The sequence below is a fragment of the Delphinapterus leucas genome, chromosome 1, assembly GCF_059928025.1.
Source record: "Delphinapterus leucas isolate spDelLeu-1000000601 "Yukka" chromosome 1, BTC_Dleu_Yukka2, whole genome shotgun sequence".
In the NCBI taxonomy this organism is placed as follows: Eukaryota; Metazoa; Chordata; class Mammalia; order Artiodactyla; family Monodontidae; genus Delphinapterus; species Delphinapterus leucas.
Window position 1 is genome coordinate 164,609,799 of NC_143129.1, and position 102,659 is coordinate 164,712,457.

Below are 102,659 nucleotides of genomic sequence, written 5' to 3' on the forward strand. Positions count from 1 at the left end.
TCTTCACCCTCTTTAAACCTATTTGACAGATTTTGGATTTTGCTTTTAAAAAGTAGCGACCAAGAAAAAAATGCTTTTGTAAATGGGACACCCCACCCCCCAAGCTCCATCGGTACAATACTCCCAAACCCTCAAATGTTATTTGAAGCCGAATTGAAGGAGATCTTTGTATACAAATAATTCCTTAGTGATACAGCATTTCAGAACTAGATGGCTTTAAAGGTTGTCCAAAAGATTACATTCCACCGCTTCCCAGTGGGTGCTGGGAGGGTCAGATTTTTCTGTCTGTGGCATGTTCCAGTTGTCATAGGGGGAAGACAGGTGGGGAGGAGTGACAGGGCGGGAGCTTTTAATTAAGGAATTCCACCGTTGGCCAGTTGATACTTCCTGTGACAAGTGGACATTTTTTTCCTGACAGGTGCTCTGGCCTACAAAACAAGCATACCCTAGAATCAGCTTAGGAATAATTGTTTTCTCTTAGAAAAGCAGGAAACTCTGCTTTCTAGTTTTAGGTGGTTGGGACTTTTTCTTCCCGTAAAAGTTCACAACAGGCTGTTTAGAGAATGAGCTTTTAGAGAAGGTCCATTTCTCCTCCTCCTCACTTCTCCACAACATAAAACGAACTGAGGGTAAAGGACGCCACCAGCACAGAGAATCCAGCCTAGTCTCTGAAACCTTTGAGGCCTACAATAACACATTGCTAAAAAGGAAATAAGCAATTACTGGACAAAGGAACACCTACACCTGAGAGGACAAAATGGATATGTGTATGTATAGGTCAAGGGACCCTCGGATTCAGACAAGAATATTAAACAGCTGAGTATTTAGAAAATTTATATTGAGGCTTTCACCTGGACTGAAGGCTACATGTTAAAAACTTACAGGACAGGGCTTCCCTGGTGGCGCACTGGTTGAGAGTCTGCCTGCCGATGCAGGGGACAGGGGTTCGTGCCCCGGTCTGGGAGGGTCCCACATGCCGCGGAGCGGCTGGGCCCGTGAGCCATGGCCGCTGAGCCTGCGCGTCCGGAGCCTGTGCCCCGCAAAGGGAGAGGCCACAACAGTGAGAGGCCCGCGTACCGCAAAAAACAAACAAACAAAACTTACAGGACAGTAGGACAGAGAAGCCTATCCAAATATGTTGCTACTTAATGTCTCAGCACAAGCTGAGACTGTAAAGCATTGGCTAATACAGGTGACAAGCTCTTACTGCCTTCCTTTTCATCTTTGCTCCTGGGGTGAGTCTAAGAAGCTTAGGTTCACAAAAGTGATCTAACGCTGTCTCCCACATCTACCCACACTTATCCAACCTTCACCCCAGGTTCTAGGAACAATTTCTGGAGAAGTTGGGTTAAGAACAACTATCAATTCTGGTTTCTCACATCCCTTTCAAAGGGAGAATGCCCCAGGTAGCTCAGCTTCTTCCTTATCAGTGCTGGCTCTGGAGAGGCAGAGAGACACAGGGGTCAGCCATCAGCCACAGGAAGGAATGCGAGGCAATGCCTGTGTGACGGGGCTGAACATTTTCCCCCTCTGCAAAAACAGCAGCACAGTGATATTTAAGGCTCTCCCTATGTCACGCTCCTGATGTGCACTATATGTAGCTGCAAATCCCAATCAATTTCAACATTTCTTAACTGCTGGAACGCCTTTCTTAACACTGTAATTTACCCTCAAAAGAACAGGGAGCACACACCCTCGCCTCCCCGGTACCACATTCTACTAACTGCCGCCCCTCCCACACCCCACTAACCCACCTGCACAAAGAAGGAAGGAGCCCTCCTTCAGAGCCCGCAATAGACGGCCACGGTACATAAGCCACCGACAAGAACTTTTATTTCTTCGTAATGACATTAAACACAACTGCTACAAGGGGAAATACATGATAAAGAGGAGGCACAAAACTTCACTTTCATAATTGATCCTGACAACAACCAAAGTAAATTGGGGCCTGCATTAGATGCAAAACTAAGGTTATTTCAGGCTCTTTATATACAAGTAAACTATGTAAACAGCACATTCCTACTCTGCATTGTCAAGACCCCCGTGGCGAGAATGTCATCACAGATAAAGAAAGCTAGGTAGGCAGTTAAATGCACACAACGCTTATGTAAATAAAACAGGGCAAGAATTCTACATGAAAATTAGACTTAGAGGCCAACACTAAATGTGAGATATGTAGCTTTTAAAAACAGATTAAAACTCCAGATTCTACCCACTACCATCTTTAAGGTGAACATGCCTGATAATGAGTCTTCTTTGGCTTTGTTTTTCTTCTTAAAGAATACCATGTTAACCGCCAGGGAACAGTTCTCTCCTCCCCCAGTCCAACAGATTTAATTAAGCTGCTAAAGCTTGAAAAACAGAATTATTTGAGCAAAGAGGAAATGTGATTGTCACATTTTCTCGTTAACCCATCACTCATTTGATTTGGCAAAGGCGATGCTCCCATTACACATCAGTCTTAAACCCTCCTGTACCAGGGAGGCAAGAACATGAGTCTTAGACTTTTGCCTAAGCAAAAGGCTGTCCCTTTACTCCTTGGTTATCTGTGGGGAACAAGACAGCTGCAATGCTAATTATTCCAGCAACAATTAATTCTAACTATGCTATAGTTCCAAAGGTGGATGTTTGTCCCACTCCATCAAACTAATTTATGGAAACCTGGAGAAGTGACTGATAAAGGAAATGCCAACTGAAATAACAGATTTTGACTCTTGCCTTTGAACAGAACTTCTCCTTTGCATTTTGGTCCCAGACTCTAAACCAAATGTCGAAGGAAAAGAGAATCCTTGACTGGATAGAAATAGTTAACACTTAGGGATATCCATCTAAGTTTACTGGTAACTATGACCAAGTTTCTCCCAAGTCAGTTTCTAAAGCAGGGTAGGATGTTTAAGATGGGTTACTTGCATACAAAGATGGGGCTGATGGAACAACAAAACCAGACAGAGGCAATGAGCCCAGTATCACAGGCTGTGCTATAGCAACTAGGTACAACCGTCACACAGAGTGAACAACAGCACAAATGCCAGACCGCAAAATCTCCCAATAGATGTCTAGAGCTGTCTGTAAAGAGAATAACAAACTCCTAAGACATCCGTTAAGATAGCTGCATATAGCATTACCCTTAAGATCAGGAAATGCTTTGTGCACAGGCTTAATCAAAACTATTTTAGATTCACTTTAGTAGTTTTGTAAAACTGTACATCAGAGGTTTGACCAAGTAAGGAGATGCTGGATCAAAAGGCACCTCTTATTAACTAATAATGGAGACAAAAGACAGCTTCTCCAAAGTCTCTCCCACAGGATGGAAGCTCACTAACACGTCAACTCATACTTGAACTGGAGTTCAGCAGATGAAACTGAAGACCAACTGACACCTCTCAATAGCACTGCTTTCTGGCCTGTCCTAGAGTCAAGACTCTGGGTGGGTGGCTCTTCAATAAAGAGCACAGTAAGGCTGTTCTTAAGAGGCATATCTATGTCTAACAGGATACAGGAATATGCCGGTAGAGCCCTAAGTTCACTGGGGAAAAAAGAAGGAATATCCTTGAAGAAAGGCAGAGAAGGCAGACAGTCACAAGATCACAAATCAACAGGGGTTGTTAGTCACCAGTCTTCTGTTAGAGTTAAGATGTACACGATTTGTAAACACTATTGTGCAAAATAAATTTAATGAAAAATGAAAAAAAAAAAGCCAAAACATAAAGGCAGCTAGTAGGTACAAAAAGAAGAAAAGATTTACACTTCTAATTTGTCCTTTCAACTACTTCAGATGTCCTGGATTACCAACTTTAAAATACTGACAGGTATTCGGAGATTCAAATAAAAAAGGTAAGAGGCGTTGTTAAAAGTGACTTGTATCCATTTATAAGTCATCAGCAATAATTAACACTGGCTTGCAGCCTGATAAAGAATCCCTTCCTCATAGGAGATTAAAAGATGATTTCTTTTGGGCACCAGAAGTAGACTTCACCTCTGCATAGAGGTGGGTGTTTTGCTTGATTCTGGGTGTTTTGACTTAATGCCGGCTTTCAGGCGGCAGCCACCTTCAATTTAAATTAAAAAATTAAAACTATTATCAACTCAACACTGCTTAAATGCATACACACACATAAACAGGAAGGACCTTATACAAAAAATTTCAAGTCAGCAATGGGCATTTCCTAAAGGTGACGAGTTCTTTAAATTAAAATGTTGTGAAAAATAAATTTCAAAATCTACAAAGCACAAAACAGCAGAAGATGAGACGCTGCTCTGGACAGGACCCTGGATAGGGACCTTCACTGCTGATGGGAGGAGACAAATGGACTGTACGGGAAATCTGGTAGACGCTGGAACCGATGGTGGCTTCGCATGTTCTGGTCAACCCACTGAGTCAGACTGTATCTTTGCAGAGACTTCTGTCGGAACCGGGCGTAGTTTCTATCAGCAGAGAGGGAAAATAAAAAAAGGACAAATGAGGGTTTCAGCTGGAATGGTCATTTGTATACAAAAAAGGCCAAGAAAACTATTTAAAGAATATTGTTACTTTTGGAAATTGGATATTCATTTTATATTTCGATTCTCATAATTTTAGAAATTTTGTATTATTTTCCTTATATGAAAGTCACACTATAAGTTCTATTTCCTTCCAATTTCCAAAGCCACCTAATTCCCATACAGGTATTATGGTGATATGGTCCATATACATGAATGTTCTAAGAAAACCCAATGTATAATGTATAATAATGTTTAAGCAGGAAAAACCCATTTTCTCCCTCTGGAAACATTTAGAACAGGATCTATATTTTATTGCTTGCATCAGACCTGTACCTCCAACAGGACTTCACTGTCTGACACAGCTCAAGGTTGCTCAGGACACAGCAGTTAAAATTAGAATAAAATTCCCAGAGAAGGTAAGCATCACGTGAGAATCACACTGCAAGTTTAGAAACTGAACAGACTCAAAGTTTCTTGAGAGCCTCCTTTAGTCGTGTACTGGGCTGGGGTTCCGAGCAGGACCCTCTGAGATAATTTCATCCCGTTCTCAACTCCAGCTTGTCTAATAACCACCTGGGAAGCTTTAATGTAAAGATATAGATTCTTGGCCCCTCTCTCCACCCTTAGACTTAATAACTTAGAATCCCTTGAGTCAAGCCCTGGACATCTGTATTTTTAGACATCTCCATAGGTGATTATGGGGAATAGCCCAGGTTGAAAATAATTTTAACAGTACCTGGTGTTTATCTAGCCCTATATGCAAATACTTGCTGAATTCTTTAAACATCTCACACCATTTAATCCTAATGACAATCCTACCAGAAAAGTACTCTCATTAACTCCTTATACAGGATAGGAAACTAAGCCTCAGGTAAAATAACTTCCCCAAGGTCGTAGAGTGGAGTAAGTAGAAGAGCCTGGATTTGAATTCACATCTGACTGCAGAATTTAATAACTATTACACAACACTGCCTTTCCGAGTACTGCTGTCATTTTGGCAACTATAGAGAAAACACTAAGTTTAAAGGCCCTGATGTGGGAGCACGTCTGACATACTTGAAAAATAGCAAGGAGAGACTTCCCTGGTGGTGCAGTGGTTAAGAATCCACCTGCCAATGCAGGGGACACAGGTTCGATCCCTGGTCCAGGAAGATCCCACATGCTGCGGAGCAACTAAGCCCGTGCACCACAACTATTGAGCCTGCGCTCTAGAGCCCGTGAGCCACAACTACTGAAGCCCGTGCGCCTAGAGCCCGTGCACCACCAAGAGAAGCCACCGCAATGAGAAGCCCAAGCACCGCAATGAAGAGTAGCCCCCGCTCGCTGCAACTAGAGAAAGCCCGCGCACAGCAACGAAGACCCAATGCAGCCAAAAATAAATAAATAGCATGAAAAACAGAAATAGCAAGGAATCCAGTGTGACTAGAGCAGAGTGAGCAAAGTGAATAGTAGAGGAGATGAAGGTGGTGAGCTAACCAAGTCAGCCTAGACCAAAACATATAGGCACTTGTGATCATGGAGATGGGAAGCCACTGGAAAACTCTGTGCAAAGAAGAGAGAATCTGACTTATGCTTTAAAAGAATTTCTCTGGCTGCTTGAGTTGAGAACAGTAGACAGGCAAGGGCAGAAGTAGGGAGACCATTTAGGAGACTTGCAACAATCCAAGTGAAAATGATTGAGAAATGATCAGGTTTTGGATATATTATACGTAGAGCTTATAGAATTTGCTAATGCACTGACTATGGAGTAAGAGAGAAAGGAATCACAGATGACTCCAAGGTCTCTGAATAATTGGATCAAGTAACTGAATAAATCTGTAAAACCACACTGCATCAAGAAACCAGAAGATTTCAGGACTAGAAAGGCTCTTTGACATCAATTAGTCCAATATCTTAATTTTACTGTTGTGAGGACCAGAGAAGTGAAGTGATTTGATCAAAATCACATAGCTAGTTAAAAAGGGCAAAGCCAGTATTAGAACCCAGGTTTCCTGAATTTCAGTCCAATTCTTATTCTATTACACTATATCACTTCTTTCTCTACCCCTGGAATTAAACAACAATTACAGCCCTACCAAAGCCCTACCACATTTCTCCTGTAGCAAAATTCTACCCTTTTCTTCCTTCTTCTAAACACCCACTCACCGCCTGGTGAGGTCCGAAGGATGCTGCCATTTGGGGTTCTGCATGTGATGAACTTGACCCATCAAGGCACACAGCTCCCCCAAGGTACCTGTGATACAGAGAGATCAGTGGTTAGGAAGCAGCTCAGTGAACTACCATGTCAGCCTAGGTCAAAACATGTACTTTCAGGGAAGGAGAAAACAGGCACTGGTCCTAATACTATCTATTTATGATTATCACAAGCAGTCAGCGCAAAAACTATAAGCCAGAGAAGAGAGCTTGCTCTTGGATGATATGATGATGAAGAAGCAGCAATAATGACAGCCACCATTCATTCATTCAACATTAATTTATTAGCTCCTATAATGTGTGAGAAACTTTACTGGGTCCTAGAATATGGTACAGACAAGACACTGGACCTGCCCAATGAAGTTTATACAGAAGACGGGCAAAAACTTTGCAAAACCGGGCAAAAACCAGTTTCCGAAAACTTTGATATGTAGTGACAGGAGAAATACATGCTGCTATGAGTACAGAGACTGGGGAGTGGGGGTTAGAGAAAGTCCCCTCCAGGGGAAGTAAATTATAAGCAGGGATCTAAAGGATGTATAGACGTTAGTGGGAGGGGTGGGAGGTAGGGATATCCAGTAGAAATAGCTAATATAAAGGCCCAGAGACACAAGACAGCAAAATACATTCAAGAAACAAGAGAAGTTGAGAATAGAAGGCGGGTAGGGGCTTTTTGCTTAAACAAGAAAAATAACTGGAGGCAATTTCTCAAACACCTGGGAGCCAGGCAAGGTGCTAGGCACTATACATGTTATCTTACTAATTCTGAAAAAATATCTTGTAGGGAGATAGATTTTTTTTTTTTTTTTTTTTTTTGCGGTACACGGGCCTCTCACTGTTGTGGCCTCTCCCGTTGCGGAGCACAGGCTCCGGACGCGCAGGCTCAGCGGCCATGGCTCACGGGCGCAGCCGCTCCGCAGCATGTGGGATCTTCCCAGACCGGGGCACGAACCTGTGTCCCCTGCATCGGCAGGCGGACTCTCAACCACTGAGCCACCAGGGAAGCCCGGGAGATAGATTTTTATTAAAATCATTTTAGAGATGGGAAACTATGGCTCAGGGAGGTGAACTTGCCTTAAATGATTATTAAACTGGACTAAAAACCGGCTCTTGTTAGATTCCATGCTTTTGCCACTATTTAATAATGCTTATTTTGCACTTACGGGCTGAGAATTCGGCTGAAGCTCACAAAACCAAAAATTGTGGTTAGAGAGAATAACTCCCCTAGACCAGTGGCTCTCAAATTTTAACGTGCATCATCATCAGCTGCAAATATAAAACAGGTTGCTGGGCCCCAACCCCAGTTCCTGATTCTGTAGGTCTGGAGTGGGACACGGGAATTTGCTTTTGTAACAAACGCCCAAGTGATGCTACTGCTGCTGCTGGTCTGGGAACCACATTTTGAAAACCTTTGCCCTAGACAGTGGAGACCCTTCTTTCAGCTGGTTTACATACTTCTCATGATCGTATCTATTCTGCTCTCAGGAACCAAGAGCTGTCAAACTAGGCGACAGACCATCTTTTCATGTTCTGGTAGAAGATATTTACTTAACTTTTAGGACCAGTATAATTTATTTGAAGCCTCAAGAAGCTCAACTCTGTAGAAAAAGTATATACTTTGGAGTTTAGGCAGACTTGAGTTAAAATTCCAATCCAGCCACTAACTAGCTCTGTAACCCTGGGTAAATCATTCCTCTTATCTATGAAATGTGGACAATAATAATATTTTGCTTGAACTTAAATATTAGGGATATAGTACATAAAAGACCTAGCATATCTGCTGGCACTCAGGCAGTGTGCAGCAAGTGGTAGCTGTTATTATTATGGTGTTACAGCCTCGGGACTATGTTAGTTTGCAAAGACTCTTCAAAGCCTGTGACAATCAATCACCTATTTATAAGGAAAAAAATGCTTATTAAGTGGATCAGTCTACATATAAACTATGACATGCTTTATAACACTCAGCAGAAATTCTCTAACCATAATGAGATGATACTTTTCAGCAAAAATTTATAGATTCATTACATTAAATGTTTCTATGCAGTTAAAATAAAAAAGGACAACCAAGGGTAAAAGAAGACAACTGACAAAATGAAAAATGTACCTGAAGTGTACCTTATTCTGCAAAGATAAGTCTCCTCATCAAACAAAACAAAAGAGGTCAAGGACATGAATAGGTAATTCTCAAAACTAATACAAGTAATCAATAAACGTAATGAAAAGGTGCTCAATCTCACTAATATGGAAATAAAACATATTAATCTCACTTCTTGAGAAGGAAATACAAATCAGAAATGAGTTTTCCTGGGCTTCCCTGGTGGTGCAGTAGTTGAGAGTCCGCCTGCCGATGCAGGGGACACGGGTTCGTGCCCCGATGCGGGAAGATCCCACATGCCGCGGAGCGGCTGCGCCCGTGAGTCATGGCCGCTGAGCCTGCGCGTCCGGAGCCTGTGCTCCGCAGCGGAGAGGCCACAACAGTGACAGGCCCGCGTACCGCAAAAAAAAAAAAAAAAAAAAAGAAATGAGTCTTCCCTTTAAGAGAGAAGTAGCTTTTGATTAGAAAATCCCTTGCCTGTTTGATTTGTTAAGCTAAAATCAAAGGTCTCTACTCAAATTGCTTTTCCTTTACCATACTTTCATATCACTAGCATCCCCCTCCCTCTAGCCCCCACAAAAAGGACATTTCAATGGTGAGGAAATCAGCTTTCCAAGAATTTCAAGATACATTTTTCTTGCCAAAGCATCACCAAAGGAGGGCTGGCAAGATATGGAAAGTCTGGTGTCCAGTCTCAAATGGGACAAGATTATCTGCAGACCATGTCCTTCAGCTTACTCATCTCTTACCACGTAGACTCTATAAAACTGTCCTGACGATGGAGACTAAAGATATACCTATAAACCTCCTACAAAGAAACCTATTCACTTTAAACTAAAAGAAAAGACTGATCAATTAGGCCCAATGAGGCTTCAAGTATTCAACTGCTAGGCGTCATAATCTAGCAGCAGCAACTTACATATAGCATTTACCATGTATCAGGCAGTATCCTATGTGCTTTACATATATTAACATATTTATTCCTTACAATAATCCTATGAGATATTTCCTCCAATTTACAGATGAAGAGGCACAGAGAAGTAATTGGTCCAAGGTCACACAGCTAGTGACAGAGCCCAAATTCCAATAACAGAATACCATCATAGGGTTGAGTTTCCTGAAAAATTTTCTAGGACTGACATTTCACTGTGTGGATTAGAAAGCAAGAATCATATTGCAATATGTCTTGTATACCCAGTTGGTACCTCAGCACAGCGCTGAGTAAACAAAGGCTCAATAACTATTGTCTCGGCTTATGTACCAAGTAATGTTAGTTTTCATTAGCACCAAGAACTTAACTGATGTACCAGGGTAACCTTTATTATTAATAAGGGTTAATGATCTAGAGATAATGGGAGCTAATATTTATCAAGCATTTATTATGTGCCAGGCACTTTGCTAACTGCTTTGCATGTATCCTATCACTTAATCCTAACAACCACATGAGGCAAATACCATTATCTCCATTTTATTCATGAATAAACTGAAGCTTAGAAAAGATACTCATCTATCATCTAGTAAATGGGAAAGCCAGGATTCAAACCCATGTGGGGCTATTAATCCAAAAACCTTATTTCAGCTCATAGCTTCAATCTCTTCTTCCTCCAAATTTAGAGATGCTAACAAGAATAGAAACATTTAAATTTTCTCTTTTCATAGTTTCCAACAGATGGGCTTTCTTGGACCAACAATCAGTACCATGGGTTTATTTTAAGTTGTGGCTAAAAGGTGGTGAAGACTGTCCTTTGTTTTGTGGCTAAGAATGAAATTCATCTAAGAATGAAATTAGGAGGAAAAAACCTCAACATTTCAGAGATGAGATCAGCGGTTCACCGAAACAATCTATAAATATGCAGCTGTTATAAAGGAGGAGTAATGATAACGCTGAATGCTTGCTATGCCAATGGCCCTTCTGACAGGTCTTATACATCACCATACTTTGTACCACACGACCAAGAACAGAGACTCTCTGCTGGCTAATGACCTAAGATCTGGCCTGGCACCAACAGGTCATTAAGTGAATCAATCAGATACTCTCCCTTGGAATGTGAATGTGAGCTTTAATAATGAGAACAAGAGAGAGAACAGCACACAGAGGTAGGGCTCTAGGAGAGGACAGACACTTGAGATAGCTAATAGAGAGCAGCAGAAGCACTAGTCATAGAGAGAGATAAGATTAGAAGTACCAGAATCACTAACTCAGCAGGAAAACCTATTGAAAAGGAAACAAAGACATCCATTTCTGAGGGGGCCTGGCTCTATGGTTGATTCTTTTTATTATGAGGCCAAGCTATGTAGCTGAGCCTCTAATCTTCATCTTTTCCTGTAAATCCTTAAACTCAGTTACTTAAAGGTAATCACAATGTCTTTATTCAATGCAATCAAAAAACTACCTAATACAGGGGAGGGAAGGAAAGAAAAAAAAATGTGCTACAGGGGTATAGGCTATTGCTTTTACAAAAAGATTAATAGAATAGGAATAGGGAATTCCCTGGCGGCCCAGTGGTTATGTCTCCATGCTCTCACTGCTGATGGGCCGGGTTCAATGTCTGGTCGGGGAACTAAGATCCCACATCCCACAAGTCGCACAGTGTGGTCAAAAAAAAAAAAAAGGAAAAAAAGATTAAGTAGAAAGCCAGAATGCAAACATCCAGGCCAACAAAAGTGTGATGATCTAGTACAAATCTTGACTGATTTTGTCCATGCATACAAGGCAAAAAACAAAAGAAAGAAACAGGAATTATTATATAACTCATTTCTGCAGTGTTGTATTGTACAGGGGATATTGAACAATGTATGAATGTTCTCAACAGTAATGGCAAATGTAGAAACAGAATTTACATAACCACTGCTGCTTATGGTCTTCAGTAAAAATCAAAGCAGACTTCCACTTCTAAGCATAATGAATGGGCACACCTCCACTGTAAGCAACTAGAGACTGGGCAAAATGTATGAAACAACTATATTCAGACTGCTCAGAACTGTAATCCCTAAGGGAAGGGAAACAGTTGAGGTGAGACTCAAAACTTCTTATGAGTCTATGAGTTTATAATTTTTCAAAATAAAAAGTTTTTTTTTAATGAAGGCAAAACAAATATAAGTAAACAAAAGCAGAGAGACTTCACAACAACAGACCTGCACTATAAGATACTAAAAGAAAAAGGAAAAAAGAAAATATGAGATGGAAAGGAATCAAGAGCACTGGAAATGGTAAATATGTGAGTAAATACAAAAGCCCTTTTCTCATTTAAAAAGTGTCTTTAAAAGATAACTGTTTAAAGTAAAAGCAATAATCAGGGACTGCCCTGGTGTTCCAGTGGGTAAGGTTCCGTGCCCCCAATGCAGGGGGCCCAGGTTCGATCCCCGGTCAGGGAACTAGATCCCACGTGTATGCCGCAACTAACTAAGAGTCTGTCTGCAAGCCGCAGTGAAGATCCCACGTGCCACAACTAAGACCTGGAGCAGCCAAAATAAATAAATAAATATTTTAAAAAAACAAAAAAATAAAGTAAAAGCAATAATGTATTGAAGAGTTTATAATATATGTATAAAAACAGTAACAAAAAATGGAGATTTGGAAGGGTACTATTGTTAGGGCCTTACAGTATATGTTAAGTGGTATATTATTTGAAGGTAGACTGATTAAAGTTAAAGATCTGTATTGTAAACTATAGAGCAACAGTTCTCAAAGTATGTCCCAGGATCTGTGGGAGTCCTCAACACCCTTCTGAGGCTTCACAAGATCAAAATTATTTTCATAACAGCACTAAGATGTTATTTGTTTTTACTACTTGCAATCTCTCAAAAGTGTACTGGGGAGTTTTCAAGAGGCTACACAACATGATATGGAATGCAGATTCACATATGAGAATCTGGTAGTTTTCTATTAAGCTAGATGTTAAAAAAAATCTGCAAAAATGTAAATCAATGCATTCTTCTCCCTAAAATTTTGGTTTTGTTTTGAAAATTATAGTTATTTTTAATAAAAACATTATGTTAACATGCAATGAATTATCTTAAAATATATTAATAAATATTTTAACAATTTACCAGTTATAACTTTTAATATGGTTGCGTATAGATAAATACAATGCAAACAAGCAAAAACATTTTGGGGTCCTCAATTTTTTTTTTTTTTTTGGTTTGGGGTCCTCAATTTTTAAGAGTATGAATAATCTGTAAGAGTGTAAACAAGTCCTGAGACCAGAAACTGTGAGAACTACTACCCTAGAACAGCCACTGAAAATAAAACAAAGAGGTATAGGTAATAAGTCAAGCATGGAGATAAAACGGAAAATACTAAAAAATACTCAAAAAAAAACAAAAACCAGGAAAAGATGAAAGAAGAAACAACGAACATATAGACAAATAGAAAACAAGTAGTAAGATGGTAGATTTAAATCCAACCGATAATTACATTAAATGTGACTGGACTAACACTTGAATTAAAAGACAGATTGTGAGACCGGGGGAAACAAGACTCAACTATATGCTGTCTACAAGACATCCACTTTAAACATATAGATAGTTTAAAAGTAAAAGGATGAAAAAAACATACCATGCAAACACTAGTCAAAAGAAAGCTTGAATGGCTATTTAAATCAGACAAATTAAACTCTAAAACAAGGAATAATACTAAGAGTAAAAAGAGACAGGTCATAATGATAAAGGGGTCAATCCTTCACGAGGACATAATATTCCTAAATGTATATGCATCTAATGGCAGCATTTCAAAATACATGAGGCAAAAATGACAGAACTGAAAGGAGGAACAAAAACATCCACAACTAGGGTTGAAGATATGAACTCTTCTTTTAATGAGAAAATCTGTAAGAATATAGAATTGATCACTACCATCAACCAACAAAACCTTATTGAAATTTATAGAACACTCTACCAACATCAGAATATATATTTTCAAGTACACATGGACCATTCACCAAGATAGACCATATGCTGGCCTATAAAGTAAGCCCCAATATATTTAAAAGGATTGAAATCACACCAAGTATATTCTCTAACCACAACAGAATTAAACTAGAAATTAATAATAGGAAGATAGCTGAAAACTCCTAAATATTTGGAAATTAAGCAAAACACTTCTAAATAACCCATAGGTCAAACAAGAAATCACAAGGGAAATTAGAAATTGCTTTGAACCAAATGAAAATGAAAACACATCAAATTTGTGAGATGCACCTAAGTAGCACTTAAAGGGAAACTTGAGACTTAGAAAGGTCTCAAATCAGTGACATAAGTTTCCACATTAAAAATCTAGAGAGGGGCTTCCCTGGTGGCGCAGTGGTTGAGAGTCCGCCTGCCGATGCAGGGGACATGGGTTCGTGCCCAGGTCCAGGAGGATCCCACATGCCGCGAAGCGGCTGTGCCCGTGAGCCATGGCTGCTGAGCCTGCGTGTCCGGAGCCTGTGCTCCGCAACAGGAGAGGCCACAACAGTGAGAGGCCCGCATACCGCAAAAAAAAAAAAAATCTAGAGAACAAGAACAAATTAAAGCCAAAGTAAATGGAAAAGAAATAATAAAGAGAAGAAAAGAAAATAGCCAACAACATAGAAATATGAAACTAAAAACTTACTTTGGGGAAAAAATTAGTAAAATTGATAAACCTTTAACTAGATTTGTTTAAGAAAAAAAAGACAAATTACCAATATTAGAAATGAAACAGTGAACATCACTACAGATCCTACAGTAATTAAAGGAATAATAAGGAAATTTTTAATGAATAATTTTATGCCAATAAATTCATCAACTTAGATAAAATGGACAAATTCCTTGTAAGACACAAATTACCAAGATAAAGAAGATAAAGAAATTCTGAAAAGCCCGGTATCTATTACATCTGTAGTTACAAACCTTGCCAAAAAGAAAACTCCAGGCTTTATTGGTAAATTCTACCAAACATTTAAAGGAAGAAACAATACCAATCCTGCACAAACTGAGAAACTGAGGAGAAAACAATTCCCAACTAAATTTATGAAGCCAGCATCACCATGATACTTAAACCAGAGGAAGACAGTACATACAAGAAAAATTGAAGATGAATATTCCTCATAAACAAGACATAAAAACCCTTAAAAATACTAGCAAATTGACTAAAGGATAATTCATCAAGACCCAGTGACTTTACCCCAGGAATGCAAGTTGGCCTAACAGTCAAAAAAAAGTAATAAATGTAGTACACTGTGTTACAAAATAAAGGAGAAACACAATATGATCCGAATAAATGCAGAAAATTCATTTGACAAAGTTCATCATTCATTCATGATAAAAACTCCCACCAAACTACAAATAGAAGGGGAACTTCCTCACCTGATAAAGAGCATCTATGATGAATCTACATCTAATATCATACTTAATGTACTAGAGATCTTAGTCAGTGCTGTAAGGCAAGAAATAAAAAAGGCTTATAGATTGGAAAGGAAGAAATACACTGTCCTTATTTGCAGATAAAGTCATGTTAACATAGAAACTTCTAAGGGGTCTATTAAAAAGTTACCAAAAGTAATAGAAAAACTTAGCATGGTTGTAGGACACAAGGTCAACATAAAAAATCAACTGTATATCTATATGCTAGCAATGACCAGCTAGAAATTGAAAATTAAAAAGTATCACTTACAATACCATAAAAAAAGCATAAGATACTTATGAATTAATTTAACAAAATATGTACAAGACCTGTACAAAAAACTGCTGAGAAATTGAAGACATAAATAAATTGAGAACTATATCCTGTTCATGGATTGGAAGGCTCAATACTGTTATGATATCAACTTTCCCCAAATTGTTCTACAGATTCAACACAATCCCAGTGAAATACCCAACAGGTATTTTTTTTAACAAATTGACAAGATGAAATTGATTTTAAAAAATTATGGAAATCCAAAGGACCAAACAATTTTAAGACTTACTATAAAGTTATAGTAATCAAGACAGTGTAATATCGACATAAGAAAATACACATATATTAATGGAACAGAATAGAGAAGTCAGAAATAAACACATGGAAAGAATAATTTTTTCAATAAATGGTGTTAGAACACCTAGATATTCATATTAAAAAAAAAGAACCTAACCTTTGCCTTAAAAAAGCCATAAAATAGTATAATCACTTTGGAAAACAGTTTGGAAGTTTCCAATACAGTTAAAAAAACACATACTAAATGACTCAGCAATTTCACTCCTAATTATTTTCCCTAGAGAAATGAACACATGTTCACACAAAAAACCCATATATGAATGTTTATAGATGCTTTATTCATAATAATCAAAAGCTAGAAACAGAAATGTCCATCAACAAATGACTAAACTGCGGTATATTCATACAAGGAAAAATTCAGCAGTGGATGTATAGAACATACATGCAACAACATGGAGTTGTTTCTTGTTGTTTTAAAAAACTACTCCAAGTAAAAGAAACCAAACACAAAAGAGCACATACTGCGTGATTCCATTTATATGTAACTCTAGAAAAGACAAATCTAATCTATAATGACCAAAAAGAAATCAGTGCTTTCCTAGAGCTGAAGTGGAGGCAGGGACAGATTGACTGGGATGGAACACAAGGGAAATTTTTAGGGTGGTGGGAATGTTCTATCAAGCTTGATTGCTGTGATGATCTCACAAGTGCATAGTTCTGTCAAAACTCACCAAGTACACTTAAAATGGGTACATTTTATTGCATGTAAAACATACCACATTAAAGTCGATTTAAAAAAAGAAAAAAAGTTAATGCATACTTCCAGATAAATATAACAGGTTGACTGCATGAGTTTATCTCTTCTTGCTCCTAACATCCCTCACTAAATTGGAAAAGAAAGGTCTCAAATGAATGATCTTAGCAACCGTCTAAAGAAACTAGAAAAAGAAGAGCAAATGAAACTCTGAGTAAGCAGAAAAAGGGAAGTAATAAATATCAGAATGGCGGCTTCCCTGGTGGCGCAGTGGTTGGGAGTCCGCCTGCTGATGCAGGGGACACAGGTTCTTGCCCCCGTCCAGGAATATCCCACATGACGCGGAGCAGCTAGGCCCGTGAGCCATGGCCGCTAAGCCTGCGCGTCCGGAGCCTGTGCTCCACAACGGGAGAGGCCACAGTGGTGAGAAGCCCACGTACCACACACACAAAAATATATCAGAATGGAAATTAATGAAACAGAAAAACAGAGAAAAAATCAATGAAAAAGCTGTTTTTTTAAAAAAGAAAAATAATAATGTTGATAAAGTTTCAGCCAGACTGATTAGAAGAGAGAAAACACAAATGACCAATACTAAAAATGGGAAAGATGGTATCACTAGATACTATATAAAAGGTTAATAACAGAGTATTATTAACCTTAACGCCAATAAATTTAACAACTTAGGTGAAATAAACAAATTCCTTGAAAGACTACCAAAGCTCACCCAAAAAGAGATACCAGTTTTTCTATACAAATTCTTCCAAAAAATTGAAGAGGTGGAAATACTTCCCAATTCACTCTGTGAGGCCACCATTACTCTGCTACCAAGACCACACACAAAGAAATTACAAGAGAAGTACAGACCATATCCCTTATGAAGATAGATTCATAACAAAATTTTAGCAAATCAACCCAACACTATCAAGGATAATACTTTAAGACCAAGTGCAGAATGCTTAAGACCAGGAATGCAAGATTGGTTTAATACTGGAAAATCAAATAATACAATTCTCTAACATTATATGATTATCTCAGTAGATGCAGAGAAAGTATTTAATAAAACCCAATACCTGTTTCTAATAAAAATGTACAAATATCAACTGAATTTCCATATACTAGCAACAAACAATCTTGGTAAAGATGGGAGTAACTGGAATTCATACACTGCTGGTGGGTATATAAAATGGTACCACTTTGGAAAACAGTTTGGTAGGTTCTCAAAAAGTTAAACATACCTACTGTATGACCCAGTCATTTGAAAGCATATCCATACAAAGGTTTGTACATGAATGTTTATAACAGCTTTATTTAAATAGCCAAAAATTGGAAACAATCCAAATGCCCATCATTAGATGAATGGATAAACAAATTGTGGTATATCTATATAATGGAATACTACTCAGCAATAAAAAGGAATAAACTACCAAGAAAATGATTAACTGCAAAATAATTATGTCTTAAGAAAGAAGCCAGGCTCAAAAAAGAGTATACAGTGACAGCAGCTCAGCAGTTGCCTGGGGAGTGGAGGGAGCAAGGAAAGGCAGGAGGAAGGAATCACAAAAGGGCACGAAGAAATTTTGGGGTGTTACAGTATGTTTATCTTGATTGCAGTGATAGTTTCATGGGTGTTTACATAGGTCAAAATTCAACAAACTGTATACTTTAAGTTTGTGCAGTTTATTGTATTTCAATTAAAACTCAAGAGAGAAAAAATATCTTGAGAGAGGTAAGAAATTCATAAAATAAGAACATAAAAAAAGAACAAAACAGGAAAGAATTCTTAGAAGTCATAAATGTGAATGTAAAAATAAAGAAGTTAATAAGAATAGAAAATATCCCAGAAAATAGAATAAAGAGACAGAGACAGAAAAGGGAAAGAAAAGGTAAGAGACATAGAAGATCAATCCTTGGAAGTTCAATATCTAACTATTAGGAATTTCTTAAAGAGAGAGTAGATTATACAGAGAAGAAACAATTATCAAAGAAATATAAGAAATTCTCAGAACTGAGAAATATATATCCAAATTAAAAAGGCCCACTGAGGACTTCCTGGTGGTGCAGTGGTTAAGAATCCATCTGCCAATGCAGGGGACACGGGTTCCAGCCCTGGTCTGGGACGATCCCACATGCTGCAGAGCAACTAAGCCCGTGCGCCACAACTACTGAGCCTGTGCTCTAGAGCCTGTGTGCCACAACTACTGAAGCCCACGAGCCTAGAGCCCGTGCTCCGCAACAAGAGAAGCCACCGTAGTGAGAAGACCGTGCACCACAACAAAGAGTAGCCCCCACTCACCACAACGAAGAGTAGCTCCCACTCACCACAACTAGAGAAAGCCCGCACACAGCAATGAAGACCCAATGCAGCCAAAAATAAATAAAATAAATAAATTTATTTAAAAAAAAAAAGTAGAATGGTGATTACCAGGGGCTTTGGGGGAGTGGCAGGGGAAGGCTAGTTATTTTTTAACGGGTATAGAGTTTGAGATTTGCAAGATAAAAAAGTTCTAGAGATTTGTTTCACAACAATGTGAATAAACTTAACACTACTAAACTATACACTTAAAAATGGTTAAGATGGTAAATTTTATGTTACTTTTTTTTACCACAATTAAAAAAAAAAAGACTAACGGGTCATGTCAGAAAACATAGGAGCCCGCTTGAAGGATTTCTCATTGGTCAAAACTGGGACAAATTGAGCATCAAAAAGAATACTGACTATAATTGATTAGAAGACATTGATTTTTTTAAATTCATGAGATAATAGTGATACTAAAAAAAAAATTGAAATCTTCATACAAGTATGCTAGCTAGTACTTGTAGAAGAAACAATATATTTAGAAAACAAACATTTTCTATGCAACTCTGTGTAGTAGCTGATTCCAGCAGAGATCACCAATGAATGCTCAAACCATTAGGTGAACAATTGTTGTGGAACAGGATATTCAAATGGTACCAAGGAATCACCCCACAGATGACTTACTAATTACAAAGGGGAAAATGTACCTTAGAATGGAAAGATATGGCAGTTAACACTTTAACAAAGTGATCAAACTTAGCATCACTCTTAGTAGAACAATCTGTCATTAGGTGGTGCCTCCTTATCTGATATGGGATGAACACACAATGGTACCTATGAATTATTCCAGTTTATTTTAAACGCTTAGTCTGAATCTAATCCCTCCTCTAGACCCAACTTCCAGTTTACAGGAAATATAGGGGATGGAGGAACAAGTTAAACAACGCCACAAGGAAACAATCAGACACAATTCAGAAGGTGGGACAAACTACAAACCAAGTGACCTAGATTAAGAAAGACTAAAGAGACAATAACTAAACACATGAACCTTGATTAGATCTTGTTTGAACAATTTACAAGAAGACATTTTTGGGAAAACAGGGGAAACTGGAATATGGACTAGATATTAGATAATTTTAAGAAATTATGATTAAATATAAATTGCCAAGAAACATGTGAAAAATGTTTAACCTCATTAATTATTAAAAACAAAATGTTAAAATTTACCTGTCAAATTGGTGACAAAAATTAATACAATTTTTTTGGGCAGGACAATCTGGTAACGTGTAACGAAAGTTTTAAAAATGTTTATATACTTTACCCAGCAATTCCACTTCTAGGCATTCATCCTATAGAAATAAGAGTTGTACATAAACATCTATGAACCAGAATGTTCACTGCAGCATTACTAATGAAAATGGACATAAGCTAATTATCAAGATGGAATAATAAATGATACTTCATAATCATTAAAAATCTTAATTTGAGATATTTAACATGGAAAGGTCCCTAATACATTAAGTAAATGGAAGAGAGTAGTTATTTTTTGTGATCCTAGAGGGCAGAACTAGGAACTACCATTGGAAGTTATAAGGAAGCACAGTTTGGCTCAATGTAAGGACTAATTTTCTAACAATTAGAATTTTCTGAAAAGAATCTAAAAAAGAATGAACATATGTGTATGTGTAAGTGAATCACTTTGCTGTACACCTGAAACTAACACAACATTGTAAATCAACTATACTCTAATTTAAAAAAAAAAAGAATTTTCTAAGCAATGAATGGCCTGCTTCATGAGGTGATGAGTTCTGCACTATTAGACTCTAAGCAAAGGCTGAAGGGTCACTTGGCAAAGATAATACAGAACAGATTTATATGTTAGGAGATTAAGGAGATCTTAATGGTCCTTTCCTACTCTAAGAATTTATAATCCCATATAAAGTTATCCATTAGCTGGGATGTCAGAAAGAAAGTGGTTGGTATTTCTTTGTAAATGCTATTAAAGACCCATGTGGCACTAAACTAAAAAGAGATTATACCTATATTACAATAATAGAGTTGAAGAATGATTTACATTATTGTATTCTGTTATCAATAATATATACATTATTGATAAAGTAAAAGAAGATGATTGATTAACCTAATGGAGAGGATTCAAGCTGAATTGATAGGAACTAATTTTGAACCTGCCCCCTATTAATTTCTCTGTGTCTAATAAGGAACCTGAAGTGAAATAGTGAAATAGCACTAAACATCTCAAAAAGAAGGGCAGGAGACGCTCTGCTCCTTCTTTTTGATTCTAGCTGCCCAGTAATTCATATATAAAGAGAGGAGAGAAAGAATATGCCCACACCCCCCCTGCAATATGGTTTATAAAATCTTTAAATGTTGGATGTATGACTATTAGGCAGTGGAAAGTGACACAGCATTTAGTATCACATTTGGTTCCTGGAAGGCAGAAGCAAGCACTGGAGGTCTATGAAGGTTTTAGAGTAACTGGTAATGTTGAAAATTCTTAGATGTAAAAAAGAAATCCCCTAAAAGATGCACTTAAAAAACCAACCAACCAAACAAACAAAAACCAACCTTTTATTATGGAAAATTTCAAATATACACAAAAGTAGAGAATAGTATAATAAGCCTCCCCCTCCCCCCCAATCACTCAGCTTCATTTATCAACATTTTTGTAAGGCTGTTTTCTCTAATCTTTCAGGTTGAGTTCTTTCGTTTTGTTTTGTTTTTAGATTTAAAAGCAAACACCTGACATCACACTATTTTTACCTATAAAACTTCAGTATGAGAAGATACACTTCCTTGCTAATAATACTAAATATTTAATAAATGTTAGTTGCTATGGCTAGGTACTGTTCTATGCATTATACTACTACTTACATGTATAATTTTCCCATAAACTAAGCCTCACTGTTATCTCCATTTTATAAATGAGAAAACTGAGTTTTTACTGGCTCAAGGTCACAAAGCCAGTAAGCAGTGGTGCTAGGATATGAACCCAGAAGTTAACTCTAGCCCAGACTTTGTTTTCCCGACCACTAAAGCAGGCTGACTTTTCTCTATTCTAGTTATTCTAGCCGTTCGTTATGGCATATAGATTGTTGTGATAAAGTGGAAGAGGGACTGCTGAATGAGGAAGAGACTGGAAAAGATGCAATAATATGAGCAGCTGCTCACTGCTCTTCTTGTGAAATTTTCTTTTCTAAATGCCCCAAATGAGAAAGAAAAATGTGATTGGATATCATCATTGTCAACTGCCTAGGATACAAAAGAAAGTAAGTCACCTCATAGAGGGAAAGCAATGATCAAGTCTCTTCCACAGAGGTTGAATATAGACGAACTTCTTTTAATTTGCCCCTCTAATGAAAGCGGGGGGTGGGAGTGGGGATGTCTCTAGTTCCACAAGTCCTTTAGTTCAAGCAAAGTGATCTCACACATAAGGCCGAGTAATCAGTATGAGCAGTATTTGACTGCTTAATGAAATCTCTGGGTAAAAAATAAAAGGACCCCGGAATATAAAATTCTTCTGGCTGATGTCTCAGAGTTCTAAACCTTTTACTCACAGCCTTATAAAAAGAAAAGAAAACTACTAAGTAATTCAAGATTTGTCAAAGAAAGGGGAGTTCTCCTTTGATCTTCAGCCAAAAATTCTTCTAAAACCCTCCCTACTGATTTACAATAGATCTTAGAGTAACCGAACTACATCATCTTCTCTGTGGAGCCTACCAAGGGCATCCTCCTTCCCCATCTTCCGCTCTGCCCAAGCACAAACAGAAGAGCTCCTACCCTGCTCCTACTGCATTTTATACGTAATTCTACTAGAGCACTAATCGATACTGCAGTGTAATTATCTTTTCCTCTCTGGATTATCAATTCCCAGAGGTCCGAGACCCTACCTTACTCTTTACATTTCCAATCCCTAATCTTCAAACTGAGCACCACTGAAAGTACTCAAGAAAGGTGTGCTGAATGAATAGAGAAATAAGCTAAAGATGATAGAATATGGAGTGATCTTTATAAGAAGGAACTGTTTTACCAGTATTTTCTAATCTCTACACCTTCAGTACAGTTCACAAGCTTCCCTTTAGGAATTTCCCCATCAGCCAATAGTTTAGGATGAATGAATGAAAACATGGACTATAGTCTCTTGAGGGCTGGAGAAAGAATTCAGCCGTTTTGGTTTGCAACAGCTTTTAATGAACTAGGGAGAACTCAGACTGAAGGATCTGGAAGATAGTCAAAGCCTTTCAAGAGCTTTTATTCAGATGCCAAGATGGTATTTGAAATGCCTGCTTTTTACATTTAAATGCTGAAGGCAACAGGGAAAATAATTCCAAATAAAAAACCAATGATTACCAAGCAGTGCCTGGTCGTCCACTACTAATTTTTATTTTTTATTATTTTTTTTCCTACTAATTTTTAGACAAAAAAATCCGAAGCAAAAAAATCCCTAGCAAAAAAGGTCTGGTTACAGCCCTCAGCCATGGGGGAGACACTTTTCATGTACTGGTATGAGTCTCCTTGGACCCCTCTCTAATACTGGTTAGCCAAACCACTTTGAGGATTATCTGGTTAGGCAATCCCTTGAAGTAAAAATCTTTGGATAAGAATTTATCTTTCTCACCAATTTACAAAAATTCAAGACAATCTCTCAGTTTAAGCTATATTACACTGGAAAAAAAAAGTCTCATCACATTTTTTATATGTCATTCTTTGATTACTGTGTTACCTTGGTTAGAGTCCACTGGGTCTTCTATATGAGCAATGACATTCCTGAGATAACTTTGCTTCTGCTTTTCTAGATCTGATGGTGAAAACGTCGGAATATTAGTCCTTGAACAAAGCAAACCAGGAGGAAAAACAATCAGTTAGAACCATGAATATAGTGCTTTGTACAGAGAAGACATATACAACTGATGGATTAGAACAACTAACTCTCAAAACACTCTCTAAGATCCAATGACAAAAGACAGTGTTAGTCACGTAATATGAAGCTGCAACCAAGTATGGAGTTGAGAGAAAAAAGAATAGATATAACCTGCTGTTAACAAGGCATAGGGACTTCCTTGGTGGTGCAGTGGTTAAGAATCTGCCTGCCAGTGCAGGGGACAGGGGTTTGAGCCCTAGTCTGGGAAGATCCCACATGCCACAGTGCAACTAAGACCGTGCGCCACAACTACTGAGCCCGCGTGCCACAACTACTGAAGCCCGCGCGCCTAGAGCCTGTGCTCCGCAACAAGAGAAGCCACCCCAATGAGAAGCCCATGCACCGCAACAAAGAATAGCCCCCACTCGCTACAACTAGAGAAATCCCGCGCACGGCAACGAAGACCCAACGCAGCCAAAAATAAATAAATAAATAATTAAAAAACCAAAACAAGGCATAGCAAAGCAAAGCAAAGACTGCCTACTCCATAGAGACAGAAAGCATTTGTTGAGTAATTCAAGGTTAGTCAGGAAATAGCTAACTTCATAGAGCCACAGAAAAACTGAATAAGATAAAGACCAAAAAGAACCAGCTGGATGTGGCAATTAAAACATTGGTGACCTTGGCAAGAACAATTTCTGGCCCTCACTCATGCTGATTACACGGTACTAAGGAGTCTGTGGATGAGACAGTGAGTTTATTACTGCTCCAAGTAGCCTTAATTTCCACTGTATACGATTCACAAAGTTCCTTCAAGTCACCAAAGCAAAACAAGAAAAAAACCCCAGAAAACTGGGATTAGGGGTGGTAGGAATAAATTTAGTATCTGTGTAATCAAAAATTTTAAAAGAATCTCGTTGTAAGGAAGCCAATCTGACTCAACCTAAAAAAACAGCTTTGCTAATTGAAAAGGCCCATGTAGAGATACTGCCATCTCCTGGCAACAAGGGAACAGATTGAAAAGGTGACCCAGATCGGCAAACTCTGTAAAATTTTCTCCCCAAGGACAGTTATATGCAAGTTCGGAGAGATGACTAAATGATTTTCTACATAGTTATATCTTAACATTTTTGTAAAAATTATTCTAACTTCCTATATCTGTGACCAAGTTTCCCCACACTCAGGGAAAGAAATCTTACATTTATACAGTGCTTTCACTAATATGTCTTTTTTTCTCTTCAAAATAACCCTGTGAGGCAGCAGGGAAGGCATCATTAGCCTCATTTTATTGACAAAGAAACCAAGGTCAGAGAATATTTGACTTGTTCAAGGTCACACAGTTATTGGTAGTCCCAGAACTTCAAGTATGCTTACTTCTGGTGTAGGGCTTTTCCCCCACACTAAGGAGAAACTCAGGAGAGGAAGAAAGCAACTGAAGAGAACCAACAGAAACCAGAATACTTCACTATACCATTACCTTGTTTTGGTTTGCAGAACAGGAATGACTTTGCCTAGTCTTTTTTCATGGACCTTCAGCTTCCCAGAATCCTTGTCAAGAACATCCTGCGTTTTTTCAGAGCAGAAAGAATGAAGAAGCAAAGATGGCCCTTAGTTATAACAAAACATCATTTATGGAAATATTCTTGAACTAACGGCTACATAGGCATACTCGTGAACCCTAGTGTGTACCAGGCACTAAGGGAGGTGCTTTAAATGAGATAATGACGGTAATCTCAAGAAAAAAAAAACCCTAAGCGGTATGGACTGTTACACCCATTTGACAGATAGGGAATCAGGCTCAAAGAGGTTAGGTAAATTGTCCAAGATTTTTCAGCTCTTCAGTGGCTGACTCAGAGCTGTTTTATCTAATATATACAGCGTGGCAACCAAAGATTGAGACTTAGGCTGAAACCCAAAGAAAGGAGAAATAATAAAATCATCATCATCTTAGTCTATTCAGTAAATGGTTAATTTAGTACTATGTACCAGTTACTGTCAATAAATTATTTAATTAATCTTTACTATACTGTAAAGTATCATTTGCTCCAATTTATAGATAAGAAATTGTGAGGAAACAGAGAAGCTAAATAATTTGCCCAGGGTCACAGTGCTAGTCAGGATTCAAACCCCAATTTATTTGAATACAAAGCTCTGCTATACAGCTTCTGAATGAAAATAATTTCATTCCGCTCTTCACCTTGAAAAATATACTTACTTTGTTTGATGAACTGGAAACAACCGGAAACCTCATTTCAAAACTTGATTTATGTGATCCATTTCTCCAGGCTGACCCCGTATTAGGAGTCTCTGAATGGTCCAAGATCTGAGAGAATACAGGTGTAGGTTTCTTACTGTCAGACATATTTTTATCAGAGACAGTTTGTTGAAAGTTACTGTTTGAAGAAGGGAGTGGGGGCCCATCATAGGCAGAGTTACTGAAGCTGATCCCTTCAGATTCTGTGCAAATTGTGCTCTCATTTAGGCTAAGACCATCTTCTCTCATCTCTTCTCCAAGGGAGGAGGGTTTTTCAGTAACTTTGGATGTATCAGTCTTGTCCTTATCAAGTACAACATTACAAACTGTTGGATCAAATGGTGCAACTGTAACTTTTATAAGATTCTTTTCTAGTGCAAAGCGTCTGTTCAATGGTTTAGTAGGAGTTGGTCCATGACCAACTGATGTATTTAGTTGAGGTAGTTTGAAGAGGCTAGTGGTCTCAGCTTCTGGTCCCAAGCTGTACAATGAATTTTTCTCTTGGGGAGTATCAAGTGGAATTTGACTCCCTTTCCCTCCCTTCTCAACATTCCTGCTGTCATCGTTAGGCAAGCCTCCTCCCCAAGAAAAGTGCTCATTTGATAGGTCATCATCCTTCAAGAGTTCCTGAATCTCTTCCTCTGTGAAACTGAAATGGCCATCATCTTCCCCATCAGACAGCTCCAGCAAGGAGTCATCCAATCCGTCCTCATCCAAGGAATCCCAAGAAAATGGGGCATTGTCTTCAGGCAAAAGAGAGGTACCAGAAGACTGTTCAGAGGGCACTAGTGAGCACGGCATATCTGGAGAAATAAAAGGCAGTTTCGCTGAGGAACAGGAAATACCCTTATATCAATTCCAATCTGCTCTAGAGAGTGGTGGTGTCTTAGTATTTCAAATTCTTTGCACTATGACTTGTAACATGAGAAAGTTTTAAGATATTTAAGCTTACCAGAATCATGGAAATATATATCAGAACAAAGAGATACTTTTTTTCCTATCAAAGTGGCAAAAATTAAGATGACACAGTAATCTAGTTTGGTGAGAATGCGAGAAACAAGGATCCTCACACACTATCAGTGACAGTATAAGTCAGTACAATATTTTGTGGAGAGAAATTTGGCAACAGCATTTGACCCAGCAATTTCACTTCTGGAAATTTATCTTGCAGAAGTACCTGTACAAAGGCACATAGATACATTTACAAAGATGTTCAAAGTAGCATTATTCAAAACATCCAAATATTGGAAACAACCTAAATGTCCATCACCAGAACTGTTCAGTAAAATCATGGTACACTCATGTTATAGAATACTTTACAATTATTTAAAAACACAATGAAGTGGATCTGTATATACTTTACAATTATTTAAAAACACAATGAAGTGGATCTGTATATACTATCATGGAATAATATCTATAACATACAAACAAAATAAATATGTATGTAAAATGTTTGGATTTTCACAGTTTACACTTTTTAGAAAGCAAACATGTATTACTTCTGAAAATGAAAAACAAAAAACAAAAAAAACTTTAAGCATACAATAAGATAAAGAATTGTCTTTCATACTGTGTGGAGCTGCTGGTGTGATCTCTGCCTTTGCCACGAGACCAAATGGAAAAAGGGTTCAGCTCCTGCTAGCTGTTCTTTTCAGGAGAGTTGTCAAAATGACTGACTCCCACCTTCCTGCAGGCACAAAGAAAATTAGAGGATCTTCTCATCACTTTCAACTCTGCTAATTACAAAGTCAACTGCATTATGCTTTAAGGTGCTCCATCTATTAATTTTGATCTTGATTTTTTTTAAATACCACAAAGTTGGATTTCGAGTCAAGAACATCAAAGAAAAATCTTTAGAGGAAAAATTATGCAACTAAGGAACTAATTTTCCTCCTCCCAACAATTTATACTTTCTTAAGAATATCATTTGCTCTAGTAAGATGAGTACTGTCTTGAGTCCAAAGACCTGGGTTGTTGTCCTGGTTCTGTCAATAACCAGCTGTGATAATTTGGGCAAGCCACTTAACCAGGGACTTGTTTCCTCATTTACAAAATAGGGAAGGGATGGAGAACAGGGATTAGGTGATGTCTAAGATTCCCCCAAGATCTAAAAGTTATTATTATGACCATACATATAAAAGCTATAATTATGACCATACATAATACATACAATATATGTGTTATGACCATACATATATACATATATAATTATGATCATACATTTTCAATACATATATAAACACAAAGAACAGGTCTGGAAAAATACAACGCAAAATTGATGACTGTCATAACCTGCGGGGGAATCCTGAGAGGACAAGGGGAGACTTTAGTATTTTACTTTTTTACTTGAATATTTATATATTACTTGTATAATTAAAACCTAGTTCTTAAATAGCTAATGACGGACCTAATCTCTATTTTCTAGATGGCAAAGGTGATAGAAAGCTGATATTTACATATCACATGTCAACAGCTAAGAAGCTATAAGAAACAATCACCAAACTCAATAATTTGGAAAATTCTTGTAGCCTTTTAACTGTGAATTCTCCCCCAACCCACTTCCCTCCCTGAATTTTAGTTTTGGTTCATGCACTCTTTCAGGAAACATTTTCTGAGCTACTATCCTCACACAGCACTGAGCTAGATAATTTGTCTCTATAAGATTTCTAAGAAATAAAGATATGATTTCCACCCTCAAGGAATGTATAATCTTCCTACAGAGACAAAACTGAAAGTTACGTACCAATATGAGAAAATACAAAATGCTATGGACAATAAAGTACTATAGAAAGAGGGAATTCCCTGGTGGTCCAGTGGTTAGGACTCCATACTCTCACTGCCTAAGGCCCAGGTTCAATCCCTGGTCGGAAAACTAAGATACAACAAGCCGCGGGGCGGGGTGCAGCACAGCGGGGCGGGGTGGGGAGAAGTACTAGAGAAAGTTAGAAGGAAATGGGAAGGATTACAGAATTTTAGAATTAGGAGGGACTTATGTAATGTATAGCATGGTGACTATAGTTAACAATAGTGTATTTTTTATTTTAAAGTTGCTAAGAGAGATCTTAAAAGTTCTCATCATTAGAAAAAAAATTCCTAACTGTGTGAGGTAATGTATGTTAACTAAACTTATTGTGGCAACCATCTTGCATTACGTACATATATCAAATCACGTTGTATAACTTAAACTAATACAATGTTATATGGCAATTATATCTCCAAAAAACTGGGGGGAAAACAAGTTAAAGAAAAAGGCTTGTCCATCTTAGAGATGAGATGGGACAAAAAGGGAAGAAATATTAAGCACCTGTTATAAACTACGCACTGTGAGACACATTTTACAACTCTAACCCCTCAATATAACTCTATAACACAGATCTTATCAAAGAAACTAAGCTGTTATATTTAAACTTAAGAGTTGCCATGGCTTTTTATCTTATTTTACCAATATTTCAGCAATTGGGAGACAGTTCTAGGCACTGAAGCAGGTGTCTCTATGAAAAGTAATTTCTCTGGCCAGTGACTGGGTTATATTATAGAGTGAAGTTATTTCTTCAGGCAGCAGTAAGAAAAAAGTTTACTTCTGGAAAAATTTTTCTTTTACTTAACGAAGTTTGTGGGTGTCAAGCACAAGTATCACAGGCACAGGGGTTAAGGAGCCACATTTCCGAAACTGAAGCTCTTTCTGCGCCACCACCCCCACTCTCCAACTCTTTCCAAAAGGTCTAGTCCTGGGAGTTCCCAGGCAGTCCAGTGGTTATGATTCCGCACTTCCACTGCAGGGGGCACGGGATCCCAAATGCAGCATGGTGCCGCCAAAAAGAAAAACAAAACAAACAAACAAAAGGTCTAGTCCAAGCACTTGCTTAATCAAATGAAGAGTTCAATACATTTTCACTTTTGGGAAACTAAAGTTCAGAGGCATTTAGTATACCAAGTATACAGAGTTAATATGCTAGAACAAGGATCCAAACCCAAGTCTAATTCCAAAGACAATGTTTTTTCTTGTTTTTTTCTACCACCCTTGTGATAGACTTGCCCTGGATCAGTAAGCAAATGGCAGAGCCTTCTATATTCAGTACACTCTCTAATATACTACGAAGGATGCAGACATCAAAAAGGGCTTTTGGTCCCTTGGCAAAAATAATTTAAGCCACCTTATTTTGCACAGGCTTCCCTTGATTTCCCAAGTGGAATGAAATAACATGAGAAATAACTGTGAATGTGGCCAAACCTCACTGGAAGAAAAACATCACTACTTGCAAACTTTACTGTGCACACAAAGGACCACTATTCTTCATAACCACTGAAAGCATCAATTCCTATGCCACATGACATCCACAGGCACAGAGCTGGCTCTTCTGAGCTTCTCTCATAGAATGTTCCAATAGGTCTAGGAGCAAAAGCATGCAGAATACCATATACATATAACATTTAACTGGCACAAATCATTCTCTTCACAATTTTATTTCCTCATTTTAAAAAATACTTTTTATTATAATTTAAAACATATACAAAAACAGCGTAATAGTATGAATTCCCACATACGCATCACACAGCTCCAACTATCGACCCATAGCTAACCTTGCCCCATCCACTTCCCCCTTTACCAGATTATTTTGAAGCAAGTCCCAGGAATCACATCATTTCATCTGTAAATAACAAGAATTCCTCATATAAAATATCCAGTTCATATTTCCAGCTATTTTATAAATGTCATATTTTTTAAGATAAAAAAAAAACAGTATCCAAATAAAGGCCATATATTGCAATCGGCTGATAGGTCTTGTGAGTTTTTTAATCTACAGATTCCCATCTTTTTTTTCCTTACAATTTATTTGTTAAAGAAACAATAACATAAATTGTGTATGGATACATATATATACATCATTAAATAGGAATAAGGAACACCAAGTTCAGGATAGTGACTACCTCTGGTGGTGGGGAGGGAAGAGGAATGGCAAGGGGGTGTGAGTAGGTTCAATTCTATCTGTAATGTTTTATTTCTTTAAAAAACATTAATAAGAAAAGACCTAAAACAATAAAGCTAGGTGGTGGGTATAACAGTATTGTTACATGGTATAACTATAATTTTTATATGCTTGAAATATTTAATAATAAAAACATTTTAAAATTAAGAAGTCAGTGGGGAAAGATACAATGATTACATTCTGAAGTTTCAAATGTCCTCCCTTGTAAAATAGGGACCATCACAGTACCTACCTCATAAAGCTGTTGCAAGAATTAATGAGATCATGAACATCAAAGTACTTAGCATACTACAGGCACAACGTAAAAGCTAAATTAGTAGTGGCTGGTTATTATTTTACCCCACCATCATCATCTCCCTGACCCCTGAAGAGTCAGTCAGTCTTAAGATAAGCACAGTAATGGTAGGAAAAGATTGTTAAACCGACAGGAAACTTCCCCTGGTCCCTGCTTGTTAAGAAATTATTCAGTATGCTCTAATCCCTTCTAATTTAACCCAGCATCTTGTCAACCACACTGTCACAATAAATTGGTTAAAGATGAGGCCGTATGGACATTTGAAATATCAGGCAAATTCTGCAAATTAACGGTCACTGAAGTGAGACACTGGACTAAAATTCAGAGACCTCTGTATTTCACTTGAAGTCTCTGAACCTCAATACAGATGAGAACACCATTCTGAAACATGGGGATAATTAGTCACTGTTAACTTCGAACACAGATTATCATGAGGATCAAATGAGGGGATGTTTATGAAAGCATTCTCAACCTAAAAGCCTTATACTAATGAAAGTTGATATTTAATAAATCTGCAAGGGAGGAAAAAAAATCTCGGATAAAACTGAAGTTCTAAAGTGAAGTTCCACAAGACAGCCTTAGTACTTCCCTGTCTGCCATTCCACCATCACCTGCCTTTCTTGGCACTTGCTTTGTAGTGATCTGAAATATGAGGATCTCCTTATTTTTAAAGGAAAAATATTTTCACCATCTCTCAAGTCTATCTCTTAATTCTCTGCTCCCCATCCCTTCTGTGACCCTATTCTGTCCTTCCATGTCTCTCTCACCTGTCCACCCCCCTCTTCACACTTCAGTTTACCACCCCCTCCCGCTGTTCTCTAACCTCCTGGTTGCAACTTCAGAAACTGGCTCCCTTTCTATTTTTATCGTACCTAAGAAAACCTACTGCCTTAAAGCACAAAGCCTTATTTTATTAAGGCCACGAAAACTGCAACACCAGACACAACCCCACATCCCTCTTTCAAGGCTCTAAAGCCAAGACCATTACCAAGCTGGATCTGACAGGTATGGCCAAGGGAAAGGATTATTTCCAAGAGACCGGACTTCCCCAATGACCTTTGATTTCCAACCTTTCCTACATGCAATACATGTGAGACATACAGCACTAAAGGCACTCAGTAGGCTTTATCACTCCGTAAAACGGCCATAAAGTTTAATCAAAATCAAACTGAACTGAAATTATCTGTGAGAATTCTGCAACGCCCTTTGCCGTAAACACTGCAGGACAGAAAAACGACCCAGGGCTGGAAATCTCTGCTTGAGGTAACGTTTCGCTTAGATAAGGGTGCCAGGACATCATCCCACATGGGCATAGAGACAAAATACTTCCCAGCTGCAGCAACAGGTTTCTTTTTAAAAAGAAAATGTCTTTTAAATGATTTAGATAGGTTTGCTAAAGCTTGAAGCCTTTAACAAATCCACAGGAAACTGGAGGTCAGGTTGGGGCAGCAGGAACACAACTCAATCACTTCCTCTCCGGGGCCCACCCTGCAGTGCCAACTGCCCGCCCTCCAGCCCAGGAAGGAACCGGTACCGCCTCCAGTCCTAGAGCGTTAGGAGGAAGGGGAATCGCAGTTCACCTTTCGTAGGATACGGCTTGTCCGCCCCCAGCTCTCCCTCAGAAGCGCTGCGACACGGCATCGCCCTCGGGGCTGGGACTTCGCACTTCCCGCCTCCGGCTCCCCTCCTCCCAAAAGACCAAGAGTTCCCGCCTCCCGCGAAAGGCGGGAGAAGCGCGGGGCTTGCTGCCCACCCCTCCCCCAGCAAGAGCAAAAGCGGCCCGCCAGCAGGCCAGCGCAGTGCACCCTCACCCTGCGGATGGCTGCCCACCCCTCACCCTGCGGATGGCTGCCCACCCCACACCTCAGCTGGACCCGGGCCTCCGCTCCCCCCTGGGGCGGCTCAGCCTCTCCACCCCCCAGCCCCCCGCTCGCAAGGCGCGGCCGGAAAGACCGCGATCTTCTGCCTACCGACACCCTCCCGGCCCCGTGGGGTAGAGAGCAGAAGCACTCCCTCCATCTCCACCTCCAGCCCCCCCGCCCCCACTGGGTAGGGAGAACGGACCTCACTCCCCCTCTCGGGTAACCAGACGGCCTCCCTTTGCCTCGGCAGAGTGAGGGGCATCTATCGCCCGCCGACGTGGAGGTGGGGGGCAGAGACACTCCCCCCCCCACCGCCATCACCTCAGAAACGACAACAAGCCCTTCTCCCGCCAGGGTGAGGGCCTCTCAACCCCTCAACGGGGCGGACGGCTTGCGCGGCCCTCTGGAGAAGCAACAGGCGACCCCATCCCCCTCCCAGCCGAGGAACGCCGACCCCCTCGTCCCTCAGCTGTTCACCTCCAGAAGCCGGGCCCAAGCCTACGTGAACGACTGCACCTCACTCCGCCCCCTGCGCCATTTTATCGACCCCTCCCCGACCTCCCCCACCGCGAGGCTGCCGGGCCAGCGCCAGGGGGAGGGCAAACAGGCAGTGATTGGCAGGAAACCGCCCCGCCTCTCAGAAGGTTGTGCCCCGCGCAGGCGCCGCAGCTCCGCCCTCCGCACCGCTTACCCCACCTACTGGCTCCACCCCTTTTCATCTCATCGACCGGCTCGACTTTTCGCTGCTCCTGACTCTTTCCTGGCTGCTGGTAGGAGGACAAGGGTCCAGGCCGAGCAAGCCGAGCGACGAGTTCAGCTGATGCAACCTAACTGGACCTGCGTGACAGTTCCCGGCACGCGGCGGCGGCGGCGGCGGCGGCGGCGGCGACCGAGAAAGGGGCGCGAGTGCTGGGCTCAGGGCAGGAGACGGAGGGGACAGAGCCATGGGGGACGCTCTGAGCCCTGAAGAGAAGCTGCACCTTATCACCCGGAACCTGCAGGTTGGGCCTTGGGGTTGGAAGTGCGCCGTTGGGGACTGGGGGCCGGAGGTCCAGTGATCCTGAGCCCCGCTACGGCGTCATAAGTGTGTGAGGCCGGGGACTCCGCGCCGAGGCCGCTCTGAGAGAGATTGCAGTCCTCACTGCCCGTCGGTCAGTCCCACAGAAATCACAGTAGGCTCACCTCCAGTGTGCAGTTACTTGTGTTGAGCCAGGCTTCGAATCCAGGGCTCCCACCCCACCCACCCTATTATGTGCCAGGCGCGGTGCTAGGCGCTGGGGGATACGACGGGAGGACCCTGCCCTCCCAGAGCATGTCTGGAGGAAATCAGACGTTTAAAATGACCCATAATCCAAACATTTAATTACAGTCGAAACAAGTACTGGAAGGTACTTTACGCGGAGATCTTTCTTGAAAGGAAGTTACGGGGGAGGGCCGGGGGCAGTGTCAGGGAAAGCTGAGGAAGTGACCTCTAAACTGCGCCCTGAAGGATGCGGATCACTTCTTCACTCCACATGTGTTCCTGCTGGTTCCAGGCACTGCAGGAGTAGAAGTTAACCAGAATACTGGGGGCTAAAAACGTGTCAGGTAGAAGGAACCCAGGGCAAGATCCAGAGGGAAGAAAGAACCCTGTGGTTCAGAGAGAAGGCTAACTTGGCTGGAGTAGAGGAAGCAAAATGCAGATTAAGCACTAGGAAGTATTTATATTGCTCATTCCCTTGACTCAGGCCTCTACTGTCGCGCTGCCTGGAAGGCCTTTCTTGGCCACGTTATTTAAGTAACAAACCACTGCCACCAGAACTGCCACATCCCTTGCTCTGCCTTTTTTTGTTGTTGTTTCTCCATAGAACTTACCACCATCTGACATCCTATACATTTTACGTGTTTGTTTAGGAGGCATAGGCAGGGACCAGGTCATGAGGGCCTTGTAACTATGTTTAACATTGGGGTTTTAGAAAGGGCAGTGGTTACATTAGTTGGGCCACAGCTTGCTTTTCTCTTTTTATGAGATACAAGTAACATATCATAAAATCCACCCTTTTAAAGTGTGCAATTCAGTGGGTTCGTTTTTTTTTGTTTTTTTTTTTTTGCGGTACACGGGCCTCTCACCGTTGTGGCCTCTCCTGCTGCAGAGCACAGGCTCCGGACGCGCAGGCCCAGCGGCCACGGCCCACGGGCCCAGGCGCTCCGCGGCATGTGGGATCCTCCCGGACTGGGGCACGAACCCATGTACACTGCATTGGCAGGCGGACTCAAAACCACTGTGCCACCAGGGAAACCCAATTCAGTGGGTTTTGATGTAGCAACAAGGTTGTTCAATTATCACCATTATTGCAGAACATTTTCATCATCAAAAATAACCTGTACCCATTAGCAATCACTGCCCATTCCTCCCACCTCCCCAGCCCTAGGGAAACATGAATCTGCTTTCTGTCTCTAATTTGCCTGTTCTAAACATTTCATATAAATGGAATCATAATATGTGGCCTTTTGTGTCTGGCTTATTTCACTTAGCATGTTTTCAAGTTTCATCCATGTTGTTGCACTTATCAGAACTCTATTCCTTATGACGGCTGAATAATATTCCATTATATGAATATACTACATTTTGTTTCTGCATTTGTCAGTTGATGGACATTTGGGTTATTTTCACTCATAATTTGATCTTAACCAGAGATTCTTGCATGCTTCCCCTTAGGCAGATCCTTTGTTTCCTAACCTCTCTCCATAAAATAAAGAGAGGTTGGGAAGAAATGACACACAAAGCTAGTGGCATTGACTTACTCAGGTTTTAAAGGGTAAGTGATATGACCTTTCCTTGAGTAGTGAAAACTCTCCAAGTATCCAAATAGTCAGTGGCTCAGAGGATCAGCCTCCAGCTGGCTTGGAACACAAGATTTTAACAAATCCTACTAATAGGTGATTCAAATCAGCAAAACAATTTTTGTCTTTCATGGCTTCCAACAGCCCCCCACAAACCGTCACCTGAAGAAACACTAAAATCTCTTATCAGCAGCATACTAGCCTATTAGGATTTTTCCAGTATTGTCTTAGGGCAAAATGAAATTATTATTAAAGTATTTAAATAGGTGAATGAGTTAATCAAATTTTGGTTTTTAAAGACCTCTCTGGCTTCCTTTTGGGACATGGATTGGAGAGAACAAGAGTAGATATGGGAGACCTGTTAAGAGGCTATTACGGTTATCTTGGTGTGATCTCTAATGATGGCCAAGACTAGGTTGGTGGTGTAGAGGCGGAAAGAAGTAGGAGGACTTAAGAGCTGTTTCAGAGTAACTTACGCAACTCAGTGAATGATAGTACCATTTATTGCACTGGGGTGAAACTAAGTGAAAAATATGGTTGGGGAGTGAGGTAAGAAGGTGAAAGCATGAGTTTAATTTTGCACGTGTTGTGTTTGAATGAACTGGGTTGATAACAAGTGCATGTATATAGGTGTGAGCAGGAGATTTGGTAGTTACTAGTTCATAAGTAGTAATTGAAGCAACTGTAGAGGATCAGTTAGGGAGAATGTAGAGTAAGAAGAGAAGAGGTAGGGCCCCAAGGATTGCTATTATTTAAATGATTAGGAAGAAGAACAGCTGCAAAGAAATCTGAGCCCCAGCAGCCAGAAAAGTAGGAGGAAAACTAAGACAGTAAAATAGAGAAAGCCAAAAGAGGAGATTGTTTCAGAGGGAGTGAGGACTAAAAAGTATTCACTGAATTTAGCAACACGGAGGCCATCTGTGATCTTAGCAAGAGCATTTTCAGTGGTGTGATGCTGTGTAGAATTCAGACTAGAAGGGGAGATAAGGAATGGAGAGCAGAATAAGAGACACCTTTCAAGAAATTGGCTGTGAAAGGAAGGAGCATGAGCTAAAAGTAGACGGAGGGGAAGATATGGTTAGAGACATGCTCCATTCCCCTAACGTCAGTGTCTGCACTGGAGTGGTACTGGCAAGAGCACCGGCTTCATTTGGCTGTCACTCAGCAGTGAGAGCCTGGCTAGACCTCCCTGCTGGCTCTGAGCCTGGACCCTCAGTGAAACATACCTTTGTTTTCCTTGTCACAGGGTAAAGGATGAGCAAGGTGGGGCACTGGCATTAAACCAGCTCTTCTGCTTCCACAACAGGAGGTTCTCGGGGAAGAGAAGGTGAAGGAGATATTGAAGGAGCGGGAACTTAAAGTTTACTGGGGGACAGCAACCACAGGCAAGCCACATGTGGCTTACTTTGTGCCTATGTCTAAGATCGCGGACTTCCTGAAAGCAGGATGTGAGGTAAGAACTAATGTTATAAAGCAAGCAGTTGCCCTTGGGCAATGGCCAAAAGAGAGACTTAACAAGACTTACCTCACTTGTTTGGAGGTACTTGGACAAATTCACATTTTGATGGCCCCTTATCTCTTATGCCCAGGTAACAATTCTGTTTGCGGATCTTCACGCGTACCTGGATAACATGAAGGCCCCGTGGGAACTTCTAGAACTCCGAACCAGCTATTATGAGAATGTGATCAAGGCAATGCTGGAGAGCATTGGGGTACCCTTGGAGAAGCTCAGGTTCATCAAAGGCACTGATTACCAGCTCAGCAAGTAAGTGCTCAATCATCCACCCTCCTTGTGGCTCTGGTGCTCCTAGCTAGTTACAGGCCTGGGGAGTCAAGGATTAGAAGTTGTTGGGCTCTACCTGTTAAGAACCATTAAAAATTGTATACACTTTGTCCTTTTAATTCATCCATCAAAAATCTGCTGACTAGTAAATGCCTCGGTACCATACTGTTTGCTGGAAATATAAGTGTAACCACAACAAAGTCCTTGGCCTTGCAGACCTCACAGCATATGGGAGAGTGGTGAAAAACTCAGTCTTACTTTCTCCTTCCAGCATCAGCAAATAATGATAAAAGAAATGTGAAAGAAAAATTTATATTTGTAACATTAACATACATATAATTTTATGTCCTAATTTTTTAATCTACAGTTTCCTAAGTAACTGTCGCCCACTCCCCCATCCCCTGCCCGCTGCCTCATAGTTTCCACATTCTTTAATTTTTTTAACCTCTCAAATAAGCCATGTATCACTCTAATGGTCACTTTTGCATTTAAACCCTTAGAACAACTTTTTAAGGTAAGCATTGTTCTATCCTATTTCACAGATAAGGAAATAGATTCAGATTTAACTTTCCCAAGTTCATGCAGCCAATAAGTAAAAGGACCATGATGTGAACCCAGATCTTGCTTACAAGTTGATTTCTTTTTTTACTTCATCTAACTTAACTTTCTTTACATTCCCCACTGTTGGACATTTAGAGTTTAAATAAAGCATATACCTCAGAGATATTGCAGGTTTGGTTCTAAACCACCTCAATAAAGTACATATCACAATAAAGGGGGTCATATGAATATTTTGATTTCCCAGTGCATATAAAAGTTATGTTTACACTACACTGTAGTCTGTTAAGGGTGCAGTAGCATTATGTCTAAAAAAAAATGTGTGTGCCTTAATTTAAAAATACTTTGTCATGGGCTTCCCTTTTGGCATAGTGGTTTGGAATCCACCTGCCAATGCAGGGGACATGGATTTGAGCCCTGGTCCGGGAAGATCCCACCTGCCGTGGAGCAACTAAGCCCATGCGCCACAATTACTGAGCCTGTGCTCTAGAGCCCATGAGCCACAACTACTGAACCCACGCACGAAGAGCCTGTGCTCCGCAAAAAGAGAAGCCCATGCACCACAATGAAGAGTGGCCCCCGCTTGCCGCAATTAGAGAAAAGCCCGCATGCAACAACAAAGACCTAATGCAGCCAAAAATAAAATAAAATTTAAAAATAGATTAATTAAAAAATAAAAACACTTTGTTGTTAAAAAAATGCTGACCATCATCTGAGCCTTCAGCAAGTCATAATCTTTTTGCTGGTGGAGGGTCTTGCCTTGGTGTTGATGACTGCTGACTGATCAGGGTGATGGTTATTGAAGGTTGGGGTGGCCGTGGCAGTTTCTTAAAATAAGACAACAGTGGAGTTTGTCACATCGATTGACTCTTTCACAAACAATATAACTTGCAATACATTTTCACAGCATTCTACCCTCAGTAGAACTTCTTTGAAAATTGGAGTCAGTCCTCTCAAACCCTGCCACTGCTTTATCAACTAAGTTTATGTAATCTTCTAAGTCTTTTGTTGTCATTTCAACAGTCATCATAGTATCTTTTTAAATTTTTATTTATTTTTTTATATAGCAGGTTCTTATTAGTTATCCATTTCATACATATTAGTGTATACATGTCAATCCCAATCTCCCAATGCATCCCACCACCACCCCCACCACCACTTTCCCCCCTTGGTGTCGATATGTTTGTTCTCTACACTTCATAGCAACTTCACCAGGAGTAGTTTCCATATGAAGAAACCACTTTCTCCTCTCATCTGTAAGAAGCAACTCCTCATCCGTTTAAGTTTTATCATGAAATTGCAGCAATTCAGGCTCCACTTGTAGTTCTCGTTCTCTTGCTGTTTCCACCACATCTGCAGTTACTTCCTGCACTGAAGTTTTGAACCCCTCAATTTCACCCCTGAAGGTTGGAATCAACTTCTTCCAAATCCTGTTCATGTTGATGTTTTGACTCCTTCCCATGAATCACAAATGTTTTTAATGACATCTAGAATGGTGAATCCTTTCCAGAAGGTTTTCAATTTACTTTTCCCAGATCCATCAGAGGAATAACTGTCTATGACAGCTATAGCTTTACGAAATGTATTTCTAAAATAATGACACTTGAAAGTCGAAATTAGTCTTTGATCCACAGGCTGCAGGATGGATGTTGTGTTAACAGGCATGAAAACAACATTAATGTCATTGTGCATCTCTATCAGAGCTCTTGGGTAACCAGATGCATTGTCAATGAGCAGTAATGTTTTGAAAAGAAACTTTTTCTGAGTAGTAAGTCTCAATGGTGGGCTTAAAATATTCAGTAAACCATGTTATAAACAAATGTGCTGTCACCTAGGCTTTGTTGTTCCATGTATACATCACAGGCAGAGTAGATTTAGCGTAATTCTTAAGGGCCCTAGGATTTTTGGAATGATGAATGAGCACTGGCTTCAAGTTAAAGTTACCAGCTATATTTGCCCCAACAGCCTGTCCTTGAAGCTTTGAAGCCAGGCACTGACTTCTCTCTTGCTATGAAAGTACTAGATGGCATCTTCTTCCAATATAAGGTGGTTTCGTCTTCATTGAAAATCTGTTGTTTAGTGGAGCCACCTTCATTAATTATTTTACCTAGATCTTCCAGGTGACTTGCTACAGCTTCTACATCAGCACCTGCTTCTTCACCTTGCACTTTTATGTTATGGAGATGGCTTCTTTCCTTAAACCTCATGAAGTCTGAAGCTCGCAAAACTCCTGTTGATTTCACTATGGCAAAAAATTTCAGCTTGTTGAAGGCTCAGATGATGGTTAGTGTTTTTTAACATTTATTAATTAAGGTATGTACATTTTTTTAGGCATAATGCTATTGCAAACTTAATAGACTACAGTATAGTGTAAACATAACTTGTATATGCACTGGGAAACCAAAAATTTGTGTGACTCACTTTATTACAATATTCATTTCCTTGCAGTTGTCTGGAACTGAACCCACAATATCCCCAAGGTATGCCTACAATATGAAAGATCACTGATCACAGATCACCATAACAAATATAATAATAATGAAAAAGTTTGAAATATTTAAGTTACCAAAATGCGACACAGAGACATGAAGTGAGCAAACACTGTTGGAAAAATGGCGCCGATAGACTTGCTTGATGAAAGAAGTTTGCCACAAACCTTAAATTTTTAACAAACACAGTATTTGCAAGGCACAATAAAGTGAAGTGCAGTAAAACGAGGTCTGCCTCTACTAAGAAATTCACCCAGAATACAGCCCAGAGAGATGGACAAAAAAACTGTAAGCATGGTTGAGATGTGGATAAGAACTTTTGTTTCCAACAATCTGGCAGACTAGGTACTCTGACCAACCTTCCTGCTGAAAAGCATTTTTTTTTAATTAATTTATTTATTTTTGGCTGTGTTGGGTCTTCGTTGCTGTGCATGGGCTTTCTCTAGTTGCAGCGAGTGGGGGCTACTCTTTTGTTGCGGTTCACAAGCTTCTCATTGCGGTGGCTTCTCTTGTTGCAGAGCATGGGCTCTAGGCACACGGGCTTCAGTAGTTGTGGCTCTCAGGCTCAGTAGTTGTGGCTCATGGGCTCTAGAGCGCAGACTCAGTAGTTGTGGCGTACAGGTTTAGTTGCTCTGTGGCATGTGGGATCTTCCCGGACCAGGGCTCGAACCCATGTCCCCTGCATTGGCAGGTGGATTCTTAACCACCACGCCACCAGGGAGACCCTGAAAAGCATTTTTAAAATGCTGGATAAGGGACTTCCCTGGTGGTCCAGTTGTTAAGAATCCACCTTCCAATGCAGGGGACGAGGGTTCAATCCCTGGCTGGGGAACTAAGATCCCATATGCTGCAGGGCAGCTAAGCCCGCCGGCACTTTAGAGCCTGCATGCTGCGACTACTGAGCCCGCTCCCTATGGAGCCTGCATGCACTCCACAACTAAAGAGAAGCTGGCGTGCTGCAGCTAAGACCTGATGCAGCCAAATAAATTAAAAAAAAAAAAATGCTGGATAAAATATTTTTAAAGCTTCCTAGATGCTTCAAATAAATGAATTGGCAAATTAGTCAAGAATACTCAGTGGCGGGCTTCCCTGGTGGCACAGTGGTTAAAAATCCTCCTGCCAGTGCAGGGGACACGGGTTCGAGCCCTGGTCTGGGAAGATCCCACATGCCGCGGAGTAACAAAGCCCGTGCGCCACAACTACTGAGCCTGTGCTCTAGAGCCAGTGAGCCACAACTACTGAAGCCCGTGTGCCTAGAGCCCGTGCTCCACATCAAGGAAGCCACCACAACGAGAAGCCTGCTCACCGCAATGAAGAGTAGCCCCCACTCGCTGCAACTAGAGAAAGCCCGCACGCAGCAACAAAGACCGAACTCAGCCAAAAATAAATAAATTTGTTTATTTATTTTTTTAAAAAAAAGAATACTCAGTGTCCAGAAACCAAGTGAAAGTAGAAATACAAAGAGATTTGTATTTCAGTTTATCTAAGATGCTTTCAAAAATACTGCTAATTAGAGACTTCCCTGGCAGTCTAGCAGTTAAGACTCTGCACTTCCACTGCAGGGGGCATGGGTTCAATCCCTGTCAGGGAACTAAGATTCCACATGCCATGTGGCACAGCCAAAAAAATAAAATAAAAACAACAACAAAAAAAAATATTGCTAATTAATCTATGACATGCCTTTATTTTTAAAAGCCACCTAGATTTCAGAGATGCTAAATGTTTAAAAAAATGTGTCTTAGAATCTGTAAAATACAAGAAGAACACTTAAGACTACATATACCTTGAGGGAGCTGGTTGAATTGTATGTGCTTGAATTTTGATTTTTGTGGCCTCACAGACCACAATGGGAAAAAAAAAAGGAAAAGATAAAACTAGAGTACTAGGCCAAAAGGTCCAATATTTGAGTAATAAGTGTTCCAGAAAAGAGAAAAAAGAGTCAGAGGGAAGGAAATGAAGTACTAATTTAAGGACAATTAAAGGACATGAGTTTCCAGATTGAAAGGGCCTGTTGAGTGCCTAATAAAATGAATGAAAATAAACCCACACTAAAGTACATTGTCTTGGGACTTCCCTGGTGGTCCAGTAGTTAGGACTGTGCACTTCCACTGCAGGGGACACAGGTTCAGTCCCTGGTCTGCGAACTAAGATCCCACATGAAAAATAAATCAATCAATTAATAAATAAATAAAGTGAATTATCTTGACATTTTAAAGCACTGGAGACAAAAAAAAAAGTATTATACAAACTTCCAAAGGGACAAAAGAAGTGACATACAAAATGTCAGGAATCATAATGGTTTTGTGTTTCTCCAAAGGAACAGTGAAAGCTAAAAGGGGATGAAGCAAAACCTTTAAAATTCTGAAGGAGAGGAATTTCCAACCTAAAAATCTGTACCCACCCAAACTACCTTTCAAGTGTAGTGGTAAAATATCTGAAAATATGTATTGAAAAAAAATTATTTTCATGTTTTTGTTGGCTATTTGTGTTTCCTTTTCTGTTAATCAAGTGTCTATGCAAGTGTTTTGGCCCATTTTTTAACTTTTTTTTAAAGAGTTCCTTGTGTGTTCTATATACCAAGTCCTTTTTCATTTATATAGCATGAGTATAGAGAATTAACTACTGGAACAGAATAAAGAGTTCAGAAATAGATCCTCACAAATATGGAAGCCTGATATATGCCAGAGCTGGCATTGCAGGTCAGCAGAGCAAGAATAAACTTTTTAAGAAAAAATGGTGCAGAGACAATTGGTTATCCACATAGGGAAGAAGATGATCCCTTCATTCCAAGTAGATTAAAATTTTAATTGTAAAGGCCAAACTACAAAACATATAAAAGGCAATGTATAGGGCTTCCCTGGTGGCACAGTGGTTGGGGGTCCGCCTGCCAATGCAGGGGATGCGGGTTCGTGCCCCGGTCTGGGAGGATCCCGCATGCCGCGGAGCGGCTGGGCCCGTGGGCCGTGGCTGCTGGGCCTGGGCGTCCGGAGCCTGTGCTCCGCGGCGGAAGGGGGGGCCGCAACAGTGAGAGGCCCACGTACTGCAAAAAAAAAAAAAAGACAATGTATAAAGCTGTCCTATGATCGCAGGTCAGGGAAAATTAAACCAGACACACTAAAAGCACAAATCACAGGAAAAGATAGATGAATTTACCTTCATTACAGTTAAGACCTTCAGTACATCAAAAGTAAGATAAAGTAAAAAGACAAGCCACCAACTGGGAGAAGATGTTTATAACATATATAACTGACAAAGGAGTAATGTCCAGTATTATATGTCAAAAACTGCAAAATCAGTTGTCAAAAATGAATCAATCCAGTAGGAAAAACTTAAATAGGCATTTCACAGAAGAAACCAAACAACGAGTACATTTTTGGAAAAATGCTTAACCCCCTTGGTTATTATTCAAAGAAATACAGGTTAAAATTACAGTGAGAAACCATTCCTGCTTACCAAATTGGCAAAATTTAAAATAGTGAGAGTGTTAAGTAATAAAATTGATTAAAAGCCGCTCTGTAAAATAGTTTGACATTATCTTGAACTGAAGTTCAAGATGCAAATTCCCTATGATCCAGAAATTCTACTCCTAAGCATATATAAAGGAACTTGCGCATGTATACCAGGATACACATATGAGAATATTTATAGCACATTGTTTAGAGATACAAACATAAAACAGGAAAGAAATACAAAAGTTCAGGCTCGTGGTTGGTTACTCTGGAGAAGGAAGAAATGGGGTTGTGGAGGGGTGCACAGGAGCTTTACAAGTGATAGGTCCCTTTTCTTAAACTGAGTGATGGGTATTCTATTCTTAATATTGTTCATTATTCCTTATATGTGTTTAAGTTAAAAGAAATTTAAAAAGACAAGGAAGATAGACTGAAGAAATTCTGATGTTTATTTAATAGGCATTCCAGAAGAAGAGTGTAGAGAGGGATGGCAGAGAAGCCCTATTTCAAGAGATAAGCAAAGAAAAAGATTAATTAAAGCCATCTTCAAAAAGGAAAAACAAAAAAATAAAGTAGTATTTATTTTTTAAAAGAATATCCTTTTTTCTGGCTGTGCCACATGGCATGCGGGATCTTAGTTCCCCAACCAGGGATCAAACCCGGGCCCCCTGCAGTGGAAGCTCCGAGTCTTAACCACTGGACCGCCATCGAAGTCCCGATAAAGTCATATTTTAAAGGAGAGGATGGACTGCTCACGTTTTAGAAATTACCAGGCAGTATGCTCTCTGAATGTCTTAAGATTGAGAGAGTAAATTAACACCGCCCTTTAGGATTAAACTGAGGCCTGGGCCCCGTCTTACAGCTGTCCCCTCTTGTCTCTTCTCAGAGAGTACACGCTAGATGTGTATCGCCTCTCCTCCGTGGTCACACAGCACGATGCCAAGAAAGCAGGAGCTGAGGTGGTGAAGCAGGTGGAGCACCCTCTGCTGAGTGGCCTGCTGTACCCAGGGCTGCAGGTACCTGGGAGGGATGGAGTTGCCTGATGACCTTTTCTGCTCTAACTACTGGTCACAAACCTCTCTCAGCCCCAGTCAGACCCACATACTGGCTGTTCCTTCACCTTGCCGTAGGCCTTCCTTCCTGTCTTCCTTTCTCCCACTGCCCCTCCCCCAAGGCTTCCTAGACCACTCTTTTTTTTTTTTTTTTTTTACTTTATTTAGTTATTTTTGGCTGCATTGGGTCTTCGTTGCTGCACGCAGGCTTCCTCTAGTTGCAGCGAGCAGGGCTACTCTTCATTGCAGTGTGCGGACTTCTCATTGCAGTGGCTTCTCTTGTTGCAGAGCATGGGCTCTAGGCCTGCAGGCTTCAGTAGTCGTGGCACACGGGCTCAGTAGTTGTGGCTCGTGGGCTCTAGAGCCACAACTTGCGGGCTTACTTCCTCTGCAGCATGTGGGATCTTCCCGGACCAGGGCTCGAACCTGTGTCCCCTGCACTGGCAGGCAGATTCGTAACCACTGTGCCACCAGGGAAGCCCCTGAACCACTCTTTGACTTCTTCCCCTACCTGTCTGTCCTTTAAAACACTGCTCATCTCACATGTCTTCTTTACGGGTAATCATGATCCCTTAATTGAAGAACATTAATTTCAGAGTGACAAGTGAAAATAAATTTTAAGCATGATCTTATTTCCCATTAAGCAAAACAAACACATCATATTTCCTGTGTGTGCATATTAGTGTGAGCATGGAGAAAGCATGGAAAAATTCAAACCAAGCTATTGATACTGGTTATTAGCTCAGGAAGGTAGGATGAAAATGTCGATAGACTTAGCTTTTCCTTTGTATATTTCTCTAATGTTTGATATAAGAAAATCAAGTCATACAAACTACTGTATATAAAAAAACAAGGTCCTACTGTATAGCACAGAGAACCAGATTCAATATCTTATATTAAATTATAACAGAAAAGGATCTGTAATAGAATATATGTACATGTATATATTATATACATATGTAGAATATATATATACTTTATATACATATATAAAAAACTGAATCACTTTGCTATATACCAGAAACTAACACACATTTAAATCAACTAAACTTTAATAAAAATTTTTCTTTAATTTAAAAAATAAATTTTTTTTTTTAAAGTTGAAAGAAAGAGGGCTTCCCTGGTGGCACAGTGGTTGAGAGTCCGCCTGCCAATGCAGGGGACACGGGTTCGTGCCCCGGTCTGGGAAGATCCCACATGCCGCGGAGCGGCTGGGCCCATGAGCCATGGCCGCTGAGCCTGCGCGTCTGGAGCCTGTGCTCCGCAACGGGAGAGGCCACAACAGTGAGAGGCCTGCGTACCGCCAAAAAAAAAAAAAAAAAAAAGTTGAAAGAAAGAAAAGAAAATCAAGTCTTCCCTTGGTCAGTCACTCTAGATCTACAGTGTCCACTATGGTAGCCTCTTGTCATAGTCATATGTGGCTATTGAAGTAAGTAAAATTTTTAGTTCTCCAGTCACACTGGCTGTTATTTCAGTTTGCAGTTTGCTCGTGTGGCTAGAGGCTAACCTGTTGGACAGCACAGATATGGAACGTATTCATCCTCACAGAAAGTTCTGTTGGACAGTGCTGTTCTCACATTCTAACTGCTTGCTCACCTTCTCTTCCTCTCCTGCTGAATCCAGTTGGACACTAAATGTTATCAATTCTATTTCTTTTTTTTTTTTCTCAACCACTGCGCCACCAGGGAAGCCCTATCAATTCTATTTCTTAAAAATGTCTTAAATTCATTCTTGCTCTACGTCCTCACCGACTTGGTTCATTGTTATTTCTCACCTGGCCTCTCACAGCAGCCTTCTGGCCGTTTTCTTTATCTCTGGTCCTCAGGCCACCACTCCACACTCTGCCGCCTTACTGGTGTGATTTTTCTGCAGTGTGTGAATCATGTTTCTTCCCTCCTTAAAATCGTTCACTGGCCAGCATGTTGCTAGGCACCCTCACATGACATTCAGGGTCCTTACCAACTTTTCTTTTTTAAAAAAATTAATTTATTTTTTGGCTCCGTTGGGTCTTCATTGCGCAGGCTTTCTCTAGTTGCGGTGAGCGGGGGCTACTCTTCATTGTGGTGCGCGGGCTTCTCATTGCGGTGGCTTCTCTTGTTGCGGAGCACAGGCTCTAGGCGCGCAGGCTTCAGTAGTTATGGCACTCGAGCTCAGTAGTTTTGGCTCGTGGGTTCTAGAGCGCAGGAGCACAGGCTTAGTTGCTCCGCAGCATGTGGGATCTTCCCGGACCAGGGCTCGAACCCGTGTCCCCTGCATTGGCAGGCAGATTCTTAACCACTGCGCCACCAGGGAAGCCCTTTACCAACTTTTCTAACCTCATCACTCACCACTTCCCACACCCCTTGGAGTTTGTGCTTTTGCAGACTGAATCACTCATAATTTGCCTAAACACTTCACACCTCTGTGCCCTCTCACATTCTGTTTCCTCTGCATGGTGAAAAGCATCTATATATTCAAAACCAAGCTAAGCCCACAATCTGATTCTAGGAAGCCTTCACCACCACCAGTCTGAACAGAGATAATAATTTCTTTCTTCGTGTTAACATGTTCCTTAAATGAACATGTAAGTTAGCCCTTGGCATGCTGTATAGAAATTACGTATTCACGTGTCTCTCTCCCCAGCTAGTTAATTGGCTTCTTGAAGGCAGAATCTGGGTCTGATTCATCTCTGCATCCACAGGACTGGCACTAGGCCTGACATCTAATAAGTGATAGTAACTGTTTATCCTAGTTCAGTCTTGCCCCGTTTTTCTGAGCTCTCACAGGACTTCCTTTTTATGCCAGTTATTTGACACTTGTCACAGGCTGCCTTATTCATTGGGTACTTTTGACATGACTATGATATGTCTTCTCTCCCTTCCTCACTGGATTGTGAGCTTCCTGAGAGCAGAGACTCTTCTTATTTTTTTACCCCATGACATCCACATCGAATATTGTTCACTGCAGGCATTCAGCAAATGTGTATCTAGCTCTTGAAGCCAACAGGAAGGCTGAGTGCTGCTTATTTGCTTCCTGGTTCTACCTTCGGAAAATTTTAGTGGTTTTCAAAAGTTTCTGATTTCTTAGAAACTTCCCATACAGAGGAAATACAGTAGGAGTTTATGCTCATGTGTTTCTTTCCACAGGCCTTGGATGAAGAGTATTTGAAAGTAGATGCCCAATTTGGAGGAGTTGACCAGAGAAAGATTTTCACCTTTGCGGAGAAGGTTAGTGTCCTCTTTTTCCTATCTTTTTTTCTTTTGACCCGCAGAGGTGTGCATTAAAGTTTCTTCAATGTGCCAGTGCCAGCAATCATATGGTATGGTAGGTATTATTCACCTTGTTTTGCAGATGAGAAAGCTGAGGATAGAGAGAGTAAGAAAGCTGTCCAGTATCACACAGTTAGTGACTGAGCAGGAATTAGCATTCAGATCTGTCTGACTCAAAAGCCTGTGCTCTTGCTGCCACCACCAGGAAGCTGCCCCCAAAGCTGCTGGATTTGCTGCTTTTTTTTTTTCTTCTTTTTTGCTTCTTCCCTAATAGCTCAGTTTCCAGGGAAAGCTAACACCAGTCAGAACTACTGTTCTTTCCCAGACCATTTGGTCCATATTGCTCTGGATCTTAAATAAACGACTCATCTCTGAGATGAGGTTTAACAGGGTTTAAAGGAGGAAATTAGCACAAACCCATAATACTTCTTTTCTGGGAAAGAACTTGAGTAAGTTGAAAGGGGCTATTGAGAAGTGGTTGGTATTTTTGAAAGCTGCTCAAAACCTCTTATTGGTAAGGGAGTAGAGAAAACACTGCTAGTAAAAAAGTAAATTCCTGATGGGTGATTTGATGACTCTAAAATGTTTCTACCCTTTGTCCAAATAAGTATACAAATATGTCCTCAAGATATAATTTTATTGTATTTATTTATTTATTTTTTTTGCGGTACGTGGGCCTCTCACTGTTGTGGCCTCTCCCGTTGCGGAGCACAGGCTCCGGACGTGTAGGCTCAGCGGCCATGGCTCACGGGCCTAGATGCTCCACGGCATGTGGGATCTTCCCGGACCGGGGCACGAACCCGTGTGTCCTGCATCGGCAGGTGGACTCTCAACCACTGCGCCACCAGGGAAGCCCTATAATTGTTTTTTAAACAGTCAATTTTCATGTATATTTACCCCCACTTCCCTTTCTGATACTCTTGATTTCTTCCTGCGGTTCTGTGCCTTGTGCTTCCCTCTGGGATCATTTTCCTTTAGCCTAAAGACCCCTTTGTGTTTTGTGTTTGCAATGCAGGGCTCTTGGTAATGAGTTCTTTGGGCTTTCTTTTGTCTGAGGACATCTTTCCTTTGCTTTCTTTTTGTATTTTTTTCCCTTGGCTCTCAATGGGTATAAAATTCTAGGTTTGCAGTTATTTTCTTTTAGCATTTTAAGGAGTTGTCCTGTTGCCTCTGGCTTTTATAGTTTCCATTGAAAAGTCGCCTGTATGTATCATTGTTTCTCCTTTGCAGATAGTATATCTTTTCTCTGGTTGCTTTTAGTGTTTTCTCTGCCTCTGATTTTTAGCAATTTGACAATGGTGTTTTTAGCTTTAGTTTTCTTTGTATTTATCCTGCTTGGATTTTGCTGAGCTTCTTGAGTCTATGGGTTGATATTTTCATCACATTTGGGAAATTGTCCCCTACTATTTCCTTTAAATATTGTTTCTGTCCTCTTCTGTCTCTCCTCTTGAGACCCTAATTTTACACAGATTAGACCTCTTGATCATGTCCCACATGTCTCATAGTCTGTTCTGTTGTTTCCCTCTGTGCTTTAGTTTGGTTATTGTCTATTGATTTTTCTTCATGTTCATTAATCCTGTCTTCTGTTAAATCCATCCAGTATTGTACTGTGCCATTTTAGAACTTCCATTTGATCCTTTTTTATAGATTCCAATTCTCTTTTATAGTTCTCCATCTTTTATCCATTTTGTCCATCTTTTCCTCTGTTTCCTTTAACACACCAATCGTAGTTATTTTGACATCCTGATCTCCTTATTCCAGTATCTGGATTATCTGTGCGTCTGCTTTTATTGACTGTTTCCTCTTGACTGTCAGTCATTTTTTTTCTGCTTCCCACTTCTAGTACTTTTCAGTATATCAGAGACACCGTAGATATGCTGTAGAGGCTCTGAATTATATTTATAGAGTGCATGTTTTCTGTTTAATTACTGACTTGTCACCTTGATTCTGTCAAGGGTGGGTTTTAGGCTTTGTTAGAATAGGTCTATTTCAGTTTGCTCTTACTCCTATAATATGGACCTTATCTTAGTATGTGGCCTTTCTGGGGCCTCAAACTGAAATCTTAGGGTATTCACAAAGCCCTCTCTGCTTTGATTGGACCTAAACTTCAACTTCTGTCTCCCCAGCACTGTGGAGCCCCTAAAATTTGTTCAGGTCTCCAGCCTCCCAGAGCCTGTTCTCTGCTGGGCTTCGTGCTGTCTCTCCGAATGAACGCACAGCTATGAGTCAATCAAGAAAGCAATGGAGAACTTTGACCTAGATTTTTGGAGGGGGCTCCCTTCTCTCTGGAACCCTCCCCAAATCCTAGCCTCCTGGTAGCCCTGAATTCCAATCTCTATCTCCTCTGCTTAGTCAGACTGCTGCTCCCTGCTTGGTCTCTTTTTTCTCAGCACTCAGTTTGAAAAAAATGCCCTCAAGGAGAAAGCCAGGGTGGATGTAGGGTCACCTAACTCCCTTCTCTCAAGATTTGTAGCCCTACACTTGTTGCTGTCTAATGTCTGCAAATGGTTATTTGCAGCTTATAGAAATGGAATATTTCTATATTTCCAACTTTTAGAGTTGTTTATGGCGGTAGGGTAAGTCCAATAGCCTCACAATGTAATACTAATAGAAAAACAGTAGGAAAATAAAACCCTTGTTAATATTATGATCACCACTGAAAATTTATATATTCAGTAGAAAAAAAAGATTGGCACGAATATATCAAACTGTTATGTGGCAGGCCAGGTTAGATGAGATCAGGGCACCGAGGAGGAATTCATACTAATATCTGCTTTCGTGTGTTTCTTTCTAACCCCCTAGTACCTCCCTGCACTTGGCTACTCAAAACGGGTCCACCTGATGAATCCTATGGTTCCAGGATTAACTGGCAGCAAAATGAGCTCTTCTGAAGAGGTAGGTTGCCAGCTCTGACTTGAGTTGAGAAATCTTCAAGAGATGAAGAAATTGAGGACTAGAAAGAATAGTAACCTGGCTAACTAAAATTCTCAAATATCTGAGCTATAAGAAATCTTAAGTTATCCAATTAATTCCAGTGGTTCTTGAGTATTGAAGGACCCAGGGAGCAGTCCTGATGAGATCCAATCATAATTTTAAGTTTTACTGCTGCTGATAAAAAGTACAAGCAAAAGGACTTCCCTGGTGGCACAGGGGTCAAGAGTCTGCCTGCCAATGCAGGGGACACGGGTTCAAGCCCTGGTCCGGGAAGATCCTACATGCCACAGAGCAACTAAGCCCGTGAGCCCCAACTACTGAAGCCCACACTCCTAGAGCCTGTGCTCCGCAACAAGAGAAGCCACTGCAATGAGAAGCCCATGCACCACAACGAAGAGTAGCCCCCCGCTCGCCACAACTAGAAAAAGCCCCTGCGCAGCAACAAAGACCCAACGCGGCCAAAAATAAATTAAAAAAAAAATGTACAAGCAAAAGTAGTTTCTTCACCCATAGAACTGTGATAAAAGTCAGCCTTATTAATGAGAAGGCTGTGGTTGCATTTCACCAATTAGCATCTTTTTAAAAAAATATTTATTATTTATTTATTTATTTGGTTGCACTGGGTCTTAGTTGCAGCTGGCAGATTCCTTAGTTGTGGCTTACAGGCTCCTTAGTTGTGGCATGCGAACTCTTAGTTGCGGCTTGCGTGTGGGATATAGTTCCCTGACCAGGGATCAAACCCAGGCCCCCTGCATTGGGAGCTCAGAGTCTTTTTTTTTTTTTTTTTTTTGCGGTACGCAGGCCTCTCACTGCCGTGGCCTCTCCTGTTGCGGAGCACAGGCTCCGGACGTGCAGGCTCAGCGGCCATGGCTCACAGGCCCAGCCGCTCCGTGGCATGTGGGATCCTCCCAGACCAGGGCACGGACCTGTGTCTCCTGCATCGGCAGGTGGACTCTCAACCACTGCACCACCAGGAAAGTCCTGAGCATCTTTTTATTTTTCATTTAATTTTTATTTTATATAAAAATTTTATATAAAAAGTTAGAGTATAGTTGATTTACAATGTTGTGTTAGTTTCAGGTGTACAGCAAAGTGATTCAATTATACATACACATATACCCATTCTTTTTCACATTCTTTTCCCGTATAGATCATTACAGAATATTGGGTAGAGTTCCCTGTGCTATACAGTATGTCCTTGTTGACACCAGTTAGCATCTTGATTCTTAGGGTGATGTTTAATATAATGATTTTGATAAATATGATGTCTTTTAACATTTAAAAGTCCTGCTTGGGGAAAGTGCAGTTTTGTTCTGATCACTAAGGCACAGAATAGAAGAATTAGTGGAACTCAAAGATGTGAAAGGTTGGGTTCTGAGTTCCCAAACATGGCTGATCTTCAGAATCAGCTAGGGGACTTTTAAAAAAGAGAGAGAGAGAGTTGATTAAGGCCCTGTCCTTAGAGATTCTGATAAAGTGGTTCTGGGAAACAACTCAGGAATCTGTATTTTCTTTCAAAGCTTACTAGTTGATTCTGATTGGAATCATTTTTGGACACTCATCTAGTGCTTTAAGTCTGATTTCTAGATCTTTGTCTGATCATGAATTGGTAAATATAGGCATAGAAACCGTTATTGTTATTTTTAAAGGAATAGACTCGTTCCTTTTTCTCTCATTAAAATGCCCTATGTGTCAGTTGTTTCTCTGACAAAGTCTATCACTCACCCTATTTAGTAACGTTCACCATATCTTCATCCTGGAAATCAGTGCCAGCAGCAGTTCCTAAATGTGACTGCCGCAGAATCACTTGCAGAGCTTTTTAAAATACAAATGCCTGGGCCAACCCCAAGAAATTTTGGTTTATTAGGTTTGGGTGGAGCTGGTAATTTGTGTTATTTTAAGCACCCCAGGTGATTCACATACAGTCGTATGTTGACCAGAGCTTGGTAACCACTGGACACAAATGGGCGTTGAGTTCACTCACTCCAAAATAAGAAACAAAGCCTGTTACCCTAAAAAGGACAAATGGCTCTAGATAATACCTAATACCTGGTGTTGGTGATGGCTGTGAAACAAGTATTCTGACACACTGCTGATGGCAATGTCACTTGATATATGCCTGTCAGAAAACAGCTTGGGGCCTAGCAGTTTTTGGTAGCTATAATCCTAGAGAAGGCAAAAGGACCTCTGCAGAAATGTTCATCATAGCATTGTATATAGTTTGTAAAAATGAGAACATAATCCAACAGTTTAGAAATTGCCAAATAAATTATGTTGTCACTAATAATTGGGAATATAATACAGCATAAAAATTACAAGCGAAGACTAGGTAGCCACTCAAAAGTACTTATGATACAGTCTCAAGAGAAAAAACACAGGAGGTTTATTCTCCAGCTACAAATTTGTAACGATTCCATATGCTGCAAATAAGGCCTGGGAAGAAGAGAGAAAAATTAAAATATTTTTATTTAGTATTGTGAGTGGTCCTTCACTCCGATTAATTCTGCTTTTGTTAAAAGTCATTTAATGTTTAAATCTTTGTCCAAAAAAATTAAAATACAGATTAGTTGAGCATATTCTCATTTTGAACCACAAGAGGTCCTCCTTTCCTTCCTGGCTTCTAGGAGTCCAAGATAGATCTCCTGGATCGGAAAGAGGATGTGAAGAAAAAACTGAAGAAGGCCTTCTGTGAGCCAGGGAATGTGGAGAACAACGGTGTTCTGTCCTTCATCAAGCACGTCCTCTTTCCCCTCAGGTCTGGTAAGATACTGCCTGTTTTCTTCTCGGAGGCCAGGCTGAAATAGCAAAACCAGTGCTGTGATCATACTTGCGGTTTGTCACAGAGTCTTCCTCCAGGGGCTGGCTTCCCCGAATCTCTGCTCTGATTTCTCATATATTAATGTGTGATTGAAGTGGGGATATCGTTGAGTTATCTGTGTGTTTGTTAACAGGGTAGGTTCTAAGTGGGGTGTCAGGGTGAGCAGGGGTGGTAGAAATGAAGGGGTCAGGCAAGTGGACTAGAGGAATACAAAAGAGATGTAAGACACGATCGTTCCCCCGAGCTTGGATGCTAGCTGGGTATACGACATTGCCACTCATCCAATTTAAAAACAATAAAATGCCATATGATGAAGTTCAAGATATATGGCAGAAACTACAGATACCCATACATTTGGGCCAGGAATGCTGACTTGCCATTATCAGTGAGTTTGTTGGCATGGATCCTTTTTCTTACAGAGTTCGTGATCCTTCGAGATGAAAAATGGGGTGGAAACAAAACCTACACAGCTTACTTGGACCTGGAAAAGGACTTTGCTGATGAGGTAATACCAGAGGAGGAGTAATCTCCACTGAACTCATTCTGACAAATCTCTCCACGTGGCCTCGCCAGGTTTCTTGTTATGTGCCACAGGGCTCTGTCATCATGCTCTTGGGTCCATATATTTTGTATTAATGGCTTAGATTCATGTGGTTCATGGATTAGATTAGCAAATGGCACAAAACTAATATATTGGTGTCCTGATCACACTCCAAAGGACTTAACCTGGAATGAAGGGCCGACAAATTCAACAAGATGAAGCATTTCAGGGACAGGTACAAAATCAAGGTTCAGAAAAGAGACACAACTATAAAAGAACAGAATAGAGAATACTATTCATTTCAACAAACAGTTTAACAAAAGACTCACTAGGTTCGCATGTGTTTGGCACCATGCTAGGGGCTGGCATTACAAAGAGGATTAAATCCTCATGAAGCTCATAGTCCCTGGGAGAGGCAGACATGTAAATAAATAATCATTTACTGGTTACTGTACCAAGTATACATGGTCCAGAAATAGAACAGGAGGAAGTGATTACCTGGCTGTCTGGGAAAGCTTTATGGAGGGGACAACATCCAAACACGGTTTCACTTGAGGATTAGGAGTTCATGAGGAAACCTGTGAGGGAATGCATTGTGCACAGATGTGGTAAGATGAAAACAGCATGGTGTCTAAGGAATCACAAGTGCTTTCGTCTGACTAGAGTCTACAAGGTGATGGGGGGGCACTGCGGGAGAGGGAGGCAGGGCCAGATCATGAAGGGAAGGAGTGATAACAGTGTGTATGGGGAATGAAAGGAGAGGTCTTGACTGACTGAATTTGGGCTGAATCAGCAATGTGACGGGGCTGTCAGAAATGTTCATGAGGTCTTGGCCTCAGTCATCAGAAATGTAGAGTCTGGAACCAGGGAGTTGATCGTCCGTTCAGTTCTACATTGTTCTGAGTACCTTTGGGGTTGTGCATTCAGCCCTGGACTTCAATTGTGTGAGGTTTATTTGACAATCTGGGGTGTGTTGGTGGGGAGAGGAAGGATGCCATGATAGGGAACAGACTGCAAACTGTGTCACAAAGCACAGCTGAAAGAACTGGGCATGTTGAGCTGGGAAGCAAGTATGTGTTCACCCATCCTTGAACACAGGAAGGGCTTTCCAGGGAGAGGGGTGAGTTTCCTTCTAGTGGCACCAGATGGTTGAACTAGGGTTGCGGGTGGGGACCACAGGGAGGCTTGTTTAGGCTTGAAGAACTTTCTAGTGGCCTCAATGGTGTGGTGATGGGCAGGGCTGCCTGGCCTGACCTTGCATTCCCCATCACTGAGGTGTTCAGGCAGAGGCCAGAGGACCACTGGAGGCAAGGTTGTATGAGGGTTTGAGCATCAAGTGGAAGAAAAGACTCAATGACCTCTGAGGTCTGAGGGCCCTTAAGGCCCATTTTTTGGACATTTGGCAGCTATTGCTCTGAAACCCTTCTGTCTGCCATCTGAGGCAGCCACAGAACCCACACCGCATTCCTCAACCCTGTGAACAGTCCTTTGTGGGACTGATGAGACGGAATAGAAGAAACACTTCTGAAGAAAGAGTCTGACAGCGTAACCAGCAGCACGTTCTGTGATGGTGGACATGTTCTGTCTGTACTAACACAGTCGCCACTGGCCACATGTGTCTGTTGAACCTCACAATGTGACCAGTAAACTGAGGAACTGAATTTTAACTTACATTTAAATATGCACATGAGGCTTGTGGCTAACATATTGGACAGTGCAGGTCTAAAACTTTTCTATTAAAAATGAAACATTCGGGTGCTTCCCTGGTGGTGCAGTGGTTGGGAGTCTGCCTGCCGATGCAGGGGACACGGGTTTGTGCCCCGGTCCAGGAAGATCCCACATGCCACGGAGCGGCTGGGCCCCTGAGCCATGGACGCTGAGCCTGCGCGTCTGGAGCCTGTGCTGCACAACGGGAGACGCCACAACAGTGAGAGGCCTGTGTACCGCAAAAAAAAAAAAAAGAAGAAGAAACATTCAGGACTTTTCTGGATGGCACAGTGGTTAAGAATCTTCCTGCCAGTGCAGGGGACACGGGTTCAAGCCCTGGTCCGGGAAGATCCCACATGCCGCCGAGCAACTATGCCCGTGCGCCACAACTACTGACCCCACGTGCCACAACTATTGAAGCCCTCACACCTAGAGCCCACACTCCACAACAAGAGAAGCCACCGCAGTGAGAAGCATGCCTACTGCAACGAAGAGTAGCCCCCGCTCGCCGCAACTAGAGAAAGCCCATGTGCAGCAACGAAGACCCAACGCAGCCTAAAATAAATTTTTAAAAAAAAATGAAACATTCCCGAGGAAACGAAGGAATAACCTCAGAAACAAAAACATAGGCATTGTTTTATTACATGTATTCATACCTAGGGGACGTCCCCTCAGAATATCTTAGAAGATCCTTTGGGGCCAGATTTGGGATGTAAAAGTGGTAGTCACAGGACATGAGAAGAAAAAATGGAATTACTGAGCTCCTACCATGTACTAGCACTACTCACCATTTTTACCCATGTTAAGTGATTTAATCCTTATTCTGACTCTAGCAGGTAAAGGTATTGTTATTTTCATTTTTTAAGTGAAGAATCCAAAGCTCAGAAGGGTTAAGTGCCTGGTTGGGGGTCAGCCAGCTGGCTGGGACTCACCCCAGGCTCTAACTCCAAAGCCCTGTTCTTCCTTCTTGCTCACTCAGCTCCCCCCTCAGGCTGTCTCTAGCTCCTAGCTTCCCTATGTGAATGTTTCCCTACCTGTAAATAACATGTGCTTTACGCCACTACTCTGAGCATAAATGGAGGGACTAGAAGTAGTCAATTAAAAACATTCAGCCTCTAAAAATCCCCAAGTTAGTGTGAAATTCAGTGTCAAAAGACCTGGGTCTTGGACATATTAGATAACCTTTTGAACCTATTTCCCCTTCTCTGCTCTACCAGCTTCACAAGCTTGTTCTGAGGTTCAAATAAGACTCTGCTCAGAAAACACCCTGCATCCTATATGCACATTATTCTTAGTAGATTCAGGTGTCCTGTGCCCAGTTCACCTGTTCCAGTGCCCCTTCTCACCTGGCCTTGTACACTTGCAGGTTGTGCACCCTGGAGACCTAAAGAATTCTGTTGAAGTTGCCCTCAACAAGTTGCTGGATCCCATCCGGGAAAAGTTTAATACCCCTGCACTAAAGAAACTGTCCAGCGCTGCCTACCCAGATCCCTCGAAGCAGAGTAAGGCCAGCTGGGGAGGGGTCGGGCTTGAGGGGGTTGGGTGTGACATCATCAGGTAGAGAGCCTGTCAGTGGGCCTCAGAAAAGGGTCTGTCTTCAATTCAGGCCCAAGATGCCAGTGGTGGGGGCATGGTCTGAAGTGCAGGAATGTCATGCCCCGTTGACTGGTGGAATGGAACTCCAGTCATCTTGAATTTGGTTTGGTGGGTACTGTGAAGTGATTACATCCTGCTGTACCAACACTGCTGTGAGTGCTGGTTTGAGACATGTACTTTGATCCTTTCACAAAATCCGCCTCTTCAGTAAAGGAGACCAATTGGGTTAGACCATGAGGGTAACAGCTGCTTGGGCAGGGTCTGCGCAGCATCTCAGGGAAGCTCATCTCTAGATTTGCCCAGTTCCCTTCCACGTGCTCCTGACTGGTTCTTAGTTGGCCAGCCACGCATCCACGATGCTGAGATAACATTGACAGTCTTGTGTGGCCCTGCCAGAAAAGGAGGAATGGCTGAATATATGTGGAATGCCTGAATGGTGGCAAAGCTACACTTGGCCCCTCCCCTCCCCTCCAGCCCAATACCTGAAGGAGAGAGAGATGAAATCTGGCATGTCACTTCTCAAAGGCTGCTGGCTCTGTTTTAAAAAAGGTATAATTCAGTGGGTAGATTTTGGGGATTCTGCACTAAGTCCTGCTAGTGTCATTTGGGGGCATCAGCAGCTGACCTGTTACGGGAAGGAGGAGAGTTCTGAGCCTTGGGTTCTTCTCATCTCCAGAGCCAGTTGCCAAAGGCCCAGCCAAGAATTCAGAACCAGAGGAGGTCATCCCATCCCGCCTGGATATCCGTGTGGGGAGAGTCATAAGTGTGGACAAGGTACTCATTTTCCACCACGTCCCGGAGAGGCAGACGGGTCAGGTTTGTCTGCTTCCATCTGGAGGAAACCTGGCCTGGGATGGGAAGTAACATCCCTGAGGTCATATTGCGAGTCAGAACCCAGGCATCTAATTCCAGGCATCAGGCTTTTCCCTTTGCTATCTCTGGACCTTATTCAAACAAACACAGCCAGGAACTCAGAATACGGAGGGATGTTAGTCAGAAGGAGCTTGTTTATCTACCAAATCCAGTCTGATTGACTCACCTGGTCTCTCCCAGCTTGTCTGGACTAGCCACAGGCCTTATCTTGGATCAGCTGCTTTGTCCTTCCCTCTCCCCACCCCAGGAAATGGTGAAGGGAGGACTTCCTTTTTCCAGAGGCAGATGGCTATGCAACCAGTGGCCTGGGACCAGTGGTCTGGGTATTTTTTTCTCCCAGTATTGATTTGCTTTTCACCATATTAGACTAACCACCAAAACTACCTTGAAATAGCTGCTGATGCTCTTGTTTCGGATGGTGAAGCCAGCAGCTGCCTCTTGTCTTCCAGTCCCCCCAGGACTGGGATTGATCTGGTGCACACATGGCCATAATGGTGGCCACCCAGGCAGTTCCGGCCATTTTAACCTCTGTTAGAGGTTCCTTCCACTTCTAACACAAGTAATTAGGCTCGTGTTACTCAAATCTGCCTCTTTGGGGCCCCTTCTCATGTCTGCTGCCTGGGACCTGGAGAGTTAGGGCTAAGAGGGTTCCTCCAGGGCCTCAGTAAGGAGTGGATGCCTGTTTCTGGAGTCAGAGGGTTCACCAGGCCCCATGATCTATTCCATTATGATGTTCTCTGAGCCTGACCTCTCCTGCTGGCAGCACCCGGATGCAGACAGCCTGTATGTGGAGAAGATTGATGTGGGGGAAGCTGAACCACGGACTGTGGTGAGTGGCCTGGTGCAGTTTGCGCCCAGGGAGGAACTGCAGGACAGGCTGGTGGTGGTGCTGTGCAATCTGAAACCCCAGAAGATGAGAGGAATCGAGTCCAAAGGCATGCTTCTGTGTGCTTCTATGTGAGTGCGGACTTGGGGGGTGGGGAGCACAGGGCCTGGGGAGGCCCGGAAGAGGGGGGATTAGCCCACATGCTGCCCTTCCACATGCCAGGTGGAGGCCCTGAGAACACTACCCAAAAGATGATGCATGGAGGGATTATTTATTGTACAAGAGCCGTGGATGAAGCACTTTACCTAAAGTTAACTTTATTAAAACAGGAATTGAAGATTCTAAGCTGTGTGCATGCTCAGGTCTCTCTACTAGTAAGAGGTGAAACCAGGATTCAGACCCAGTTCACTGGCTGTTATGTCATATACTTCCTCTCCTAAAAGCCCAGATTTTGGAGTCTCTCCTGACATAGAATTTCAGTTCAGCCCTGGTTAACCCAATGCGGGTGATATCCAGAGACGTAGCACAGCAGTGAAGTACTCCGAGGGCCCTGGCATTGAGGGTTCCCTAGATCCCATTAGGCCCCTAGGAAAAGGCCCCAGTGCTTTGGCCTCCATGGCAGCTGGAGACAGTCCATAGCCTCACTCTTATCTTGTCCTGTGTGTCTTCCCAGAGAAGGGGCAAGCCGCAAGGTTGAGCCTCTGGACCCTCCTGCCGGCTCTGCTCCTGGTGAGCGAGTGTTTGTGAAGGGCTATGAGAAAGGCCAACCAGATGAAGAGCTTAAGCCCAAGAAGAAAGTCTTTGAGAAACTGCAGGTAACAATCTGCACTTTTTCCCTCATACCAGGGGCCGCCTGGACTGTCTTCAGATTGCTCTGTTCCTGAATCCACACCTGCCCTTTTCCCAGCTGGGCCTTCCTGCGTCTAAGCCCCTCTCTTCCTTCTTCATTCCAGACCTGTCAAATTAGGTGCCTGAGGAGCCTGTGGGCCCTCGCAGGTACTGAGCACTGACAGACTGTTTGAGGCACTGTGTCAGGGACTTGAGACATTTCCTCATTTGACCTTCCGTCTGTGATAGATTATCCCCAATTTATCTGGCAGGATACCTGCCAAGGCCACACGGGGTCACCAGAAATGATGGAGCCAGGATCAGAGCCCTCCCGGGGTCCCTCCTGCCCACCTTGATCTGAGCGCACTCATTCTCTTTGCTTCAGGGGCATTGACTCACATGGCCTGCCCCGAATTTTCATTCATTCAGCACCCTAATATATGTGTCTGGCACTGTTCCAGGTGCTTGGGCTACATCATTGAGTAAAGCAGCAGAGATTCACTCTCCTCGTGGAACTAACACTACACGTGTGGCTTTTCCTAGTTAGTTCCTTGTTTCCTCAACTAGACAGTATTTCTGGAGGGCGTTTAGAGTGGTTTCTGCCTCTTCATCCTCCTGCAAGTGGCAAATGGCTTTGTCCCCTCCCTCCTTTCCTAGTTTTCCAGGCCAGTTTTTTGAATCCACTGTTTTTTTCTAGCTATAAAATAAATTTTCATTGTAGAAGTGGCTAAAATGTAGGGGAAAATGAAGAAAATAAAACATCCATAGTCCTGCTACCTAGAGATGCTGAAAAATGTCATTAGTGATTATTTCCTTCTGGAATTTCTCTATGCATAGTAATAATATATTTATAGTTTGAGTCATACCATGTTTATTCTTTTTTTAAAAAATATTTATTTGGCTGTGTCGGGTCTTCCTTGCGGCATGTGGGATCTGCTCGTTCCTCTTTGCTGCAGTGCGGGCTTCTCTCTAGTTGTGGCCTGCGGGTTTTCTCTTCTCTAGTTGTGGCACGGGCTCCAGAGCACGTGGGCTCTATGGTTTGCGGTACGCGGGCTCTAGTTGAGGCACGTGAGCTCAGTAGTTGTGGCGCGCAGGCTTAGTTGCCCCGCAGCATGTGGGATCTTAGTTTCCTGACCAGAGATCGAACCCGCATCCCCTGCATTGGAATGCAGATTCTTTACCACTGGACCACCAGGGAAGTCCCTCTTCTTCTTTTTTTTTTTTTAATTTAACTTTAGGCCTCAAAGATTTCCCCATCTTCTTAAATACTGAGGGGCGGGGGAGAACCATACACACACACACACACACACACACACACACACACACACACATATACATACATATATACAGTATTATATCATAATGATCATAATTTACCCCAAACCTTATTAGACATTGAGGTGGTTCTCAGTTTTTCACTCTTAGAATGCTACGATGGATGTCCTGGTACCTAGTTCTTTGTATTTATTCATGATTATTTTCTACAGCTAAATCCCTAAAATGGACTTACCTTAGGCAAAAGATAGAAATACCTTGAAATGAAAGCTTTTCGCAAACTGCCCTGTTAGAGAAGTTGAGTCAGTTTACACTACTAGTAGTATAAGAGTCTTTGTTTTCTTGTAGTCTTGCCACCATCACTATAATCACTTTTGTTGTTGTTTTTCTTGTCCAGGCTGACTTCAAAATTTCTGAGGAGTGCATCGCACAGTGGAAGCAAACCAACTTCATGACCAAGCTAGGGTACATCTCCTGTAGATCACTGAAAGGGGGGAACATCAGCTAGCCAACCTGGCGTCTTCCTCCCTTCGCTCATCATCCTGAGTCACCTGCTGTCTCCTTAATTTGCTCCATCCGTCATCCGCTTACCCATCTCCCAGGACACTGAAGCAGGAAGTTTGGGACTCGGTGAGGTGCAGCTCAGCCTCCCCAGGATCCAGGATCATCCTGTCTGGCTGCAGGGAAAGGCTGACCTCCCGGGTAGTGATGAGCACGGGGCAATGCAGGGAGTGCAGCCCTACCTTCTTCCCTTGGCAGCTGACCTGACAAATCTGGTTTCAATATGATGTTAACTCAGAAAAAGTTTATGCCATAATCCTTGTAACTGGAAAAATATTGGTTTCCAGTTTTCTTAGCGTTATCCCAGCAGCTATGCCTCTGGCTGGGATCTGGTGCCTGAACTGGGCTAATTACAGCCTCTCCCCAACAGGAAACTGTGGGATTTGAAAAGGGAAGGGAAGGGAAAACAACCTAGTGGTCTACCAAGTGGTTAGCACCTTTCCCGAATGCCTGCCAACCCTGAGGCTTGTCGCTGGGGGCAGAGCCTGCCCCAGGACTCCTGGATTGCCCTTTGATCCTGCTGGGGGGACACTCCCTAAACCAGCTGCCTGTTATTGGATGGCACAGCCTGGTTCTTTCTTCAGGGAGGGTGCGGTGCTTCTCCATAAGGCATCTCAATCAGGACCACTAAGCATCATTGTCATAAATTCAAATAAAATGTCTGAACAAGGGTGTCTGGACAGGACCTGTCTGTGAGCTGCACCATCTCAGGAAAGGAGAACACAGTGTGTAGCAGCTTCTGGGCCCCTCACCCAGCCTCGGGCTGTTTGTATCTTGGACTTTTGACCCTGTAATGGGAGCGGGGGTGGACTAGGCTGGATGGCAGACACCTTGACTTCCCCTTTAGCAGTGTTAAAAAGAAGAGGCTCACTTTAGGGTCCAGAACATTGTCCCTTCTAAATGTGGGCCCAGACCACGACCTTGACCCACCCCATTAAGAAGCAGCAGCCACAGCCAAGTTTTAATCATTTAATTAATTAACATCTTCGAATGAAACCCACACAGAGCTTTTTCCATGTGTATCACTCCAGCTTCAGAGCAGAGGGAATAGATTGTTTGTATAGACATATCAAAGACTCAGAAACTTAAAGATATATATATGTGTGTGTATACACACATATATATATATGTGTGTATACACACACACCAACACACACACACACACTTCTCTAACATTTTTATGGAAATTAAAAATCAGAGGCTTTTGGTCTCCATGTGCACTAGGGCAAACTCATTTACCCAAGAGGACAAAAGGATTTGCCTCTTGGAGATCCTCCCTTCTCCTTTCTACTCTGTTCCACCCAGTGGGAAAACAAGCTCAGAGGAGTCTTAACTGAAGACAAGGGGCTCCAGTAACATAGGAAGGGGAGGGAAAGAAACACAGAAGGTGGGCTCCCTCCTACCTCCAGCAGCTCCGAGGCTGCTGCCAGGGCCTGGTGTCATGGAAGCTTTGGCCTGGTCTTGGTTCCTGGTTCCCGGTTCCCGGGGGGTTGAATCAGGAGCTCTGAGCAGAGGAGGGCTTACTGACTGTCCTCTTTCCCCAACTCACTGGGCAGGCACAACACATACCCAGCAGCAGCTCTCCATTACCCAAAGGGCAGGGAAGAACATTGGTTTATAGCTACAGAGAGAAGAGAATAGTGAGAGAGGGCCATAGGAACCTGGGATCTCAGACCACATCCCCTGTGTTCCCAGCTTTTTTTCTGGGAGGGGGTCAACCTCTCTCCTGGGTGGAGGAGAAGCAGCTAAAAGCAAGGTCCCTTGCCCGGCTCAAGCCTGAGTCACCGTTGAGGAAAGAGGATCAAGACCGAAGGGGTGACCTGGTGACAGCCATGCTGCAGTGGAAGGAGGCACTAGGGCCACCCCCGTGGAGCCACCGGGGCCAGTGAGGAAACCAGCTTACCGAGATAGGTGGCACAGGTTGAAAGTGGGAAGGTCAGCAAAATTCCTGGAGGAGAGATCAGTAGCAGAGGCTGATGTCTAGGGGGGAACCACCCAGCCCGCCCCTAGGAGTGCTGAGTTCCCCCCTCATTGACTAGGGAAGAGTCTGTCATAGAATGCACCTTTGGCTTCCCATCCTGTCACTCAGCGTCAGCTCTCCCCAGTGGAACCACCTGTGCTGAAAGGCAGCTGCAGAAAGGACATGCTCAGAGCAGAGCAAAGGTCAGAGGATATAATCCATAGGGCCGGGTCTGGGCCCACTGCCCAAATAGGCTCTTCCCTGCCAGACCCACCCCTCCATCCATGTCCTCAGTACTTCCTGTCGAGCTGACAGGAACCCAGCTTTGCCATGGCCTGTGGCTCCGGCCTCTGAAGAGTCGTGTCCACCCACCCCAACCTGATCAAGTAAAACAGGGCCAAGTGCCCCATGACGTGACTCTCTACTCTGTTCTCCCACTCTCTCAGAACAGAGAGAGCCTGTGGACCTCCCCTCTGGTTTTTTCTCCCCCACCCATTTGGGCCCTGGCAGTCTCCCACTTCCTGTCCCCTGCATGGAGCACCTGGCAGAACCAGAAGGCAGGAGGCTGGTTGGTGGTAAGTTGAGGCACAGGAGGGCTAAGCCCCGCTGCACCTTTTGTGCTTTGGAATTCCACAGCCCCACTCCTGCCTCCAGCCTGGAGAAGCCTGTGGGAATACGACGACTTGCCTACCTCCAAGAACTAAGAAAAGTTGCAAACTGGATCGGAGGAGGGGGACAGATTAGTCCCAGCCATGGGCTGGCTACTGGGGACTGATGCTGCTGCCATGTAAACAGGCCCCTGGAATGTGGCTTCGCGGGCCCTGGAGGATGGACATGCAGCCACTTTTCAAAAGTGCTTTGATTCTGGACTACAGCATGTGCATGATTTGGACATTTTAAAAAAAAAAGGAAAAAAAAAAAAACCTCAAGTGAGGTGTTCTGTTCCCAATTCTGTGGCCTTGAGGCCAGCAGGGGGCACAGACACCCACTCCCACCAGCTACCTCCTTCAAGATGAGGCTAAGGCCACGACTGAAGCGGCAGCTGCCAGAGGTGAATCCATTCAGGAAAAGGCATGAGAGCCGGATGACTTGGAGGACAGGAGCCACACCAGGCTTGCGTAAATATTGAAGGCCGTGGAGGTTAAGGCTGCAGGCGTCCTCCCTATTAGGTTAAGTGTCTGCCGTATCCTCTCATCCTTGGAGCCGCTCAGGTCCCTGAGATTGTATTCCTGGGATGGGTCAGCAGTGCCAGCAAGGTGCCTGGTGGTCAGACCAGCTCTTTCTGTGGGTCTGTGGAGAGAAAAGAAGGGATACTCAGCAAGGGACCCCCTAGCTTGGTTCTGACCACTAAGAGCCCAGGGCACATCCTCACCCCCTCACTTTACTGACCACGACAGCAGCACTGAGCTGGACATTTTACAAACGTTCCCTCTGCCACTATAATGTATCGTTGCCTCACACTTTACAGTGAGGAACCCGAGGCTAGGATGGGTAGATAAAATGGCAAAGTTGGAATTCAAACTTCAAATTTCAGTAGGTCTGACTCCAAAGCCCAACAATCCATGCTCCTTCAGTGCAGCTCATCAGAGGTGACAGGTCACCCTTCCCAGGCACCCCGAGATCAGAATCCAAGAGCAAATCCCTAATGGCAGGACTTCTGATACCTGTTTCCCATGACCAGTAGTGGGACCCACACCCCACCCCTCCCTGCCCACCGTACCTGTGCCAGGCAGGCCCAGCCTCTCCTCTGGACCCACCCGCTGCAGCACACCTCCATTCTCTGCCAGCTCCTCCTTAGTCCTGTCCTCGGCATGGGGGAGCCCGTTGGTGGGAGGAGCAGGAAGGGGCTCAGCCCGAGGAAAGCTGGGGGAGGTGGGGGGGGCAACTCCCCCAGAAGGCTTGCGGGCCACAGGCGGGGGGGCCTTAGGTGGCTTCTTTGGGGCCTGGGGTGGCCGTTGCTCTGAGACGCTCCGAAGTTCAGCTATCAGGTTCCGCTGGAGGTCAGCCTGGGTCTCAGGGGACACGGGCCGCTCCAGCTGCAGCTTCTTGGTGCCCTTGGAGAAGATGAAGCTGGCCGTAGAGGCAGGGGACCGCGGCTCTGCCTCAGGTGGTCCATTGGGCTGGGCACTCACAGGGCCCACGCTGGCAGCCAGATTGGAGGACTTGAGCCGAACAGCAGCGTGGAGCCCTGAGGAGGCAGGCGCTGGGCTGGCCCGCCCTGACAGGGCCCTTCGCAGTGGCTTCTGGGGGGCCGACGGCCCTGACGCTGGAGTCGGAGCCACTGTGGCAGTACCTACAGAGCGCAGCCGAACCATCTGCAGGAGTGAGGGTGTGACCAGGGGTGCACCAGCATCCTCCCTGGGAAGGCCGCCACCCTTGCTGCAGCCCCCTGGTTCCCTCCGAGGGACCTTGGCCTGAAGCCCTGGGACAGAACCAGCAGCAGATGGGGCTGGCAGAGCTGGAGGAAGATCTGGGGTACCACAGGGCTGGCTCTGGAAAGAGACAGTAGCTAAGGAGGGCTCCGGGGGCCGTGAAGGGTCTGCAGGCTCAGGGCTGGCCACAGAGAAAAAGGCCTCCTCGGGTGGAGGGAAGTCAGCCATGGACAGGTCCTGCTCCTCCGGTGCAGGAGGTGGGGGTGGGGGCCAGGTGGGATCTTGGAGGGCCTCCTCAGCAGTCTCCGGGGCAGACAGGGCCTCCTCAACCACCTCTGGCTTCTTAGTGGGTGGCGGAGGGGGGTGATAAGATGGGGGTGGGGATGGTGGGGGTGACTGGTCTTTGGAGGCACCAGGAGCTGCCTGAGGTGGGGTTAGGGATGTCTGGGGAGTAGGTGGGGACTCAGGGCTGGCAGCAGTGGTAGAGATGGGCCCAGGGACCACAGCAGGGGCAGCTGGAGCAGGGGCAGCTTGGTTTGGGCTCTTGGGCTTAGAGGGAGGTGGGGAGAAGGGGGCAGGCACGTTGGGGTGAGGAGGTATGACAAACCTGTCACCCAGGGCAGTCGACACGTGCGGACCAGAGCGGTCTGAGGGCGCCGGATCAGAGGAGGAGGAACATAGAGACGTGAGGGAGGAGGAGACCGAGGCCCCGGGAGATCGAAGGGAAGTGACACGCTCTGGTTTAGGGGGTTGGGCCTTGCCTGGGGAAGCAGGGGCCCCTGTTAGACCCTTGGGAGGGAGGGTAGGGGTACCACTTTGGCTCGAGTATCCACTGGAGGGTGAGAGTGTCCGTTCTGGGGAGCGTGGGGGACGCCGGGAGCCACCTGGAGACAAGCCAGGCACCCAGCTGCCTGCTGAGCTGGATGGACAGGGTGCTGCCCCCACCCCTTCTGACCCGCCGCCAGTGGTGGGCGGCCGGGGCAGCTGTTGCTGCTGCTTCCGCTCGGGCTTGGGAGGCAGCCCCAGGGGCCCATCATGTGCTGCTGAGCTGCGCTGATGGAGCGAATGGGTCCGGCGGGGAGGTGGCGGGGGCCGCTTCAGCTTCCGTAGGGACACACTCCGGCCGGACAACTGGCCACCGCTCCGAATGCTAACAGTGTCCGAGGCCTCGGCAGTGCTGCCCCCGCTGGGAGAGCCCCTCCCGCTGCCCCCCAGCGGAGGGGGCGCCACGTTACTGTTGGCCACAGAGCTCTCTGGCCGGCCCTCTGAGCCACCCTTAGAGGAGAGGGTAGAGCCGTCAGACACAATGGTCTCAGAGGACTGAGAGTGGCTCCAGGTGTCACTGGAGGAGGAAGGGTGGCGGCTGCGGGGCCGCGGGCTGGAGACCGAGGAAAAGTGTCCCAGCGAGCGGATGGAGGCCGGGCTGGATGAGAGCAGGCTGCAGCGGCTCAGCGTGCGCAGGCTGCAGCGGCCCAAGGCCACCACGTCCACTGTGGGCGGCAGCACGGCGTGCGGGATCAGCTTCGACAAGTAGGTGGCCTGGGGCGAGATGGACATGGCCGGGCTCAGGGGTTCTGGAGGCCCTGCCCCTCCGGTCAGTCCGGGCACTGCTAGGGACATGGGCCGGGTCAGTGGCAAGGGCCGGGCCCCCGTGGACCGGCCAACGAGCGTGTCATCCCGGTAGATGCGGTCGATGTGGCGCTGCAGCATGGCCTCTGCCTGGGCACCGGCTTCGGCCTCCGCCTCCAGCGCCTGCAGGGACACCCTGGCCCCTGGCCCTGAGGCCGGGCCTGCCGGATGGCCATCCACCGTGGGGATGCGTACAACGTCCCGTGGACCGGGAGGCCGAGGAGTACCTGGTGCCTCACGTTCATTCCGCAGGCCTGGAATGGACAAGGAGGGCGTGGGATGGTCAGCAGAGGGGGCGGCCAGGGCTGCCCGCCCACAGCCTCCTCAGCAGGCGCTCACCGAGTTCCTTCTGCACGTGCTGTGGCAGTCCCAGCACCGTGCTCCGCCGCTCCCGCCGCCGCCGGCCTGACTTTCCAGATGATTTGGGAAATGAGTCATGCGGTCGGAAGGTGGAGCCTGCGGGCAGAGTCCAGGGAGAGAAACTGTTAGAGCAGGTCTGGGGCACATTCTGCAGAGCACAACTTTTATAGAATATTAATAAGAACTCTGTGAGAAAAGATTTCCACAGTCAAGTAGGCATGGGCAAAGCTGGGTTAAACAAAGCTAGACACTTTTCTGCAAGCCTTCTGGAAGGCTTTACTAGGTCAATAATGATGATTTCCATTTAGCGAACACTTATTAAATGTGTTAGCATGCTAAACACTTGGCATTCATTCCAATAAGGTACGTATTCTTATCCTCATTTTTCTAGAACATCAAACAGAAGCACAGAGAGGTAAAGGGTTGGCCCAAGATCACACAGCTGTAAATAGCAACACTAGGCTCAAAACCAGGTTTCTCAACTCTTCACTGTCCTGCTTTTCAGTTAATGCTCATTATGAACCTCCAAGAGGACACAGGTACTATGTTTCCTGAATCCACTGAATCACAGTCTTGGGAAACACTAGATTAGGAGGAAAAGGGAAAGCTGCAGGTGCTGGGTGCCCACCACCCCCTCTCCTGCCCAACAGTCCTGGCTGGTGAGTGGATACCTTTGCGCTGGATCATCTCAGAGCGGACGGAGAGAGCGTCCTCTGCCGTGGAGCTCTCAGCCGTGTAGGACGTGGTCTGGCTGCAGGAGGAGATGCTATCGTCATCTGGCCCGGTCCGGGAGGACTATTGGGGGAAGAAGGATCAGCCCAGAGGCGTGAGTGGGGCTTACCTTTGCCTCCTCAGGCTCCCCTTTGTAACTTCTGACTCAGATTCACCCCCCACCGACCTGCCCCAGGATCACCTAGCACTGAGCAGGCATCAGCTAGAGCTACCCTGGACCAGCCCTCGGGGGCATCTCGTCTAGCAGTTCATGATACAGAAAGGAAACAGACCCAGAAGGGTTCAAGGACATACTTGTCAGAGGTCAAGCAGGGAGAGAGGAATACATCAAGACTGAGCTGGGGGCAGGGCTCACCTGGATGCTCTGTGTGTCTCCATGGTCCCAGGTACCCTTGTTCAGTTTCTGTTTTTCTGAAAGGCATCAGAAAGGTATGTTGAGCTAGGCCCCTGACTTTGGGAGCTGAAAGTAGCGCTGGAGAGAGGAGGAGGAGGTTACCTTGGTGCTGGAGGGAACGGAGCCCCTCCTGGGCCTGCGTGTGCAGCTCTTCCAGGTGAGGCGGTCGCCCACTGGGGAAGAAGACATTGTCCTGGTGCTCATCCACTGCAGACCCTAGCCCCTGGCCTGGCCCCACACTTAGTCGTTTGTCACTCTCAGCCTTGGCAGAGCCTGCTGGGAATGGAGGAGGAAGGAAAGTGAGGCCCAAAGGTATCTGGGCCCTGGGAAGGCACAGGCACTGCAACAAGGGCGCCCACAGTCCCCAGAGTGCACAGGGCACCTGCACATACATGCAGTGCGTACTTCCCCCAGTCTGTACTCACAACCCACAGTCCTGGGGTATACACTCAATATACACAGCCCCCAAGTACATACACAAGCTATAATCCAAGTGTACATATATCTGAGCACCCACACCACACAAAGGGCCCCATATAGGGCACCATACCCAAGGCACACATGCCCACCATATATGCACACAACACCCACAGGCTTCATTCAGTATGTATACAAACACATAGCATCCAAGTAAAACCACATCTGTGTACCCACACCAAGAGCACACCCAGCCGTCACATATACACATGACACCCACAGTCCCCAGTCTACATACACAAACAGTACCCAAATATACACACAACTGTCACTCAGGGCCCCATGCAAGACACTCCAGTGTACACATAGCCCATAGCAAATACATTTCTCTTGTCTCCAGATCCTGAGCTACACTTTACAGGAAGACAAACCACCTCTTTGTACACTCCACTGGCCCAGGTCCAAGAAAAAGACACATGGGACACTAGGAAGGGGGTGGGCACTAGCAAAGGTCATAACCAGATTCCCAGGAAGTCCTGGGGTGTGGGCTAAGCCAAGGATATGGCCACTTGGGTCCCCTAATCACCCATGCAGCTGTCCCTTACTGGAAGGATAGGCTGGGGAGGGGAGAAGAGGGACCCCAGCCACTCCACTCCCCCTGAGGCAGCTCCAGCCTCTCTTTGCGGAACAGTCCCAGGTATCCCCCTCTCCTGGAGGCCCAGGGCCCTGGTGCAGAGGACCCAGGGGTCCATTACAAAGGATATTGTTACAGGCCCTGCCCATGGAGGAGCTGGGCATCTAATCCTGGGAATAGGGGCTGTGTCAGCACTTTGCAGCCCCAGCCCCCCTTTAAACGGAACCCACAACATAAGCAAAAGCTCTGGCAGGGTCATGTGACCTTGGCAGCACCTTGTGGAGGGACAGGAACAAAACAAGCCCTTTAAAGGGCCACGCCCCAAGATCAGGATCTTCAATTCAGACACCTGAACTGTCCCTTCCGCCTTCCTCAGCGCATTCTTCAACAGCCAAGCTCCCGCCCAGGGAATCCTCAGGAATCCCACAAGGTCAGAGCTAGGAGGTCTCTCAGTGACCCTCCTCTCCCCAACCTCCTGATCTTACAAGTCCACAAAGAGGCTCAATGAGGAAAGGTCTTGCCTAAGGTCACCCAGCAAATCAGAGTCAGAGCCAAGACTAAACTCCAGGTTTCCCGAGGGGACTCCTGAATCACACTCAAACTGGGGGCCCTCTGGCCCCCACATCTTAATCCAGGCCTGAAAGCCCAGTTCCTAGGAGGAGGAGGGCATAGGCCCCTCCCCTCAAAACTTCATCCCCAGGCCTCTAAACACGATTTTCCTGATCTGCTCCCCAACTTCCAGGGGTACTACTTTCCTTTCTACTCTGCTCTCCACATCCCATCCTCCCACACGCACACTGATTTGACCCGGGAGGGGGTGCACTACCTCTTGGAACTGAGGTATTGGGATGTACCCAGTAAAGCATGAGTACCCCTGGAGGAAGGCAATCTTGCCCGAGGACTGCGGGCTTCAAGGTCAGAGACACCTAGAGCCATCCTCTGAAACACAAGCAGAAATCAAACAAAGGCAGTAGGAAAGCTGCTGGACAAAGGCACCGCGGCGGACAGGGGAGTCTGGCCTCATTACCAGCCCGCATCCCCCACCCCACCGCCTTCCCGGGCCTTGATCCCCCATTCTACGTAGGGGTCTGGCCAATGGGGGTGTCGAAGATCTCTTATCTCCCCCACAGCCACACCCACTCACCCTTCTTGAAGAGCCCGAGGAGCGCCGGGAGGTGGCGGCCCAGGAACACCACCATGACTGCCGATGCCACTCGGACCGTCCCCTACGTTGACCTCTCCAGAACGCCCGGCGATGCCTTCACCATAACCCAGCGCTGAGGGGATGAGTCTGCCCGCCCAGCCGCAGAGCGCCGGCTCCAGGCAGAAGAGGGGGAGGGGCTACTCTCCAGGTCCTCCTCCCACCTTCACCACTGCTCCCGCCCATCCACCGACCCCGCCCCTCGAGTGCAGGGCAGGAGCAGGCACCTTCCCAGACTCCGGCAGGGAAACTGAGGCACGGAGTCTCTGGGTGCTCGGCTCTTGTGCAAAGGATGACTAGGAGGGCCAAAGATACTCAATTCCGGGGGCAGCCCACTACCCCTGTCCCCAAGTCCTTTTCTAAACAGTCACGAGCCAGAGCTAAGGCAAGGGTGCCGGCTGCCAGATGGTGGGTGGAAGAGCCACTAGACTAGACTTGGCATGGTGCCCACCCCCAAGTCCTCCTGGCTGCTGAGGGTGATTCCCTGGGGAAGGGGCTCACAGCATGGAGCAGCCAGGCAGAAGCCCAGGACTGCCTGGGCGGATGGCAAGGACACTGGCAGAGGTCCCTGGAGGAGCAGGAGCCAGCCCAGGACACAGTGCTGGGAAGCCGGGGAGATGCCCAGAGCAGAATCACAGTGGCTGGTGCTAACAACCCCTCACGTGTATGTCCAGCCCCAGACGTTCCAAAGGATTATCTTCCCACTTCAGTAATGTAACATCAACAGCCAGAAAAGCACTGTGAACTCGCCAAGGTCACACAGCAGAGACAGGCCTTGAACACGGACCTCTCGCCCTCCAGCCCAGGATTCTTCTCACTGATCTTACTCTGTGACTCAGCGGCTCTCTTGGATCACCGGGCAGGGAGGACAGAATTAGCCATAGGTGAGGGCAGTAAGAGTGGGCGGCAGGGGGGAGGTGCTTGGAGCGAAGTCAGGTCCAGGTTCAAATCCAGCTCCATCACATACAAGTCATGACCTCACACGGAAACAAGGCTAAGAACTCCTCTTTATAAGATTGTTGTATCCATTCATTTAATCAGCAAATATTTATTAAACTAGTACTAGGGGCTACAGCTATTGGAAAACTTTTATCTTGTTCACCAGTATATCCCTAGTGTCTGGCACATACTATGAGTTCAATAAATATTCGATGAGGGGCTTCCCTGGTGGCGCAGTGGTTAAGAATCCGCCTGCCAATGCAGGGGACATGGGTTCGAGCCCCGGTCCGGGAAGATCCCACATGCTGCAGAGCAACTAAGCCCATGCACCACAACTACTGAGCCTGCACTCTAGAGCCCGCGAGCCACAGTTACTGAGCCCGCGTGCCTAAAGCCCGTGCTCCGCAACAAGAGAAGCCACCGCAATGAGAAGCCCACGCACCGTGACGAAGCCCACACGCAGCAACAAAGACCTGACACAGCCAATAAATAAATAAATAAATAAATAAATTTTTATAAATAAATAAATATTTGATGAATACACGAATGAGGTAAACTAGCAAAATAATTTTAGATAGTGAGGGCTGAGGAGATGTGACAGGAAGTGGGTGACTTTAGGGGGCATCAAGGAAAGGCTATTGGAACTGAGACCTAAAGAAGAAGCCAACCAGGGCAAGTGCTGGGCATAGAACCTTCTAGAAAAAGGCAACAGCAGGGACTTCCCTGGTGGCTCAGTGGCTAAGACTCCATGCTCCCAATGCAGGGGGCCCAGGTTTGATCCCTGGTAAGGGAACTAGATCTCACATGCTGCAACTAAGAGTTCGCATGCCACAACTAAAGATTCTGCATGCCGCGATGAAGACCCCGTACGCAGCAACGAAGATCCTGTGTACTGCAACTAAGACCTGGCGCAGTCAAATAAGTAAATAAATATTAAAAAAAAAAAAAAAGAAAGAAAAGAAAGAGGCAACAGCAAGCATAAAGGTGTCTTGAGGCAGGAGTGGTGGGGTGGTTTTCCCAGAACAGAGAGGAGGCCAGTGGGGCTGGAATATGATGAGCAAGGGAGAGAATGGCAGATGAGAAAAGGCAGGAGCCAGGTCAGGTAGGGCCCCAGAGGCCTTGGCAGAGTCAGGATTTTATTCAAAGAGCCCCAAGAGGTCAGTACTAAAGGTTCAGCTGAGTATTGACGGTGTTAAAAGAGATTCCCCCTGGCAACTCCAAAAAGAGTAGTTGAGGGACTTCCCTGGTGGTCCCATGGTTAAGACTCCGTGCTTCCACTGCAGGGGGCATGGGTTCCATCCCTTGTCGGGGAACTAAGAGCCTGCATGCCATGCCACACGCTGCAGCCAGAAAAAAAAAAAAGAGTAGCTGAGACTGTGGAAGAGAAGATCTGTGAACTATAAAGTGCTGTCCCCCAGACTCTGAGGACACCCCTCTCTCACAGCACCTTTCTCTCTCTCTGAGTCCCTAGGGATCTAAGAATCCACAATGGCTCCCATGCTGCAAGATCCTCCTACTGGTCCTTCCCCATTTGCTGTGCCACTTCTCAGGGACCACTCATGCAGACACCTGAGCCTTTGCTCTCTAGAGAACAAAATTCTGTGGGGCTAGATAGTATATATCCTCAGATCACTGAAATCTAAATAACACTCTTAAGAAGTAGGCACATTTATTTTCTTGGCTGTGCTGTGAGGCTTGCGGAATCTTATTTCCCCAACCAGGGGTTGAACCCAGGCCCCCGCAGCGACAGTACTGAGTCCTAACCACTGGACCGCCTGGGAAGTCCCAAGAAGTAAGCACTTTTATCTCCGTTTTACAGATGAGGAAATGGACACCAGAGAGGGCAAGCATTATAAAGCTGGTAAGTGGCGGGACAGCATTCACACTCAAGACCACTTGAATCCAAAAGCCACGTTCTGCCCACTGTGCCAGCTACAAACCTGATCTCCCTCTGAAGAAGGTTTGGATGACCCTACCATCCCCCCAAATTTGAGGTTTCTTGACCACATCCTCCCCTCTTCCCTCTCTCTTAGGCCAGACCCATCCATCCCTCTTATTAGTCCCACTCAAACAGAAAAGAGCAGTAGACCGACACTTGTAGGGTGATTAATTCGTGCCAGGCACCATGCCAGGCGCTGGTGGAAGGCAGTCTCTACCCTCACAGATCTGACAACAGTCCTTCGAAGCAGGTACTCAAAGATACTCTCCTGGTTAACTGACCTGTGAGGCTCACAGAGCCAGGTGACTTCCCAAGCTCTGGCTGGTTCCAAAACTGGAGCCTTCAACCATGCAGGACAAAGGCATACTCAGCTTCTCCCAACCAGGGAAATTAAGGGCTGAGCTCTGCTAAGTCAGGGGGGGGAAACATCAGCTCATCAAGGTCCCAGGCCCATAGCTTGCAGTCAGGGTCACAGCTGCAAATTCCCCAGCAGGATCCAAGGCTCTCACACTTGATAACATCCGGTTCCCCCAGCAACACCCATACCCCCGACCCCCACCCGCACCTTGGCCAGAGCCTGAGGTCCCTCTGAGCCACCCCAGGCGCAGGTCTACACACCTGTAGCTTGTTTGGGGAGAGGCTCAGAAATCCGAGCCTCGGATGAAGAGCATGCACCTCACAAGGAAACTAAGGCCCAGAGAGCAGAAGAACCTTGCCTAAGGCCACACTTGGGAGTCCGTGTTCCAGGACCTTCAGCCCCAGCACAGTCCAGAGGTGCAGCCTGGGACTGAGGCTCACCACGCAGCCTCTGCCTCCCCTACCTGCTCAGGGGAGGAGGCTTCCTGGATCTGAGAAGACACCTTGCTCCAGGCCACGCACACCAGGAAGCACACCTGCAAGTTCCGGAAGGAGCTGAGATACAGACCACCAGCAGAAGTGTGCAGACCGCACCTCCAAAAAGCCTCACTGGGGCCATCCCTCAAAGGCGGGTGCTCTCACCACCACGTCCACAAAGCACACCCAAGCCTCCCTAGTCCACGCCCTCCCCACACCCGAGCGCCACTGCGCAGATTCATGCAGGGTCCTGCTGGGTGGCTGCGTGTACACGAGGGCAGATGCATGTACCCACTGCTCTGGGGCCCCCCTGAGCCTGGAAACAGAGAGGAATAGGAAAGGGAGCCCCTGCCCCCGCCCCCCAAGGCCACGTGCACCTGTGCGCATGCGTACGTACTGTCTTAGCAACATCCTCCACGGGGTGAGGCCTCAACCTGCCCCATTCCAGAGCAAGGGGCGGGGGCTGCGGCGCGCCCCCGCAGCCAGGCCGGCCTGACTCAGGGGAGAGGAATGAAGTGGGAGGGCACAGCTGCCCAGGTGGCCTTGCTCTGGAGCCAGGATTCAGGGTGTTTGGAGGCCCCTAAGTCTCAGCCCCTCACTTTTGTACTGGTGGGCAAACAAAGGCCCAGAGGGGACCCGGGCCTTCCCACAGGAGCAGAATCCAGAGCACGCGTAGATTTTATTCTCTTAGAGGCAAGACAAAAGGAAGTGAATACAACTCTCAGGCGAAGGCGCTTTACAGTTCTCTCAAAACACTTTCCTCTTCTACTGTCTCAAAGAAAGCGAATGAGAAACATGAGTTTCGGTGTGAGTCCCCTTCTTACAAATGAGCACAAGGCTGGAGGGACAGTGACTTGCTCAAGGTCACCCAAACAGGAAGTGGCAGAGCCCAGAACCTCGGTCTCACTGCAAACACCTTAGTGACCCTAAGTCTCAGGAAGTTAAGGGGTCGGCGTGGGAGGGAGGGGGCCATAGCCTCAGTCACTGCCAAAAGTGGGGGAGCTCTGCACCCCACTTCTGCACGAGGGGAATCTCCCTCCTTCCTCTTCTCAGTGCGAAGCCCCAGCCTAGCCAGGGCAGAGCTGACAGGCCGGTTCTAAGGTAAATATTGGTGGGTAGGGAGCGCCTGGGACAGGAAGGGGAGGATCCCATCCTACAGGCGCCTGGGGGAACGGGCAGTAACACAGGGAGGAATTAGCTACCATAATATTAGTAAATGTCATAATGAGTTTCCGGGTCAGTATCTGCTGCCGACAGTAACATAATAATCTCTTTCGGCCAGGGTGAGATCCTGACTTTCCAAAGCCCTTTCCTTTGTTCCTTCAAGGCATGATTATCCTCATTTCATAGATGCCGGAGAGGCAGCCACCATGAAGCCAGGAGAGAAAAAGGCTGGGAGTCAGAAGGTCTGGATTCCAGGCTTTGGACAAATGAATCAGCCTCTCAGGGCTGCAGTCTCATCTGTAAAGTGGGACTAATACCCACCTCACAGAGTGCCTGGGAAAGTTAAAGCCACGCAACCAAGTGTAAACACAGTGTTGTCATCAGAGGGAGCCTCTGCCTATCCAGGCATGGGGGCCTTTTCACTTTCACCGATCATAAGCCAGCATTTACTGAGTGCCAATTGACTGAGACACACATGGTCTCTCACTAAATCCTCCTCACCATACAGAGGCACTCCCCTAGGGTTAGTGACTTGCCCAAGGTCACACAGCTAATAATGGCAGAATCAGGATGTGAGCCCAGCTCATACTGGCTGCTGTTCTTCCCATGCCCCTAGAGGCCTCCTCTCCCATCCACTTCTGGAGCTCTCTTCAAATCTCAAGTGGAGTTGAGAACCACTATTAAGATAAGGTCTGATAAGGGACACTTAACATCAGCTTCCTATGAGCTCCTCAGTGACCTAGCCCTATCTAGCAGCCCTAACTGCCCCGTTTGGGAGGAAAGGGAATTCGGAGCCCACACCAGATATCCCATTGCCCTGGGAGTCAGAGGTCCTAGGCCTGAGCTCTCACTGCCCCTCAGTTGAAGCATGATCCTGAATCAGGCACTGCCTTCTTCTGGGCCTCAGTTTCTTCATCTGTGAGGTGGGACGGTTGGGGAGATGATCTCTAAGGAGCCCTTGGCATGTATGACTCTGCCGCTAGAAGGAGGGGAGTGGTCCCTCACTTTGGGTCAGGACCTGGGGCAGCAAGGGGGTTCAGCTTATCTCAGATCCCTCAGACCAGAGAGGGCTGGGCCAGCCCCTTATCTGGAAGCCCAGGGCTCCCACAAGCAAGTCTAGACATACAGTTGGCCACAAGTCTCTCTCCCCACCCCAGTAAAGGGGAGGAAACAGGAAGAAAGGGGGCAAGGGAGGTAACAGGAGCAGGTCTTCTCCCAGCTGCGGCCACTGGTGCTCTAGGTCCAGAGGCAGGGCGGAGTTTGACTCCACCAATGACTTAGTCCCTTCCCTCAATCTCATCTGCAGAGTGGGAACAATAAACCCTACCAGGAGGAGGGCCATGTGTGTAAGCCTGACAGTATAATGCGTGGGAACAGGAAGAGGACAGAGTGCTGGGGGTGCTCCTTGAGCTCCCAATTCACATCCTCCACCAATCCTCCGTACTTCCCAGGACCAAGTGCCTAGATGGCCTGGGGCTGGGAGGGTTGAGTTGGATTCCTGAGAACCAAGGCCAAACAATCCCAGCAGGTTACAATGTCTTTGCAGCAGTGAGGAGGCCTCTCCCTATTCACCCTCACCCTTCTCTATGGTCCAAGGGCACTTGTAACATGGGACCAACCCTTCCTTGAAAGTCAGTTTCCCCTCCCACTGCCAACGAGCTCCCTCTCTGAGCTCTTGGCGGCTTCAATGCTTAGTCCTCAACCCCTGCCCTTCCTCCATAGTGCTTCCTCCACCTGTGCACCATACGGAGTCCAAATCCCCCAGGGCCTCAGGCTTTCTTCACCCGGAGGACATGCAGGCCCCTCCGTCATAAGAGGATATCCATCTACACCTAAAATAATTAAGAGCACAGGCTTTGGAATCTGACAGGCTTGGGTTTGAATCCCTGTTCAGCAACCTCCTTGCTGAGTAGCCTTGGACAAGTGACCTAACTTCTCTGAGCTCCAGCTTTCTCATCTGTAAAATGGGAATAATAGCTTACAGCTTGTAAGACCATTGGAGGACAAATGAATTAATCAAGGTAAAGGGTTTAGCATAGCATTTAGCTCTGCTGCCACCCCCAGCCAAGCAGCCTCACGCATAGAGCCTTCACAGCACTCTCTGGCCCATACTCTCAACATCTGATTAATCCCAGGTCCTTCCTATCACTTCTGCCACCTCCTCCGCAGTGTCTCTGCAGCTGCCACTCCTCTCCACTCCCACAGCCCTCAACCTGTCCCCAGCCCTCACTTCATCAGCCTCTCCCCTGGATTACTGCAACAGCCTCCAGACTGTTCTATGAGCTTCCACTCTCACCACCCCACCCCCCAAACTGTCCTGCCTGCACCTGCCATCTTCCTAACATACCACTTTCATAGGCTCCTCACTTGCTCAAACACCTTCACTGGCTCCCTTTGGCCTGTAGGCTCCAGCCCTCTCTGCTTGCCCTGCGTTCTTTCCCCCATCCTTTCACAGACTAATCAAAGGAGTAAGCACTCAAGCCCCAGTCCCATACCTGGACCTGTGTCAGCAGAGGCTGAAGCCAGGGAAGCCTTAGAATCCTCAGCACAAGTAAAAACAGAGATTGAGGTTTACATTCACTTTTTCTCCTCCCAGGCACAAGGAAGAAACCTCAACTACTTTGCTTTCCAGCCTCCACACTCAGTCTCAACCCCATGCCTTTGCTCACGACCATACCCCAGAGCTGAAATGCATCCCTGGGCAGGTTCTCTTGTCTAATCAACAATTCAGGACTAATTCCAACCCTACAGTTACTTCTTTAATACCAGCTCCCCAGTTTTCTAAAACTGACCACAACCCAAAAGCCTTTTAACATATAGCCTAGAATATTCCCTAGCTCCCCACGCTTTCTTCTATGTTGCCTTGACATTGCTTTCTGGGTTTTTAGGAACACCTTTAAAGCCTGGTTGACCCTTGAGTTGCAGCAGGAACTGGAAGAGCACAAGAGATGCTAGAAGCCCCAGGCCTCTTCTGTAAGGGCTGGCGGGCCAGAGATTGTAAACAGGCCTCTTAATCTCTCTCTCCCCCACCACAAATGGTCACAAGTCTGGATCCACAGTTGGTTCTCAGGAAACCATCAGATTAGAGTGGCCATACGAGGGCAGATGAAGATTCACCAGCCCCAGCCCCAGCCCCAGCCCCTTGGTGCCGATTCCAAGAGGAGAGACAGGTGGGCACAGCCTAGATTTCAGGATTACTGGGACAGGGAGACTACTGGAAGGTCCAGGAGTCTCTCATCAACCCAGCTTCTGAGGAACCTCAGAGAGCCTACCAGAATTTAATTAATCCTTTTCCTAATAATCATGATTATTCTTCAAACCACTGCAGGCAATGACCTTGGACAAGCCCACCTTCTCTATCAGTCTCTTTCACGACGAAATAGCCAGCCAGAACTGTAAGGGTCCCAAGAAGTCACCTAAGCTAAGCTGCCCTAATTTCACAGACAGGCCTCCCTCTAGGAGCCAGGAAGGTCCAGAGAAGTGAAAGCAATCTGCTCAAGGTCACAGAGCCCATACCAGAGCAACACTGAGAACCCAGACACCCTAAATCCCAGCCTAGGCCCTTTCTATTGCCCCCTGCATGGAGGGATGAGATCATCAGGCTCAATTCAGAACCTCTAGGAATGTAGGCCATCCTGGGAAGTCATGGGTGGATTCTCCCACCACAGGAGGGAGGCCCCCCAAGCCACCTTCTCCAGGATTTTTTCATTCCCCAAAACCAGCAGATACCCGACTCTGTTGGAGACCCCTTATCTTGCGGGGTGGGGGGTGTATCCCCACCCTGCCCCTACCCCATGTCTGGATTCACCAGGCGGAGGAACTAGGCACTTTAGACAGCCCCTCCTCCAACACCTCTTGGGACCCGGGGATACCCTGAACCGCCACACCCACTGGGGGGAACCAGGAATCCTGGCTCCCAGCCTTGGGGTTGGAGGCCTTCCCATTCTGCCCCCTCCCCCCGACTTGGAGGATGGAATGTGACCCGCGGACAGATCCCGCAGCACGCTGGGAAGGGCTGCGTTCCAGCTCGGTGGCTGCACTGAAAGGGGGAGATGCGGCAGCGACCATGGGGACCGCGGGTGGGGGGGGAAGGGGGACAGAGAGAGGCAGCGGCGGTGCGGATGGGGGTGGGGAGGGAGCCCAGAGAACCAGTCCGACTCCCGATCAAGCCAGATGGAGGCGGCTCGAGTCTCCAGCCCCTGGTTTCCTGCTTCTCCCCTCAACCTTTGTCTCCCCTCCTTCCTGCAAACTTTCAGCCTGTGCGGGCTAAAGCCTGGGGAACAAATGTGCGTGTGTGTGTGTGTGTGTGTGTGTGTGTGTGTATGTATAAGTGCTTTGGGGTCTGGCTGGTTGTGCAGTTTTGAACCTGTGTGTACATACGTGTGCCTAAGACGTTGGGCAACTGTACCTACACGAATGTGTCTGAATCTGCGACTGTGGTGGTGTTCGTGTGGCTGGGTAAACCGTATACATAGGTATATGTACCTGAATCTCAGGATCTGTGCCTCCCACAGCGATCGTGTGGGTGTGAATGTGTATGTGATTTTGTGTCTGCATGTCCATACATCTGAGTGGGTGTTGTGTATGTGACTGTAAATTGTGAACATGTACATGTGCCCGCCCGCGGGTATTCGTGCGTACATGTGTCTCTGTCTGCATGTGAGGGGTGGGGTCTGTGCGGGGGATCCCCGGCCCCCCAAACTCACACCCAACAAGCCCCAGGAGGGGGCAGCAGCGGCGGCGGCGGCTGCGGCAGGAAGACCCTCCTCCCCTCCTGCCCCGCCCCCACCCCCAGCCCCTACCTGCCGGCCGCTTCGCCGACCGCCCGAACCGCCAGAAGCTGCGGGCCCGGGGGCCGCTTGGGGCCTTCCTCTTGTGGTGTGAGTTGCCCATGGTGGGCGCGGGAGCCGGCGCGGGAACCCTAGCGCAGCCCTACCAGCCCGGCAGCCGGGCCCGCAGCCACAGGAGGGAGGCAGAGAGAAGCGCGGGCGGCCACCGCAGGCGCCCCCAGCCCCAGCTCGGCCACGCCCCCGGGCTCTGCGGCCAATGGCCGGGGTGAGGGAGGGGCCGGCAGGGGGCGGGGCCTGGCGCACATCCCGTAAGCTCCACCCCTCTGAGGACCTGGGAGACCTGCTGAGCCGCCCTGCCCAGTGCTCTGGGAAAGGCCGGGCCTGTCCAGGTGGGGCCGACGGATCGCTCGCTCTCCCAGGCCAGGGGCTGCCTCTGAGGACTGCAGTTGAACCAAGAGAACTAGGGGCCCAGGCTCCAGACAGGCGGGGTCTGGAGCCTTGCTGCTGCTAGGGCCCACCAACCACCACCCCGTGAGTGTCACGTGTCTGTGTATCTCCTGTCTCTGCTTGTTTGTACAAATACATCTATCTGACTGTATTTCTGTAGTAATGGTGTTCAAAATAACAATAGAACCCTTTTATATAGCGCTTCCTATGTGCCAGGCACTGTGATAACTGCTTTCATGCATTACTTAATTTCATGCACAAAACAATTCCGTAAGGTAGGTACTTTTATCATCTCCATTTTACAGATGGGAAAATTGAGGTTCCATGAAGTCAAATGATTAGCCCAAAGTCAAACAGCATTAAGCTACAGAGCCAGTACTCAAACCCAGACTGAGTCCAATACCCACTGCTCCAGGTTACCTACCCCACCACTTTATCTGTGCCTCTCCATGACCTTGAAGGAAGGCATGTAATTGGGCATTTGTATTTGCGTTCTTGAATGTGGCTGTGTAGTTGTGCATCTGTGACCCTGAACATGTGGTTTCCTCTCTGTGTCATCACCTGTGACTGCATGCCTGTATCCATATAACTGAGTCTGTTTACATAGGTTTGGATGTGTGCTTTTGTGTATTTGCCTATATAATTGTGACTCCCTCAAGCTGGCTGAATATCACAGCTTTTTGTGTATTTGAGTGTGTAATAGTCTGCTTGAGTGCATGTAAGTAAAAACGTTTGTCTATAAGACTGTAATTGCATGTGCTTTTCTGTATCAATATGACTGTGCAATTGTCTGCTGATATACCCATATCTATCTACCTTTGGGGGGTGGGGTATGTGTAAGTAATGGAGCATATAGGTAAACATACATGGAAGCACATGTCTGTGTGCATCTAACCCTAACTCTCTCTCATCTCCCGTTAAATAAGTCTTTGTTTTTCAAAGCCCAGACCAAGGTTCACCCCTTCTGAAAGCCTTCCAGGTTGCCCAAGGCCCCCACATCTTTATGTTCTCACAAGTGCCCTGTGTCCAGGGACCTGCCCAGGACCCCACATACTGGGCAAGGACTCTCCTTTACGATCACTCTGCCATCTCTCCAACCAGGGGCAGCATGGTATAGACAGAGAAAGAGCCCTGGGCTGGAAGCCCACGGCCCTCAGTTCTAATCCCCTTAAGGTTCATCCTTTCTGCCACCGGGGCAAGCCCCTCCACTGCACCTCACTGCCTCTTATGCCCAGTGGCTCCAAGACACCCTGTTCCCTCCCTGCAAAATGGGAGAGTTAAAGCTGAACCACACCCTCCCTGAGGCCCATCTCTTGTTAAGAGACTGAGGTTGACAACAGTGTAGTCCCTGAGGGGCTGGTATTTTATATATCCACCCAGAAAATACTTGTTGAGCATACACTGTATACCACGCTGTGTGCAGCAGGCTCCCTGCCTCGCACAGAGAAGAGGGTCCTAGTGGCAGAGCTGGATGAGACCTCAGAGATTTGCTGGTCCAATTCCCTTAATTTACAGGTGGGGAACCTGAGGCCCATAAAGGGGAAAGGTGGTATGGGGGGGCAGAGAGAACACTCAAGGGTAAAGTCCAAATCCCTTGGCATGCATTCAGTGAGGACAGGCATGCAAAGAGCTTAGAAGGATGTCTGGAGTGTAGCAGGTACCTTGGCCTTCACAGGAGACCTTGCAGGAGCTGCCCCCGCTCACCAGTTCAGCCTCATCTCTGACCACACCCCTCTCATTCTCAGAGCTCCTTCCTCTTCCACCTTTGCCTGTCCTCAAGGCCCTGCTAGACAGTGTCCTCCTCCATGTCTTCCTTGACCCCCCCCTCCTCCCCCAGCCCAGTTCTTGGGGCTCCCACAGGCATTAATGCTGTCCGCAGATACAGAACTGATCACACCTCAGGGCTCCCCAGCACCCTGTGTAACACCAACCCAGCACTTGTCTCAAGGCAACAGTTTGCTTTGGTATCTCCCTTTCCAACCAGAAAACAAGTTCCTCAAGGACACTGATCCTCTCACTCCTCCTAGTAGCCCCAGGCTCAGCACAGTGTCTGGCACACAGTAGGTATCCCTACATGTTGAACAGAAACTGGCAAAGGTGGTGGTGATGGCACCTTGAGCACTAATGGAGGTGAAGAGGCACAGGCAAGAGAGTCCAAGGCACTCTCCCAGTCTTACCTTCTTTCACTACAAAGGCTATACTTGCTCCCAGATCCAGGAGGAAGAATACTACCAACAAGTCAAGTGCATGGGAGAGCCTGGGAGAGCCTGGGGTAGGACTGGTGGGAAGAAGTAGATGGTATGGTAGGCATATGGACCAGAACTCCTGGAACCACAAGGCAGGGCTTGAGTGTCTCGTGACCCTCCTGGAGGATAGTATTAAAGGCCTCGGCTGGCTAGGGGCTTAGAGGAGAGGGTATCCTAAAGCAGGCAGGAGGTCCTACTCGGAACAGACCCCACCAGCAGCCTCCTGGGAAGCATGCACTTTGCCAGAAGATTCAGGGTTTAAACCCTTGGCAGGCTGAGCTGTCTCCATCTCCCCTCCATGCCAGCACAGAGCACCCTGGGAGTGCAGCTGACAGCCTTTGGTGAACCGGCCCCCAGGACAGCGGAACACTAGAGCACAGAGTCCTGGGGAGTATAGTCATGGGGGAGGTGGACAACGAGTTCATCCCTGCTGCACAAGGAAGCTGCTTCCACCCACTTCCTCCCCCAAGTCAGCCACAGGACTGGAGGTGGCCGTCCATGGGTTCTCCAGATGGGAGGCAGAGGTGTGTACACCTGCTCTCCCCACTCCGCCACATTCACTGCGGCCTAAACAATATACAATGCCTCCTCTCATTAGTTTTCTTCAGCATGTGACAGGCCAGGAGCAGCTGAGAGAGCTTTGAGGGTTCGGGGAGAGGGGAATTTCCGAGGGGCGGGTGGGGGAGGGGAGGCGCTCCCACTGCCCTCTGCCGACAACAGATTAGAGATTTTTCTGGCCACAGGGAAAGGGAGAGTGGGGGGGGGAGGGCCCCCCAGCCTGAAGGGGATTTCCAGGAGAACCTGGGCCCTGTGCCACCGGTGCGGATCCAGGGCCTCCCCTGAGGAGGGAGGGGGAGAGGCAGCTGGACCCGGCCCCTCTCTGAAGGTGTCAGAGGTAAGGGAGGGGATGGATGAGGCCTTCTCGGCCTCGGCTTCCTGCTCCTTTCATCCCACCCCTGCTCGAGTCCCCTTTCTGGGATGGGATTTTCCATTTGAAGTCAGAACAAAGGAGTGGGGAAGCTGAAGTCAGCCTGGCAGGTGTGGGCTCCTGTTCCGCCTCCAACACTGGTTGGCTGTATGACCTTGAGCAAGTCACTTCCTCCTCTGGGCCTCAGTTGCCCATCTGTATGTACCATGAGGGCTCCCTGTGACATCTCAGGCTATCAGCTCTGAGCGCCCAGGATCTGGAGATACCCATGCTCTGGGGGCCCATATCAGATTACCCACCTATCACCCAAAGCCACTTAATGCCAGGCCCTGTGCTGGGCAGGGCAGAGGGAAAAGACAGTCAGCCCAGGGCCTGCCCTCAGGATGTTCAGAACAGTAAGGTATGGTGATGCCTGTGCCCACGGAATGCGACAGCCAGCTGGTCCCAACCCCCAACAGAAGCCTTGCCTGGTTCCAGCTCTGCAAATCCCTCAACCCCAGCTTCCCCTCATTCTTCCATTTTAGCTCACATCACCTCTTGGGGAAGCCGTCTTTGATCTCCCCCTGGGATCACTCTGTTCCCTCCTTAGTCACACTTCTTGACCCTTAATTACTTGTTCAATGTCTACTACCCCCCTCAAACTGTGAGGTTCACGAGGACTGGGACCTTGTCTTTCATTCATCCTCAGGACAGAGTCTGGCACATAGTAGGTACTTATTACCTAATATTAAATACTTAATAAGTATTTGTGAAATAAATTAGTGAGACCCCCCTCTCCCATCTGGACCCAAGGCAGACAATGCTCATCACTTCAGAGGGGCTTGGAGAAGGTGGACCCAGACTCCTTTATGGAAACCACTCCCCCACTGATGTATCCCACAGCAGAGGGAGCCCTGCCCATATCACATCAGTCAAGGCCCCAGGCTAAGGACACTGAGATGCCCCTCCCCAAGAAGAAGGTGACCAGAAAAGCATATCCTGGGACTTCCCTGGTGGTCCAGTGGTTAAGAATCCACCTTCCGGGCTTCCCTGGTGGTGCAGTGGTTAAGAATCTGCCTGCCAATGCAGGAGACATGGGTTCGAGCCCTGGTCCGGGAAGATCCCACATGCCGCGGGGCAACTAAGCCTGTGCGCCACAACTACTGAGCCTGCGCTCTAGAGCCCACAAGCCACAACTACTGAAGCCCACATGCCTAGAGACTGTGCTCTGCGACAAGATAAGCCACTGCAGTGAGAAGCCCACACGCCACAACAAAGAGTAGCCCCTGCTCGCCGCAACTAGAGAAAGCCTGAGCACAGCAACGAAGACCCATTGCAGCCAAAAACATAAAAAAGAATCCCCCTTCCGATGCAAGGGACAAGGGTTCAATCCCTGGTCGTGGAACTAAAATCCCACAGGCTGCAGGGCAACTAAGCCCGCGCACCGCAACTACTGAGCCTGTGTGCTCTAGAGCCCGTGCGCCAACTAGAGAAGCCCGCGCATTGCAACAAAAGATCCCGCATGCCGCAGCTAAGACCCGACACAGCCAAATAAATAAACGGATAAATAAATATTAAAAAAAGAAAGAAAAGCATATGCTGTTCAACTCCAAATCTCTTGAGCACCCTGCTCTAGAGTCTGGGGGCAATAATTTCCCCAGGAGTATCACAGAGATGATTACACTGGACCAGGCCTTGAGGATGAATAGAAGTACTGGATAGAAAAGGGAAGGGAAACACATACTAGGTGGGGAACAGCACATGCAATGGCACAGAATGTGGAAATACATGGAGTGTTTATTGAAAGGCAAACAGATACCACCTGGACCTCAGAGAGGCAAAGTGACCACTAACCAAAGTGCCTTTGGGTCCTCACTTTGCTTTAGAGCTACACAGGCCCCTTCCTCAGCAGGGAGAGTTGGCATTATTCACCCTGCATCCTCACCCACCTTCCTATGACATCCAGACCACTGGGTCCCGATGTCATGTCCATCTGACTGGCCAAAGGTAGGCTCTCCTTCCCTGAACATAGCTCCCACCCCCAGTTCCCCCTTCCAGCTTGCTCCTCCAGACCATTCTCAAACTCATAGAATTCTAGAATGAGAAAGGGCCACTAATGGTCAGAGGTCATTAAACCCCATCTTTATTAAGACAGACAGTGTCTTGCCAAGAATGGGGCAGGACTTGGCAAAGGAGAACTCAAACGCAGGATTCTCTCCATAACCCCATGCCCAGCACAGCTCTCCCTGAGTGAGTGGCCAACGTTCATGGGGTTAAATCTGCTGAGCCTGGCAGGGTAGCTCCTAAATTCTCACTATCAGTATCGGAGCCATCCCCAGCGCCCACCCCCCCAGCCACTGCCCACTGCCTGAGAGAAACCTTCGGGAGGGCTGTATACTCCTTTCCCCAAGGTTGATCCTAAGCTCTACAGCAGTTACTCCCCTCGAGTCAGAAACACATCCAACCTCATATTATCTTGTTTGGAGAGTATGGCCTCTGGAGACAGATTGAGTGGCTCTGTCAGTGCTACGCTATGTTCATCATGTCCATGCAAGGAAGAACCTTGCCCGTCTTGTCCCAAATATTTGCATTACCCTGACCAGTACATGACACTATCTAGTAAGGAATATGTCTTTTTCAAATGAATGAAGCTGAATGACCTTGACCAACTTACTTTCACCCTCTGGGCCTATTTTCTCATCTATAAATGGTTGTAACTGACCACCTCCCAGGTTGTTGAGGACAAGGGAAAACATTCATGAAAATGCCTGGCCAGGGTCTGGCACATAGCAGCCTTCATGTTCCCCTTCAAATTAGCCAGCACCCTGCCCTCCTTCCACACTCTGCTCACCTCCTCCAGGAAGCCTCCCCCGATTATCTGCCAGCCTCCAGTCCTGGCATCCATCCCAGAAACACTTCCTCCCCACACGCTTGTCTAGAGTCCACATGATATTTCTGAAATATATGGATGTCTGCTTGTTTGTTTGTCTGTTACTTTTTCTGTGCCTGAACCCTCCGCTGGACAAAGGTAAGACTCCACCTTCCGTGGATCCCCCCTCAGTAATCATCATCATCATGGGTATCTGAGGTGTAACCAATGAGCTGTTCTCCAAACATGAATCAGGATAAACTTAGCTAATGCTCAAGTCCTCAGCATCACAGCAGCAGCAACCCGCTGGCGTCTGGACCATGCTCCACAATTCACAATGCACTTGCATGTCTGTTTTCTAATTTGATCCTTGAAACACCCCTGTAAAGCCAGGATTTGTTATCTCTATTTTACAGGTAGCAGAACTGAGGCTTGGAGGGGTTAATAACCTGCCGGGGTCACATGGCCCGAGAGGGGCAGACCAGGGCCCAGGACAGAATTGTCCTGTCAGCTTCAAAGCCCATTCCTTCCAGACTGGGTCCTTACAACTCAGGTGAATAAACTCACAAACACAATAACAGCGACCCCTTACATTTCTATGGTGACTTCACTTTCAAATAATTTTCACATCCTCTTTTGTAAGAATCTTGGAAAGCTCACAGACCCATCAAGGATATGTCTAGCCGGAAGGTTAGCCCAGTGAGAAGGTCCCCTCTCTTCAAGAGACAGTAATGGAAACAGTGAGGCCACAGAGAAGTTGCTTGCCCAGTGTCACAGGGCTTGCTAACCGCTGGGCCAGGATGTGAACTCTCATTAACTTGCCTGACTCTGATACTCCTCCTACTTTATCAAGTTCCCTCACTCTTCTCTGGGCCTCTTCCCATCTGTACAATGGGTTGGATGAGAAGATCTCTAAGCCTTACCCCCTGGTCTATGTCCTTGGGAGAATCATGAAAGCAGGACCAGTTTTGGAAGTCAGATGATTTGAGTTCAAATCCCAGGTGGGCAAATCAATTGCTCACTGTCCCTGAGCCTCAGTTTTTCCATCTTCAAATGGTCGTAAATGATAATGGAGGTAATGGATGCGGGGCGGGGAGGTGGGGGGGGGGGTTCTGGCACATTCAGAATAATAAATAAATGTCAGACTTCCTCTCTTTCCTTTCTAAGTCTGTGCAGGGCAGTGCGGGGAGCACGGGGGTTCTGGAAAACAGAGGCTCAAAATCTATCCCAAGCTCAGTTTTCCCTTTTATAGTAGGGGACTCAGATTAAAGAAGCCAAGACCTGCATCTACGGGTCTTTGGTTCAGCAACTGGGAGCAGGGAGATAATGACCTCCCTAGCAAAGGCCCCTGACCTCCCAGGAATTTTCTGTGTGTGCCTCCTCCCCATCTCCCCCAATCTTCATTCTAAACATTTTCCCCAGAAAGAGTTAAGCCTTCTTTGGGCTTCCCCTTCCTGACCAGCAGTGCCAGTGGAGATTAGAGAGATTGGATTTATTTCTCTTAATAAACAGAAAAGAAGTTTGGCCAGGCAGGTGACAAGGAAACAATTGGAATAATAGGAGGTTGGAGCAAAAGGAAGCAGGACTTCCTCCAGACATACCTACGGCCACCCTCAGACCTGGGGAAACAACAGCCAGGGGCTGGGAGGTGTTGCCCATGCACGTGGTCCCAAATCAGGTCGACCTGCTGCCCAGAAAGCCCAGTGCTACCCAATACCAAACACAAGGCAGGGGGAGGCCTGCCACTGACCCAATGACCCTTAACCCAGACTGTCGGAGCAGGGACCTACAGAGTCAGCTTTTCCAGCCCCTGCCCCCAGGCTGATCTCCCAGGGGAAAAGTGTCCACTGCCCTGGGGTATGCCACTAGCCTTCTATCTCTAATCCTGACAGTCGGACCACAAACCATCCTGCTGCAATTCTGACCCATGCCCCCTTGAGTGTGATAGGGATGACTTCAGATTGAACCCCAGTGGGGCAGCCCTGGGACAGACTTCATATATTGTGGGGACTACAGAGCCCTTGGAAACACCCCTCATGCAAACCTTCCCATGGGGCCTGGCCCAGTCATCTCAGCCCCAGCACCCAACTTCTGTTTGTGGCTGGGCTGCAGGGGAGCAGGGCCCATATCCAAAAGGAAGATCAGGCCGGATGCAATCACACAAGAGGCCTTTCACCCTCTTCCTGACCCCTAAAGTGTTCCATCTAATTATCCTCCAGAGGAGGTGGTTAAAGGACACTGGGCGGGTAAACAGGCAGAATGGGATTGGCCTGCACACACCGCCATTTCCTCACCTCTAGCACTGAAGCAGGAGCACAGGAAAGGTAGACTTCCTAGGACGGCTGGCCCCAAGGGAGCCCCACCCTCTTGCAGAGATTCATGCCCTCCACCTCAATCAGGAGACAGAAACAGAGAGGAAGATGAGGGAAGAACAAAGCAAGCGGCCAAAAGAAAAGTGATTCCAGTAGGGATGGGCCAGATCAGCCACCCCTCCCCTCAGGCTGCCCATCCATCAGGCCAGAGGGAGCCTAGAGGCAAGGAATTAGTTGTAGTACTTCAGGTAACCACCGCTGCCCCAGGTACCGCCTCTCCATTAACTTGGGCCTGTTTCCCCCATCTGCAAGCACACTTCCAACACAAGACCGTTTCTACCAAGGCGGGGAGAAGGAGTGGTGGGTGGGGCAGTTGGCTCAGATCCTGAGCTCACCACCCCAGGAGGTGGATGTTTGCGGTTTGGCCCAGGTGAGTGGTGAGGGGGGCCAGGTAGGAAAAGCTAACACTGCTAAGAACCTAAAGCATGTTATGCTCCGTGCTGGGTCCTCTGTGGGGCTGGAAACCCGGATCCACCTCGACGACTGAAACACCTTTTGAGTGCAGTTGGCTTTCCAGACCCAGAGGGACCCCCCCACCAGAGATGCAAGGTCACGTGCCTCTCCCATTGGCCCCAGGCCAGAGTCAAGACTCTGACCCCCTGACTCAGCAGCAGAGGGCAGAACCTGAGTGAGACTGGGGGAAGGGGGCACCGCCTCACCGTCCCAAGAGCCGGGCGGCCGACACTTCCTGCTTAAGCCAGGGGATTCCTGCCCCCTTCGGGGGGATCCTCTCCATCTCGAGCGGGGTTGAGCCCTGGGCTCTTCGCTCCCCAAGCAACGGCGCCTAAGGAGTCACCACCTCCGACACGCCGCGGACCCCCAGAGGAGCCACCCAGGCCGCACCCTCGGCGCCGCCCGGCGCCTGCCCAGGTGCCCGGTCGCCTTACCTCGGCCTTTACCCTTGGCCCTCCTGGCCTTGTCGTCCGCCTTCTTGGCCCGGGGGGCGGCCGGTTCGGCGCCCTCTGTCCCTGCCGCCTTCTTGCGCCGCTTGCCCCGCAGCCAGCTGAAGGCACGGCGGAGGCCGGACACGCCGGAGCGAGACTTCTTCCTGCGCGGGGGGCCGCCCGGGCCCCCCGGCTCTTCGGCCGCAGGTGCGGCGGGGGGCGCGCGGGCCGCCATGGCTTGGCCGGGGGACCCGGCGCGAGGGTCAGGCCCCCTGCGGCGGGGCGCCCATGGGCCGGGGTCGGGCGGGCGGGCAGGCGGCCGCCGCGCGGAGACGCGCCCGCAGAAAAGTTTGGGCGGCGGAGGCAGAGAGGGCGAGGAGCGGGGCGGGCGGCGGGAGCGGCGCGGGCGGGGCCGCGGGGCGGCGGGCGGGGCGCGGAGGCCGGCCGGGAGGCACGGAGCCGGGAGGGAGAGGCCGCGGGGCGGGGGCGGTGCTGCCTTTGGCCCCTCCCCGCCTCCTCCGGCCCTCCGGCCCGGGTCCGGGAGGTCGGGGACTCGGGGAGGGCGAGGTCCGGTGCAGAGGGAGGGTGGTCCCGCGCCCCCAAGCCGCGCCTGCGGGCTGGGGCCGAGAGGGCGGGGTCGCGGGGCGGAGCGGGTCCGGGAGGGGGCGGTACCGAGGTTCCGTTTCTGCGGGGGCACTGAGGAGAGCTGGGTTCGAACAGAGAAGCACGGGGCGATGATGGGGGTGCGCAGGGAAAGGGGGGAGAGAGGTGTTGGCGTTGGACCCCAAGAGAACCTGGTGCCCTGAGTTTGGTCCGGGACGAGATGGGGGATTCTGGAATTCTTCTTCTGCAATAGGAATTCTGAGAATGTTTTCCAGGACCTGGGCAGTACTGGAGGTTTTGCTCTAGAGACAGACGTCAGACCCACCCGAGACCTGTGACCGACAGTGGGTCTTCCTCTCCCATCTGGCGACTGGGAGCCGTCCCTTCGCTCCTTTCCCCTTCCTCACCCCACCTTCACCCTTCCTCACCCCATCTTCCCCCAGCCTCCATCTGTCCTCGGTGTGGAGCTGGGACCCATGCCTCCTGGGTTCCTGCTTCATCCTTGGGTGACTGGGATGAGGAGAGCCGTGCCTCAGTTTACCCTTGGGCCAGGCAGGGAGTCCCCAGAGCACTCCTGCCTGGGTCTGAATTTTCCACTGAGATGCTCAACACTGATTAGAGCTGATCTTGGATTAAACTCACAACTTTATAAGGTGCTTTGAGATCCTCTGCAGGTGACAAGTGTGACTGAGGAAGCTGGTAGGGAAAGGAAGCCTTTAAGAATCATGAAAATGCTGTGCTTGTTTCCTCCAGACCTCTGGCTCTTTATTATAGCTGATCAAGCACTTTCATATCATCTGATCCCACAACAAGCTCTGAGGGAAGCAGGGCAGGGAGTGATACCCCCATAGTACAGAAGGGAAACTGAGGCCAGAAGAGGACAGTGATTGCCCAAGAGCACAGAGGTGGTCAGCAGCAGAGGAGCTAAGATCGACAACCTAGGTCTTGTCTCTGCCTGGTCCCCAGGAGCTAGAAATTGCCCTAGGGTCCAGCTGTGGGTTCAGGGCTCTTAGACTCCCTCACTGGGTCCCCAGAAAGGCATCATGATTACCCCACCGGTTAGAATTTGTCTTCATCACCCAACCTGACCCTGGTCAAATAGCTTTCTCCTGGTCCCCACCCAGCCCAGTCAGCCCTGCTGTAGTATAGACAACACTCACTATATTATAGAAGGATTAGAGTGTGCATTTTGACCTCTCTAACCTGCCTTAGCCCCCGAGTGCCCCCAGGGGCTCAGCTGTGGCAAACTTGGGCCATCACTGACACCTCCCCCCTACCACCTAGGGGACCTGGGGCAGATTACTGTCCTTGCTGGGCCTCAGTTTCCCATCTAACCACCATTCATTTGGCTTCTGCCCAGCCTAGCACTATCCCTAAGGACCCTACCTCTCCTTCCATTGGTGAGTATCAGAGAAAAATTGTTATAGGCAGGGCTGAGACTTGGAGAGCGAGCGATGCACAGGGCCTTGGCCTGTTGGAGAGTCTGGATGCATTGGTAGGGAGGAAAGAGGAAAGCAAACATGCTCTGGCTTTTGGAAGTGGCGATCAGGAGAGGAATGTTGGGCAATCTTGCCCCCCACCAACCCTTTCAGCACCTCCTTTCTTCCTGGTGGCCAGACTGGTTACACAGTTTGCAGAGCCCAGTGCAAAATGAAAATGCAGGGCCTTTATTCAAAATTTATTAAAAATTTCAAGAAGGCAACGGCAGAGCATTCAACCAAACATGGGGCCTTTCCGAGAGCAGGGCCGTGTGGACTATGCCCACGAAGTTGGCCCTGCCAGTGGCTCATATAATTCCTCAGCAAAAGCTCCCCTAGAAACACAACCCAGAGGAGTCAACTCACAGATTGGGTCCCCTGATTAGGAGAAGAGGAGAGGAAAGGGGAGTGGGGAGAGGTCAGGTCTGTGTTCCCCTCACTGCTCCTAACTCTAACACCCAGACATTCTCACCTCCCATCTCCAGCCACCCCTCAGACCAGCAGCCCAGCTTTCCTGCTTGTCCCCTGGCCTAATGGACTGGCCTGCTTCTGCGCCCCTCAGGGCTAGCTGGGAAGGGCTAGCCTGCAACACTGCTCTCTGGATTCATGATTGCTCAGCTCAGCTACATTTCTTTGCTGGCCCTCTGGGCAGCTAAGGAAACTGACTTCCCAGCAGCCGCTGTCGGCAGGGCCCAAAGTCCATCCTGGAGCCAGGCTGTCACCTGACCAGGAAGGAAGCTGCCAGCCTGTCCCCAGGGAGGAACCAGCAATAACCAAGCTTGGGGCTACAGCCCCTGAGGCCATCCAGCTTTGCTCCCTCTGTTTTTGTTTTTGTTTTTTTCCTTTTTCTGGCTGTGCCACATGGCTTTCAGGATCTTAGAAGTGCAGAGTCCTAACCACTGGAACGCCAGGGAATTCCCTGCTCCCTCTGTTTTTGGAAAACCCAGGACCACCCCATGTTGCCTTCACATCCATCCTACACTTCCTGACCCCCCACCCTTGGGAGACCTGCCTCCCATAGGCTCCAGCTTTGTCCCCTACTAGGCCTGGCCTCCACCTACAGACTCCAGACTAAGCAGCCACGCCAAGGTATGGCTGAGCCTCCCTCATTTTACAGGGAACACCAGGAAGGGAAAGAGTCTGTAAATCACGCAGCTGTGGGTGGGAGCACCTTTGGCTTCCCTCAGTTCTTAGACCAGTTGGAGGGCAGAGCAGTTCTGCAAAATCAAGGATGTTGAGAGATTAATAGTCCTCGTATTCCATGGATAAGAAAGCGTAAATAGAGGGGGAGTGACTTGCCAACAGGCACACAGCTACCTCTGGGCAGAGGTGAAATTTAAAACTGATTTGTGTTGGGGGGGGCGGGGGGGTTCTAACTGATCACTTGCTTTGTGCCCCTGCCCCACCCCTGCTGCTTTCAAGGGTGGGCAGTTAAGACCCTGGAAAAGCAAAGTGTTTATCCTGGGGCCGCAGCTGGGCCTCCAGGAACCTCCAGAAATGTTCTGCTTAACTGCAAATGCACCTGTATGCATTTTTTCTGGGGAAAGCGTCCACAGCTTTAACAGATTCTCAAAGGGGTTCCTGTTTCAGAATGAACTAAGAATCTACACTTTGATCCTTTTCAGTGGGAGAAGATAGAAACGGGCTCCTTGTGTCTGATGCCCTCTCTTTCCTCCCTAACCTGGGGGCGCGGGGAGACCCTGCAGGTCTCATCCCCACAGTGGACACTCCTGTGGCCCCTACTCTGTGGCTCCTGGCATCTGTGGCAGCGTATCAACGTTTCAAACAACCTCCCTGCTGAGGTCTTCTTTGATCCTCCCAGCATCTCTTAGAATCAGGCCCCAAGCCTAATTCCACCCATTTTCCCTGCTGGGTTGAGAGGTGAAATAATGCCCAAGGTGTTAGTGATGTGTGTGGAATGGAGATGGAGTCTTGTGGGCTCTCAGCTCTGAGTTGCTGCCAGCTCCTAGGAGGCTGAGGGAGGGAAGGAAAGAGAGAGAGGAGGGGGAGACAGAGAGAAAGGAAAGGTTGCTGTTGCCACTGCCCAGTCTCCACTGTGGAATGAATTCTGATTCCTTGCATTCTTTCAGCCACTATCTCCTGAGCACCAGCTCCGTGCTCCAGGCTTCCAGACTGACCAGCTATTCTGTGATCAGACTGTCACTCTCTGAGCTGTACACAGCATAGAAAAGTGGGTTTCAACCTTTTTCTTTTAGCAGTGGAACTTTTATTTTTCCCTGCAAACAAAAGCCCCCTGAATTTTATCTGACAGATAAAACAGATAAAAGCAATGCTTTATACATATGAATTTATTTTTATAAATCAAAATGTATTACCTTTACTTAACACAAAATAAATCAGGAGGAACAATGCCAACATTTTGATGGACTAAAAATTTGAAATCCTGAGTTACAGGTGTGGTCATTGTTTTAACAGAGAGCCAGCGTTCAGTTTATTTCTGCAGCAGTTTCTCTCAGTAATTAGAAAATACTACACTTCATAGACAAGCAAGGGCAAATGGTAAGAGTTTTAGCATCTTGGTAGAAATGTCAGGAGAAGCTTTATCTGAGGTCTGCACAGAAATGAGTTATGCAGCCAGCCCAGCCTAATGGCTTGTTAAAAGTTAGCCTAACGAGTTTCTCGTCTCGGTCCTGCCACTAACTTGGTGTCCTTGGGTAAGACACTTGCCCTCTCTGGGCACCAGTTACCCCATCTGAATATCTGATTTCACCTAGAAAAGGAGAGGGTGAGTGGAGGTACTGGAGTGGGTTGGGGTGTGTGGGGTGATGCATTGAGCATATATGGAAACTTCATTACTCATCCTCACCGCCCACCCCCATCCCAGTGCCAGACCTGAAGAAGGAGCCACAAAACCACTGAACTGCCCAAGTTCAAAGGCAGAGGCGAGTTGCCATGGAGACGTGCTTTGTTTCCCAACTGTCTGGCTGCATCTGACAAGCACAAAAGCTGGCCAGATGGACACTGACCTAGGCTGAGAGAGCCAGGATTTCCTGACCCCCAGATCCACAGGGCTCACTGCTGTCCAAGGAGGGCGGTCAGTTCTCAGTTCTCACCCCCAAAACAGGGGCATGACCAGCCTGGTCTGCCAGTTGATAAGGCTTCCTGTAGGGAGCTGCTGGGTGGGGCCTCCAGGTGTTTGCAGACACCTACTCCACCAGTCCTGGGCAGCAAGGCTGGCCCTGTGCCCAAGGGCAGGGCTAGGAGGGAAGTGCCCACACTCAGGGCCTTCCGGAAGCTGGGAGAGGGGTCAAGATGTATGGGGCCCATGATCGGAAGGAAACAGCTGGGTGTGGATCCTCAGCAAGACCCTCCACGCCCACCACGCACACAGGGCCTACACAAACACGCCGAGACACAAACACAGGTTGACAGACCCACATGCACACCAGTTTACCCTGGCATACTCGGATACATGGGCACACACCAAGACACAAACCCAGATACACACTGATACCTCTGAGTACCCATAAACGCCCAGGTACACTGAGACAGCCTGATATCTAAACACATGCAAACACACACAGGTACAGAAACATACCCAATTATACACAGACATGCTAACACACACACATATATACACAAATGCTCACATTCCCAGATGCACAGACACTCATACTGTCATCCACTGATACAAAAACAACACACACAGATACCCACTGGCCCATAAATCAGAGAGAGATATACAGAAGGCCTAGTCACATAAATATAAACAAACAGTTACAGATGGCAGCACCGATGCACAAAACCCAACACACATTCAGGCAAGAGGAAGCGAAGGGAACTAATACTTGGTGAGGGTCAATTCTACATAGGCAGTGTGAAAGGAATTATATCTGTAGGATCTTCTTAAAATCCTTCCAACAATCTGTGAAGTTGGCATTGTTATCCCCTTTTTACAAATGCGATAACGTAGAATATATGTATCTATAAAATGCCCAAATAATGCAGCAATAAATAGGGTAAAATGTGAAAGTGCCTCTTCACACATGTTCCCCACCTCCACCTCACCACGGTTAGTGTTAGTGGGCAGTATGCATATATTTTTTCTACGCGTTTACATACAAGCATTTAAAAATATTACAAGTCTGAACATTTCCCACAAAACCAACTCAGAGTGGTTAAGAAATGTGACCAAGGTCATAGAGCCAGTTAGCAGAATCAGGATTTGGATTTAGCTCTGGCTCACTCCAAAATACTCTTTCTGCTGCCTCAGCCCAGACAACCACAGAGACACAAATTCACAAAGGGGAGGCCCAGGGCAGGGGGAGGGGCTGCACCTCAGGGCTGGCCCAACAGGCTTTCTGTCTGATTGCTCTGGGTTCCCCAGGTGGTTCTTCTGGCTAAAGGCGTTGCCCCTATAAATTCCTGTTAAGGGGCAGATGTCTTCCTGGGATAGGAACCTTTGAATCATTGACCCCAGGTGAGCACCAGGCAGGTGACTAAGTGATGCAGGCACAGCTCCAACCCCAGCTTCCCCCAGTCTCCTAACCTCTCAATCCCTTCTCCACACACCCCAGAGGCACCTTTTCTGATGCTATATCTGGATCTTGTCCCTCTGGCAGCTTAAATCCCTTCCTGTTGACTCCAGTGTAAATCCCAGCCTCTTGGACACTTAGGGCCCTTCACTCTCCAGCCTGACCTCCCTCTCCCCATTTTTGCATCTGGCAAAGTACTTGTCCTTCGGGACCAGCCCAAGTGCTCCTCTTGTTGAGCCTTCGCTGACTCCCCCGTGCGGATTCACCCCCGCCCCACAGCGTGCTCAGCAGACACCCGCCATGACTTACAATCATCGCTGTCGAAGCATCTCCGCTGATGGGCTGACCAGCTTCCAGGGCTTGCCCTAAGTGCTTATATAATTGCCTCCCTTAATCTTTACAACAGCCCTAAAGAGATAAGAAGTATTGTCCCCATTTTACAGATGGTTAAATGGAGGCCCAGAGAGGTTGAGTCCCTTCTTTAAGGTCTGATTCTCTCAAAAGTCAGTCCTTGGCCACATCACATACAAGCACATTATAGCAAACATGTTTCCATTGCCCTCTCAGCTAGAAGCCCTAGAGAGCAGGTTTCCTCATCTCTTCCTGGCCTCCTTCATCTCTGAACCTCTGGTGCTGGCACAGGCTTGGACAGTGGGGAGGGGCTCAGTGAACGGTTGTTGAATGAGGTCCCCATCCATTTGCTGTGACAGAATAAGAGAGGATAGGAGGGGAGACACTGGGGTACCCTGGGAGGACCCCTGCTAGATGGGATTCCCCAGGAAGTCACTGAAGGCAAGAGTTCCCTCAAGATTGGGATGTGTCTGCCCCTAGATCTCAGGGACATCTGTGCAGACCCTGCTAGGGGAGCAGGTGTCCTCTGGCTCCTCCACATGTCCCTCCCGTCAGGAGCTCTCAGTCAATCTGTTATTAAATATTTACTGTTTCCCACTCTGCTCAGCTTGGTGCCAGGCCCTGGACAAGGGGACCAGAGAACAGGGAACAGGGAACTATACAGTTAATGATCACCTACCAGGTGCCATGGAATCCTCCCAACAGCCCTGCAGTTAGGCTCTCAACCCTATTTTTGCAGCTGGAGAAATGAGGCTCAGAGTAGGGAAGACACTGGTTCGAGGTCACACAGCCAGTGAGCCAAGATCCAGAGTCAGCTGTGTGGGCATTTGTTCCCCTGCATCCTACCCCCCACCTCAGAGCCAGGGAGCATGTGGGCTGACTCAGAAAAGACTCAAGGAGGCCATTTTTGAGGTGGGGCGTGGCTGGAACCCAGCCTGCCCTGGTGGACATTTTACAACAGCTTGCATTTGTCCAGCACTTTCCCTTCCATTAGCTCATCCAGCCCTCCCCAACATCCCCTCGGGTGCCTATTATTATCTCCATTTGACAGATGAGGGATGGAGGCTCCGTGAGGTCAAGTGACTTTCCCAAGTTTGCACAGAGCATGCAGAGCAAAGCAGGGGTAAACTTTCAGACCTTAACCCTCCTCCTGTGTCTCCCTGCTGCCTCCACTTCTGCCTCCTCCCAGCAGTCCTCCCTGCTGCCCCAAGTGAGCTCTCTAAACCGAACCGTGGGCAATTCCCTGGCGGTCCAGTGGTTAGGGCTCTGTGCTTTCACTGCTGAGGGCCTGGGTTCAATCCCTGGTGAGGGAACTAAGATCCCACAAGCCACATGGTGCGGCCAAAAATAAAATAATTAATTTAGGGACTTCCCTGGTGGCTCAGTGGTTAAGCATCCGCCTGCAAATGCAGGGGACATGGGTTCGAGCCCTGATCCAGGAAGATCCCACATGCCACGGAGCAAATAAGCCCATACGCCACAACTACCGAGCCTGTGCTCTAGAGCCCGCGAGCCACAACTACTGAGCCCACATGCCACAGCTCCTGAAACCCACACACCTAGAGCCCATGCTCCGCAACAAGAGAAGCCACCACAATGAGAAGCCCGCGCACCCCAACAAAGAGTAGCCCCCGCTCGCTATAACTAGAGAAAGCCCAAGCGCAGCAACAAAGACCCAACACAGCCAAAAATAAATTAAAAATAAATAAATAAATAATTTTTTTAAACTTAATTAATAATTTAATTTAAATAAATAAACCCAACCATGAGCCTCCAGCTCTAAGGGCCTGGCCATTCTCTGCTCTCTCATACCTCTCACTGCCGCACCTTTGCCCGTGGCTGGTTCCTTAGCTCTCCCTGACTCATTCACCTTCCAAGCTCCTACTCAGCCTGCGAGTGCCAACTCAAATGTTCCCTTCTCTAGGAAGGCTTCCTGGATTGTAAGGATTTGTTTGTATGGATTTCTCCATACAAACCTCTAATAGATCTTATTGTATTAAATTGCTTGTCTCCCTCCTCAGACTATGAGCTCCTTAAGGGCAAAGACAATGATTTTTCAAATCTGTCTTCCCTGCACATAGCTTTTCATTGAATGAATGAATGACATCCCAAGGGCTCTAACAGAAATAGGGACATTGGGACTTCCCTGGTGGTCCAGTGGTTAAGACTCCACACTCCCAATGCAGGGGTCCCAGTTCGACACCTGGTCAGGGAACTAGATCCCACATGCCGCAACTAAGAGCCCACATGCCGCAATGGAAGATCCCACACGCAGTAAAGAAGAAGATCCTGCGTGCCGCAAATAAGACCCGGCGCAACCAAATTAATTAATTAATTAAAAAGAAAAAAAAAGAAATAGGGGCATCAAGAAGAGAAGCTATTAATAAACATTTGTTATTATTTTTATCCAAAAAAAAAAAAAAAGAAGAGAAGCTAGTATTTAGGGAGGAAAAAGAAGGGATGGGATTTTGCTTTTGGCCATTTGGAGTCTGAAGAGCTACTAGGACATTCAGCTGGACATACCTATTAGGTAGGAGTTGGGGTGGGGTGGGGAGGAAAATTGACCAGGAAGAAAAGATATTAACAGCAAGTGCCAGTAACTGAATACTGACTAGTGCCAGACCCAGTGCTGAAAACTTTTTTTTTTGGCCACGCTCTGCAGCATTGGGATCTTAGCTCCCAGACCAGGGAGGAGCCCATGCCCCCTGCAGTGGAAGCTTGGAGTCCTAACCACTGGACCACCAGGGAAGTCCCTCAGTGCTGAAAGCTTTATGTGCCTTATCCCATTTGATCCCCAAGAGATAGGTAATATCAACTTATTTGATGGAGGAGGAAGTTGAGGCTCAGAGAAGTAGTTTTCCAAAGTTGCATTGCTAATAAAAGGCAGAGGCAGGATTTGAACCCAGATCCACACGATGCCAAAGTCCACGCACTTAATCCTGCCTCCATATGGAGACTATGGAGGATTGAGTTTATAGAACACATACCTTTAAGGGAGAGAGTAGGAAGCTGAGATCAGAGAGGGAACCATTCAAGAGATAGAAGGGAAACCAGCAGGGTGATGTTTGAGGCCAAGAAAAGAGCTCCAAGAAGGGTCAGGTCAACAGTGCCTACTGTCCCTGAGAGATCAAGGTTGGGCAAGGGATTTAGCAACTGAGAGGCAACCTTCCAGAGAGCTGCTTCCACGTGCTTCTGGGAGTCCATAATAGGACCTGCCTGAGTGGGAGGTGAGAAAGTGGAGGCGGTTGGCTAGAAAGAGAAGGAGAGAACAGGGAAGAAAGGGAGCATCCCATCGGTATGCAGGCCTAGGAGGGCGGGGCAAACAGGTTGGGGCTGGCCTGGAAATACTGGGGAAGGGTTGCAAGCAGGTGGTGGGGGGGTGAGCATATGAGCACTGTGGGTTGAGTCAGCTACTAGCCTCAAGGACACCCTCAGTCTCTTCCTTGACAGCCCCGTGATCAAACCCTCTCCTCCATCCCACCCCCATCTTGCAGGCCAAGCTACAGTAGCCTCATTCATCCTTTCCTCTCCCTCCCCCACCCTGTCCTCACCGCTCCCCTGAGGTTGTTCAGGACCAGCCATCCCCACCTCCAATCTGCTGTCTCACCCTCCCTGGCCCAGCCTGGTGAGGCAGGCAGGGAGGAGCTTCCAGGCAGGAAAGGGCTGAGTCACTCAGATCTTGATACCCAGCTGAAAGGGGCAGGAAGGAAGAGGGCTCCTCCCCAGCAAGCTCTCCTGGCCAGTCCTCACTTTGCCAGCTGAGTGGGGCAGGCTGGGAGAGGATAGCCCTTGTCACATTAACAGCCAGCATTTGCTGAGCTGCTTCACCCACTCCAGCTGGGGTCCTTTGCTTCTATGCTTGCCTTTAAAAAGTAGGGTCTTGGGCTTCCCTGGTGGCGCAGTGGTTGAGAGTCTGCCTGCTAGTGCGGGACACACGGGTTCGAGCCCTGGTCTGGGAGGATCCCACATGCCGCGGAGCAACCAGGCCCGTGAGCCACAACTACTGAGCCTGCGTGTCTGGAGCCTGTGCTCTGCAACGAGAGGCCGCGATAGTGAGAGGCCCGCGCACCGCGATGAAGAGTGGCCTCCACTTGCCACAACTAGAGAAAGCCCTGGCACAGAAACGAAGACCCAACACAGCAAAAATTTAAATAAATTAATAAACTCCTACCCCCAACATCGTCTTTAAAAAAAAAAAAAGTAGGGTCTTGCCTGAAAAGTAGGACCTGTCACCTCCCTTTC

General features: G+C 46.4%; 3 protein-coding genes across 8 annotated transcripts; 1 reads left to right on the top strand and 2 right to left on the bottom strand.

Moving 5' to 3' along the window:
• Nucleotides 1-1,816: 1,816 nt before the first annotated feature.
• On the bottom strand, nucleotides 1,817-33,584 carry S100PBP (S100P binding protein). Of its 4 annotated transcripts, XM_030760031.2 has the most exons (7): nucleotides 33,516-33,584; nucleotides 27,437-27,580; nucleotides 25,852-26,693; nucleotides 25,114-25,199; nucleotides 23,499-23,602; nucleotides 6,628-6,715; nucleotides 1,817-4,425 (listed from the first exon to the last, which is right to left on the bottom strand). In XM_030760031.2, the coding sequence occupies exons 2-7, from the start codon at nucleotides 27,459-27,461 to the stop codon at nucleotides 4,284-4,286; spliced, it is 1,287 nt and encodes a 428-aa protein (XP_030615891.1). In that variant the 5' UTR covers nucleotides 27,462-27,580; nucleotides 33,516-33,584; the 3' UTR covers nucleotides 1,817-4,283. The 4 variants fall into 4 exon arrangements, with proteins under 4 accessions (XP_030615891.1, XP_022430825.1, XP_089752855.1 ...); XM_022575117.3 differs by lacking the exon at nucleotides 33,516-33,584 and having other exon boundaries at nucleotides 27,464-32,949; XM_089896729.1 differs by lacking the exons at nucleotides 27,437-27,580; nucleotides 33,516-33,584 and adding an exon at nucleotides 26,965-27,418.
• Nucleotides 33,585-33,906: 322 nt separating this feature from the next.
• YARS1 (tyrosyl-tRNA synthetase 1) lies at nucleotides 33,907-63,073 on the top strand. 2 transcript variants are annotated; one of them, XM_022575115.3, is made up of 13 exons: nucleotides 33,907-34,039; nucleotides 37,168-37,314; nucleotides 37,451-37,626; nucleotides 45,027-45,156; nucleotides 48,318-48,398; nucleotides 51,243-51,335; nucleotides 53,999-54,134; nucleotides 54,612-54,697; nucleotides 57,807-57,942; nucleotides 58,713-58,810; nucleotides 59,673-59,866; nucleotides 60,409-60,550; nucleotides 62,236-63,073. In XM_022575115.3, the coding sequence occupies exons 1-13, from the start codon at nucleotides 33,983-33,985 to the stop codon at nucleotides 62,344-62,346; spliced, it is 1,587 nt and encodes a 528-aa protein (XP_022430823.1). In that variant the 5' UTR covers nucleotides 33,907-33,982; the 3' UTR covers nucleotides 62,347-63,073. The 2 variants fall into 2 exon arrangements, with proteins under 2 accessions (XP_022430823.1, XP_022430824.1); XM_022575116.1 differs by lacking the exons at nucleotides 33,907-34,039; nucleotides 37,168-37,314 and adding exons at nucleotides 40,314-40,485; nucleotides 40,651-40,682 and having other exon boundaries at nucleotides 37,516-37,626.
• Nucleotides 62,696-91,859, bottom strand: NHSL3 (NHS like 3). 2 transcript variants are annotated; one of them, XM_022575111.3, is made up of 7 exons: nucleotides 91,493-91,859; nucleotides 69,949-70,119; nucleotides 69,808-69,863; nucleotides 69,392-69,515; nucleotides 68,700-68,816; nucleotides 66,080-68,614; nucleotides 62,696-65,649 (listed from the first exon to the last, which is right to left on the bottom strand). In XM_022575111.3, the coding sequence occupies exons 1-7, from the start codon at nucleotides 91,722-91,724 to the stop codon at nucleotides 65,627-65,629; spliced, it is 3,258 nt and encodes a 1,085-aa protein (XP_022430819.1). In that variant the 5' UTR covers nucleotides 91,725-91,859; the 3' UTR covers nucleotides 62,696-65,626. The 2 variants fall into 2 exon arrangements, with proteins under 2 accessions (XP_022430819.1, XP_022430818.1); XM_022575110.3 differs by having other exon boundaries at nucleotides 69,949-70,122.
• Nucleotides 91,860-102,659: the final 10,800 nt, after the last annotated feature.

Coding starts and splice junctions, on each gene's coding strand:
- S100PBP (XM_089896729.1), bottom strand. CDS start 27,091: ATGTATCTATGTGCCTTTGTACAGGTACTTCTGCAAGATAAATTTCCA. Junction 26,694..26,964: donor GACTTATACTGTCACTGATA/GTGTGTGAGGAT, acceptor TTATTTCTCCAG/ATATGCCGTGCTCACTAGTG. Junction 4,426..6,627: donor CCTTCGGACCTCACCAGGCG/GTGAGTGGGTGT, acceptor CTCTGCTGATAG/AAACTACGCCCGGTTCCGAC.
- YARS1 (XM_022575115.3), top strand. CDS start 33,983: ATGGGGGACGCTCTGAGCCCTGAAGAGAAGCTGCACCTTATCACCCGG. Junction 34,040..37,167: donor TTATCACCCGGAACCTGCAG/GTTGGGCCTTGG, acceptor CTTCCACAACAG/GAGGTTCTCGGGGAAGAGAA. Junction 45,157..48,317: donor TGCTGTACCCAGGGCTGCAG/GTACCTGGGAGG, acceptor TTCTTTCCACAG/GCCTTGGATGAAGAGTATTT.
- NHSL3 (XM_022575110.3), bottom strand. CDS start 91,724: ATGGCGGCCCGCGCGCCCCCCGCCGCACCTGCGGCCGAAGAGCCGGGG. Junction 68,817..69,391: donor TGAGATGATCCAGCGCAAAG/GTATCCACTCAC, acceptor CTCTGCCCGCAG/GCTCCACCTTCCGACCGCAT. Junction 68,615..68,699: donor GCACGTGCAGAAGGAACTCG/GTGAGCGCCTGC, acceptor TGTCCATTCCAG/GCCTGCGGAATGAACGTGAG.